The sequence below is a fragment of the Podarcis raffonei genome, chromosome 7 (genome assembly GCF_027172205.1).
Source record: "Podarcis raffonei isolate rPodRaf1 chromosome 7, rPodRaf1.pri, whole genome shotgun sequence".
In the NCBI taxonomy this organism is placed as follows: domain Eukaryota; kingdom Metazoa; phylum Chordata; class Lepidosauria; order Squamata; family Lacertidae; genus Podarcis; species Podarcis raffonei.
Genome location: NC_070608.1, coordinates 37,230,972 through 37,375,150, shown reverse-complemented (window position 1 = coordinate 37,375,150; position 144,179 = coordinate 37,230,972). Strand labels below are relative to the sequence as shown.

Sequence of the window (144,179 nt, the reverse complement as noted above, 5' to 3'; positions counted from 1 at the left end):
TGGGCATGCAAAGAGGAATGGGACCAGAATGAGAGTGGGCAGGGTCTCTGTTGAGGTTGTGTTCCAGTTTCCCTCATTTCAGTGTTGGAGGGCATGCTATTAAGTACCCCATGCAAGTCCAGAGCTCCATTCAACACTAGTTCTATTTGAATAGGCAGGGAACTTACCTGGCAATTTTTAAGTGGTGTGGGATGAGCACTGCTGGTGGGGGGCACAATACCTCTGAGAGAAGCTTACCCAAACATGGAGTCAGACCTGAATAATAGCATGAATAGAACAAAAGAAAAGGCCTCCTGGGTGTGGCCAAAGGCCCATCTAGTCCAGCATCCAGTTCTTACAGCAGCCAACCATGGTTATTAATTGTTAGAATGGCTAGAAATGCTAAGGATTTTTGCAAACCAGGTTAAAAAGAGTCACAGGGTTATCCAAAGAACTCCTTCCCTAATGTGCATCTTCTTTCAACTGGAGCATGAGCTTCTATTCTACCATTAGCAATCTGTGCAAATTTCCCTTTGGTTGATTGGTAGTACTGGAGTTCAGGTGGACAATAAGGTATTTTAGCAAGGCTTTTGTTTCCACAAGTCCATCCTTAAGGCCGTGGTACTGTCTTTTGGATCTACATGCCCTTTGTCATCTTGGCTGTCCCACCCTACAATTTCTTGCCTACAGGTGAAGGACAAATGAACACTGCCAGGTGATATTCTCCTGTTCCCCTTTTCTTCACTTATTTATATTACAGGAAACAGAACAAAACAGCCTCTTCCGCTCATTTTTATCTAAACACTCCATTTAAAAAACGAGCCACAGCAATTAAATCTTCAGGCATTTCAAAGAGAAATGAAGACCTCTATTCTACATAATATTTGCTCAACACTGCCTTTTATGATCCCACTTAGATTCAATACCATCTGGTTTACTCAGTTAAAATTAATTGAATTACTTTGTGGTTAAAACAACCACTACCCAACTGGCAGAACTCCAGTGCTACAATGTATTGCAGTTGACAAATAAGAATGAAAGTGGGCTCATTCATCCCAGCCACTTGAAAGGTTTTTTTCCCCCTCAGGGGATCAAGAAAACCCAAGGACACATCCCAACAGCTGGAAATGTCATTATCCCCAAAGAGCCAACAAATGTAGAAATAGACACTAACCCTTTAACTGGCTGGAAGGTAACACTCAAGGGGTGGGGCCTCCAGTCAATAACTACCTAGACTTGCCATAAACTTCAGCCAGTTGTTCTGAGGCCTTCCTTGACCACAGCAGCAAGAGTACTATCTCTGTGTATGACTCTTCCCTTGCCTTGGGAACCAAGAATCCTGTACTTGGTGATAGGCATTCCTGTAGGATCATGACATCTTTATATGATCATGGTGATCAACTTTTCAGTGGATTTCTCTCATGTGTAACACATTGGTTTTAATTCTCTGAAGCTGCATTAAGATAAAACATTTAGTTTGAGAATTTGATATTGCATAGGTGCAGACAATACATTATTATTATTATTATTATTATTATTATTATTATTATTATTAATCAGGGCAGTGTACAACATTAGAAACACATTACAAAACATCAATGGTAAAAACATAAACAAACATCAGTGGTAGTTGTAAGAATTTGGCCACAGACTATTGCAATTGTAGGACAGACATTTTGATGGGCCTACACAAAATTCCCCTGAAAAAGATCAACAACTTTTGTGTCGAGATTTTTTACTTCTTGGAATTCGGCAAGGTCAAATGGCTCGTCTAATTTCTGAAGCAGTCTGAATTTGACCTTGCCTCTTCTCAGTTTGACAGCCAGGGAGAGCCACTGAGGATCCCTGGCCATCAAATGACAGCTTTGTGTGACAGCATGAAACATCTGAGGTAAACAGGCAGCATTCTCAAAACCACTGATGGCTGGAATTCCACCCTCTCAGATGTCTTTCTTGCCCCAGTGTCTTCCATTGAGCACCTCACTCCTCAGTAATTCTCAGACATGCTGCCCTTCTACATCCTCTTACAGTCAAATCTTGTACTTGACCACTTAGAAGTCAGTTTCATTTACTTCAATAGAGCTTACCCCTAGGTAAGTGGGTATAGGATATCAGCCTTATTTAAACTTACAGAGTGACATCAATATATTTAATAAGAGATTTAATGAAGCTATATTGGGGGGGGGGGACTCTAGCTGGAAGCCTATCCTCCTGGATGGGTGGGTGTGGAAGTGTTTTTTTTGGGGGGGTGCACTCATCAAGCCAAATAGACTTGCAAGCCTGCTGCTTTAACAGTTTCAAGTAGCGAGAAGCCTTGCTGGGGTTTCCCCAGGCCAAACAGACCAGCTTCCAGGCTAGCGAGGATCAAAGGACACCCCCTGGCTGCCTTTCATAGTTTTGTGCAGACGGGAGAGATCTGGCAGGGCATCTGCTGACTGAGGCAGATTAGAAGTAGCTGGATGGAAAGCAGGTGAACTGGAGATTCTTTTCCAGCATGGATTTTAATCTTAACTGCATAAGAATTTAGGAGTTTCTAACACTTGACTCTTCAGTGAGATGAATATTACAAGTCCCCAAATTTTAATTCTAAGCTCAGGCCTGGCAAGCTTTGCTGACATTTCTAAATTTAACAAAATGCACAGAAAAAGGTAGTGATATAAGAGTAATTGTGGGTGGATTCATTTACAGGCAACATCAAAAGAGATGATTTAGTTTCCCTGAAACCTAAATAACTTTGTAAAATGCTGCATGCTGCAATCTCAAAGTTTATGAATTATGAAATTATGTTTTCATTGGTGCAATAAAAGTAAATGATGAATGATGCTAAGATTTTTTTTCCTTTTAAAATATGTGCTGTTGTTTTTAGTTCAAAGTGACGATAAACTTTCATAAATCTCTCAAGCAAGGTAATGAATACAACAGTATAGTTTTGCAGTTCAAACTCTATCAGTGTTTAAGTGCTTTTTCTCTTAGGTATTTTTGTGGTTGCAAGGTTTTAATACAGTAATTGAAAATGGAGGGGGAAAATATCTAGATCAACCTTCATCAACCTGATGCCCTCCAGATATTAAGGACTACAACTCCCATCAACCCAGATCATTCTGGCTTGGGTTGATGGAAACTGTAGTCCATAACATCTGGATGGCATCAGGTAGATGGAGGTTTGTCTAGATTAAGCTTGGCTGTCTAGCTGTTTTTGGCCTACAACTCCCACCATCCCTAGCTAGCAGGACCAGTGGTTGGGTATGATGGGAGTTGTAGTCCAAAAACAGCTAGAGACCCAAGTTTGGGAAACCCTGGTCTAGATCACAGATGAGGGGATACTACTGTATATCTGAATATGAGTCCCAGAAAGCAATTACCTTCTGGAACACTTGTATTATATCTATGAGTGATAAAAGCTAACACGTAGAAAAATTATCATAGTTTTATATTTTTTAAAGTGTTCTGATAGCACATATAACACATTTCAAATTATCAATGCAGATGAAGAGATTAACTATAAATGTATTTATTATACTTTATTATATACTTTCTGGCCCCTATTGACTTAGACTGAATCAGTTCCTTGGCAAAAGTATGAATAATTTATTCAATCAACAGACAGGAAGAGGGAGATGGAATCCAGACTCCCATTCCCAAATGCAAATATTATTCTGCCTATCTCTGATGATCTGGCTAGTGCTGTGCATGTACAAAGAAAGTTGTTGGATTGGTCTAGGAAGGGATCCCATGAATGACACTCATTTATACAGGTGTTTCCTCATCTAGATATCTGCACAGCCCACTTAGCAATGTACAGCCGGTGATGACATCACACCTTATTTTATGCTGTGTGGAGTTTTGGACCAGGCAAATTACCAATTGGCGCCAACCTTCTTCCATTTAATCAGTAATAAACATGACTCATGTTTGATATGGGTGATTTCCATTATTAGAGTGATCATCAGGAAACAGAGCTCATGGAAATGCTGTGCTCCATGAGCTGTGAATGATTAAAAAATTACATAACATGCTGACAAAGTGCAGCAGATTTTGCCACAGGGGACAAAGGTGGAAATCAGCAAACCTCTAATCTTGTCCTGGAAAACTGTGTAGAACAGGAACTGGAAATGTGTCTGGTGGCTATGGCTTTCCCTGTTCCCTGCTATACCCACAATTTTAGATAGACATGTCAGGTGTTTCTACACCTGCATCTCTCATTGCACAGTTCTGTGCATGTCTACTCAGAGGTAAATGCCACTGAGTTCAAGTTAGTGTTATAGGATTGCATCCTCAGTTTCCTTCTGTCCATTGCTCAGGGGTAGCATGATTTGCGTTGTGGCTTGCATGTTGATGAACACTGAACAGTCATTTTGCCATCCCAATATGAAAAACTTCCCAAAGGCATTATGAGATTAAGTATACTGGGTAATTTACTTAGCTCAGGTTGTTGTTCCTTCAATTATAAAACACAGAAATGACTCTAAATGTACTCATCTAACCAGACAAGCTGAGGGGGGCGGACATATGTAAGATTGTCAGATATTATTATCTAAACGACTTTTATGCTAACCCTTACATTAGAGGGCTTTCTGGGTATAGAGGTTTCATGCTAAATGGCTTCTCAGACTTCACTAGCCAGGGCATGTTCTTTGCATTTTTTTAATCTTTCAATTTTAATCCTCTGAAGCTCTTATTTCTTCTGTTATGCTTCATTAATCCATATAGCAATATTCACTGTCACTTCTGGCCATTTCAGGCATCTCTGATGAAGTAGACAGCCTAATTTTTAAGGTGCCGTGGGACTCTGTCTTGTAGTTGTCACACAATATACTGTTGTGGTTCGAGGACCCGACCCCCGCGAAGTGAAATGAAGACACAAGGACAAGTGATATAAGGTTGATGGGCTAGAAAAGGCCACAACTTTATTGATTACAGCAATGAAAAGGTATTGGCTTAGGCATTGGATCGAAACAAGTGGGTTTATTCACCAGTAGGTGGAGCCTGTTGATGCTAATCCAACTATAGGCTCACCCCTGCTGTCACCGAGGGTCGTGCCATGGCCTCCCGCCAAGCAGGCATCGGACAGAATACACGACCGCCAGATTCCTTTAACGGAATACCCCTAAAAATTGAAGGCATAGGCGATGGCCACACCTAGCACTTCGACACACAACACATTATTCCAATGCCTAACCTACCCACCAATACCACAAAAGTTGTGACGATTGCTACGAGGTAGGCGAAAAAACCAAAAAGCCTAATGCCAAATGGAAAAACTCCTACCAGGCCCCCCGGGCAACCAGGGCGACCAACCTAAGGTCCATAGCAAGGCCAATGACCTAAGCCCTAACTAAAAGGGAGTGGAGGGTGGGTGACTTGCGATGGGACGCTGATGAGGAATGAGGCCAGGGAGAGGCTGGCACTGCAGCAAAAGGCTGCTGAACACGCCCCCTCCACGGCACCTGGTTGGGTGGCCATCGGGGGGGCGTGAGTGCCAGCCAGGTGAGCTGGAGGCAGGGGGCAACGCCCCCTGCTGGGCGGTGCTCGGGCTCCCGCCCACAACCACTCCCCTCTCTTTCAGGGAGGAGAGTCTTTGTGGTTCGAGGACCCGACCCCCGCGAAGTGAAATGAAGACACAAGGACAAGTGATATAAGGTTGATGGGCTAGAAAAGGCCACAACTTTATTGATTACAGCAATGAAAAGGTATTGGCTTAGGCATTGGATCGAAACAAGTGGGTTTATTCACCAGTAGGTGGAGCCTGTTGATGCTAATCCAACTATAGGCTCACCCCTGCTGTCACCGAGGGTCGTGCCATGGCCTCCCGCCAAGCAGGCATCGGACAGAATACACGACCGCCAGATTCCTTTAACGGAATACCCCTAAAAATTGAAGGCATAGGCGATGGCCACACCTAGCACTTCGACACACAACACATTATTCCAATGCCTAACCGTAAAATGACGATGCGGGGCAAGGAAAGTTTGAAATATAAACCGTGAGTTAACCTGGACTTTTTAGTAAGGTATTATAAGCCGAAATCTTTGTTGTTGTTGTTTAAAAGCAGTTCTTGTGGTGTTTAGTGTCACTGGCTTTTGCCGTAATAAAACTTGGAACTTTAAAAGCAGTTTTCTTTAGGGAGCCTGTACTGGCAAATGCAGCCAATGACAAGAACCAGGCAAAGGCACACCTTCAAAGGTTCTAAACGTGCAGTGCTGAGGAATGGTTACCTGATCATAAACCCTGAATTGTCCACCCCAAGCCCTGCCTTATTTCTTCCCCCAAACATCAAGCGGAGGGGGGGTGGCTTAGAGAAACCAAGAGGGGTGAGGTTTAAGTGCACAATGTATTCCAAGCCCCAGCAGCCTTTAAATTTTACAGTGGGCTCCCGATTTAAGTGGTACCAATGGAAGGGGTGGCAGGGTAAATTAAACCCACACTAGAAGAGTAATAATAAACGGCAGGCACAAACACACTCTGCAAGCACACACACACGCACGACTTAAAATTGGAGGGGAGCCCTGGGGATCATCTAGTCCAACCCCAGCAATGCAGAAATATTTAACTGTCCCATACAGGCTCTCAAGGACAATGGAGGGGGAAAACACATAAGCACCCTGGCCAACAAATTAAATGTAAGGCAAACCCTCTCAGTCACCCAGACCAGCCATGCAGGTGGACAGGCAAGGGCAATAGAGGGGAAAACATACAAGCATCCTGGCCAAAAATTAAAAGCACCAGGAGTGGGGGGAAATAGAAGGTTAAATGTAGGTTTTTACACGGAAAAGAGGACACAGCAAGGCCAACCTGGATGCCTGGGTTTTTAAAAGCAGTAAAGCAATGAGCGCACGCAAGCCTCTTAAAGTTAAAAGGCATGCAAGGAACCAGACCCCTCCCCCGACTCCAAACCTCATGGCTCTTCTCTGTGATGACTCTCCTAGCTGATGACTTGCGATGGGACGCTGATGAGGAATGAGGCCAGGGAGAGGCTGGCACTGCAGCAAAAGGCTGCTGAACACGCCCCCTCCACGGCACCTGGTTGGGTGGCCATCGGGGGGGGCGTGAGTGCCAGCCAGGTGAGCTGGAGGCAGGGGGCAACGCCCCCTGCTGGGCGGTGCTCGGGCTCCCGCCCACAACCACTCCCCTCTCTTTCAGGGAGGAGAGTCTTTCCAGAATGTAGCCTCAACAGTCCATCCTGCCTCACCACTTAACTGTTGAGCATTCAGTTTCTCTTTCAGTTATGTGCATCCTAATCTGAAATGTACATGCTGAGCATTCCTTTCCACAATACAACTTAGTCTGCATACACACCACACATTTAAAGCACACACCTCCCACTTTTAAAAAGCCTAGTAACTGAAGTTTAAGGGTGCTCAGAATTGCTAAGGGTGCTTGAGAGCTAACCAAAGTTCTTTAGGGGAAGTCATGTGTTTTAAGTGTACATTGAATACATGGGGTATATGCAGCCTTGGTCCAAGGAGAGCATGCATAGAATTAAAGCCAAACTGCACATCTTTACATCTCACATTGTTCAACATTATTGGTGTCCAGAACCAGCTTGTCTATTACGGATTTTAATTTGCCCTTAACAAGTGTCTGTACTTTGTCCTGCCGTTTAAGCAGCCACAGATGTGATAAGCAACACATGCACACATTTGTAAATTAAATAGCAAAGAGACAGGACTAAAGACAAGGGAACATATTATTTGACCTTTCTGCTTTGTTTTAAAAAAAATTGCCCCACAAACTTTTGTATTAATGTATTAATATGAAATGTTTGCAGTGGAATGACTATATATGTGCAGATAATTTCATAAACTCCTTGGAAAAAGTTGTAATGTTGATATCTGTTTTGCCATAGTCCAATTATAAAGAGAATATGGTTCATTTTTTTTTATTAAATATTTATTGGTATTTTCAACAAACATATAACAATCAAAAACGAAAAATAAACAAAATAAAAACCACACACAAATACATAAAATTCAAGACTTAACAGAAAAAAAAGAAAAAACACATAAAGTTTCAAATACTTGTTTTCCTTAACCTTATTTCTCAGACCTCCTCACACCTCCCCTTCTTGTATTCTAATTTAAATTGTCAATTCAGCAAGTCCTTAACTTAATTCTTCACCTTAGCTTGAACATTTGTTCTAACATACTATTATTTTACTTTACTTCTTTTTTCCATTTCCTCAATTTATTTTTAGCAGCCTTATTTTCATTTAATTTAAAAAAAAACCAATTTTACCTTATCAAAATTACACATCAATACTTATACCTCTTTAATTATTCTTAAACCTTTTTCCTAAAGTCGACCAAAATTTCCCTTCCACGATTTTCCCAATTTCCATACAACTAACAAAATATAAAAAACTTATATTATACTTATGTACCCTTTGGATTCCCAACCTCCACCCACCCTTTTCCCGGTTCCAGTCCCCAACCAATATCCATCAGTCTTTATGTTATTTAGCCTGGAGATCTCACGTCCGATATGGTTCATTAAAAAATTGATTAAGAACAGGACTTCAGGAACTACCCAGGACTGTCTTTCAGAAAGAATTCTCTTTCCAGACCTCTTGGCAGATTACTGGCTTCTTTCTTCATTTGAAAGTAGTCTTTGTAATTGGCCAGTTAGAAAGGCTGAAAAGATGTGACACTGATTAGGGTTTAGAGGGGGGGTTGGGGGGGTTAAAGGAGAGAAGGGGAAGGAAGGGAAGGAGTGTGTGCCTAAGCCAGGAGCTGGTAAGGAAAGTAGCCAACACATTTCAGGATTTTTTGGGGCAGTTTTTTTTCTCCTAATGAATTATAGCATTTGCTCTCTCTCCCCCACCACCATATCTTCTACTCCCCATCACCCCACCCTTCACACACGTTTCCCCCAATTCTGAATGTTTTTGAAAAGCTGCAATTACAGAGGTTACAGATAATTTGAATCAACACAGCTGGTCCTGGAACAGTTTCAGCGCATAATCACCTATCATGGATGCTAATTCCAGCTATGATTAAAACCCATTTTTTCCAGTAGGGCCGACAGCTCCATTGTCAGATATGCCACCCCTTAATGCAGAAGTCTTGGGCTTGTCTCCAGCTGGCTTGCAGGGTTTCCTACATTGGTGTGAGGGTATGATAAAATATGGGGAGGGGGGGCAGGTAAGCCCTGTCAGGCATAATCGATCACATGACACAGTGCATGCACACCATTTGAATGGCAATGTCCATCAATTGGGGGGGCAGGCCTCCTCAAGTATTGGGGAGGCTAAAGACCTTTCAGACCCTAGGAGTTGGCTCCTATGAATATGTATGTACTTTCCCCAAACCTGCTTATGCATGGACAGTGCTGTTTGGGCTTCTCTGCACCTCAGAAAAGAAGGCCATGGTAATTGTGCACAGACCAATAGAACAGGAGCACAGAAAATTGTCATATTGTGAGCCAAATCATTGGGCTATCTAATTCTGTCTACACTGACTGTCAGAGATTTTCCAGGGTTTCAGATGGGGGTCTCTCCCAGTCCTATCACAGATAGAACCTAAGACCTTCTACAAGCAAGGCAGATGCCCTACTACTACGCTGTGACCCTTCTGAATGTACATGAAGACAGAAAGAGAATACAAGATCAGTGAATAAAAATAAACAGGTGGAAAATAAACTTAATGTGAGTTGAATTTACATTTTCAGTTTTGAACTCTGAATATGATTTGGTTTGTTGAATTTAATGCATATTTTCACCTCAGGCTTTTAAAAAAAAAAATATTGGGAGGAATGTGGAATGAAAGAGAGAGCTGTCTAGCTTCCCGTACCTTCTTTTACACAAAACAGTGTAACAGGATAAGCAAGAAATGCACTTCATTTTAAAATTAGGAAACCATAATCTAAATTTCCATTATTCAGTTACATTTTCACATGAGTCTGCCTTTTAAAAGTATGTGGAAATGTAGAGAGAAGGGGATCTCTCTTATCTTAATTAATCTTCTTCTCATCCTCCCCCCTCTTTGTGACAACTAAGCCATCGTAGGAGTTGAAATTACGCACTAAGAAAACCTGGAATTTGATGACATAAGTGTTTGAAGCAAAAAGGAGTTTTGCAGTATCCAACGCTGATGAATAAGCTGTCAGTATCTGCAAAGGCAGCAGCTCTCCCACAGTAAGATGAGAGCTGGCAATGCAACTGAAATGTAAGTGAACAGCACCTGTGAACGAGTGTTGTTCATTTGTCACTTCCCTGTTGCCCTGAGACAGTTGTTGTGGGGAACAACTACAACTCCCATCAGCTCCATTCAGTATGGCCAGAGATGATGGGAGCTGTAGTTCAATAGCAGCCGAAAGGATTCCCCCACACCTGTCCTGAGGTTTTGATGTGAGAAATGTGTGTGGGGAGGTGTTCCTGGCTGGGTCTGCTTCAGGTGGCATCTTGGGGCAGGGGCAGTGCTATTTTTTGAGAAAAAGAGGTGCCAGAGCTCACTATAAATGCCTCCTTTGTTCTCTTCTAATGGCTTTGGTGCCCACCTGAGAGGTGCCGGAACTGAGTTCCAGTGATTTCCGGCTGAAAAAACAACCCTGGGGAGACAGGACCTGAAGCCTGAATGCTGCACAAGGCTTCTGACACTTTGGGCGCCAGCAGGGAGAAGGCTGCCATTGAGGCTTCCCTTTCTGCAGTAAAATGTCTTGACTGGTTGACACTGGGAAGGAGGTTGTAGACGACTCTCCCCAAACCAGCCACTTTAAGTTGATGAGGAAGGACAAGGCTCAGTGCTAGAGCATCTGCTTTGACTGCAGAAGGTTCAATCCTTGGCATCTCCAGGTAGAACGGGGAGAGACTGTTGTCTGGAAACCTGAAGAGGCGCTGCCAGTCAGAGTGGACAATACTGAGCTACATGTATCAATACTGCATTGCAGCATGAGGCAGCTTCCTATGTTCCTAGCACATGCCAAAGCATTCTCGCAGGATTGTTTAAAAAAAGTGATTTAAATGGCCTTAATGTTGCATTTCTGAACCTATTGTGATTTCCTTTTACTTCCTCCCATTACTCCAACCTCTCAATTCTTCGTGGATGCTTCTTTCATCTGAAAAATGGCACTTGCTTTCTTTGGAAATGAATAATTCCCGCCCCCCTTTCCCACTGAACATTTTACTCCATTCAGCGGTTTGTTGTGGCTTTACTTTACATTACAGCCTTTACCGTCAAACTGGAAACATCTTATTTTCCAAAATGGTGCTATTCATTTTTTTCAACACTTTTAAACATCTATTTCAGCAGCATTGGTTATGTACACTTTGCTCAGCCATGTTTAATCTTTGGAGCGATCTGTTTTCCCCTTAGAAAGTATCTTTTTAAATGCACCTGAATGGATGTATTCATTACAGCTACCACCATGGTGACACTTTAATACCAAGGCCTTATTTTGTTAACAGGCTGTGTGGCATTAAATATGAGAGCTAAAGCTACAGAAGTAATTTCGTCTGTGAATGCCTAAGTATGGCTGAATGGAAGCATAAGGTGCTATGACAGAACAGAACATCTCATGTTTCTATTTTGGACGGCACCATATGCTAAACAGTAGCTTTCCTTTTCCACTCTGAACTTAGCAAGCAAAGCCATTCACTGTCAATACTAGCTTCAATTTTGTTTTTTAATTACTGTTTATATTTACTATCAGACAGGATGCTATATAGGAGCTTCAAAAATGTACACGGTCCAGATGATTATCTCTATTTTCAGATTAAGATTATGCTTAATCACTTATCCCAGTCAAAGAAAGAGACAACCCTAGCTTATAGATTTTAGTGCATTTTTTTAAAAAAATCCCAATTATTTAAAAGTGAAAATGAGTGAAGTGGAATGGGGGGACCATTTTAGTATAGTAGTTTACAGATTAGATTGGTTTTAAAGCAGAGATTCATAACTGTTGTTTTCCCCCCTGTGGCTGCATGCACATCACACATACATTTAAAGCTCATTGCTTCCCCAAAATAATCCTAGAAACTGCACCTTTCAGAGCTTTAGATGCCTGGTGTGAGAGTGGCAAGAGGGTGAGTGAAAATCCCATATTGAATTGGCTTTGGGAATATAGGGATTTCCTGTCTGATAAAAGTAGAAAGATCCAGTCCACTTGATAGCTTTTTAAAGAGGATGTGGTTGAGTCGTAGTCTTGTTGGTTTAATATGCAAAGTGAGGTTGGTGCTAATGAAGCTCATTTTAATCAGCATCAGCCATGTTTATAAGCCACAGAAAACAATTTTCAGTAGCTTATCTTGCTTACTTTGAAATTAAGAAGAAGAGAGTTTAATAAGAATTATGGGGAGTTCAATGAGTTTGTGGTAATATTGGAAAGTAAATATCATAAGATCCCAACACGAAATTAGACAGGAGTCTAATGGAGCCTGAGGGGTTCAGTGGAGATCAAAGTAATTCCGGGGAGGGCCTGAAAGCAGGAAAGAGAGTGTGTCATCCTTCTATTCTAGGAAATGCCCAACACGTCTCATGAGCACAAACGGAGAAGATGTGGGAGGAGGCTTTCTGGAACCCTATGGCAATTCTTCTGCCCACAGATGCCTCTGCCATTAGGTTTTCTGTTCTTTTTTCAAAGCGCAATCAGTGCCCTAGGATCCACCATGCTACAAAATAACATTTCTCTAAAATGTAATCAACAAATGAAGTCCATCTGACTTGATTGTTTGCAATAACTTCCTGAGTTTTCACTGAAAGCTAGCAAGCTACTTTTCCTCCATCCTCAACTGTGAGGAGTTCTTCATTGTGATGTCTTGCAAAATAACCTCATAAGGGAAAAGCAAGTGAGTTTATTTTTATTTGTTTATTTTCAAAATTTATATACCGCCCTACATCAGGAGATCTCAGGGCAGTTCACAGAATAAAATACAAGATAAAACACAAAGTTTATAGCTCAAGCTCATGTATTAATATCAATTAAGGCTACCGAAATCAGGATTAAAATCAAAATAAAAGGTTTATTGATATTTTAATATGTGCTAAGAAGTACTATTATGTCAAATTGCAAAAACAATAGCATTGTGCCTCTTTTTCTTTTCTTTGTTTTAATCTAATTATCCAGATTCCTAAAGATTTTCATTTCACAGACATCATTTGTTCCCTTTCCTAAAGTGAGCCTTTTGATGCATATCTGATAAGGCCATCAAAGTCCCTGTTATTATGCATTCCAATTGCCCTTGGGAGTATTTGATTAGAGCATTTGCTTTGTCATACTGACAAACTAAAAGTTATTATCTATCTCAGGGGGCTAACGGGAAGACATAGGAAATAAAAAGATTGGTTGTTATGACATGCACAAGAGATCTGAAAAGCTCCATGGATATCATGAAGTGAGGCAACAGAAATGCAAATTAGATTGGCTTAGCAATATTTGCACATTCTAATTATGTCACCTAGCAAAGGACAAATATATAAATAAATCAGGAGGTAAACATGACTTGGTTTCAGGAATGCTCATATTATTTCCTATGCCATAGTTGACTGTGAGCAAAGGGGATTTGGGCATTGGGATAAAGAGTGAAGGTGTGGGATAAAGAAGGGACAGGTTAAGCCACATAGGAATGTGCAACTTACGATGATGCTCCATTCCTTTTTCCACAGCCCAAGCTGAAGAGGAAGGAGAAAGTGAAATGAGTTTTAGTATCCTCGCCAATTTCTTCAGGACCAGAGAATGACTGAGCTTATTTATGCACAACATTTCTCTATGATCTGTTAACAACAACAAAATATTTTTGAGATTCACAAATATAATTTAAACACATGGAGCATAAACAAAAGAACAAAGACATGTGGGGTGATATGCTGCTAAGTCATGCTCCAAGTTGACCCACTGAAATCAGTGGACTTTAGTTAGTAGGTTCATTGATTTCAGTGGGTCTATTCTGTGTATGGTTTAGTCTGATACTGTGCAAAATCTTCAACAGTAAAACAGAAACTGGTTTAAAGCTAGCAGCTGAAAGCCAGAGCGCCAAGAACTTTGAAAGCACTAAAATCAATGTGTGACTTTTTAAAAAGAAGAAATAGTAAATAAAAATGATGAATAGAATAACAAAATAAAAAGAGTAAGAATGCATTGAAATGAAAAAAGACATAAAAGGAATTGATAGTTTGTATATATCCTATCCATAAACAATCAAAATATACAGATTAGTTTATTAGATAGTTCACAAGATTCCTAACAATGTACAGTTGTACTTCAGCTCCCAAATGCCTTGGGCATCGAACGTTCCAGCTCCCAAACGATCGAAAACTGGAAGGGAGTGTTCTGGTTTCCGAATGTTATTTCGGAAGCCGAACGTTCGATGGGGCTTCTGCAGCTTCTGATTGGCTGCAGGAGCTTCCTGCAGCCAATCAGAAGCCGCACTTTGGAAGTCAAACATTTCGGAAGTTGGACGGACTTCCGGAATGGATTCTGTTCAACTTCCAAGGTACAGCTGTATATGGGCTTGCATTTTCTTGCACCTTGCTGCACAGCTACATAATGAAAACATTCTATTTTTCACCAAAAAGGTTATCTTTCCCTATAAGGGGACCGCCTCTCCTGGTATGCCCCACAGAGGACCTTATGGTCTTCAAACAAAAACATCTTGGAGGTCCCGGGCCACAGAGAGGTTAGGCTGGCCTCAACCAGAGCCAGGGCTTTTTTGGCTGTGGCCCCGATCTGGTGGAACGCTCTGTCACAAGAAACTAGGGCCCTGCAGGACTTGACATCTTTCCACAGGGCCTGCAAGACAGAGCTGTTCCACCAGGCCTTTGGCCAGGGCACAGCCTGACTCCCTCCTTTGGCCATCCTCACAGAACTCTAGCCCAATGGCTGCCATTAATCTGAGTTGAACTGATTTTATAATGAAATGATTTTAGAATGTTGTATCATTTTAATGTTGTTAGCCGCTCTGAGTCCGGCTTCGGCTGGGGAAGGTAGGATATTAATAATAATAATAATAATAATAATAATAATAATAATTATAACTCTGACCATATTTATCAGTTTTACCACACATAATATGTTGTGGGTAGTCAATTACGTCCAGGGGTCCGGCACACTTCTCTTGCGCAGCTCTGGTCTTCCCCCCTGGGACCTTTGACTCAGCAGAGCTTGTAAAACACAGCGGAAGCAGAAGCAGAACGTTCTGTCGTGTGGTAATAACTCAGGCTGAAACGCAGCAGTCTCCTTATCTTAAAGTCTTTATTTCTTAACAAAACACAATAGCTATAAATCTCCTGGCGAGAGTTCGCCCATGTTGCTCCTTACTCCACGGAGCTTACACGCACACTGAAAGCACACAGAGAAACCACTCCCTTTCCGTGTTCTATGCCCGCCCTCAGAATGTGAGGCGTCATCACTCAGAACTCTTAACCCTGTAAGTTCTGAGCCTCTCCTATCATAATATACCACCTACTTTAGCTACCAGGTCCTCTTGTAGGCATCAGTAAATGTAGGACCATTTCCCTGTCCTCTGTTAAGACCCAATATTTACTATATCCAAATAAGAGGATGAATGGGTCTGTTGGTAATATGTATCCTGTTATTTCAGTCTCTCTATATATATCATCTAGAAGGTCCTCAATTTAGGGCAGGTCCAAAAACTACATGCAGCCATTGGATGGTTTTGCATCTCCATCATATGTTACTTGCTGTAGTATAAATACAATGTAAGTCCTGACGGTGTCAAATACCACCTGAATTTATATTTATAATACCTTTATTTAATATTTGTTTAGGGAAATCACATATATTTGAAATATCATTGGAAAATTATAATAATAATAATAATAATAATAATAATAATAATAATAATAATAATAATACCCCACCCTTCCTGGTTGAAAAATCAGGCTCAGGGCGGCTAACAGCAAATATAAAACATTGATTAAAATGTGACAAAAACAACATAAAACAGCATAAAACACAACATAAAATGCAGCATCAATATCAATAAAATTAATAAAATTCAAAAATTCAGGGGTCATGGGGGGGGGGGACCAGTCAGTAGACATCAAATGTTCACTAGGGCTAACTGGCCAAGTTGGTCCTAGTAGGGCCAGCAAGGAGACCAGGGAAGAATTTAAATGTGGGGTCCCAGAAAGGGTTTCTTCATAGAAGGGGAAAGGGGAAAGGGAATAGAGGATTAGGCTAATTCAAGTTGAAGGCCAGGCGGAATAGCTCCATCTTACAAGCCCTGTGGAAGGAGATCAAGTCCTGCAGGGCCCTAGTCTCGTGGGACAGAGCATTCCACCAGGTCAGAGCCGTCACTGAAAAAGCCCTGGTCCTGGTGGAGGATAGTATGGCTTCCTTAGGGCCCAGGACCTTTAAGCCTGCAAATGCCCCATTCCACACCCGCCTTGCTCTATTCTGTCCCTTTTTGTGATATTTTTGGGTCACTTCTGGGTTCGAAGCAATGCGTGTATGCATGGTTGTGGACATATTGAACACACATAAATGGGGGGGTTGCGTGTGTGTGGTGTGTGTGCTTTCATTATACTTACAAAAGAACTTTTTTAGCACGTGCTCATAAGATACACATCGTTTTTACTGCATCTGATTGTGGCTGCAATTCTATGCACATTTGCCTGGAACTAAGCCCCATGGAAAATCAGTGCAGCTCTAATCTTAGTAGATATGTGCAGGGTTGTACCTGCCCTTTTCTGCAGGGCAGGTGAATCTAAATACCCATTAATTTTGGGAAGAGTGTGGAGATATCTACCAATTCCACACTAGAACTGGTAACATGGAGTTGCCTGTTGAATTAAAAAAATAACATTTTTATTCATAACCTGCATTTTGAAGAGTTGACCATTTACAATTTACTGCAAAATAAGAAATAAGTTGGAAATAAATACAGTGGTGCCTCGCAAGACGAAATTAATTCGTTCTGCGAGTTTTTTCATCTTGCGAATTTTTCATCTTGTGAAGCACGGATTCCCATAGGAATGCATTGAAAATCAATTAATGCGTTCCTATGGTCAAAAAAAGTCCAAACAAAGCCAAATTTGGTACAAAAAGAGTTTATTAAGTGCTCTTTAAAGTCACACATACTGTAAAGAGCATTTCAAAAATTGAAGGAACAATAATTTAAGTTTCTAAACATGACAGAAAAGCATTTAAAAATCACCAAAGTGTACAGTACAGTACATACGTTTTCTAAGACTCTGGGGGACAACTCGAAGAAGGTTCCTCTTCCACTCTTTGCTTCTTGCTGAAGAACCTGTCCATGGTCTGCTGCTTCATCCGCCTTTTCAGCACCTCCCTGAAAGACGACATGACCCTCGTATCAAAAGTGTTCGCAAGGTCACGTGTCGGGTCCTTGTCAGGGTGGTGCCACTGTGCAAAAGCCTGCACATCTTCCCACTTCTGGCAAATGTCCCTCAGTTCTTTGGAGGACAGCCATTCCTCAGTTGCTTCCTCCTCTTCCAGCGAGGCCTGCTCCTGCGCAGCCTCTGCCTGCAGTTCGACCAGCTCCTGGGTGGTCAGCTCGTGGTCGTGCTCCTCCACCAGCTCGCTGACGTCCTCCTCTGTGACCTCCAGGCCCATGGTCCGCCCCAAGGAAACAATGTCCTGCACCACTGTTGACTCTGGTGCATCAGAGTCACTTGGTGCCACACAGTCCGGCCACAGGCTGCGCCTGCAATTCAAATTTCTCTGGTTGATCCCGTCCCAGGCCATGGTGATCATCTTCAAGCAGGTGTCGATGTTGAAGTGGTCCTTCCAGAATTCCCAGAATTGGAATTCCCAGAATTCCAGAATTGGTGCAATCAGTCACCTCGAAGCATCGCCTGAAAAGCTCCTTGGTGTAGAGTTTTTTGAAATTGGCGATGAGCTGCTGATCCATCGGCTGGAGCAGTGGCGTGGTGTTAGGCGGCAGGAACATGATGTTGATGAAACTGAACTCCTCCAACAAGTCCTCCTCAAGGCCTTTAGGATGAGCAGGAGCATTGTCCATCAGAAGCAAAGCCTTCAGCAAGATTGACCCAGTCCACAAACAGCACACGTGTGACCCAAGCCTTACTGTTGGATCGCCACATGACACTCAGCTGCTCCTTGTCGACCTTGTGTTTCTTGAAGGCCCGTGGGTTCTCCAAGTGGTACACCAGCAGGGGCTTGATCTTCAGGTCGCCGCTTGCGTTGGCACAGAAGAGCAGAGTCAGACGGTCCTTCATGGGCTTGTGGCCAGGCAACTTGGCCTCCTCCTGAGTGATGAAAGTCCTTTTGGGCATCCTCTTCCAAAACAGCCCGGTCTCGTCGCAGTTGAAGACCTGCTGTGGAACGTAGCCCTCCATCGTCACAACCTCCAGGAACTCCGCTGCAAAGTCTTCAGCCGCAGGAACATCAGAACTGGCAGCCTCTCCATGCCTGACCACGCTGTGGATTCCAGATCTCGTCTTGAACTGGTCAAACCAGCCTCTGCTTGCCTTGAAGACTTCTGGGTCGCCTGAGGCTCCTGGCTGTTGCCGGACGAGGTCTGTGTGCAAGGCCTTGGCCTTCTCACAAATGACGGCCTCCAGTCACTGTGTCCCTTGCACGCTGCTTCTCTTCTAACCAGATGAGCAGCAACTTCTCCACCTCCTCCAGAACAGCTGGACGGTTCTTCACGATCCTGGTGACTCCCTTGGCTACATCAGTCACAAGGATCTTCTCCCTCATCTTCAGGATGGTCCCGATGGTCGATGGATTCCTCCCGTACTCCCTGGCGAGGTCTGTCATACACATTCCACCGTCGTGCTTCCGGATGATCTCCTTCTTCATTTCCAGCGTAACCTTCTCCTTCTTCCTCTCGCCGGCCTCTGCAGCAGCAGTCTTCTTGGGCCCCATGGCAGCACAGCTCCTACCTTCGCAAACCCCCCCAAAAATAATCAGTGCTTCACATCCAAAAAATTCAAAAGCACCAAACCTCCTAGAAAACACACAAGCTTCCAGATTCTTGCAAAGCCCTTCTCAACTATTCCCCCAGCCACCCACCACACAGAAATCCAAACCCAGAAATCTTTTTTTTTTAACAACAGCAGAGTGCCCCAATGGTCACAAAAAATCATAAAAATGCAGGGGGGGGGAAACACAAGCTTCCAGATTCTTGCAAACCCCTCCCCAACACCAAGTCCTTGAATTCCAAACACCCCAACCCAAAATCCAAAAACCCCAAAAAAAGTTTTAAAAGTTTAACTTACCAAATGGCTGCAAAAGAAGTTTTGGAAAAGCTTAAAAAATCACCAAAGTCTTCAAAAACCTCAAAAAAGGCTACCACACCGCGTGCTATGAGTTGTTCCTCGAAGTCAAGTCGCAACTGCACCTCTTCAAGTAATGCACCCTGGGTATTAACGGTTTTAAGAAAAAGGAAACAAACTTGCAAGACGTTTTCGTCTTGCGAAGCAAGCCCATAGGGAAATTCATCTTGCGAAGCAACTCAAAAAACAAAAAACCCTTTCGTCTTGCGAGTTTTTTGTCTTACGAGGCATTCGTCTTGCGAGGTACCACTGTAAATAATAGTTCATATTGCTGTGATTTTAAAATCTGCATTAAATGTGTCCTAAATATGAAAATGGTCTAGATTCCGTATATATAAACACCAATAAAAGCAACTTTATTTTTTCCAGGTTTTTAAAATTTGTATTCAAAACCTCTTTTGTACAACCTGTTAATCAGTCATCTCTCTGCTGCTCTTGATATCCAACAGTGCAGTAATCAGAAACTTGCTGGGTTCGCTTCTTGCTGTGTGCACTGGAAGTTTGAATATACAGCTGACTACACATCAGTTCTACATCTGCATGTAATTTCTGTTGTCTTCTTATTCCAGCCATGTTATAGAACATAATTAGGGAAAGGACAACTGTTTGCAACAAATCAGAACTAGGAAAGTGAAATCTGGCAAGCTTAGTCCAAGCAGAAAAGTTATGCAAACGTTATGCATTATGAAAATATTAACAATGCAAATTTGTATCTTGGCAGATAATCATTGACATTCTTTTATTTCGAGTACAATTTCAGAAAGAAAGAAAGAAAGAAAGAAAGAAAGAAAAGAAGAAGAAGAAGAAGAAGAAGAAGAAGAAGAAGAAGAAGAAGAAGAAGAAGAAGAAGAAGCAGCAGCAGCAGCAGCTAATTTAATTTCTACAGTGCTACAATGGTAGTAGGACTTGACAAGGGCATATTGGAGCATATTGAGGGAAGCCTTGGACCCACATGATCTCAGCACTTTCCATATCCCCAGCAAGGAAGCAAAAACTTGCCAGCCTGGGACTGGTGTGAGGTTATTATATTCCTACTGAAACCAGTGTATTCAGCTTTGCCTACAGAGGAACCAGTGGCACAAGTTCTCAACTAACCTGAAACCTGTAAGCATAGAAGTCAAGATTGGATGACAGCAAAGGAATATGGCATATTGCTGAGCATGATGTAGCCAAATTGAGGTCCAGTTGTGATTAAATGGGAGTGTTAAATTATGTGCTTAAATTTCTTCACTTAAAGCCAACAGAGCCTCAAAGTGCTTAACTTAGGGTTGTGCTCATTGTTGAGTCAATGGAGCAACCAATCCGCTTGAATGTAATATCTGTCTATCTTTCACATACACACCCCAAAGTTTGGAGGGGTCATCCAAGCTCTCTGGCCATCCATAAGATTCACCACCTTACAACAGGAATTGGTATGGCCCAGATTGCCAATAAAGAGTTTTAAAGAGAAAGTGCATGTAGAAAGTCCTGTCAGACTTTGGAAGCAAAGAAAACAAGAATGCTGTGTGACAGGCATGTTCTAGGATTCCTTTTGCTGCTCAGTGGTTTGTATCAGTCCTGCATGCCAAATAGAGTGTTTCTGACAGCATCACTTCCCATGCTTCCTTTGAGTTACAGGCTGCAGATATCGCATAAACTCACTTTTCCTTCAGATCAAAAGCTATAGCTGAGTGAACAGCTGCCCGAAAGGATGTACACCAGTTATATCTGAACAATGATAATCTCAGATCCACCTCTGAGTTTAGTGTGTGTGTACACGCACGAGCGCTTAGCTATGGTATTTTTTAGCCTGTCCAAAGATATGAGGAACTAGCATGAAATGGAATTCAGCAAACAGATAGGTTGCAGAGGGAGATAGATCAATTGCAGTAGAGTTTAGAACTTCAGAGTTCTAAAAACTCTCAGTGGTTTTATTCAGTAAATCAGGAACACCCAGAAACACATACAATTGAATGGCTTCAGTGCTGAACAGAGAGAAAGATGGAGTGGTGGATAAACAAACTTCAGCAAGCACTTAAGCACTAGGAAATGATGGTTCCACAAATGATTTAACAGAGCACTATAGTACATAACAATATGCATCCTCAGGATGAAGACCCTGCTATGAAGTCAGAAATATGTTCTGTTCAACAAAGATCCTCTACTACTTTAATTATAAGCTTTCTCCATGTGGCTTCTACCTGTTTGGCCTCATCCTTAACAAGTAGGTTCTTGATTGCAGCTTAATCATGCAATTCCTATACTTTTTAAAGCATACAGTGGTACCTCTGGTTAAGAACTTAATTCATTCTGGAGGTCCGTACTTAACCTGAAACTGTTCTTAACCTGAAGCACCACTTTAGCTAATGGGGCCTTCCGCTGCCGCCGTGCCACCACCGCACGATTTCTGTTCTTATCCTGAAGCAAAGTTCTTAACCCAAGGTACTATTTCTGGGTTAGTGGAGTCTATAACCTGAAGCGTCTGTAACCCGAGGTACCACTGTATAATGATTGGTTTTGTCTCTTCTGCAATAAAAAAAACATCAATAAAAGACTAAGGCTGCAATCTGAACCCCACTCATCTGGGAGTAAGTCCCATTGAATTCAAAAGGACTTCTGAGTAGACATGGTTAGCATTGTGCTGTAAACTGGCTAAGAAACCAATTATACATAAGGCTGAACAGGAGGCTATTATAGGGGCAGAAGTCACAAGGAGGAATATTATAAGTAAAGGCACAGTAGCCTAAAAAAAAAGCTTGATAAAACTTCGTCCATTTTCTGGTGGCAAAATATATTGAAAACAATTACTATAATCAGTAATACTAATAGCAAGTTTAAATCATCATAAAATGTGTTATGGAAGATGGAATTATTGGATTGCCTTTATACTTATTTTTATTATGTGTTTTTATGTACTTTATTGTACTTTTATGGTGTGAACCGCCCTGAGATCTACGAGTATAGGGCAGAGAGGAAGCACTAGACTCATCTATTTTTCACCAGCAAAAGCCTGATCATTACCATAAAAGGTGGGTGGAATCAGAAATCGTCACAAATTCAGAATAGATACATGTGTGGTAGAATATGTATAATTAAGGCACCTGCAATTTCTGACATCTGTGGTATGGATTCTGTAATTTTACATTTGGTTTTTGATTCAGTACAATAATATTAAATAGGCTCTGGAACAGCCTTGGATATACACCCTTGTGGAAATTAATTGAAACAAACAATGTAGTTTATTGTACAAAACTCACATATACATACATTAGTAATGGATATGAGCCCCACTATTTTAAAGCAGCATTTGAACATGGTTTGGCATGGAGTCTACTTGTTTCGAACAGTCACTGTTGATTTTCGGATCCTTGTACCACACTTGAATCAGCACCTGAATGAGCTTCTCCATAGTTGTACAGTCTACAGCACGGAGGCTACTTTTGCATATAGCCCACAAATTCTCAATGGGATTTACGTCCGGGGAATTCCCTGGCCAATCAAGTATCTATATTTGCTGCTCTGTCATTAATTTCTTCACCACTTTCGATGTGTGACGGGGACTAGGTCCTGCTACAATATCCCAGTGCTGTCAGGATACCTATTTTCCAGCTCTGCAATAACTCTCTTTCGTAGAACCTCAATATATTGTGGCAAGCGCATCATTCCTTCTATTGGCTGCAGGCTTCCAACACCACAATGATCAACTGACTTTTTGTGTTTGTTTTGGGTACAGGATTATGAGTAAGAGAAAACATGCTTTGTTTCAATTAATTTGCACAAGGGTGTAGGTAACCCTATACAAGCATACTTACAATCCACAAATTACTTCTGAACAGAACAGTTGAGTGATTTCATGATTATTCATTTGATTGGATTCTGTATTCACTTGTGTTCTGCATAATCGTGTGATAACCTACAGCTATCTCTGGCATTGCTTGACCTTTTTGCCTCCATACACACCTATGCTGATCACACACACACACACACACACACACACACACACACACAAACATAGTGCTGGCTATAAACAAGAAATAAATCACACTTAAAAATGTTACATTTCACCTAAGACTAAAAGCAAAACTATTTCAGTGATCATAAAGTGCTTATGTAATACAACATCCAATTATAGAAGTTTAACTTTTGTAGTCTCTATTGCAATTATTGCTTTATGGCCTTTGTTCTCCATTGTGCACCATTCATTTTTAGATGTGAATGTTGTAGATTAATACAAAGTGCACTGTCTGAATTTGTGATGTGCTAGTTTGGTAGATCAGTTTTTCATGGCTATTACCCTAAGAAACTCATGCCAAACTTGCCAAACTTCCAGGTGCCTGTTTCCTTTAAGACGCCAACATTGGCAATGACCCCAAGAGACCTAGCCAATGGAAAGGAAACAGAAGAGTTTCCTCTGGTGCACATGATGAAGAATTGGCAGTCAGCTATTAAAGATTTTGCAGAGCATACTGTAATACTTCTAACCTGTGCTGTGAGCAACTTTTTATTGGAAACCCATCACAACCAGAGATCAAGAACACCCCATCTCTGCTGTCAGGTTTGAATGTTGTCAAAAATCCAATGATGCTTTTATACTGAAGAGTGAAAGCCAAGAATGGATAGATTCTAGATTAATGAGCTGGAAATGTGAATCCTGGGAATCATAATTAGTTTCCCAAACCCCAAGCAGTCAGAGCCTCTGTGTTACAATAGCTACATGGAGATTGCTTTAAACAGCCTCCTCATTGGTACTGCTTCATGTGGCAACTAAGACATGTGCAATGTTTCAGCACATGGACTGTTCCCCATCAGAAGGAGAATCTTTTGGTGGGAGTTGTAAGTGGCATACAAATGCCACTATACCCAAGGGGGTCAAGTCAGGAAGATGCTCAGCCTGTTAAAGCAGTTTCCATAACAAAACCATTTCAGAGGTTGTCGATGTGGCCTTAAACAATAAGGAAACTTGTCCTGGAGGGTCATGCATGTTATATAGTTAGAGGCTGCTGGAATGATGTCTACAGCAGCATTGTGTATATCCTTATTCCTTTTCATCCTTTAGCACTGCTAATTTTATGGACCAATGCGTGCCTTTGTCTTCAGATTGTGCCAGCACGTCATTTAATGCAGCTGTTAATAATTGAATTTCCCTGATATATCTGTGATCAAGAAAGTGCTATTTGCTTGGGGAGAGTTTGGTGAAGTTGGTTACTTTTGCAAATCCTTGATTTCTTGATATGAAATAGAAATGTTTCATTTCCATCGTGTTTTTTGGCTGTGCACTGTGACTTCATTCTGCCTTCATCAACATTATTGATATTTTTGGATACATCTTGCTTTGCGATGCTGACTAGCTAGTAGTGACTTAATCATCCTGGCTTCCACCAACTGTGTTCTGTCTGCTAATACTGTTGCCCAACAGAACTAATGATAACATTTTCTACAGTCATCTCAGCAGAGACTGCTCCATTGCACATAAGTCTGCTCAGTATATAAAACTCCCTGACATATTCTTGGAAAGAAACAGAACAGATTACTGTATATCTTTTCTTCCTTTGGTGAATGAGGCTCATTGGCAGAGGAAGAGGAGTGCGGGGGGAATGCACTGCCCCCGGCAACGCGATCCCGGTGGGGTGCCATTGCGGCTGCCCCCCGCCCGCGCTGGGCACCACTCCCCTGCAGGTGGTGTGCCACGCCCCCAGGATGCACGCCAGCCCCACCCCCACCTGCTCTCCACCCCCACCCCCCCGGTGCCAGAGCATGAAGCTCTGCCATTGATGAAGATATGAGTATTTAGGTTCAGAGAAACAAACAAGTTTGGCTAGAATTCTGGGTATGCAAAAATTGGCAATTTGTTCAGAGTTCTATCTTGTCACCTTTTTTATAGGGTTCTTCATCCATGAGTTGGCTCATACATGCATGGCATTTGGATGCCAGTAGTATGGCTGCATTCTGGCTAGTCACTGGTATGTAAAAGCTGCATGAGTAATAGAGGCCCATTGTATGAGATGCAGGACTGTATGAGACACTATTTATTATTTTTTATCCCACTCTTCCTCAGAAGACTCCAGCGTGGGTAGCAATCAAAATACCAGAACATTAAAAACAAATAGCACAATTTTTAAAAGCTCTATTCAATTTGTACACATTAGTGTACAAGCCATTTGTTTTAAACATACAGGTGGCCATTCGGAAGAAGAGGCAAGTTTTCAGCTGGAACTGAAAGATGGGAAATGTTGGCGCAAGCCAGCATAAGTGATAGGACACTAGAATAATAATAATAATAATAATAATAATAATAATAATAATAATAATAATAAATTTTATTTATATCCCACCCTCCCCAGCCGAAGCCGGGCTCAGGGCGGCTAACAACACTAAAATAGTGCAACGTTATAAAAACATTATAAAAATTAATTAAAATCAAAATTGATGGCAACTATAAACTAAAGTTTTGTAAAGATTGCCAAAGGAGGGAGTCAGGCTGCGCCCTGACCAAAGGCCTGGTGGAACAGCTCTGTCTTGCAGGCCCTGCAGAAAGATGTCAAGTCCTGCAGGGCCCTTGTCTCTTGTGACAGAGCATTCCACCAGGTTGGAGCCGCAGCCGAAAAAGCCCTGGCTCTAGTTGAGGCCAGCCTAACCTCTCTGTGGCTTGGGACCTTCAAGATGTTTTTATTTGAAGACCGTAAGTTCCTCTGTGGGGCATACCAGGAGAGGCGGTCCCGTAGGTACGAGGGTCCTAGGCCGTATAGGGCTTTGAAGGTAGAAAACACACTCACATATAAAGCTTTGAAAAATAGCAACAAAAATGCTACGAGCATGTGCAGTTTCAAATTTTTAAAACTTACTTTACTCATCATTGATTTTGTTCTTAGGGCCTTGGTCCAGTCAGTAACTTTCAGCATAACTAGAAGGAGCAATGGCTGCAAAAGGGGACTTGGTCCTTGTACTGTAGACATCAAATTCTACTTCCTTTAACCAGACTGATGCATCTTTGTTCCATGTTTTTCTGCTCCCTACCCCCACAAAAAACAACTTCAATCAGTCTTACCAGAATCCTATACCCAATTTAACTGAAATCAAAGCAAGCCCCATTAAACATAAAGCGACTTCCTTCCGAGTAGACATATATGTTATTGTACTGTACTATAAGTTAACTGCCTGGACTTTATCCATGTAGAGTTTTTTTGCATTTGCCATGAAGGGGGGCATTCTTAAACAACCACCCACATGTTGTAGAATCTTAGATTGTAGAGCTGTATGGGAATCCGAGGGTCACTTAGTCCAACCCCTTGCAATGCAGGAATCTCAACTAAAGCATCCAAGACAAATGGCCATCCAACCTCTGCTTAAAAGCCTCCAAGGAAGGAGAGTCCACAACCTCCCGAGAGAGACCATTCCACCATCAAACAGCTCTTAATATCAGAAAGTTCTTCCCAATGTTTAGTTGGAATCTCTGTACTTGTAACTTGAATCCATTGGTTGCTATGAAGAAAGGAAAGGCAATGGAGTGGGGGTGGGGGTAAGGAAATCTCTTTGGAGATTGTAAGCAGATACGAAAGGAGGGAAAGCAAGAAGCCTGTTGTTAGGACTCAGGGATTCCTGTCACCTGGTATCCAAAGCAGTTCACTCATCACTGCCTTGTTCATTCACCGAAAACATGCAGGAGGAATGGCCAGCATATACTTTGAAGTTTTTCTGGACATGATCTCCTTTTTTCCCCCTTTACTCTCCAGAGACAAGATAGCTTGCTTTTGTTTTTAAACAAAAGCTCAGAGTCCAGCAGTGCTACCACGGGCCATGAGTCAAACCACTGTAACACCGTGGCTCCAACACCCATTTCACAGAGTCATTCCAGTCCAAGAAGATCTCAAAAGCTGCATAGAAATCAAGCAGATTTATCAAGCTGTCCTTTCCCTGACACAGGTTATCAATCTGGGCAAGCAAAACGGTTCAGAAACCACCCCTGCCTGAAGCCAGAATGACATTGGTCTAGAGAACTGGCTTCTGTTTACAACGCCAACTAACATTTTCAAAGTTCTGTCATTTTGTATATGAAGCAAATCTTTTGTGTTCAGTTCAAGTTCAACCCACTCTCTTTTAACATCCACAAGTGAAACAGAACTTTATCCATTGTGGTAGGAAGAGCCATTGTGAAAAGATATTGAGACAGCTAAACTGGCTTAAATTCAAGGTAAAATTCTCAGTAGGTCTTCAATGCTGAGTGTTTCTGAAAAGTCAATCCCTCAAATACCCTCAAGAACAGAATTTTCTGCCATTTGTAAGTATAATATATTATATGCCATCTCTGGTAGTGAGAAATCAACAATTTTTCCAAAGGTCTGAAAAGCAGTGTTATCTACAGAATACATATTTATGAATATGTTGAGGTTTTAAAATGACCACCGATGCAACAGAGAAACAACATCCTGTTTGTGAAACAATCTCCAAATAGACTTGTGCAAGTGCCCCCACATTTCTGGGTTAGGTTATTTCTCTTCCAATAATATCAGGAGCCAATGTGTACATGGCCTTGTCAATCTATGCCTCAAAACCTGCTTCACTATGCAGTTCATACAAATATATTTAGCTTACATTCTGAACACCACAAGCTAAGGCTCCTTTTCATATGTTATATTTCTAAAAATCAGCTACACTGCTCAGAAATAGTCACTTCAGCAGTAGACTGTATATATGATTTGGCTATATTTCTAAATGTGCTCTTCATAGTATCTATTGCGAAGCTCTTTCGATTCTAGTTCTATAGTGAGCCTTGAAACAGCTTTAGAAATAAAATTGTTTCATTTCATTCAAACCCAATGAATGTTTAGTGGCTTGATTGAGCAAGTCAAACCTGTGGTGATTTAAACAAAACTATTAATTCTCTCCTTTATGAATAAGTTAATTTTCCCACAAAGGTCCAAATGTACCTCTTTATTTGGTGATTTTGTCTGATTAAAACAGCTAACGGCTTCTTTCCACCCAAACAAGATTTATACCCATTTGATTCTATTAAACCACAACAGACACATCAATCCAAAGTGATTCTACTTAATTTACATGTCCCTGCCCACTGGTCTAGAAAACTTTACTTTCTGTACAGAAAACCTCAACTTCCAAATTGAATCCTAATGCAAACTTCCAAGGTTCACACCAAGGCCACAATAGATTGCTTTGTAATTGATTGCATTATTTAGTTCAGAAGCTGTCTCAGTATCAAATGTATTACTTTGGAGATAAGCACACACTCAGCTGTGTTCAAATCTATTTTATTGCCTTGCTTTCTGAATTTGCATGCTGTCTATGCAGTCCTCCCTCCCTCCCCTATTCCTCCTCCTTCAACGGGACTAAAAATGCCTTAAACCCAAGTTCCTTGTTTTAAAAGATTGGTAGTAAGGGCTATCTTCTCTGTATCTCACTTATTCAGGTCACATCTTTGGATCAATAGAATATGACTTATGTTTTTATATATGCTGGAAGCCACCCAGAATGCCAGGGGAAACCCAGACAGGTGGGCAGGGTATAAATAAAATCACCACCACCATCATCATCACTAGGTTCATATCTCACAATGCTTATTGATAAATTTCTGGTGTTCAGAAACTATGGTGATGTAGCTACTAGGATGGTGTGCACTGAATATAAATGGTCAGGCATTTGTATTTTATTGTTTGAAGCTCCCTGATTGAAAATAATAATAATAATAATAATAATAATAATAATAATAATAATAATAATATCTTTATTGTCATTGCCCCCTCTCGGGGACAACGAAATTACTTGACTGCTCCATAAAACACTAATTAAACAATACAGTATAGTACAGCAAGGAAGATTAGATGACTTTCAAAGTCCAGGCTTCCCATTCAGGGCCGAGATCGCTCTGGAGAAGAAGCTGTTCTTAAGACGGCTCGTTCTTGTCTTCATCGTCCTGTATCTCCATCCCGACGGCAGGAGCTCGAAGAGACAGTGACCAGGATGCGATGGATCTTTTACTATGTCCAGTGCCTTCCTATGGCACCTTGTGGCATAAATCTGCTCTAAGGTGGAGAGTGGGCAGCCAACAATGCTCTCTGCTGCCTTAACAACTCTGCACAACCCCATCCTGTCCTGGGTAGTACAGCTTCCGTACCACACACATAAGCCATAAGTGAGCACGCTCTCAATGGCACAGTGATAGAAGGCAAGCAGACAAATGATACTACATTTGTGTGAATATGAAATAATGAGTCCTGATCAGAGACACGTTTGGCAGTAGATATATCAATTTTAACATAAAATATTCTTGCTAAGAAATGGTTTTCTCCCACATGAAATCCAAAACTATTTGCAGCATTAACACTCAGAAATGAATTTCTGACAGTGCTGAGCTGATCAGAGTCATACTTTTTGAATGATGGTTCAATTTCTAGAGCCAGAGAGAGAGAGAAAGGTCTTCGGTGTTACTGAAGGATTGTACAAAATTCAAATAACCTAGATGAGTAGGTTATAGATTCCAACTATCACAGTAAATCCCTTGTTCTATCGGTTCCCATAAAAAGGTTTCTTTGATTAGGTGATTCAGCACTGCACATGTTAATGTGAGCCCACTGAATAGCTCATGAATATATCCCAACCCCATTCAGGGCTCTACTCTGAGGCTTGTTTTACTTAATCATGACCAAATACAAGTTTGGCATAGTTGAGTCCCCACCACTCCTTTTATTAAGGACGATTTTGCTCTAATGCAAACTGAGAATGATGACATAGATGCTGACTTGTTTAAATTATATTATTACATCTGAAGACTTTACTTTCACCCTTTAAACCTCACATGTACACAAACATAATGAATGAAGTCTGACCTGTCTAATTTATTCAGCCTTATAATAAAGCTTTGCATAAGATGTTCAGATCAAATTTTAGCTTTGTTTAGCAACCCTAGACCATGGTGGAGTACATTTTCATTCTGTTTTAAGATTTAAACAATTTTGCCAGGGGCACAGAAACCTCTCGATCTCGGATAGATCAGTTGTATTTTTGCCATCTTGAATTAAGTCATTTCAGATTTTAAGGACAAATTTTAACTCATGAAATTTACAAATTATGCAAATTGGGTAGAAATGTACAGATATGGGGGGGAAATTAGCTGTATCATATTGTAATTAAAAACAATCTTGACAATTGAAACCAACAAAACAAAATCCAGGCTAGATAGATAGATACGGTTCTGATTTTATTCCCATTACATACCAGGCAGAGGGCTTTCTGGGCAGTGGCACCCACCTTGTGGAATGTCCTCCCACCAAATGTCAAGGAAATAAACAACTATCTGACTTTTAGAAGATATCTGAAGGCAGCCCTGTTTAGGGAGCTTTTTAATGTTTGATCTTTTATTGTGTTTTTAATATCCTGTTGGAAGCCGCCCAGAGTGGCTGGGGAGGCCAGGCCAGATGGGCAGGGTATAAGTAAGAAATATTATTATTATTATTATTATTATTATTATTATTATTATTATTATTATACTAAGGAAGAGCCAAATGTGCATTTATAAAATAGGGATAGAAAGTAGGGGCAGATGGGGGCATGGCACACTGGGCACCAGGGGGGATTTCAGGGTGGTATGGGGGGCTGTAGGGCGGCATGGCGGTTGCTGGGCATCTTGGGCACTGCAAGGGGTAGAGCCACTGCCCGTCCCTGAAAACATCAGCTACAGAAGTTTTGGCAGCTCTGCTAAAAATAGCACAAGTTTGGTGGCTCCACTTAAAAAAATCTGGTCCACCCCAGGCGCTAGCGGGGGTTGCTATGCCACTGCAAGCTGAAAAGGATTCCCCACCCCTATTCTAGAATGTGTAACAGATTCCAAACTGAATTTAGACCAGGAGTGTGACATTGTTGCCACTAATGCCATGACAGGGCTGGTGCAAAATACAGTCACACACACAGAGTTTACATGCCTGAATGCAACAACCTTAGTGCATGGGAAGAAAGTAGCAGAGTAGCCGATGCATCTGGTCCATCTGCCATGCAGAGTTCCAAAGTAAAACACACACTGGCAGCAGAATTCTTCAGTAACAGTTTACTGAGGTTTAAAAGTGTACAGGTCTTACTGGATCCCCAGGAAGGTTCACAAACTTCAGCTCCTAATAGCATGTCTGGTTACAGAAGCAAAGAAAAAAACTGACTGATAAACTGAGCTCAGAGGCAGGAGATATATTACCCACCGCTGAGTATATGACCTTGAGTCTCACATGACTGACCAGATAAGTGACCCATAAAACTCACAATCCTTAAGAACCCCACTGTTTCTTCTCAAGCCTGTGTGCCTGTGTGTGTGTGTGTGTGCAGACTTTGCAGCTGGCTCTGGAGGAAGGGAGGGCAGGTACAGCTCAACACACTGGTGGGGATGTGAACTGCCCTCACTGGTCATGAAATTGATTGTTTGATGAGTGGGTGATAGTTACCTATTCCTGAGTAGATCTGCTTGGATCAAATGAGGGCCGGGTGGCTGTGCCATGCGTGTGTGTGCATGTATCATAGCCACTTCAGTTGCTCACACACAGCCTTGGAGGGTTGCCCAAGTGTAAATTCAGCCCTTATGTCAAGAAATGTTCACCACCCCAGCTTAGTTTTAGCATGGTCCATTTATGGGCATCACCTGCTATAAAGGAACCTTCACAGTTTTTAATTGTTCATTTCAGCCTGAAGTGTCTGGAACATCTTTTTCCAACCCTATTGGGTAAGCTCTAAGTAACAGATGACATGAAGAGTTTTGTGAGTTTCTGCCACTAGGTAAATTTGGTGTTCACTTAATGTCCTTTAAGCGATTCAAAAGGCAATTTTCCTGTAAAAGAATAAGGAGTAGTTTAATAAGCAAACAGAGTTGTGCAGATTGCTTCTTCCCAGGGTTGTTGCTGTGAATAAGACCGTTGCATACTCTCTTTTTCTACTGTGTTCATTCTTCATCTAACCCATTCCCTGCTCTTGATTGTTTTGATACTAGCAGACAAACAATTGTAACCACAGTTGCTTCCCACTATGGTTTGGGTGTTGTCTTGATGCAAATGAAAGGAGGCAGGGAAGTTACGGCTGCGTTTGCCTCCAGTGTGTTTAATGCATGAGAAAAGAACATGTTCTGTCATTGAAAAAGAGGCTCTAACATGCTTCTGGGCAATGTAACACTTCAGGACTTTCTTGTGATATAAGGTTAACATTTATCACACATAGTTCAAGTCAAGCAACCTCAAGAATAGGTAAGCAGATCATCAGACTTAGGGACTTCTATTTCCAAATTGATCATCTCCCAAACATTTGGAATACCACTGCAGATTGCTTATCCTGTGTTCTGATTTTAAGCCAAGAGGACATCAAATAAGATGCTGATGAAGCATTGGTAATTAAACAATAGCCTCATCCACCCAAGGGGCGAGTATACCTTCAGAATGGAAAGTAGCCCTGAGTGCTGACCAAGAGCCTATTGATCTTATATAAGCAAAAGAAAATAATGCAAAAAGAAGCTATCCAGACCTCTGCAAACATACGGGCAAGTAGCAAGTGAATTGTGCCTCCTCAGTGAGATTTGAAAAATTGAGAATTGAGTATTTCCAACATCTCCACAAGCAAGATCAATTAATGTGGCCATTGGGGATCACATAGGCATGTCTAACTAAAAGATGAAATAATCAAAGCACCTGGTAGCCAGGGATGAACAAAATCGTTGAGGAAATAATCAGGAACTGTACCGTGCCTTATGTGATAAATTTCAGGTGATGTTCACAACCCCATTAATTCCATTAATTCCAACAAACCATGGGAAATATTAGCTTAAGATATAATGGGACACTTTCATGACCAAGCTGCAAAACAAAGATGTATTACTGTGATGGTGATTTACTATTACAAAAGGGCAGAAGTTTTGTTTTCTGACAAAACTGCTAGACGTAATTAAGTTTATGTCTGCAGTCTTTCCAGAGAAGGTCCTCTCAAGGAATTAGTGTCTGGCAAAGGTCGACAGCTTATCTCATTTGAAATGGGATACACTTCTGCAACAATGAAATAAAACACAGAACTCTTCTTATGTCTGAAAAGTGTCCCCATACTAGTAGTATCAGCAAAGACTTATGGGAAATCAGCTATCAGTTATTTGCAATACAGGATCCACTATTTTGGGCCAATTCCCTCTGGATTTCTCTGTCCCAATAGTTAAATGCCTCTCTGTGAAACACACCCTTTCCCCTTTGCAATGTGTCCCTTGCAGTCCAAGATAGCAGTAAAATATCAAATTATTTTAGGAACGGAAGCCTCCATAAACTGTTGGGTGCCTATCTGAAATTATTCAGTGAGTACTAACAACATCTATAGTACAAACAGACCAGAACCAACATGGTGTATAATTCTGAAGCAGCCTTCTGGTATTGAACCACCAACAATTTGATTTGGCAAATATGTGTTCTTATTTTCAGTGAGCCATAGGAAAAACAAACATGGTAAAGAAAAAAGTAAAATGGGTCAACACCTTCAGCCATTTAAGTGCTATTTCAGCACCACCTAGTGGCAAACTGTTTCTCTATAAAAAGGGTTTAAAAAATATAGATGCAAGATATTGTATTGGAGAGAAATGATAGCAATTTACAAAAAAAAAAACAAAAAAAACAATCAACAAAAACAGTTTAAAATAAGAATATAAAACATTTGCAAAAATAATTAAACGATCAGCTAATAACCACTTTATAGCACCTGCCCACATTCTGTACGTCTGAATAGACTTGCCTAAACAAAAATCTTTTCAGCAGGCACCGAATACAGTGACGACACCTGCCGGACGTCAATAGTCAAGGGAGTTCTAAAGCGTGGGCGCCGTCACACTAAAAGATCAATTTCTTACAAGTGCAGAACGAATATTCTGTGGCACCTGCAGCAGTGCCACTTTCGCAGATCGAGGTTATGGGGCGAAAGAATAATAATTATCATTTATTAACCGGAAGCAAGATTGGCCGCTGCACCTTTTTTTTTTTTTTTGCACCACCTGACCCGATGGAGAGGGACGGGGCAACGAACGCAGACTGCGCACGCGCGCACGGAACGGAATGGGGCCAGAGTTCGAGGCTTAGCGAGGGACGCCCGAAGAAGTGGTCCAGCTCCTGAGATCTCGTTGCCATAGCTACACGCGCTGCCGGAAGTGCTCCTCCATGGTCCCGCCCAGCTCCCCGAGCCTCTCCGTAGCGCAGAGCTCGGGCTCCTGGGAGAGGCTCCTTGGCCGCTGAAGATGGCGGACGGCGGGGCGAGCGCCGAGGAGCAGCAGCAGCAAGAGAAGGCGGAGGACGAGGATACGGGACCCGGCACGAGCGGGATGCGGCGGGAGAAAGGTCCCCGTGGAAGCGGCCGGCCCCCTACCGTCAGGGACCTGCAGGTACGGGGAGGGTGAGAGAGCCGTCGGTGTCGCCTCCCCTTCCTGGGAGTCGCTCCGCCTCGAAAACCGACGGTGGAGGTGCTCCAGAATGGCCAGCCAGGGTTGTGTAAGAGAGCAAGCCGGGAGCTGTCGCTTTCTGGGAGAGTTTATAGCAAGCAGGCATTCTTTCTTGGCAGCCGCCGTGTGCTGTCCCCGCACCTTCTTTTCCTCGCAACTGATGGCGACACGCCTTGCCTTAGGTAAAACCTCCGCCGAGCTCACCGTGTTGCCAAACACGGGTTGTACCGGGGGGGACTGTTAAATATAGGTTAAGAGCTGGAAATGTCGTTTCCTCATCACTCCCTAGTGAAATGAAATCGCATGGGGAAACTGCTCTGACGGTGCATTCCTCTGCATGCCTTTTCATAAGTAAGCGTCGCTGAGCTCAGTGGGGCTTGCTCCCAGGTAAGAAAGTGCATATGGTTTTGGCTGGGGATATTTGCCTCAGCAATTCAAGTTTGTGTGTGCTTTTTTTGCACACCAGGTCAGACTCCAGAAACGATTTTCTGAAATATATCAAGGTAGCCATATAGAGTTGCCTGTTGATGTCAGAATCTCTTATCTAAAGTCTCAAACTGTGATGTGTTATTTGTGGCTTCACAGTTCTATGTAGCATTAAAATGTTTATGAAAGACATATTCTTGCCCTAAATTTTGTGCCCTCACCCTCAAGCAGCTTGTCATTGAAATGGCATCTGGCTCTCTTCATAGAAATGTTTGTTGTTTCTAATCCAGATTTTAAAAATACATTGCAGTGAAACATCAATACTCGGGGAAACAAAATTAAACTATAATACTGTTGTGTATTGAGTCAAAGGATTTTATATCTGTATTATTATTGTCTGTATTTGCATTAGGGTAAAGTAACTGCCTTTTGGTTCCAGAGGGTACAGCTACTATTGGTTCATTTAAGCTGCTGTATTTGGATCCTCTGTCTTATTGGTTTCCTCCAAAAGGCAGGACTGTGATTGCCTGATATTGTTCCCTCCAAAATGTATCCTTTCTAGCTAGTTCCCTGTCCCTATAAATGTAGCTCTCCCCTCCTCAGTTCTCAGTCTTGTTTGCTTTAATAAAGAAGTGTTACTACAGAACTGTCTCCAGCATATTATGTCAAGAGAGCTGAAAGCACAAACCCCACGTCACAACAACTACTTTAAGTTTTCAGTGTAGAAACAAACCATATAGCAGCATTTTTCTTTGTTTAATTTTTGCTTCTTATTCTTTGGGCCACTTGTATTGATATTAATAAGATTTATTATGTAAATTACATGCAGCTTTTTTACTCTCACATCTTTGCCAAGTGCAAACCCACATCCACCATTCATTGAAAACAACAGAGAGGGCAAAAAATACACATGCAAAAATACAGCAGGGACATATCTGTGTACTTTTATAATCATGAAGTTAATCTTCATAGGCTTTAAATCAAAAAGTATTTTGATAATTGCCTAGTTCGTGAGCTGGGATAGCTCAGTCAGTAGAACTTGAGACTTAATCTCAGGGTTGTGGATTCGAGCCCCACATTAGGTGAAAGACTCCTGCATTGCAGAGGGTTGGACTAGATTGCCCTTGTGGTCCCTCCCAACTACAATTTTATGATTCTATATAGCAAAGCTCATAATATTTCTGCCTCTCGCTTGGACCTCAGTATATATTCTATAATAATTGCTTAGACATATAATCAACTTCCACTGTGTCTACAGCAAGAAATGAAACCTGTGGCCCTCAGATATTGTTGGACCATTGGCCCCACCCAGCATAGCCAATGGTCATGGAAGATGAGAGCTGTAGTCCCCAGTTCCTGGTCTAGAAGTCAGTAGAAGTTGGCCTAATTTGCTTGTCATGTTAAACCATAGTTTAAAACAAACTATGCTGAAAACAAACCATAAACCCAACGTTAGACAGCACCACACTTGTGGTCAGCAGGAGTGAGAAGAAGCACCATGCACCAACATGCTTCTCTTTCATTTATATTAAATTAAAAATTGTTTTATGTAATATGTGAGCTAGATCATTGTGTCTAAGCACATGCTTCTTGTTCACTTATTACATTATCCTTACTATACTGTTTTATTCTGAAAGTAAAATCATGTTCAGTCATATAAGGAAAGGATTTATAGCTGTCATGAAGAAATGTTATTAATTGTGCTATCAAGTGTTGCTCTTTTGTGACATTAGTAATTTTTACTTGGCAAACAGCTGTTCTTTCAGCATGTGATTGGGAAAAAAGGTTATTTTAAAAAAAATAGTTCTCATAACCATGCCTGCCCAATGATCTGCATATTTGACCGGTATGAATTAGTCACCTCACTTTTAAAAGAGAACTACATGTAGAATACATGTAGTTAGTTTTTTGGGTCTGTAGACATTGACTAAAGCATCTGGTTTTTGGTATAGCTGGCATTGGCTGGATTGTATGAAGATGAAATGAAAAGACAACCGCCTCATTCTGAGAAACCAACAGCTAGAGTGAGCAGTCATCCGAGATTACCAGTGCAAAGGTAAATAAGGGCTTTTATTATTTTTATATGACACTGTCAAACAGTTCAAATTAACTGTGATAGTTCCTATAAGTGTGCATTTCAAAAATGCAAATATTAAGCAAGCATTTTAAAAATGTAAAGGAATCTCTTCCTAAATCCCTGAAGACGCAATCCTATGTACACTTGTATGGGAGTAAATTCCATTGTGCACAGTGGTACTTTCTTCCAAGAAAATGTGCATTGGATTGCAGTGTGAGTTGCTGTCTTTCATCAGGAAACCAAAGGGCCATGAAGAACCTTCTACATAAGCTCTACTGAAATGCATGAAAGTTGATGAGCAACACTGGGGCAAGGTGATTATAATATAAAATTTGTTGTAGACTGGTTCTTGTACAGCATTTGCATGCTATTCCTTTATTATAGCAAGAGTCTTCTAACTTAGATTTGACTGTCACAACCTATGAACTCTACAGAGGTTGGATATCACAAATTTATTTTCAATATAAAAAAAATTAAGATTGGTGGTGTAAAATTAATGGAAGTTTAAATGAATATTTCTTGGCTGACTTCTTCAGAAGCTTGCGAAAACCAGAAAGAAGTATGAGTGATGACAAGGATAACAAAAGGTACCATAAAATAAGCATTTAATTGATTTAAAATATTCATTAATAGTGTGTTTAAGTTTTTATGTTCCTTTTCCCCTTGAACTTTTCTTGTCTTTTTATTATTGTTGTCATCATCCCCAGCTGTAATAATACAGTGGTACCTCGGGTTACATACACTTCAGGTTACATACGCTTCAGGTTACAGACTCCGCTAACCCAGAAATAGTGCTTCAGGTTAAGAACTTTGCTTCAGGATGAGAACAGAAATAGTGCTCCTGCGGTGCAGCAGCAGTGGGAGGCCCCATTAGCTAAAGTGGTGCTTCAGGTTAAGAACAGTTTCAGGTTAAGTACTTAACCCGAGGTACCACTGTAGTTGTCATCCTCAATTGTTGCGGAGCCGCTCACATTGAACGTGGGGTTAATATCATAAGCTAACATGAGAAGAGACAGTGGAGGTATAATGGCTTTGAGGGCCTCCACAAATTAGTCTAATCCTCTTCTAAAGTCATCTAAGTTGGCAGCCATCACTACCTCTTGTTTGAGTGAATTCCACAGTTTAACTGTGCTGTGTGAAAAAGTACTGTCTTTTGTCTATCCTGAGTCTTCCAGCATTCAGCTTCATTGAATGGCTGAGTTTTCATAAATAATGCACAATTTTATGCCCACGCACTCCCGGCATATTTGACTATTTTTCTTGAAAACAAAACAAAAGTCCCAAATGCTGTAACCTTTCATCATGGAGTCGTTACTCTTAAGTTTGACTGGGTGCCCTGCAAGACACCCTTCCAACTCCTTTGATTCTAAACGATGATGCTTTTTCGTTAGTGGGAAATAGTGACAGGATAGGTGGTTGCTGGCATCTGTCTGTGTTGAAAGACAATGGAGTTCTCGTCCAGGGGTGAAATCAAATCACTGCAGAATCGCAGCGCCCGCTGTGGCTGCAGAGACTGGTAACTTGTAACTACTGCCTCTTGCATTGTTTTTGCTGAGTTAGCAAGCCTGGGCAGTGTGTATGGAGAGCCAGGGGTGCCCAGACAGCAAGGCCTCCCCCTCAGCCTCACTAATGTGGTCCAAAGGAAAGCAGAGCAATACATCTGGCACCAGCTTGGCTGCAGGAGTTGCTAGAAGGAGGCGTACCAGATGCCATCCAACTATCTTAGGAACTCCACTCCAAATTTGTGTAGAGTTTACTCCTTAGCCTTTTCTTCCTCTGAAGATGCCCCGTAAGGCAGCAGGTAGAATAGGTTATACACTCAGTCTTTATTTCTAAAATATGCTTCCTTAAACCAACGTCCAATATAAGATGCACATCTTACATGTTGGAGGTATAAAATCAAAATATGAAATAATTAGTCTAATTTTTCACCTTTCTACAGTGTTTTGTTTTTTGTGGTTTTTGTCTCTTTGTCCCTGGGGAAGTTTTTTCAAGAGCATGTCTGTGGGCCATATATGATATCTCAGTTGCATCTTGGAACCTGACACAGGTGCAAACACCCAGTCATGATATTTGCATGCTGTCAGATTTCTCCAGTTCTTCAGCAGCAACCTGTTCCCAATCACTTAGTGTTGCTGAGGATCTTCTGGTCTTCAGAAAACTTTGAGGACGGATGGGGTTCAGGGAATTCCCTTGTGTGAAGCTCCCTTCTATTTGTGCCAGGGTTGTGTGAGAACTTAAGAGTAGTCCTGCTGAATCACAGCAAAGATGTATCCAATGCAGCGTTCTGTTTCCACAGTGGCCAGGCAGATGCCTGTTAGAATCCCAGAAGTAGAACACACAATAGCCCTCTCCCACTTGTGGTCCCCAGCAACTCAGATTCAAAGGCATATTGAATGCACCCTATTATTTTTATGAAAATCTGGACATCTTAAAGAAGTACAGATAAATTTGGAGTTCCTGACTGTGTCAAAACTCTCTCAATCTTTTAACAGCACATAAGCTGTAGTGTGGTTCTAATCAGAATATGAAAAAGTCAGGAAATTAAATGGTATGGGAGGGTGGCTTTTGTTAAAATGAAGATATTAACCAGAATAATATTTTTTCCTAACATTACCTGGTAAGGTTCTTCTAAAAATATTGATTCCAACATGAAGTGAAAATAATTCCAATATAAGGCATTAAAAAGCTTCAGGGATTAGATATTGTACGTAAAAATAAAAACTTAATTTCTAAATTAAAAACTATATTTACTTGTTGAAGTTATTAAATGTCTATCTTGCCCTTTCTCCCAAAGGAAGTTCCCGACCCAGAGAGCATACAGTTGAAAGCAGGGTGGGACAACCCAAGCCACTTTCCCATCTGAAACAGAGTCCTGTTTCTGGCACTGCACAAACTAATGTACTTCTGTTTGAAAATTTCTTAATACTTATGACCACCAAATGCTGTTTGCTTTCTTTCTTTTTTTAAAAAAAGATTTTATTCAGGTGATTCAGAATACAGAGGGCTCAGTGTTGTTGCCTCATCCAATAATATAGCATCCAGTAAAATTGTCGCTGAACTTTTCAAAGAAGCAAAAGAACATGGGGCAGTCCCATTAGATGAAGTATCAAGAGCATCGGAGGATTGTCATAAAGCTAAAGTAAGTACCAGTACATGCAATCATTTTTTTATGGGAAAAGCGCAATTGTTTTAATGCAAAAGTGCTTTTATTTAACAAGTATAGCACTTGATTCCTTTTTAAAAAATATTTTTAATTACTTTCATTACAAAACGTGAGCTGAATTTAGAGAGGCAGCGGGTAAAGTGTACTCCAATTCATAATATTTGCCTGCTTTAAACTGCTTTTCTGCCAGACAGGAATTGACAGCAATTAACACTAGATGCTAATGTCCCAGGTTGGGAGGTTATGGGAGAGGGTCATGTGAAAAGAAAAGGTGCGGCTCCAGTATCTTTTGTACTGAAAATAGTATGGAAACACTGCCTACAACTGAACACAAAGTCTAAACTAGTTCACATGATATGGTAAATATCACCTTGGCAGCTACTAGCCATTTCATTACATTGAACAAAATGAAAGCCACTGGATGTGGTAGTTGGTGACCACCCCCAGGTTCATGTTCAAACTGGCACATGTCCCTGACAACTACTTTTCATACTTTGCCTGAGTTGAGCCATTGCACCAGCCCATACTATATGCTAACCATTATTTGGAACTCACACCAGGTTGCGGATTTGATTCCCCCAACAGGCCAGCTGCCTACTCTTGCATTGCAGATGTGTTGGAGTAGATGATCGTCAGGGCCCCTTCCAATTCTGCTATTCTATTCTATGATTTATTAATTTCCAGATATCCAACAAACAAGCCATAATTTAGAGCTGCTTGTCTGCTTTTTGTTTTTCTATCTGCTTAGCACTTCTTAAATCTACTCTTATCTCTGTGGAACAGGAACTTCTGGAGGTGTTGTGAAAGCTGGGACACTGGTTTGCTTTTCAATTTGAGCATCATGCCAGAGCATACTTTGCAATCCCACTTCAAACTATGCTTTCAGATCCTGTTTTACTGGTTGATCAAAACAAAATCATTTGGCATGCTTGAGTTCTTCTGTGTGCTATAGGAAATTACTTTCTGCTCACCAGAAGAGAAGAGTGTTACTATCTATAAAAATATTGTTTTGAGTTGCTTTTTACTTAAAAGATTAAACCTGTTGCCACTGACTTTTGCCAGATCTTTCCCCCCTGTGAAAACTTTCTTTCTAAGCTGCAGAGTGCATATTTTACAAAGTATTTACTTAACTAAATAGTGATCAGTTAAAATTACTAGTAGTCAGTTGGTTTAAAATAAATGCAAGTAGTTACTGCAGTTCTGTAACTCAGACCTGTATTTTAAATATTTTATTAGTCATTTTCTGGTGGTGGATACAGACTGGGGAAGTCAACTATGAAGCGCTCTGAATATATCTATGGAGAAAATCAGTTTGGACAAGATGTAAGTATAAATATGATGAACATAATTTCCTGTTACATGCAAGAGATAATTAACTTTAGGAACCCTGTCTGCGTAACATATGACATACCCAACTGCAAGAGAAAATCCTAATAGCTTGTTCCTTATATCATCAATATATACCTAGATAATTTTATAGAACCATAAGTTTCATTTGACAATTCCCATGCAGTGAAGAGAGTGACGCAGTCCTTGCTCATAAAGAGCTACAGAGGCACAGCAGAGCTCTTCTGGACACTGAGTTGGAGCTAATGTGTCTTTGATTACATTCTGATGGCATAAATTCATAGGCAAGTGCAACACATTCCTTTTAGACTATAGGTTGTATCCAATGTTAGTTCTACACATAGTACGCATAGTAGATGCATTGAAATTAATGGACATAACTCACTTGGGTCCATTACTTTTAATGGGTCTACTCTTTGAAGGCAGCCCCGTTTAGGGAAGCTTTTAGTGTTTGATGGACTATTATATTTTAATATTTTGTTGGAAGCCACCCAACAATATTATTATTATTACAGTGGTACCTTGGGATGCGAATGGGATCCATTCCGGAGCCCCGTTCGCATCCCGAACAGAACGCAAGACGTGACGGCGCGTCTGCGTGTGCATGGGTCGCATTTCGCTGCTTCCGCGCATGCGTGTGTTGTCATTTTGAGCGTCTGCACATGTGCGAACGGCGAAACCCAGAAGTAACGCGCTCCGTTACTTCTGGGGTGCCATGGAGCACAACTTGAACGCGCTCAACCCGAAGCACATTCAACTCGAGGTATGACTGTATAGCTGAATAGAATGTTTAATATTATAATACTGGAAAACAAACCAAGATGAATATAATGATCAAACACCTGGTGTTACTTTTTGACATTTTCAAAGTACATCTGATTTATTCATAGGTTCAAATTTTACTTAAACTGTGGAGGAACGGTTTTAGTTTAGATGATGGAGAGCTGAGATCATACACGGATCCCGTGAATGCAGAGTTTCTTGAGTCTGTTAAAAGAGGGTAAGTTTATGGTATTTGTGACTATAGGAATACATTGCTTCCAGTGCAGTAGAAGAAACTGCAGCTGGAGAGGAAATCCAAGAAGCCTCAGTAGCTAAGTAGAAGTCCTAGGGTCAATTAAAGAGATGCTGCTTGGTTTGGAACACTCCCTTTTCCACAAGGTCTTCTGTTTTAAGTGATGGCCTTAGCAGTACCTAGGCAAGGCTTCAGTGGTACCCTAGACAGATCCATGCAGGAATCAGGCTAGATCATAAGACCTGACCTCAGATATTGTTTCAGCAACCAAGTCTCAAATAGAGCTGCAGCTTCTATTTTGTCTGCCTTTGAAGAGAGGAGCATCTTAATTTATAGTGGCCTAGTTTGCTTTAGTAGTAATTGATTCCAATGGAGCGTAGGAGGCTGTGGGTCCACTAGGGCAGAGGTTGGGAAACCTCAAGCCCAGGGGCTGAACATGGCCCTCCAGGCCTCTGTCTCCATCCCCAGGCCGTGTCCCATACCAGCCCCATTCCTCACCCTCCTCAAGTGCTTTCTCCTGGTTGAAATGTAGCCTTGAACTATGATAATGCATCCTGCTTACCTGGATAAAGAGATAAGCCTCTTAGCTGCAATATAGCCTACTCTACAAAGGTGAGAGCTGCATCTCTTTTTTTCCAGCCTCACCCACAACTGGGATGCAGCTCCTTCAAGGTTGCCCATGAGGCAATGAAGCCCTCAGGCTGTAAAACGTTCCCCATTCCTGCACTAGGTCTGAGGAAGGCAACATGGCGTCCTCACCCTGTAGAGGTGTTGGCACAACCAGCTCTTCTGGTGAAGTGTTTCTGTTTGGCTGTTTACATCTTGAATTGGGAGCAATTCCCTCCCCAAATCTCCAGCTGAACTGCTTGAAGAAGAGTTTTTTTTTTTTAAGAGTGAGAGATTGGTTTCAGGATCAGAGGGTTTAGCATGTGGAGCACTAGACCATTTTGATAAAGAAAGCATAAATATTTAGGGAAGGGACGGTAATTTGCAACCAGCTGTCACCAAAAACAAGCTGTTTCCAGATCAAAGGGATAGATCACAATTACCAGGGCAGTCCATATATCCCATAAATGACACGTGAGGAAGCGTGTTTATTATATATGTTGCTTTATGGAAAGGGTTGGTTTTGATAGAGGGTTTTTTCTATTAAAAATGTACCAAAAAGGATTTTCTCTTATTAGGGGCTGTATCATCCTCAGCCACTGAATAGGATATGAATACCCAGCCCTGTAACATTGTGATGACTCTTCTAGACAGTCTTTTATTTTCAGTCTGTGGCTGCAACATGTAGCAAGTGAAGTACATATAATTTTGCCTTTCTCCCCCTGCCCCTTCCTGGCCATAATTTTGCCTGTAGCATTTCTTATGTATGCCTGATTAACAGCACAATACTGTACATGTCTATTGAAATTAAGTCTCTTTGTTTCTTATTCTGTGGTAAGCGTGTATAGGATTATATCTTGAACAAGCCATTTTATCTGCATTGTGGAATGTATGTGCTGATAACAGAGAAGATTAGAGCGTAGTGGATCTGAACTATTGTTATCATTATTTCATATTTTAATGACGTGATCCAGACAAAATCGAATACTTTTCAGTTTTATCACTTGCTCTTTATGCTCTTGCATAAATCAATAAACTTGGTTAAATTGGATATTTCCCCTTTTGTTTCTGCTGTTAAGAGAGATTCCTGCAGAACTTCAACGTTTGGTGCATGGAGGCCAAGTTAATCTGGATATGGAAGACCATCAGGAGCAGGAATATGTAAGGCCTAGATTGAGATTCAAAGCTTTCAGTGGAGAAGGCCAGAAACTTGGAAGGTTAATTTTTTTCAAAATCCTTGGTTTATAAAACTACAATTATCTTGTATTCTTGCCATTGATACAGTTGATGATTCGAATATAAAATACCAAAGGCCATTCTATTATCTTCCCCACCCCGCTGCTGAAAACCACATTACCTCAGAAATCTATTGGGGACTTTATACCAGTAGTGAACAGGGCTCAGAGCTACAGTCAAACCTCAGTTCCCAAACGCCTCCCTTTTGGAACGTTTCGGCTTCCGAAAACCGAAAACCCAGAAGTAAGAGTTCTGGTTTTCGACCGTTTTTCAGAAGCTGAATGTCCGACGGGGCCTCCACTTGAGTGCAGGAAGCTCCTGCAGCCAATCAGAAGCCGTGCCTCAGTTGTCAAACCTTTCAGAAGCCGAATGGGCTTCCAGAATGGATGACGTTCGACAACCAAGGTTTGACTGTATTGCCCTCTTGCTCATGCAGACCCATGTCTGACATGCATTCATTCCATTTTCTTTTGCCCCTCTTTTATCTGTGTCTCTCTTCCCCAACTACATCCTCCTTCTCACCTCTTGTTACCCCATGCAGCAATTAGACTGGAAAAATAGTTTCCACTGGCAGCTGTGAAACCTATTATTATTATTACTTTGCCTAACTGCCATGTTGGGGGGCGGGGCTTAACACTCTCCTCCTTGTGTCTCCTCACAAGGGTCTCCCCCTGCCCAACAAACAGCAATTCATTGCTGAGTGGAAGGGGAGGTAGGATGAAGGTGTAGGCCCTGCTGGCTACATCTGGCCTACAGGCTGCAGGTGCCCCACCCCTGCTATAGGTCTTCTGCATGCTATGCAGACTATATGCTTCTCACTTGCCACCCCATTCCGACAGTTTGTTTTAATCTTTTAAGTTAATCTTAGCATTTGTGTTTGATTACCTTACAAAAGCAATTAGACTAAGGATGCTCAGTGGGACTGAGTAAACATGCATAAGATTGGGCTGTTCCTCGTTTGGAGCTTTTTTCCTCCAAGCTAATAGTAATTATATGCCTGGTATTGCTAAGTGAAATACATTTCAATTGCTCTGCTGTTTTAAACTGGTTTCCTTTATTATTGAAGGCTGGCAGGTTATGGATGTTGGGTTGGATCTAGATTTCCCTGGAGCAGAGTTCTGCTTCAAGGACACTCTGCTGGAGGAAAAGACTAGGAATTTATTTTGTCAGTTTCTTCTTCCTCTTGAAAAACTGTTCCAGAGGATTTGGGGACCCTCTGGAACTATGTTGTAAGTATAGTGGTACGTCGGGTTACGAACGTAATTCATTCCGGAGGTCCGTTCTTAGCCCGAAACCGTTTTTAACCTGAGTTACCACTTTAGCTAATGGGGTCTCACACTGCCGCCGCGCCGCCACTGCACGATTTCTGTTCTCATCCTGGGTCAAAGTTTTTAACCCGAGGTACTACTTCCAGGTTAGCGGAGTTTGTAACCCAAAGTGTTTGTAACCTGAGGTGTTTATAACCCAAGGTACTACTGTAGTTCTTGGAGCTGAAGAGGGAATTGATGAAAATTGCCTTCCCTCTGCTGGAATGGTAGTTCTTCCATTAACAGACAGAGCCTTTTTCTGTTTGCAGAAGGGCATGTCTGATCATCTTTTTATGGCTGTTGGAAGTTTACATATCCAGAATATGCAATAGCACTATGTTCTGTCAGTGTTGAGATTTCTTACTGCTTCCTGACATACTTTACAATAATTGGCACTGTGCTTAATTACAAAATGCAATGTTAGAAGTGTGGAGAGGTGCAAAGAAGAGCTAATTTGTCCATAGCTAGGGGGCGCAATTTGGACAGTTCTGCCAGGGGCGCAAGATCACCTAGCTATGGGTCTGGTGGTAGAGCATCTGCTTTGCATCCAGGACATCCCTGATTCAATCCCCAGCATCTCAGGGTACTGCTGACAAAGGCTACTGGTTTGAAACCCTAGAAAGCAGCTGTATATCAGTGTATACAGTACTGAGCTAGACAGTCTGACTTGGCATAATAAGACAGTTACGTATGTTCTTATTTAATTTTATATTTTGTGAGTGTAGATTTACAGTGATACCTCAGGTTACAGACGCTTCAGGTTACAGACTCCACTAACCCAGAAATAGTACCTCAGGTTAAGAACTTTGCTTCAGGATGAGAACAGAAATTGCGGCGCTGCAGCAACAGGAGACCCCATTAGCTAAAATGGTACCTCAGGTTAAGAACAGTTTCAGGTTAAGAACAGACCTCCAGCACGAATTAAGTTCTTAACCTGAGGCACCACTGTACTTATAACCAGTCCCTTAAGCGACTGAAATGTTTTTAACATCCAGTTCAAATCCTTTTCTTTGTATTAAACAAATGCAATAGCACAAAATTTAACTAATTACGTTTTGATGAATTGTTTGAGGTACTGAGGAAGGCAAGAGAGCATTTTTAGAAGGCACCCTTGCACTCTCTTTGTAGACACATTCATTTGCAAGTAAGCCCCATTGACTTCAGTGGTACTGGTTGGCTTGTAGATAAAGTCTTTAACATTTCAACTGTCTTTCAGCTATTTCTCTTGTTTCTTAATTTTAGCCTTACACCTGAGATTGTCAGTACACCATCTTCCCCAGAGGAAGAAGAAAAATCCTTCCTTGATGCTGTGGTTCTGATCGATGACTCTGTGCCAACAACTAAGATTCAGATTAGGCTAGCAGATGGAAGTCGTTTAATACAAAGATTTAATCATACCCATAGGTAAGCTTAACTGTTTAACTGTACTGAAACATTGGATCTTAGTTCCAGATTATCACAACTTGTCATCTGAAGCTTACTGCAGTATTCGGAGCTGATGAGTGGTTTGTTTTTAAAGTGCAGAGCATATTGTATTGATCCAAAGACTAAAATCTACATTGTTATACTTTTGTCAATAGGATTATAGATATTCGGAACTTTATTATCCAGTCTCGCCCTTTGTTTGCCACCACTGACTTTGTGCTTCTGACTACATTTCCACACAAAGAGCTTACAGATGAAAGCCTGACACTACAAGAATCAGATATTCTGAACACTGTGATTCTTCAGCAGCTAAAGTAAATCTTGAGCCTTTCAGTGCAATATCGCTTCTGTGAATGGATAATGTTGCATATTGTTCCTCAAAAATGCTTCCAAGGAGAAAGGGGGGAAAATGACAGAGGAAAACTAACCGTTTCCCACTTTAATGGATCAATTGGCATTTAGTACTGTTCTGTCTTCCAGTGATAACTCGTCTGAATTGGAATTCAGAGATATGCTAATAAATATTAATTGATTTTTGTATTCTTTCAAAACAGCCTGTATAAACTGGTGTGAATTCAAGTACTTCTTTTATTGGGTGGGGGTGAGGTGAGGGTTGGGGGTAATTTATAAGGGTGCAGAAGCCATTTTTGTAGAAAGAGAAAGGGCCTCTTTTCTGGTAAGACTTGAACTGTGGAAGAATTTTATGCTGCATCAGCTAACAGCCATTAAGAATTTAGGGTTGCAATCCTATGCTCCTTTATTTGAGAGCAAGCTCATTGATCTCATTGGGATTTTCCTCTGAATAGACACTAACAGGATTGCACTATTTTATCAGCTGAGATATGTGTATGCCCCATCATATGAAATATTGGAAATATTCTGTTCATAGGTTGTCTTCCACATATCTAGCATAATATAAACACATTCTTTAATCTAGTGCTAGTGAGATATTTGGCCTGTTGCGCAGCTCTTATGTCTGGGAATTCAACAATATATGGTGGGACGCCACTGTCTCTGCTTAAATAGAAGTCCAATTTGCACCTTATCGTATTCAAATATCTGGCCAATATGTTGCTTAAAGTAACTTAAAGTTTTAACATAAAGACAATTTGACCGATATCATTTCTATACAGATTTTTAATAGTTGGCTTAAATTGAATCCTGAGACTCTTTTTAGAAAAGTAGTCTTTTTGGAGAACCTTTAGCTATATATCTCATGCTCAGTATTATTTGATTGATGAAAAATGGCACTTCCAGTATAGCTTGTTGCTGTTTTTCAAAGCAAAAATGAAGAAGGGGGATACATTAAGAGAAGTGTGTCTTATGTCAAAATTGGTGTGTGGATTTTTTTTAACTATAAATATTTTTTCTGACTAATTTTGTGTTGGTCGACCATGTTTTTTTCCTTTTGATCTGTATAGCAGCTTCCCTTGAAATTCACACATGTGTATATATATATATATATATATATATATATATATACACATTTCAGAGTTACAAACATCTCAAACAAATATTTGAAAAGGTTTAGTAGAACTTGGGGGAAGAATTTGTAAATCTAATGTCTGCATGATTGACCCAATTACAAATCCTCCTGTGGTAATCAATAAAAAGAATGTTTTAACTATATGGCTTCTACATGTTTTTCATATTTCATTTTCTTTAAAAAAAAAAGTGGAAATGTGCCTGTGTCTCAGTATGTGCCTGCTGTAAATCTGAGGAACACGTAAGTGGAACCACAACACAGCTAATGGGTTTTAAGTTAACTTTTTGAAGACAATGGTGCTTGAGTGTAACCCATTGTAACCCAAGTGTTACCATTCAGATGAACTAGGTACATGCCCAAGATTCCATGCCCCAGGACCTGACACAAGGGTAGGACAATATTGTGTGAGTGTGTGTGTGTAGAGGTCTGAGGCATTGTGCTGCTACTGCTGCTCCTAACATTGCCAAGTAAGATCTATTTTACTCCCTCTTCTGCCCATCCTCAGCCTACTGGTGCTTCTAAAGTGGGTAGAACCACCACCTCTTCCTTTTGCAATTCAAATTCCAGCCTTGGGGCTTTCTGAGGTACTTAGAATACAGCCCAGCTGCAGACACTTATAGGCTTGTGCTGTAATGTGATTAGGAGAGGGAAAGAAAGCAATATTTTCAAATGGCTGCTTGTGGGGTGAAACTGAAGATAAATTTGTCTGGGTGGGATTCCTTAACTAACAAAGTGTCTGTTTCAATTTTAAAAAAACATTTTTTTAAAGCCCCATGCTAACTTGAGTAGGCATGGCTTGTAAAATGTTAACAACAAGCTCGTTAACTTTTCAAACAGTAAAGCGGTGAAAACCAGTCATACTGGAGAATAGTCCCTTTAACTTTCTCTTTAAATTTTCGTCTCCACTCAAAGGGAGGTTAGGAGAAAGAAGCTTTTGTAAAGGGATGCAAACAGTTAAAAGCACCTTTAACATTTCATTTCTACTACAAGCCAAGCTGTGTGGTGAAGGCTGGAGATGGAGGACAGTGCAGGTAAAGTTTTTGCTTTACATTAACCAAAACAAAATCTGTTTTTCTAAGTCACTCACTAGATATTTTATTAATGTATTCATTTTGTTTAAATAAAAATAAGTGTGGTCTTCTTGGTTTAGCAGCCAGCAAGCTTCTCAAGAGGTCCTTACCTTGAAATAACCCTTGAGGCCTAACTTCCTACCTTTCTCGCTTACCAAAAGGGAACTTTACCTCATATGCCTTAAAGCATTTCTGGCTAAATTCATTTTGAGAGAACATCTTCATTATCAATTATTATAAGGCCTTTTGTTTTGGTCAAATACCAAAGTTAGAAATAATCCAAATTACAGCATTTGTGACTTGCAGAATTTGGTGTTCATGATTTCTTCTGAGCTAAACCTGGAGAAGATTAACTGATAAATCAGTTAGTCAGGGATAGGAATTGTTAAGTAGCATTGGTCCCATGATTAACCAGTACTGCTTTATTTGGATTTAAGCCAGTCTACATGAAAAGGTGCCATCCAGCTTGGAGGCTGTTTTCAACCTTTAGTCTCTTGCAAAACCATTAATGTAGATGAACACAGCCCTTGTTAGTGCAATGAGCATAAAAAATTAAATAGAATTAACTTTAAATTAGGCAGGCTTTTTGGATAAGAAAGATATTTCTTGCTAATTATTTAACAACTTCAGTAGAATGTTGCATATTACTATCAATTTCAGTTTTTAATAAAGTTGATTTAGCATTCTCCCCTGTCCAAAGGGCCTCTTTGACATCTGTGTCAATGTGATTTCTTATTCCTGTCACAGTGCTACAGTGACATGAGAAGTTAGGTCAGCTGATCCCCTTTCTGCCAAATACCTATTAACCATGAAACTCTTTAAAACCACTGTCAGGGTACTTTAAAGAAGCTGCCTACTAATGATGGGATATCATGTGTGGCAAGTATGACTCTATGGGTGCTCATTCAAAAATATCCAGGAACTTAAGCTTGTGCTTTAAGATTGTACATGAAGCGCATACACAGGAATAAATAGCACGGGAGAGGGAGGGAGCAATGCTTATAATTTCCTGCATGTCACTCCTCCATGATTTTATTAGATGACATGAAATGGCAGAATTCATAATCACATTGGTGTGGTGCAAGATACAACACAGATGACTTACATGCTTTTGATACTAGGAAAATTCATGAGGAATTTAAAACATTTTAGCCATCTTTATATTCTCCAGTCCCTACAAATTAATCTGACACAAAAAAACTTATATCAGTTATTATCTACAGAACAAAATATCTTCCTAAATTCTAGAATTACTGAAGATGAAATCAATAAAACTTGTGAAGGTGAGATCATCTCAAATAATTTTTCTTACAAAATTGTTGTCAACTCTTATAGACCAATCAATTTGTTAAATCAAGATAAAATCAAGATAAAAAAATTCATAGCTGTACAGTCATACCTCATGTTACGTCCGCTTCAGGTTGCGTGTTTTCGTCTTGTGTCCCACAGCAACCCAGAAGTACCGGAATGGGTTACTTCCAGGTTTCGCCACATGCGCAGAAGTGCCAAATCGCACTGCGCACCTGCACACGTGCGGCGCTTCGAGTTGCAGGCTTTTCATGTTATGGATGGGCCTCCAGAATGGATCCCGTCCATAACACGAGGTACCACTGTACTTACTAATCACTTGAGTACAATCCTACCATCATTGGCCCATCAAGATCAAGTGTGGTATATTAAGGGTAGGCAAATATCAGATCCAATACACAGACTATTAAATATTATATGGCATAGCAAACAACATGGAATACCTTTAGCTATTTTAAAATTACTGTAGATGCATTGAAAGCTTTTGATTCATTAAACGGGTCTTTTTAAACTGCAGCATTAGAATGGTTTCATTTTAGAAGTAGATTCTTGAAGACTATTCACAAAGTATATTATAAAAGCATAGCCAGCATTAGACTAAATGCCTTTGAAAATGGCTACATTAAAATTGGAAGAGGTACTAAACCAGACTGTTGTCTTGCTATGGAACCTCTGGCAACAGCAGTGAGGTTTCATAGTAAGAATTCAGGCATTAAGTGCTCTGAAATGGTTGGTGTACAACAGGGATGTCCAACTGGTCGACTGTGATTGACTGGACAATCCCTGGATGATGATCGCAGTTGATCGTAGGATCCCTATTGAACTGTGATAGTGATAAGCAGCGGAATTTAAGTGCCCCTCCCACCTCGTGCCATCGGTCTTTTCCTCCGTTGTGTCAAATGGGTTTTTTGCCAACTAGTTTGAAAACGAAAATAGTTGTTACCGTTGTAAAAAAAAAAGCTCCTCCTCCCTAAAAAAGCTCAGCAACTTTGACTTTGCAGTCTTTTGGGAGGTGGACGTGTCTGGTGTACAACATAAAAGTTTGTTTGTAGTTTATGTAGCTCTTTTGATTTCAGATCCAATTTCATCCATTGCTAAGATTAAAACTTTATTAATTCAATATGGACATCTATCTGGCTTCTCAGTCAAATACTCTAAAGTACATTCTAAGAATTCCTCAGTTTCAATCACCTGGCAACTACGTGTGGCTCAATAATCAAGGTCTTTTTATATCTGTAAGGTGTTGCTTATATCTCTGTGTCTTAATGTAATATATTTTGTACTGTAATATTTCTGGGCATCTATTTAATGGAAATCACTTCTGTTGTTCAAAGGTTCAAGGATAATTGATGGTTCCATTTACTATACAAGTGATTAAAGATACCTGGAGTACTGAAGGCCCTTGACCAGTGCTAGTCAAGGCTATATTTTCAAGGCTGACTGTTTATACTCAAGGCTGACTGCTTATCAGCTCGCTACTGACAATACACTTTATCTGGTATATTGTAAAATACGTGTTCTTCTGTAAAGCTGATGTTAATAGCCTGAGGCTCAAACTACACATGACACGGTGGCAGATCTCTGTGTTCGAACTTGAATCTGCCCCAAGCACATAGAAAGCACAGTTGGGAGAAAAAGCAATGGGGTTTTCCTCACCTGAGGCCTCACATGTCTGATCCCAGAAGTGAATAAATCTGGGATAAAAGCACACAAGCAAAGGGGCTGCAGAGGCTTAAGCAGCAAGCAAGGAGAGTGTTCCTCACATTTCACCCGCAATCTCCCTTTCTGCTCTTTAAATTGGGCTGCCTATGTCATTGCAATAGTTTCAGGTTAAAAGATGTGTAGTTTGAGCCCAAGTAAGGATGGTGTAGTGGACAGTGTGTTAAATGTACAGCCGTACCTTGGTAGTCAAACGCCTCAGTTGTCAAACAAATTGGCTCCCGAACATCGCAAACCCGGAAGTGAATGTTCCGGTTTGCGAACGTTTTTTGGAAGCCGAATGTCCGACGTGGCTTACGCGGCTTCTGATTGGCTGCAGGAAGCTCCTGTGCCTTGGTTTTCGGACTGTTTCGGGAGTCGAACGGACTCCCAGAATGGATTAAATTTGAGAACCAATGTACAACTGAACCCGTGATGTGAAATTACAAAGAAAGCTAGAATAAAGGTAAAGGGACCCCTGACCATTAGGTCCAGTCGTGACCGACTCTGGGGTTGTGGCGCTCATCTGTCTTTATTGGCCGAGGGAGCCGGCATACAGCTTCCAGGTCATGTGGCCAGCATGACTAACCCACTTCTGGCGAACCAGAGCAGCGCATGGAAACATCGTTTACCTTCCCGCCAGAGCGGTACCTATTTATCTACTTGCACTTTGACTTTATTTTGAACTGCTAGGTTGGCAGGAGCAGGGACTGAGCAATGGGAGCTCACCCCGGGGATTTGAACTGCCGACCTTCTGATCGGCAAGTCCTAGGCTCTGTTGTTTAACCCACAGTGCCACCCGCATCCCAAAGCTAGAGTACTTGGTTTTAAAGGAGAATGTAAGAACAGTAAGCTGTTGGAATGGAGCGAATTATTTGGACAGGGCCAGTCCAATACATTTTGGCGCCTGAGGCAGACCACAAAATAGTGCCCCCCTCCCCACCAGGGAAGAAGGGTTGAGGGAAAATACACCAGGAACAAGCAGGGAAAGATCTACATCGGGAACTGCTGCCCTTGTGGATTTTGCCGCCTGAGATGGTCGCCTCACCTTGCCTCCTAAGTGGGCCGGCCCTGCATTTGATACGAAGTCTGTGACAGGGTGTGGAATCGTTTTCGGCTGAAGGCCTACAGCCCCTCCTGGGGAACCTTCTGGGAGCTGCATAGGTAGGCAAGGTCAGAGGCAAAAGTGGGTGGAGCAGTAGCCTTTATTCTGGTCATCCTAAAGTCAGAGGTTTCAGCACATCCAGCCATGCCTGGATCACATGGAGATCCAGGCATGCAAAAGGCATTATCACAGTTTGGGAGCATAACCTAGCCAAGCAAAACACACAAGGAAGGTGTGAAGCAGGGCCAGCAGTCTGGTGTGGCCTGAGTGGGAGAGAGTCTGCAGTGAGTCCCCTGAGCTGGCTAGAGAGCCCTGGAGGGTCATGTATGGCCCTGAGACCTGAGGTTCCCCACCCCTGCCATGTAGGAAGAGCAGGAAAAATGTACTGGGTCTACATATACTACAAATTGTTCCTGGGATGGGAGAGGCTGAACCCTTTAGTTCAGGCACTGGGGACTTCAAGGTTGGATTATTGCAATGCACTGTGTGTAGGGCTTCCCTTTCACTTGGCCTGCAAACCCCAGTTAGTGCAGAATGCTGCAGCCCAGTGCCAGGCCTAATTTAGTGTGTGGGGTGGAGGTTCCCATTGCTGATTGAAATAAAGCAAGGTAGGGTGCTTTAACTTTTCCACCACAGGACATTTCAAAAGTTGCCTGGGCACACGCCATTCAGCCACTGTAAAAAGGCAGTACATTCAAGTGTTTCCTGAGTTCAGATTTTTCCTGAAAATGTTTGCATACTGTATGTCCCAGTTCTCTTGAAGAAGCAATGAGCCCAGAGATGGCTTTAATGTTTGCTAGTCATACTTGCCATGTAGTGTTTGCATTCAGATAAAGACTGCTTGATAGAACACCTGCATAGAACAAACTTGCAAAAGACATGTTCCAAGTTTTCACACTGTGTGTGCTCTGAGGCAGTTCTTGTAGCCTGTTTACTGTGCTGAAGTCCACAGGGGGTTGGATGGATTGCGCTCCTCTTCACTGCACATAGGTCCAGAGCACCTAAGTTCCCCACTGCGTGGTCTCAGGAAGGTCATGAGACAGCAGAGTTGGTGGAGCATTAGAACATGGGACTCTTACGGTTGTGGGTTCAAGCCCCACATAGGGCAAGAGATTCCTGCACTGCAGGGAATTGGACTAGATGACCCTTGTGGTTTCTTCCAACTCTACAACTCTGTGATTCTATGAGGAGGTCTCTAGCCAATCAAAACTCAAGGCCAGGTGACAGAGCTGACCCTCGTCAAAAATGGTTGTGATGTTTCCCAGGAAATGTAAATTTAGATTTAATCCCAATTACAAAGAGTCGGACACGACTAAACAACAACAACAACACCCACGGATGGAGCTTTCTGTTTCTTTCCCAGAGTTAATAGCTAACTAGTGGTATATGCTTTCATTAGTTATAGTAAAGGTTCTGTAGACTTTTGTGGTAGACAATTTCCTACTGCTGTGGGAGGCAGTTCTGCCAGTGTAGCTTTTCCTGGTCCCTTCGCAATTCATTGCTCAGAGAGCAACACATAGTTGTAGGACACTATGCAGTAACTGAGCTACAGGGCAAACGGGGTGCTCCCTGTGGCTTTGCTAAATCTGACCACCCCTGGCTTATCTAGTTAATGCTCCTGTTATCTAGTTAATGTGGCCTGCCAGAGGTTTGAAGGAAGTCCACAAGGAAGTGATAGCTCTCCTTCAATGTTTGCCAAGTGGTGATTGTTATTAATTAGCTAAGCGGAGCTTGCAAGTTCTGAGGCACTTCTCCTATAGACAGACAGTGAATGCATTATGCACACAAAATGGCACCATCTGCACACAAGATGGAGGTACCAGGAGGCTTTGGAGGTGGGGGTGAAGCCCCAAGGTTTGCAGAAGCACAAAAAAAAACACGTCAGGGTGGAAAACTCAAGTGGAGCAGGGGAAGAGACCAAAACCAGTGTATTGAGGACAGATCATGGTCCATGTGCATGGAATGCTGACTGACTGGGGAAAAATTGAAGAGGAGGAATGTAATGGAGTATTCTGGAAGTGGGTGAGGCTTGCTGGCTGTAGCCCTGAATAGGAACTATCCACACTACAATGTACCTTTTCACTAGTGCCTTTTGAATATCAGGTGCTAGGGGGCAAAAAATGAGAGGGCTCTCAGAAAAATGAGAAATAAATACATGCCTGCTTCTGTGTTTCCCAGAAGCATTGGCTTGGGAATGCCTGGAAATAAGAAACAAACCACGTAAAAGGCTTGGGAATTTTCCTTCCAATTGCAACTGGGGAAGTCAGTGTCCGGTTGAACTTAGGAAACATCTATGTATCAGTAATTAATAAGCAGATTATTATGGCCTATGTTGCTAGTTCATAAGTTAAAAGATGACTTTGACACTGTTGGTCTTCTTTTCATGAATTGCACTGAAAAAGCCTTTGTATGTTCTCTGGTAATTTGGACAGAAGAGCCTTGTAAACTGAAGTTATTGCAGGTTAAGTAAACAGGAGGGTTCCGTTCTTCATATTAGGCAAACTGGTGTAGTTCTGTTGACTTTAAAGATGAAAGGGTCAGGTGCCAGATGGGAATTAGCCAGAGTGGGGTTACTATTGTCTATTGGTACTCTAGGTCATAGCTGTCAACTTTTCCCTTTTCTTGCGAGGAATCCTATTTGGAATAAGGGAGTTTCCCTTTTAAAAAGGGAAACATTGACATCTATGCTCTAGGGAGAGAACATGGTACATATTTTAAAAATATTTTGCTGTAATAGTGTGCTCAGTTTCTTGTAATATACAATATCTAAGGTCACTTGCAGATGAGCAGATGAGCAATTTCGGTTTGCTGGCTTTCTCGCTTTGCCAGTTTTAAATTCCTGTTTCTGTGCTTTGAAACGCAGCTGCGGCCATTGCAACCAGCCGAGCAGCTTTAATGAAAATTAATCATTTCACTGCAATGTCTTTATTGAAACTCGTAAGTTTAATAAACACATTTTTGTATGTGGTTTTGACAAATATACACATTTTACAAGCCATTTGGAGAGTGACAGTTTTGGAGGAAGACTGTGTTTTGGATCATAATCATGTTTTGAAAATTGCGAATTAGGTAGATTTGCCTTTAAATACAAACTGAGCCAAATTTGTTCTTCATCCCTACTTCCAGTAAGCCTATTTACTGAGCATTTCATCTGATTTCAGTGCATCAAGGAACTGTTATCCCACACTTATTTTGTAAGCACCCTGTTTTTTGTTCTTTGACAGTGTTGCTACATGATTATAAGCAAAACATCCCACCAGCTGTTTGCTCATGAGCAAGGATAGCGCTTTTTCTGAGTTTCGCCCAAGATCATTATTTGCATCCCCATGGCTGAGTTATTTATTTATTTGCTTGATTATATATTTCACAAGATTGATCAGACACCTTTGAAAAGTGATTGAGATATTTTATTGAAGAAAATGTAATGAACAGAAATAAACAATGTACACATACACACCTCATTTGGAGAAATGTGAAGGTTGGAACATGATACATTTAAGAATCTCGAATGCCAGCATATAGTAGCCTTAAATAAGCACCATCCCTGCCTGCATAAGCTTTTCATCCTCTTCCAAAGATCAGGACAAGTTTTGTAGCAACTGCCCTGATGACGCTAAATCATAACCCCTTTTTGTCTGTTTGTCTGCAAGTTTTGTTTGCGGCATTATGCAAGCAGCTTCTACAGAAAGAGATAAAGTAACCTCTCCGTCAGCTCAGAAGCTTGGTCACTTATTTACTTACTTGCAATACATATATTTAACCAAATACCTATGGTAAAAAACAACAACACAGAACATTCAAACAGATTAAACAACCATTGGTTTAAGCAACAGTTCCCACCCCATTTTTCACCTGTTGCAGCCCACTCACTCCCCCTCTGCCTCTCACGCAAGGAGGACTTCACTCTGTGACAACAGACTCATGCTGGGACTTAAGACCTTTCATCCCTATTCTGCAATCCTTTCAGGCTCTTATCCTGAGCAGTATTTTTTAACACTTATGAATGGTTGCCTACAGGTATCCACAGCAAGAAGCATCTCACCCCTTGTCTATAGAAGCAACTGGGCAAAAAAGCAAACACAAAATAAAAAGATGGTGTCAATAAGGCCCAGATGCTTTTTCTCTCCCCTTCTCAATCCTGACAAAAATCACAGGCCTCAAAATCAGTAGCGGGATATACAGGTGATTTGCTGGTCTCTTCCATCTCTCTTGTGCTTACCAGCCAGCACAAAACTGTGTTCTCCAAACACATGTTCCTCACATTGACACCCCTACTATGACTCAAAAGCTCCACTGGAGACCCAGCAGTAGCACATAGAGTAGATATGTATAGTATTTCTTGTTATTTTTGAGCCTATAAAAAAAGGAAACATTTTCTATACAACCATATTAAGCAACATAGTTTCTCCCAGCCCTCATTATTCCTTCTAATGCATTCCATTGCCATCATTGCATGAATTTTTTTACCCCTGTGGGAACAAATACACAAACAACATTTTTCTTCCACACATTCATAGGCATTTTAATCTGTACTTGAAATCAATGTCACTTGCAGGTTGTAAAACACCAAGTCCGACCCGCGATTGGTCTAAAGATGGGCATGTCACATTCTTGTCAAGAAGCTCCACTTCAAAATAAGATAGCAATAAAGTCAAAAATTGTTTAATTTCATGAACGGCCAATAATCTTCCAGGACATTTTGCAAGTCCCATTCCAAAAGGCATATAATAATATTTTAATTTGCGACCATTGTGGTAAAAAGTGGTCTTTTCCTTTCCATTTTCCTCAAGATAGCGGTCATACTTGTATGTCTGCAAAAAAAAGTCCAAAATAATGCAGTTTTAAACTCTACATCATTTAGGAAGCATAAGATTATTTCAGATTTGCAAATGAAGTATTAATGTGTGTTCATCTTCCTTAATACTTTAAATTGGATTTGTATACGAGTTCCTCCAAAAGCTTGAGTTGCCAAATGTTCTACCATTCTTTTTCAATAAAGATAAAATAAATTCATCTGTTAATTATTGAAATACAAAATAAATTACAGCTAGCAGTTCTGTAATTATTAAAGTATTAATCAACTCTTTTGTGCTCATGAAATTGGAAAAGGAGAGGGAACATTTTTAATCATAATTTTTTACCAAAGTTTCTGCTTGTTTGGCATACAACTGCTGGTGCTAAATGCAGTGGCGTAGCGTGGGTTGTCAGCACCCGGGGCAAGGCAAGTAATTTGCGCCCCCTAACCCGTGGATTTGCGCCCCCTAACCCTACAAATCTATGCCTATGAATGATGGTCCCTCTCTCTCTCTCATATTCCAATTGATTCCCATTTCCGCCGATCGATCCCCGAAGCTCTCACCCAGCGAAATTCGTGCGTAATTACGCTTCGCCATCCCTAATCCTGACGCTTCCACCGGGAAATCATGACGGTGCGTTTCTCCTCTCCAAACTTTCCCCGGCCCTTTGCCGGCTGGCGCAGCCCTTTTGGCTACGAGCTCCCCTCCTTCTCTGCCCGCTTCCGACCCCACCTCCCCGTCCAGCCTCCCTACCTCCTGAAAAAAGGCGCCGGCGCCGAGCAGGACACCCCTGCGGCCATCGGAGAGAGGCGGGGCCGAGGGAGGCAAGCCAATGGGCGAGGCGAGGGTAGGTGGCCACAGGGGCGGGCGCTGCCGCAGTCCTCGGGTGGGCAAGGTAGGAGCAGGCGGAGGCTGGCCGGCCGCTCTGACAATAGGGGCGGGCCGAGGGCACGACGCGGCTGGGCCCTCTGGACTCGCGCCCCCCCAGATGTTGCGCCCGGTGCGGCCGGCACCCCTGGCACCCCCCACGCTACGCCACTGGCTAAATGTTCCTTCCTTGCTTCACTCCAGAATGCCTTTTAAAGAGCTCTGGAATTCATCTAGCAAAACACCAGCACTTGTGTGCAATAAGAGGCAACAATATTGATGTCAAGTGGTTGGCTGCAAGCACTAAGGCAATTCTGCTGATGTGCACAGCTTTGTTTTGAAGCTGTCAATTACTCACCAGGGGGTCAGAGTAGATTTCTGGATCAAAATGCAACAGCTGGGGATAAAGAGCTATGGTGTCATCTTTGCGGATATTGTAGGAGTTGCTGCCTAATTGCAAAACGAAATCTTCCTTAGCAACTCTGACTGTCATAGATGCACTGGAGAGCCTTATTGCTTCCTTGATAACACTATCTGTGTAGGAAAGAAAGAAAGAGAAACTTTCAACCTAGATACAGTATACACAGGTGTGCTGCTGCTCAGATTGCAAAATTCAAAGTAATGTGATGGACACAAAAGAAAGTCAATGGGGAGAACAACAAAATTCCTTGGAATTTGTATGCTTCCACCAAATGCTATTGTAGTTAGAAAGAAACTGATTGTTGTCACATATTTAGGATAACATGACTGTAACTAAGAGCATTAGAGAACTGATCAATTTCAATCATATAATGGTTCCTAAATATTGGAATATGTTATTTTATCGTTAGTATGTAAAAGTAGAGGATTCAGGTTAAGCAACTATACCTAATATAGGCATATCATCCAGCTGTTTCCGGTTCAAAGAAATAGGTTTCCTGGTCGAGTCTATCTTTATCTCAGCATCTTCTAACACCCGTTGCACCTCTTTAATAGCTGCTTCCATTGCTTTTGGATTCCTGAAATTAAAAAAGTACAATTTTTAAACTTTTTTTTTTACTTTTACTTTTTTACCTGAAACCATAGTACAATTATCACTATAATCTAGTCCATGCAATTAGTGCAAGAAAAAGAAAGTGTGAGTCATTGTCTGCAGGTGCATCCAAAAGCAGGGGAGAGTTGCAGGCAGGCCTGAATTATCAAGGATGGCATGATCATCTAGTTGTATCTTGGAGGCTTTGAGAGATCCAAGCTGGGATTGCCTGCTCTAGGTACCCTGGCCCTAGCACTGAATGTTGTTTTTCATACCAACTCAGTATGAAATGACCACTTTAAACCACACCCTCCAAACATGTAACACCTACCTAAGTAACTTGCTTTTGGCCGAACCCTCATGCCCGTCCCCACTCCTGGGAAATATACAAGCAGGACATCAGGGCAATAGCCATCTTCAATTACAGTTGTACCTTCAGGTATAGACGCTTCAGGTTACAGACTCCACTAACCCAGAAATAGTACCTCGGGTTAAGAACTTTGCTTCAGGATGAGAACAGAAATCATGTGGTGGCGCGGCGGCAGCGGGAGGCCCCATTAGCTAAAGTGATACCTCAGGTTAAGAACAGTTTCAGGTTAAGAACGGATCTCCGGAACAAATTAAGTTCTTAACATGAGGTACCACTGTATTTGTTTGTCCCCAGAATCTAGTTTTTAGATGTGCATCGCTTCTGAACATGGAGCTACCATAACTAAGGACAACTCTGGGATAGCAGAGGGAGAGGTAAAAAGAACAAAAGAAATAAAGGTGCAGTCTTCATCCCACTCACCTGGGAGTAAGCCCCATTGAATTCAATAGGACTTACTTTTGAGTAGACATCATTAGGCTTGCACTGTCCAAGACCAGTGCAGGGAAATGCAGCTCATTAGCGGCGACATGTCCACCATGCTACGTTCCATCTGGTAAATGGTAAGCCAAAGTCTGTAGCATGGGAAATGTAGCTACTTACCTAATAAGAAAGAATAAAGTCCAAAAGGTTGCAGGTATTGTGTTAGACTGTGAAGCCCACAGAACTGCAAGGTGGGTCTTTGCTTTTTCCTTTTCATCAAAAGTGGAGAGAGTATCATTGAAGAACATGCGGAGGGAAATGAGCTCAGAGATGTTGTTTCTTTTTTTAAGGGTCTTGTGGAGCAGAGCATCAGCTAGCTTCTCTCGTGCACTGTGGGCACTTTTGAACAGATGGATTGGTAGGCCTGCCACAAGGGCCGGAAAGACTTGGTCAAATGCCTTGAAGTTCTCTAGGGTACTGAGGATAAATGCTCTGTGGGCTTCTTGGTTGGCAGAAAGGCCCTTGTCATGGCCCACTGGGTTAAAATCTGTGCCAAACAGTGTTAGAAACCCAGCTTCAAACATCACACGGCAGCAGAATTCATAAAGTTTATCAGTTACCCAGTCACTGGAGTCAATTCTCGATGCGTTTGGTTCTACCATGACATAGTGCAGGTTTTCCATCATGGACTCAGCGAGAAAGGTTAATGCATTACCCTGCAGGTTTCTGGTGAAGGTCTGGTGTATATTCTCAGTGGTGTTTCCATCATCTGGGTCAATACTACCATGTCCAAATGCCTGTTGTGAAAAATGGGGACTGTTACAATTTATTCACAATTTATTATTTATCCGATCCCTTCCCCCTGCCCACACCTCTGCCTGCTGGCATGTGGGAGCAAAATAGTTATTCAGGCAGGCAGGCACAGCCCTTTGCATCTCATGGGGTACCATTTATGAAAAGCATTCCACCTCTGAGGGCCTTTGTTGGGAGGCTGCACCTTGAGATACAGCTGAAAAGCTTCCGTGTCTAAGCAGAAAACTGCCTGCAGCGCTTTGGATGCTGCCCTAAGTGAAGAATAATTTACAAGTGAAATCAGAGGCAAAATATTTTCTCCATAATTTAGTACAGGAATAGAAATCATTAAACGTGGATGTTGATGGATGTTGACAGATAAAGTATGACCACTTAGAACCCCTATCCAGTATCCATTTAAGGCTTTGTAATTGTCTCCAAGAGGAGTTGGAGCAGGCTGTAGTTTTGCCAAGGAGGATGACAAAATGATATTAAGTACTAAATTTGAGAGTAATCCTAAATCTTTTCTTCCAGATTACGAAATCCATCATCTTAATAGCTGTCTGGTGAAGATGGTTTATGTTTTATGGAGGACAGTGAAGCCAATTAACCGTCCAAACTTGCTGTTACCAATACTGAGCAATGCATGCACAAACACACACACACACACACACACCCTGTAGAAATGTACTTCAGCTTTCATAATAACATTCCAAATTTCATAGAAGACAATAGATAAGGCTTGGACACTGAACCAGTAATCCAGAGCATACTTGACTGGAAATAAGTACCACTGAGGGCACCCTCTTTTCCATGCTTGCTTTGAAGAAAGCCCTACTGGACTCATTGGGCCTTAATCTAGGTTAGCGTGGATGGAAATGGAGCCTGAATCAATCAGATTTAGGTCATGGTAAGACTGATCTGGTGGAACGTTAATCTGTGCATTGTTGCTGCCAATATGTATTCATTTACTTCAAATTAAAATAAAACTTACCTAGACATCAAAACAAATCAATTCACAGCAACTATATCGTAAACTAATATCTATTCCAGCAATCTGTGGTTCACAATCCTATACATGTTACTCATGAGTAAAGCCTAGGAATTTAAATGGGGCTTGCTTACTGCCAAGTAAGTGCACAAAGACTGCAGCTTAATTTTCTTAAATGGACCAATATTGATTCATTTAAATTTTCATGTACATTAAGGAAGGATATAAGGCTCACTGTGGAGACAGTTATATTATTGAGATATGGTTATTAAGGGAAACTAATTACAACTTAATGAGAACTTTGGGCTCCACTTCCAATTGCACTTTAAAAAGGTAAGAAGGTTCTCCCTTAGCTCCATTAGGATCTGGCATGGTTTGGCAGCCCCAGAAAGAAGAGGAGAAGGAGAAACACGGAGAAACAGATGGGGGGGGGAGGGTTGGACGGCTAACATGACTCCACATAAGAAAGAAGGGGTAGAAGATCGGCTGGCTCTCTCCACTATCCCTCTTATGGAGCACAGAGCCTCAGCAGGGAACTGGGAAGATTCGACCAGTCAGAGACAGAGGCTGATCAGGGCAAGGTGACGTTGAATCTGGAGACAGAGGGGCAGGACACAGTCTTGTCTCCAATAACCAGGTGCCACTATCATAGGTGGGATCAGGCACATCTGCACAGATGGAGCATCCATGTGCAGACGTGGTAGCATCATAGTGTGAGATAGTCTTGTGAGAGAGCTCACTCCAGATCTTTAAAAGTTGGTGGGAGGAGCACTTCAACTGTCAGGGCATGTTCATAGCTTCCATTCAGTTATGAACTTCTGGTCTCACTCGTGTACCTTGGAAACTTGACTTCTGGAGCTTGGGCTTGCTGCCAAGCCTGCACTGTTACTAGTCTGAGTAAAGATCATTTCAAGTAAGAGTCAATTTCAATCTGGTGGGTGGGGAACTTCCGGGCCCTAGGCCAAATTTGGCCCAGCAAGTGCCCCAGTTTGGCCTGTGACGCAAACTACGTCTCACTTGTAATGTCGGCTCAAATCTGCTGTTTGGTGGCACAACTTTTATATTGGGTATTTTTCCCGTCTTGGGGCATTTTAAGTTCAGTAAGCTGATATTTGTTTAGCTTGCTCTGTTGTTTTAAGATGCCCAATAGTCTATTTTTGTACATATTTTGTTGCTGCTGATTTTATTTCATATTCCATAATTCTGGTGTCTGTATAGATGAAGGATAGACCATGAATATTTTTAACAGGTAAAGTTAAATGCTACCTTTGCAGAGATTGCAAAATGGAACTTTTTCCAGTCCAGGTGTCTTCCGTGTCCCATCACTGCATGATATGAAAAGGGGTCAGTGAGAAAATGAACATATTTTCCAGCCAATTTGCAAGTAAAAATGGGACCATATTTTTTTTGTCTTGTCCTGAGGAAGTTGAGAGGATTGGCACCAAACTGCAAAGCACAGCCAAGATACGGCAGTAGCCCATTCTCCAAGGGTGGCTCACTTGGACGTCTGCAAAAGGCAATATATACAAGGTGAAGATTATGGCTGTAAATTAATATACGACCTTCAAATCTGCTGCGCAAGAATCTATTTATTACACACATCCATCACTGCTAGAAGGAATTGCCCTCCTCTGAGTAATAAATGCACTAAGAAGGCAGTAGATAACTGGCAAATAATGAGTTTGGTACAATACAGACGCTTGTTATAGCCCTGATAATGAGAATGCATCAGACACACTGTAAATCAAATTTGATGAAATTTACCTTTGCTTTTAAACATATCACTTCTACCTTGTTTACTCTTGGTTGGTGTGTCTTTTTATTTTAAATAGAAATTGTAGTTCATGGCAAAATATGTTTACCTGGATAAGTTTTATTATCAAATGAATATTACAGAGCATGCATGTGTGTTGGGCAGAGTTGAGATATAAATATGTATTTTAAAATGTACCGTATTTTTTGCACCATAACACTCACTTTTTTCCTCCTAGAAAGTAAGGGGAAATGTCTGTGCGTGTTATGGAGCGAATGCCTACGGATGGCAGGGGGATCTGCTGCAGTCGTGAGCAGAGGATCCATGGTTCCCCTTCCTTCCCTCCTCCGTGGCTTGCTTTGAAATAGCAAAGCGGGAGAAGAGCCGCTGAGTGGGGAGGAGAGAGGGACAGAGAGCCTGCTTGCTTTAAAGGAGCAAAGCGGGAGAGGAGAGGAGCCTTCTCCTCTTATACCCCTCTTCTGCATTATTAACAGCATCCTTCTCCACCCACCCCACACGTGTTCCTTGTCCCTTGAGTGCTTTTCCTTCCCTCCCCACTTAAAACGTGGTTACAAAGCACGGATCCACATGGATCCTCAGGATTTTTGCACTGGGTCACCCCAAATTCACCATCAGATCACATAGCATGTCCATGGCTACAGCTTGCACCAAAAAAATCACGCACCCACTGTTGCCTGGGGCCGCAGTGGTGCAAAAACGTGGTTACAAAGCATGGATCCACATGGATCCTCAGGATTTTTGCATTGGGCTACCCCAAACTCACCGTCAGATCACATGTCTGTGGCCACAGTATGAACCTCAAAAATCATACATCCACTGTTTCGTTTAGAATATTTTTTTTCTTGTTTTCCTCCTCTAAAAACTATGTGCGTGTTATGGTTGGGTGTGTGTTATAGAGCGAAAAATACGGTATTTTCTATGTGAAAGAAGCCACCTCTGAGAGTCTGCTAAGCCCAGACTTGGCAGCTGATTTGCTGCAATAGATGCAATATCTGTTTGGTTTGAGTGCTCTGCCTTGTTTGCTCTTTGGAACAATAGATCTACTAGTATTGCTGCTGTGTGTGCGTCTGTGTAGAAATCAAGCCTGCCAGCTTTAACTGTGTTGACTGTTCTGCATATCTACCACTCAACTACTGCTCTGATTTCAGAGCGAAGATTCTCATGCAAAAGCAGCTGCTTGCATGCATAGCCAATGCACATGTCCACATTCACATTTTATTGTTAATTCAAGCCTCCTTGAACAGCCTGGTTGAATTTTTAGACGCCTACACAGATGTGTTCTCTCCCTCATCCAGTCATCAATAGTGATGCACATGTAAAACAGCAAGTAGGGAAAATTTAATGCAGTATTGTGGAACGTTACTGATCATTAATCTCATGGACAATCAAATAATCTGAACCCATCAAAGAAAGATAAATGAATTATTGTTGGCTTCTTTCACACTTAGAGCTTCATATTTGAACCAAGGTTGTAATTTGGGGCAAGGAACGGAAAGCACATGCTGAATTGCTATGTCTTTGGATATATTCCTCCATTTGGATGTCTGCTGCAGATTACATTTTAGTAGTACAACTTCTTATCGTTCAATAGAAAGCACACACAGATAACATTCATCTCTCTCTCTCTTTAATCTAATGAGCAAAAAACAGAAACAGTATAATGACAATGTAGGAAAAGTCATTAAGCATCCTGTTTACATTATGCAGACCAAAGGAACAATGCTAGCCACTTCTGATAAATTAAACACTCTTTATTCCAATTCACATAATTAATTAGCTGACACAGATATGTTGCATGCATTTGTTCCTTTTCTTTATATTTATTATGTGCCTAGTTTAAGTAATTGGGAGCATCTCACCTTTTTTGGAAAGCATGTACACATAAAAAGTGAATCATTAAATAAATAAACAAACTAGATACCACTAAACCAGACTGTTTTTGTTAAACATACTAATTTTATAAAATTATACATATGTTATATAATTATACACATTACTAATACATGAAAATATAATATATATCATTAATTTTAATTAACAAACACAACTGCTAATGTATTATTATGATTTTAAACAGAGAAGAAAACTTCATGAAATCATGTATGAAAACAATCCTTCTTACCTCCTCCTTATTCCCAAAACAAGCCATAGTATTAAGCACAGAATCACCACTATTCCCCATGTCAAAAGCAATGAAACCATTTCAGACAATTATAGTGAAATGTCAAGTATGAAACAATGGTTTACACTGAAGCCCGAGACTGATATAGAAGACGACAAAGGGCCACTTTTTATATTCAGCAGGAACACCTATTCACTTAACTGTACTAAAGTAACCCATGTAAGCTATTAATTAACCATTTCTGGACAAAATTTCTGTGCCTGCTGTTGGACCAAAATCTATGTAAAGACTAAGAGAGTATTGGATTAGATACCTGAGATGGTGGCCTTGAGCTGATAACCACAGTGTCAGTGAGTGGCCAAAGTAATCAAAGAGCTTTAATAACTGATAATGTAAAGGTCTCTCAGACATGTTTTGATCTATTATGTAGATTTAGCAAGTACAGTTTATAGTTCAGTTTTAGCTGTAAGTGAATTAGCTGTTTAATGACCTTACCTCTGTTGTGTTGCCAAGTTTTGATTTCAATTTTTTGTTGTTATGGAAACAGGAGTGGCTAAGGATAAAAGTGATAGGTTGGCATGGGTCCAAGATTCAGTTTGATGAGTCACAGGAGGAGCCTAGCTGATTTGCTGATGCACTGAAATACCAAAGTCATTGCTAGATTAATGCTGATGCAGGAGAAAAACATTCTCATGTAGCCAATAGTGCTTATCCTGTTGAGTTTGTTCAGCTAATTTTTTCTGATTAATTTCTGGAGGTGTAGTGAAACTGAGGGGCGCAGGTGGCAATGGGTTAAACCACAGAGCCTAGGACTTGCCGATCAGAAGGTTGGCGGTTCGAATCCCCGCAACGGGGTGAGCACCCGTTGCTCGCTCCCTGCTCCTGCCAACCTAGCAGTTCAAAAGCACGTCAAAGTGCAAGTAGATAAATAGGTACCGCTCCGGTGGGAAGGTAAACGGCGTTTCCGTGCGCTGCTCTGGTTCACCAGAAGCGGCTTAGTCATGCTGGCCAATAAAGCGAGATGAGCGCTGCAACCCCAGAGTCGGTCACGACTGGACCTAATGGTCAGGGGTCCCTTTACCTTTACTTTAGTGAAACTGATGCTCATCACACTAGGAAAATATCTAGAAGCAACTAGGTAAATTATAATTACCATGAGCAATTCTCACTCCTTAGCATGCACAAACTTAGGAAGTGGCCATATTGTGGGGGTAAATATGAACCGTTTGACCCATGTGTGTGTGTGGGGGGGGGGTAAAATAACGAAAGAATTGGATAAGTGCCTGGATTCAAAATGCGGGCTAAACTCACTGTCCAGCAGAAGAGAGCCGCCAGTAGCACAGTTTAAACTCTCAAAAGTTTAGCAGTATTAGAACATGGAAATATAGGTTGTTAGACCCTTTTATCCCACTTGGTTGCATAAACACTCCCCTCTTTCTGCCTCTCTTGCAATGAACAGATCACACATTGTTAAGTAAGTTTAAAATTATTTACTTACAAAACATTCCAAAGGTCAGGTTCATGCATTTATCTAAGCAGCAAGGAGAACACAGGCAGAATATACAGAAAGATAGCGTCAAACATGTGGTCTGAGCTTGCTAAGACATGTCTTCCTTGGTCAGTTACAAGACTGGGAAACTAAGATGACCTTAGAAATCCAAACCCAGGTGCAGAAATTGAAAATGTTGCTTTTAAAGAGTGATTTACTTACAAAAAAAAAACCATAAGCTTTACAGACAAGCTTTTTAGGAAGCATATAACCCTTTCCCTCACATTGGTTCCAATACAAATACCACAACACACACACACACTTGGGGGGGAACACACACACACACACACACTTGGGGGGGTCTGGGAAAGTGGAGGACTATTCAGTTGACTAAAGAGATTTCTAGAAGCAGAAATGCTTCTCCACTTTCTGCTTAAAGCTAAATAGCAATTATTGGTTGTTGCTCAATTGTTCACATCTGGGAACAGCACCCTAAGTAACTGAAGTAGTATTCCCCTGTCTTTGTCTGCCTTCATTTCCCACTTCCTCTGTAGTCTCACATGCATCTTTTTTCAATATTGTGAGCCCCTTTGAGTACAGACTCGCATTCTTTGTAAAGTACCATGTACATTATTTCATTTTAAATGTGTATATTGCCCTTCACTTGTAGATCTCAGGGTGGTTCACAGCATAAAAACACAAGCTAAAAACACAAAATCCACAATAAAAAGAATAAGAACAAAACAAATCAGTAACACCTCACCCCCAACCCGCTTTCACAAACATCTTTAAAGGAGTATAGGATGTTAATCAGCCAAAGACTGATAATGGTGCTAAATAAATAAATATTAATAATGTTCTTTCTGAGTTCCTTTCTCCCATGTTTCTGTCTGCTTGTAGCACTCCCCCTCCCCTTTATCCCCCCCTCTCTCCATTTCTTTATTTTTTATTATTTATATATATATATATATATATATATATATATATATATATATATATAGTGTGTGTGTGTGTGTGTGTGTATATATATATATATATATATATATATATATATATATATATATTCACACACAGTGGAACCTCAGTTTTCGAGCGTCTCGGAAGCCGAACAATTCGGAACCTGAACGCCAAAAACCCGGAAGTAATTGCTTCTGTTTTCAAACGTGCCTTGGAAGTCAAATGGCTTCTGGGGTGCATTTTTCATTTTTTCCCCATTGACTTTGCAGCCAGCCCATTGATCCTCAGTTGTTGAACATTTCGAAAGTCAAATGGTCTTTCTTCCGGAACGGATTACATTTGGCAACCGAGGTTCCATTGTATATGAGACAGTTATGGTTTCATAAGCAGTCAGTTGAAGAGATATAATCTGTAAATATATGGTCCCCAATTATATATTTGGAGAATGATCCTTCCAGCCTATAGACCAGGTATAGCCAACAGGGTGTCCTCCCTATGTTGCTGTACTGCAACTTCCACAAACCCATAGTTACAATTTCTCAGCCTAACTTGCCTCGCAGGGTTGTTGTGAGGATAAAATGGAGAGGAGAAGAAATTGTGTCAGCCACCTTGAACTTTTTGGACGAAAGACAGGATATAAATGTAATAATACATAAAATATGAATAACCCTCTACCATAGGCCATGGTGTTTAGAGTCGATGGGAGTTGGAGTCCAGCAACATCTGGGGGGTGGGGGTGCCATATATTATACTCCTTTAAAACCTATCAAATATATACAAGGATTTACACATTACACATACCACATTTATTGTAGGGTGGAGATTAATAAGTGAGAACAGGGTACATATATGTGGGGGAAATGAGGACAATGAGCCAAATGTGTCATTGTTTCTGTTGTTCTATATTTTAAATAATAAACATTCCTTCTCAGGACTTAAATGTAGTATGGAAAGAGTGGGCAGCTGAAAGTTTTATAGACAAAGGAGATATGGGTACCTCTTCCAATTTCCAGAGATCCCCTCATATTTTTCTTTCATTTTTTTATGTAAATGAACAGCTATATTGAATAATGAAAATGTTCCTTCAAAGTTAAAGTTTTTGAATTCTTCTTCCCCTCCAAACTGGCCCCTCTAGGTTCTACGAATGCATTTTCGATGGTTCCTCAATGAGATAATGAATACTAATGAAGCTTTTACTTGAAGTCTATTTCTTAATTCCCAATACACACTCCACCATCTGCCAAGTGTGGCTTATATTTTTAAATGATTTTTACTTTTCATAATTAATTTCCCATTAATAATACAGAATAACTAATTTGCATCTGATTAAGCAGCATTTTATTATTTATCATTGTGTATAATTCACATTATGTAAGTCAAGCATATTCATTTTCTCAAATATTCATTTTCTCAAATATCAAATAACACAAAACCCTAATCTCCAAGCAGCAACAGACTCCAGGGTTTCAAGCACTTACTCAGGGCACAACCTGGGTGTAAAATACCACACACCCCCCCCCCGGATATTGCTTTAGTTTACCAGGAGAGCTCCAAACCCCAGCACAGAGCAATACATGTCTTTATGTATCCAGCTTCCAGCCTGCTTTCAGCGCACTTGAACACAACTCTCACTATTGTTCTTCTACATAGCAAGTAGGTAAGGGGAAGTGGAAGAAAGACCAACTCATAAGTTCTATGGCACAGAGCAACTTCTTTGGATATGCTAAATTGTGACACTTAACTAGCCAGTCAAAGCCATTACCTTGACAATGGAATTGGCTTGGCAAGCTTCACATTACACATTCTATCCTCACAGATACAAGATCACAAGGTCTGAAAGGAGACCCAGAGTTTCATCCAGACTGCCCCCCCCAAAAAACCCTCATAACACTAAACACTAATTAAACACAACTTTATTTACCTACATTGTCAATACTTTAAGGACATTTCCACATGTTCCCCTCCTGTAATATCATCAACTGGCAAATTAAAGAGCAAGGTAAAGGAATGCTGCAATTCTCTCTATCTGAGCTGAAAAATCAATTTGGAATTTTAATTTATCAGTCATACACACACAAACATCAAATAGCATGGGGAAAAAATGGGAAGATGTCAAGCTAAGATGCTACACACACCATAATTTGTTGTTTAGTTGTTTAGTCGTGTCCGACTCTTCGTGACCCCATGGACCAGAGTACGCCAGGCACTCCTGTCTTTCACTGCCTCCCGCAGTTTGGTCAGACTCATGTTTGTAGCTTCGAGAACACTGTCTAACCATCTTGTCCTCTGTCGTGCCCTTCTCCTTGTGCCCTCAATCTTTCCCAGCATCAGGGTCTTTTCCAGGGAGTCTTCTCTTCTCATGAGGTGGCCAAAGTATTGGAGCCTCAGCTTCACGATCTGTCCTTCCAGTGAGCACTCAGGGTTGATTTCCTTAAGAATGGATACGTTTGATCTTCTTGCTGTCCATGGGACTCTCAAGAGTCTCCTCCAGCACCATAATTCAAAAGCATCAATTCTTTGGTGATCAGCCTTCTTTATGGTCCAGCTCTCACTTCCATACATCACTACTGGGAAAACCATGGCTTTAACTATACGGACCTTTGTTGGTAAGGTGATGTCTCTACTTTTTAAGATGTTGCCTAGATTTGCCATCGCCTTTCTCCCAAGGAGCAGGCGTCTTTTAATTTCGTGACTGCTGTCACCATCTGCAGTGATCATGGAGCCCAAGAAAGTAAAATCTCTCACTGCCTCCATTTCTTCCCCTTCTATTTGCCAGGAGGTGATGGGACCAGTGGCCATGATCTTCGTTTTTTTGATGTTGAGCTTCAGACCATATTTTGCGCTCTCCTCTTTCACCCTCATTAAAAGGTTCTTTAATTCCTCCTCACTTTCTGCCATCAAGGTTGTGTCATCCGCATATCTGAGGTTGTTGATATTTCTTCCGGCGATCTTAATTCCGGCTTGGGATTCATCCAGCCCAGCCTTTCGCATGATGAATTCTGCATATAAGTTAAATAAGCAGGGGGACAATATACAGCCTTGTCGTACTCCTTTCCCAATTTTGAACCAATCAGTTGTTCCATATCCAGTTCTAACTGTAGCTTCTTGTCCCACATAGAGATTTCTCAGGAGACAGATGAGGTGATCAGGCACTCCCATTTCTTTAAGAACTTGCCATAGTTTGCCGTGGTCGACACAGTCAAAGGCTTTTGCATAGTCAATGAAGCAGAAGTAGATGTCTTTCTGGAATTCTCTAGCTTTCTCCATAATCCAGCGCATGTTTGCAATTTGGTCTCTGGTTCCTCTGCCTGTTCTAAATCCAGCTTGCACTTCTGGGAGTTCTCGGTCCACATACTGCTTAAGCCTGCCTTGTAGAATTTTAAGCATAACCTTGCTAGCGTGTGAAATGAGTGCAATTGTGCGGTAGTTGGAGCATTCTTTGGCACTTCCCTTCTTTGGGATTGGGATGTAGACTGATCTTCTCCAGTCCTCTGGCCACTGCTGAGTTTTCCAAATTTGCTGTCATATTGAGTGTAGCACCTTAACAGCATCATCTTTTAAAATTTTAAATAGTTCAGCTGGAATATCATCACTTCCATTGGCCTTGTTATTAGCAATGCTTTCTAAAGCCCATTTGACTTCACTTTCCAGGATGTCTGGCTCAAGGTCAGCAACCACACTACCTGGGGTATACGAGACATCCATTTCTTTCTGGTATAGTTCCTCTGTGTATTCTTGCCATCTCTTCTTGATGTCTTCTGCTTCTGTTAGGTCCTTTCCATTTTTGTCTTTTATTATGGAAATCTTTGTACAAAATGTTCCTTTCATATCTCCAATTTTCTTGAACAGATCTCTGGTTTTTCCCATTCTATTGTTTTCCTCTATTTCTTTGCATTGCTCGTTTAAGAAGGCCGTCTTGTCTCTCCTTGCTATTTTTTGGAAATCTGCATTCAATTTCCTGTATCTTTCACACACCATAATACTAAAATATAATTTAAAGATTTCCAGTAGAGGGAGGCAGAACCCTAAGTGTGCCTTCCCATCATGATCATTAATTTTATTTCACTAGCAGCTATTGGCCCCTTGGTCTTTACACCACTGTTGCATTTCCTGTATGCAAGTATACAAGTGTCAAGCAAAAGGGAAATATTGAAGGAAAATGCTTTACGATTTAACACTAAAGTATTTAGGAACAAAATTCCAGCAGTTAATAATTAAGTATTCAAAATTCACTGTGAAGAAAAAGGAAATGAAATCCCAGTGTTGCATCACTTTCTAGTTTCTAGGATTTCCACTTTGCATACTGCAACATGTGACTGCTTGTGTTGTGCTTGCTCCAGCAGATGGAGCAAGAAGTCTGAAACAGCCCTTTAAAAGCATCCAACCATGTATTTTAATAGGAACAAATTAGTCCATAGCTTTCAATTTTAATGCTGTGTACAGACAATCTGCCTCTGTAACTAGCAAAGTTGTATCACAATAGTTTTAATTTATAGAATGAAGGTTGGAAGGACCAAAAATACTGGAAAGACCAAAACATTCCAATGCAGGAACATTTTGGTTGGGATAGCTCAGTTGGTAGAGTATGAGACTCTCAAAGTTGTGGGTTCAAGCCCCACACTGAGCCAAAGATTCTTGTATTGCAGGAGGTTGGTCTGGACCGGGGTCAGCAACCTTTTTCAGCTGTGGGCTGGTCCACCAACCCTCAGAACATGTGGTGGGCCGGACTATCTTTTTTTTGGGGGGGGGGATGAACAAATTCCTGTGCCCCACAAATAACCCAGAGATGCATTTTAAATAAAAGCACACATTCTACTCATGTAAAAACAAGCTGATTCCCGGACCGTCTGCAGGCCGGATTGAGAAGGCGATTGGGCCGCATCCGGCCCACGGGCCTTAGGTTGCCTATCCCTGGACTAGACGATCCTTGTGGTCCCTTTCAACTCTACAAGTCTACGATTCTATTGTTCTTTTTCAGCAGTGGCTATGTTCAAACATTGTGGCAAACCATATCTTGGTGCCCTGCTGCATCTCCTTCTCGAACACAGAGTTGAAAGTTACCTAACCTCACCCCTGTCCACAAGGTCATTATAGACAGGTGCACCATTCTGTATTGGTTTTGTTTAATCCTGCATTGTTAAAAGTCAAAGTATTTATTGTTTTCTAAAATATTTATACCCTACTTTTCTAGCTTCTTTAGTTTCATGGGCTAATTTAGTCTTTAATGTACACCCCACTGTACTCTTTTGTTTCATGGTGTTACATCATACTCTCATGGCCAATCTTCAATAAAATGAAAGGATGCTTCTGTTTTGGAAATATAGTTATTTTTGTTGCAGCCTGCCTTGAAACATTGCTTGATATCTTCCAGATGCCCAGGGGTGTCTGGCGGAACTCTCATGGAAGCAGAATGCTACATTCTATGAAACATGACCTGATCTGGAAAAGCAGTGCTGTTGTTCTTATAGTCTTATATTATGGATCAGGTGGGTTACTTAAATAGGAAACTAATTAATACTTGGCCCAGTAATTTTTATCATACTATGTTGAGTATCTTTGGGAGCTGAACTGGTGAGATATAAAATAATCAATCGATCAATAAACATGAAGTTCAAACATGCAAACAAAAATGTTAAGAGACAGGGAAGAATGATTGCGTAATCCCATTACTGTGTCTTGAGGTAAAATTCCACTTGAGGTTTTGGTTACGGTAATAGCATGTTTGCTCTGCCCACTTCCTGATAGGCCTTTCCTGTCTTTGATTCTCTGACAGGGTCCAAATTCCTGTTTCTTTTTATAGTGATGCAGAAAGCAGCAGTAAGTGCATTGTCATGACCTGCTGTGCTTTTCCTTTCTTTCCTCAACATGCTGTAATTTCTCTACTGTGTGGCAGATGGAAACGGCAATTCATGACTATATAAAGAATAGTTTGTGGGTGATGAGAAAGCCACAGAACAAATGAGCTATCATTGCTCCTCTGTAATAAACACCGTGAAGACAGGTCCACAGGCTTTTAGGTGCAGCTATGGTTATAGTAATTTAATTGACCCTCTTTCCTAAGTTAAACAGCATCCATAAGCCTTCAGGAGCAACCATCTCAGTCCTGAACCAGTGCTGGAAGTTTGTGGACAATTGGATGAGGGAGAATAGACTAGGATGTGATATAGACAACATGGAGGTACGTAATACTGGTAAGGGCAGTGTGTATTTTTTTCAGGGGGTACTGAAAAGGACGCAGTACTGGCACCTGTTTTGGTGGTGGTGTTGTTAAATAGTGTGGCATTTACTGTAACAACTTCAGGGTGTGTACCGGCACCTATTTTTCTAGGGGGAAAAGCACTGGGTAAGGGAATGTGATGCACCTGATAGAAGCATGTACCTGATTGATGGAATCTCTGTGATCTTGATCAACCAATGAATCTGGGGGAGCATTGAAAACGAAGTTAATGTTGTTCTGAAGTGTATCTTCTTCTATCTTTGGCTAATAATAGTCCCCTCCCCCCTTCTCCCTGCCAAACTTTGTTACACTGGTTCATGTATCTGTGTATTCCAGACTTGGTTACTACAATTCACTCTGCATGGAGCTGCTGCACATTTCCAATGTGTTGGGATGCAGGCACATATTCAAACCAGTTTGTGCTAGTTACTCTGGTTTCCAATTTGCTTCTAGGCCCAGTTTAAGGTATTGGTTTCAGCTTTCAAATGTTACACAGCCGGGGATGCGAACACCTAAAGGACCTTTTCTTCTCAAATGAGTTCACTTACCAAACCAGATATTTTGGATATTTCTGGGAACCCTGGACTTAAAAATGTGGTATCCTACAAAGTCATTGGATTTCAAACTTTTTTCTCTGGGCTACACTTTCAGAATGAAAATTTGCTCGTGCCACACTGAATTTTTTTTAATAGGAAATACATTGGGAAACAAAACAAAACAAAACAAAACAACTCCCAACAGTGGTTAAAAAGCTATCTATCCATATTCTGCAATAATATTTTTTTTATACTATTCTACTATACTATACTATACTATACGACAGTCAATGTTCCTTTGACTGTCCTTGAATCTTCATGCCACACTTGCCATCCTCTCCTGGCAAACCCTTTGAGAACCACTGTAGACTGTATCACAGTAGACCCCTTATTCGGGGGGAGGGGGGAATCCATTCTCAAAAAAGAAAAGGAAAAGACCAGGGCATGTGGTGCAGCCTGATTTTGAATTGGCTAAAAGAAGTGAAGTGAATGGGTGCAATTTTACGAAGTCATTGTTCTGATGTTCTTGAAGTACGAGAACTGAGGGTGCATTCCGACATGGAGAATATTGGGTTAGTTTTCCTGTTTCTAGAGCTAGCACTTCTATGCTAACTTTCCTTTCACACTGCAGTTGACCTGCTGCTTTATGGAACTGTGGCTTTTTGACAAGCATAATAGCATCTTGCACTAAATTTCATTCACAACAGTGGGTGTGATGTGACACAACAACAAATATCATTGGCAGTGGTGTGTGGTCAATGGGCTAGGGGACAAGGTTAGCCCCCTAAAGGGTCCAAGAGCACTCCAGGCTCCTCCTCAAAGCCCACCTGGCTTTGGGAAGGTGGCAGCAGAGCTTCAGCATCCTGTCAAGCGGTCTGGTGCCTCCTTCCCAAAGCCCGGGAAGCTTCTACCTGTCTTAGGGAGGGAGGTGTAATGCTCACACATGCAGTGTCTGCCCCCAACTCAGTCAGCCTTGCAAGCTGCTGCCTCTGGACCTAAATGGTCCCCTACAAAAAAATTCACCGCCCACCACTGCTAATAACTTTCACGCACCTATACACATATAATATATGGGCAGCATTATCACTTTTTATTGCTTCATAAATAGAATATTTTGAGTATTCAGTTGAGTTTAATATTCGTAGTTTTAACAAGGCCTAGTTTTAGGACAGCATCTGAGTAAACTAGCTTGAGTAACTGTATACTTTTGTGTAATTCTTTTCATAGAATCAGTATCTGGATTGTCTTAGTTATAGAGACCTAGGGTTATTTTTGGCCTTTTCAATGTATGAATATCCAACAGCGTTGTTCTTTGTTTAACACTGTATTTACATTTCTCTCAGGTTGCTAAGTCACCTGTCCTTGTGCAAATATTTTCAAAGCCTACATGATAAACGATTGCAAGGAAAAGGTGTGGAAGGTAGTGCAACTTCTACCTCCAGCCATTTTTGCTCCTCCACTTTTTCACATTTCTTCCTGTCTTCTTGTATATATGTGTTATAGTGTGTTATTTTTCACAAGAAAGAGGAGGCTTTTGTTGCCCACCTCATTTGCATGTTGTTTATATATAGAACACATCTATAAATTTAGCATGTAGCTAAAATCATTGAATAAATATTTACACAAGCCTCCCTCAGACTGCGGGTTTACTGAACAGACTTTTAAAAATAATCCATCTACAAGTGTCCTGAATTCACTTTTGTGGTGGTAGAATAGTTCAAATGTGACATACTCAAACCACAAATGTTACAATGTGTCTGTGGTTCACTCAAGACCTGCAAATGCAGTGATGTAAAATATTTAACAGAATGCATTATTAAATAATGGGAATGGAAATAGAAACACCAGAAATTTCTTAAGCAAAGAAAACTAGTTTCAGAATCAGAGGGAAAGTAAAGGGGTGAAAGGACACAATAAAGGAGAAAGAAAATATGTAAATAGGTATCAAATTGAATTCCATAAGACTTATAGAACTGAAGACCAAACATTCCCAATAGATTACGGTAGTTCAGATTTTTATCATGATGATGATGAACACTACAGTTTCTAGTGTGACAGAGATGCACTGTGTCAGAGGTTTCTGAAGGACAAGAAAGATGTTTAGAGATAAAATTTCAAGTACTGAAGGCAGGCAAGCTAGTTCTCAGGATGAGTCACCAGGAAGGCTGATCATAATGAAATAGTGCAGTATCCAGCACAAAGTCATCCCATCAGCACAAGGACTTCCAACTGTGCAATGGCAATTCCTCTCCTCTCTGTGTACCCTCTTCCACATCTGTTCTGGAGAGTTGGGAGAACCCCAAGAACAGAATTGGGGAGTGCACAGGGAGAGAAAAGGGAGAGAAAGCCCCATTGTGTGATGGGACAATTTCAATGAGTACAACCCAGAATTCAGTTTTTGTAAGAAAAATCCAGATTCTTCTAAGAAAAATGTAATTCTGACTGCAATATCCAGTAATGGATTAACATAAATAGCATTTTCTCCTGACCCTCAAAATTTAATATCATCACTTCCCCATCAAATACAACTGATATCTCCTGCACAAGAACATTGGTGCCCCAGAACTGTGATATAATTTGATCATGAAGGAGGTTTATTTATTTATTTATTTATTGAATACACTTCTATAGCACCTTTCATTAAATTGATTCCATGAATAATACAAAACAAATTAAATAAAATCTGCCATTAAATACAGAGGACAGCAGTATCTACAATAACCAACAACTGTCAGATGCTTGGGCCAATAAGTATGTTTTTTAGCTGGTGCTTATCTTCTTTCCGAAAGGAGAGGATTCTACAAGCTGGGCAACAACTCAGGAAAGACCCTGCTCAATATGAACATCAGCAATCTGCAACACAACAGGAGGACCTCATCCAAATCACTTAATGAATGGAAAGATATATCAGGGAGGCGCCCAAGTTGTTTAGGGCAGATGTTTTCAACCTTTTTTGAATCCACGGATCACTTAACCAACTCCATTTCTTTCTGTGGCACCCCTGTGGGGTTCAGGAGCCCAGTTATGTCACCCCTTGCCTCCAGAGCTGGCAGCCTCTCACCCTTGTCAAACCCCCTCCCTTGTGGAGTGTTCCCTCAGCCTCCTCTCCCCTCTCCTTGGGAGTCCTCTGGGGACTGCTGCCATTCCTGGTCTCTGAGCTGCACCTCCTCCGTTGCCCCAAAGAGAGGTGGCTCTCAGAGGCACCATTCGCCTGCAGAACTTACAGCCAGGGCTGATGCAATAAACAGCTGTGCAAGCCTTTGGGAGGCAGAGATGCAAGAGGGTGTCGGAGGAGGCAGGTAAGGAGAGAGGGACAGTGTTGCTCATGGCATCCCTGACCATCATTCAAGGCACCCCAGGGTGCCATGGCACACAGACTGAAAATCACTGGTTTAGGGCATTAAAAGTCAATAACAAAATTGTAAACTTGGCCTGGTAGTAAACTGAGATGCAGTATTGTAAGTATGAAATCAATTTTTTGTTTCATGTGTGAAAAAGAATTATCTAAAACGGCTATACTGTGGAGATGAACTGACATCAACAGTGGGCTGCTTCTAGAAATCCATGACCTTTAGAAATCAGCTGCTCTTATGAAAGTTCTTATTTGAATGATGCATAACACGCATGAAATTTGAGGAACTTTGCCGCTTGTCATGAGACTGCTTTATAGAACTTATGGGAAATTGCAGAACCTTAGTCACACTATTTTTCTAGTGAGCGAACTTGCCAAAGATAAATGCTGTTCAAAATATATTAATGTGATTCAAAGACCAATGTTGCTATAAGGTCCCCCCTTTCTTTATGTCCATGTACACCTTTATGATCTATAAAGCAAGTCCATCTCTACATGGAGCACATTCATCAGCTAAAGTGTGTATGAAAGAGCTGAGCCCAAGTTCAGCACTCCATTGGCAGCTAGACATTCACATTGGGCCAGCCCACCCATGAGACAAGCTGAGGTGACTGCCTCAGGCAGCGGTATCCACAGGGGACAGCAGATCCCAATGTCAACATCCTTTCCTGCTTTGTTCCTGATTCCTCACCCCTTCTTCCCTGGCGGGGATGGAGCTGCAATTGTGCCAAAATGTCTTGGGCCAGCCTTGCCCTAAGACACATACACAAAGCGAGCCCCGTGCTTCGAGATAGCTGACTTGTGCTGGGAGGGGGGTGCCCCACTGAGCCGAGCAGGCCTGATCAAACAAGCCTGCCTAAGACAACCACCATCCCGCCCCACTCCCGCCGCTGGTGGCGCATGCGCGCAGGATTCTCCGCCAGCTGGCTTGTGTTTCGCCCGACGCCGCCTCCTCCTCATAGAGGAAACGCCAGGACCCGAAGCAAGAGCCTCCGCCTCACAGCCAGCCTTGCGCTTAACGGTCCGGGAATAGAAGCCGTCGCCCTCGACTCGTTCGGTGAGTCTCTCGTCTGTTAGGACACCGTCGGGGGAGGACGCCGGAGAAGCGGGGCGGGCGAGAGGCCTGAAGCAGGCTTGGCCGGGCCCTCTGTTCTCCCTTGGCGGCTGGGCCGGGGGAGGGGGCCCTGAATGGCGCTGAGGGGGCAGCAGCGTCTCCCTCCCTCGGTAAAGCGGCGCGGGGGCTTCGGCCAGGCCCGCTTGAGACGGAAACAGCCCCCTCCCCTCTGGCTCCGGCTGAGCGGGGCGGGTCCTGGGGAGCGCGCTCTCCGTATGCTCAGAAAAAGGGCTTCGGGAGGCGACGCCCCTGGTTTCTGCGCGGGTGTTTTGCGCCCCCCCCCTCCCGTAACGGCGGGGGTGGCGGGGCGGGAAGCCTCGTCGGAAGCGAGCCCCTTTCCCCTGAGTCTCGCGAGGGCGAAAGGGGAGCAGCAGCTTGGCGGGGCTCCCGGGCTTTTGATCGGCGTTGCCGTGGGAGGGAAGGAGGGCGGGCGGCCCACGCGGACCTCCGTCTCCCCCGAGGGGCGGGGAACAAGGTTGAAATCGGAGGGGAGGAGTCGGGCCAATAAAGGGCAGGGGGTTTAGCGCGGGGACGGGGAGGGTTGTCTTTTGGCTCAGAGAGCGAAGTTGAGGTCGGCGGAGGAAGCAAGACTCGGGTCGATTCGGTTTCGTTACGTAGACTGTTTACTTTAAAGGTGGGAGAAGGAAGTATGTAGTCCTATTTCTGTGAGTGGCGCAGCGGTCTTTCCACTCATGTGATTTACATCCTCTGAAAGTCGGGATCTGTTTTGATATTCACAGCAAACCCTACATGGATCCATCAAACCTTTATTTTGCGCTACAGTATTTAATACACCTTGTTCTTCATCTGCGTGTGTGTACCCCACACAGATGTGACAACGACAACAAAACAAAGTCTTGAGACATTTTGAAAACTTAACAGATTTATTGTGGCATAAGTTTTCATGAGCCACAGGCCATTTTATCAGAGATGTTGAATTTAGTGGATGTTGCATTCTGATGGGATGGACTATAGTCCACAAAAGCTTAGGCCATAATACATTTGATTGCCACGAGACTCCTTGTTGGGTTTACTGCAGCAGGCTAACACAACTACCCGTCTGGAAAAATGAATGGGAATTGTTTTCTTTTTGAATTCTATCTAACACAGTCCTATATGTGAAAGTGTGTTTTCAGTTAGGCTAACTTTCTGGTATGCGTGTTCAGGATTGCAGCTTTAGAGCATCTGTGCCATCTGTTCCAAATGTCTACTTAGATGAAATACACACACAGTCTTTTTGAATGAAGTTGTACTTCATATTTTGGCAGACTTTTCTCCTGCCCATAACCCCACTTTTTCTCTCTCGATATAAATTGACACTTTGGCTGTATTTGTTCAGTCATTTTTAAAAATACGCGAAATCCAGCATCTTACTCTCACAGCAGCCAACGAAATGCCTGTGGGAAACCTGCAAGCAGGACCTGGGCACAAGAGCATTCTCCCATCCTGTAGCAACTGATATTCAGAAACATCACTGCCTCTGACTTTGGAGGCAGAGCATGGCTATCATGGCTAGTAGACATTGGTAATCTTATTCTCCATGAATTTGTCCAGTCTTCTTTTAAAATCATCCAAGTTGATGGGCATCACTGTCTCTTGTGGGAGTGAGTTCCATAGTTTAACTGTGTTGCATGAAGAAGTAGATTATCTATGCTGAATATGCATGCACTCTTGTGATATGAGAGAATGAGGAAACATTTTCTGCATTCACTTTCTCCATACCATGTATAATTTTTAATAAACATCTCCTTCACGTCATTTCTGCTCAACCTTTCTCTTAAAAGTCCCATATGCTTCAACCATTTATCAAAAGGGAGTCACTCCACCTCCTTGATCATTTCAGTTGCTCTTTTCTGAACCTTTACCAACTCTACTGTTTTACTGATTACTTGATTGAGGTTAGGCGGCCAGAACTGTCCACAGTATTCCAAATGTTGTCACACCATAGATTTGTATAATGGCACTATGATATTGGAAGTTTTAATTTCAGTTTCTTTCCTAATGATCCCTAGCATGGAATTTGCTTTTTTCATGGCCTCTGCACACTGGGTTGACATCTTCATCAGGCTATCTACTGTGACCTCAAGGTCTTGTTCCTAATCAGTCGCTGCAAGTTTAGACCCCATGAGCATATATGTGAAACTTAAGGTTTTTTGCCCTGACACTTTACACTTGTTTACATTGAATTGAATTTGCTATTTTACTGCCCATTCATTCAGTTTGGAGAGATTCTCTTTTGAGGTCTTCAAATGTCTTTTTGTTTTAACAATCCTGAACAATTCAGTGTTATCAGCAAACTTGGCCACTGTGTTGCTCACTCCTTACTCTAGATTGTTTATGAATAAGTTAAAAAGCATACGTCCCAATACTGACCCTTGAAGGACTCCCACTTTCTACACTTCTCCATTTCGAGAATTCTTCATTTATTCCTACTCTCTGGTTCCTGCTACTTAACCAATTATTGATGGTTAAGATGACCTCTCCTGTGTACAAGTACACAACATCAACCAGATCACCTCTATCCACATGCTTGTTGATGCTCTCAAAGAATTGTCATATGTTAGACAGGACTCACCCTTGCACAAGCCATGCTGGCTTTGTTTCAGTAAGGTTTGTTCTTCAGCATGCTTGGTTATTTTATCTTTAACAGTATTTTACACCAGTTTTTGGGTGTAACTAGCTTTTAATTTCTAGGATCCTCTCTCCCTGCCCAATCTGTTTTTTTAAAAAGTGTTACATTGACTACAGTCCTCAGGAATGGAGGCTGATCTGAGGAATAAATTGCATACATTTGTTAGAAGATCAGCAATTTCACAGTTGAGTTATTTGAGAACTCTTGGTTGGATGCCATCCAGACCCAGCAATTTGTCACTTTTTATTGTGTCAGTAAGGGCAAGAACTTCATCTCTCGTCACCATTATCTGCCTCAGTTCCTCAGACTTGCCTTCAGTAAAAGTAAGTTCAGGCACTGGGATCTGTCATATATCTTGCATTGTGAAAACAGATGCAGAGAGTTCATTCAGCTTCTCTGCAGTCTTACTATCCTTCTGTAGCACACCACCTCCCTAGACTCTCTTGCTACTAATATGTTTTAAGAACCTTTTGTCTGCTTGCACTTTTTTGGTCAAAGTTTGTGTTCCTTTTTGTTCTCTTAATTTGGACGATACTTCCATTTTTTGAAGGAAGCCTTCTTGGCTCTAAGCATGCTGGCATCCTCTTGGTCCTTGTGGCACATTTCTTGATTTGCAGCTTCTAATATTGAGCTTCTAATATTGTGTTTTTAAACAACTTCCAAGGTCTCTTGCGGGGGCGGGCGGGGTGAGCGCGCACATAATCCAAGCATCTAGCTACTGGCTAAGTATCTCCTAGGTTACATGCAAATCCTGAAATATTTTAGAAGCTTGGCTTTTAGTGTGAATTTTTTGTGTTTCTTTTCAAACATAAGTTGTTAGTAAGGTTAATTGAACCAAGTAAACCAAGCCAATATTTGTCCATATCCTGGGGCATGTTGAGGGCAACACTCTTTTTGCTCCAACCTAATAGGGAAAGGGGGGACGCGGGTGGCGCTGTGGGCTAAACCACAGAGCCTAGGACTTGCCGATCAGAAGGTCGGTGGTTCGAATCCCCACGACGGGGTGAGCTCCCGTTGCTCGGTCCCTGCTCCTGCCCACCTAGCAGTTCGAAAGCACGTCAAAGTGCAAGTAGATAAATAGGTACTGCTCCGGCGGGGAGGTAAATGGCGTTTCCGTGTGCTGCTCTGGTTCGCCAGAAGCGACTTAGTCATGCTGGCCACATGACCCGGAAGCTGTCTGAGGACAAACGTCTGCTCCCTCGGCCAATAAAGCGAGATGAGCGCCGCAACCCCAGAGTCGGTCACGACTGGACCTAATGGCCAGGGGTCCCTTTACCTTTACCTAATAGGGAAAGGGGAGGAATAATACTTCCTAATAAATGGTTGTAAAACTTATCCAGGAAAGAGTACAAAAGTAGAAAGAGAGAATAATAGAATCATAGAATTGTAGAGTTGGATCCAGACAGTCCAAGCCCCTGCAATGCAGGAATCTCAACACATTATTCCCCCATCAAAGGTTTTGGAATTATTAGTTCACATCTATTATACTGTCCCTTTGACTCCCAGAGCAGTTTGTATTGGATGAAAAGATGGAGAGGAGGGAATCTGTAAAATTAACCCAGTAACAACATGGATTCATTTGTAGCTCAAATTGGCAACCTTGGCTACTATTCGGAAAGTGAGGATTCCAGTATGCAATCAAATATTCCCTTCTAGTGGGGTAGATGGGAAAAGATAACAACCTGAACTGTAAAATAGTGTTTTAAAACAAATTTCAGCCTCCCCAATGCTCTTTCAGTACTCTTTCATCAATTACAACTGATAAGATTTCTGCAAGATACATTTGTGACTACAAATGGCGACTAGCACTCAGAACATCTGATTTCTGTTGGACTGCTGAAGAGCTGCATATTTGCATTAGATATTGTAATGGAAAGTGCATGTTTCTAGTGTGATATTCATTCTAGGATAGGATAACCAACTATATATTAAAAAAAACTGAGGCTCAATTTACTCAAGTGCAGGTGCATAACATGCATGTGAAGGAATCCCAATGGATACAAGAGAGCCTTACTTTCTCCATACAGTCATACTTCATGTTACGTTTGCTTCAGGTTGAGCGTTTTCAGGTTGTGTCCTGTGGCGACCTGGAAGTACCGGAAAGGGTTTCTTCTGGGTTTCATCGCATGCACAGATGCGCAAAATGACGTCACACGCAGAAGCGGCGAATCGCGACATGCGCACGCACAGACGCGGGTTGCGTTCCTTTCAGGTTGCGAACGGGCCTCTGGAATGGATCCCTTCGCAACCAGAGGTACCACTGTACTTCTGTCAGTGTGAAAGCATATTGGTATGCATAGAGACAGCATAAGAGGGTATTGCAAGGAATGGTAAGGTTATTCTTTTCCCTGTGTCTGTCAAGACTGTCCTGTGTGCCATGCAAGTTCCTTGTGCTATAAAGCATAGGTAACATTGCAGTCATATTGATGTTTACCTGGTAGTGAAACCTGTTGTATATTGCTGAACTTGCTTTTGAGCAAGTTTGCATGGAATTGTGCTGTAATTTGCATGGTGCAGAGATATGACTTGTAAAAAGTTAGTTTTTTCAGCATCAAGTAAAAATTTCTGAGGGATTAAAAACATAAAGCTATGCTAGGCAATTCTGTACCCAACTTGCATATAAGTGCTACTTCCTCATTCATTTTAAGACTTTTTGTTTTATTTCTTTCAGGCTAATTCTGTGAAAATGTCGCTGTATCCTTCCCTGGAGGATCTGAAGGTGGACAAAGTAATTCAGGTATGTCAAAGTATATTTTATGGTGGAAACCAATGTTTGCTGAAGGTCAAAACAGTAACCATTTGAAAATTCTATTTCTGAAAAACATCTTTCTGTATATTCTAGACCAGCACATAAAAATATATTCTTGTATAAAGATTATCTTTTAATTATGTGCATAGTTTCTGCTGTTGTAATAATTATACTAAGTGTGAGCTCTGGTAGCTTAGGCCTCTCCAAGTATGTGTGTGTGGATGGATGGATGAATATGCAGGCACCCTGTGAACCTTTCTGATGTAATACTTGAATTATTTTTGCTGCTGTTCCAAACACTGTCACAAATTGCCTTGAAATTCACTCTGTTTGAAAAGTAACTTTACCATGCACAATGGGTCACAAATCCAAAGTCTCTTAGGTGTATGGAACTAATTCTTTAGTATAGTTCTTTAGAGCCTGATCTGTTTTTATTTATCAGATAAATTTCCAAATTTGTATTAAGGAAACTAGAAGTAAAGCAAAGGATAAAGAATAAAAGTATTTGTAGTGCACATTCAATATGTGTTTTGATAAAAGTAGCTATTATAGAATAAGGCGTGTGTTTCCTCAGCATTATTAAGTCCCACTCCTCAAACAAAGTTACTCCTAAACAGGTTAGAAAATTGTTTTGAAAATAAGTTCCCCATTTTGAAATTCACATATTTTTGTGAGCAAGCAAACGTTGTAATGTAACTTGTTACTTTTAACAACTGGAACATATTGGTTTGTAACTAAATATATATTTATGTAACCTAAAGGCATAATTAAAAGTTTTTGGCTCTGCAACCCACATGCCTCTTGTATTATATAATTATGTCTGTTTATAAACTTTATAAAGTGTTTTTTTACTTTATCTTCCTGTGCAGGCACAGACATCTTTTGCTTCAAACCCAGCCAATCCAGCAATTTTATCTGAAGCCTCAGCACCCGCCCTTCAACATGGAAGTAAGTTACTTTAGTGCTAAGAAAATATGAGGTAGCAGAAGCTAAATATGTATTGCACAAAAAAATACAACTTTAACAAAAGTCAATTGACATAACACAAGTTCTAGCTAAACTATTTCACTGGTTTATTTCACTGAGAGGTTTTTATTGATCTCTGGAAATGATAAGGATAGGCTGTATAAAGATAATTGCTTTAAAGAGAATTAAATGGAGTTGGGTGCTTGTAGGGTGCTTGTCAGTCTAAATCTGTATGGGTTACTTTTGCATGTGTTCATAAGGATTTTTGTTCCATCCTCCCCCTGCATTAAATGTGTGAAATTATTTTTTTGGGAGGGGGGAACCCTGCACAGTATTGTTTAAAAGTACTTATGAAGCAGCCTGAGGACTGCCTTTTAATGAATGTTGTCTTCTTCTTACCTATAATACCCTTTCCAAGTGGCTAGAAAGTCTAGCTGCTGGTGCACATATTCACAATGGGAGCCTCAATTGCCCCTGGGAGCATTGGGATGTGATGACAGGGTAGGGGTTTTTTTTGCATATGTTGTTCCTGGGAGGGAAGGTATGTCACTGCTCCCAGTGGCATATGAAACCCTATTTTTAACATACCTGGCATCAGCTGTGCTTTGTGGCCGCTTGAAGCAGCTATTAACTTTTTTGAAAAAGTTTTTTTTTCTTTAAAGGCAGTCCTCGGGCTACCTTGTAAAATCCTTATGTGGATTTTCTAATCTGAGAGTTGCTGGTCAGTGATCCTAATAAGCTTTCAATATGTAAATCCAGTAGCTCCAAGTGCAGTGGTAACTGTCAGCATGTTGTAAGGGAGGATAAGATTGCTTCAGTCTGATACTTGTCTTCTCACCTGTGAAATTAAGAATCATCTCAACAGGCTCTAAATAATAGTAATAGTTTAACATTATTTTTGTTTACTTTCTATAGACTTGTATCCCAAACTGTATCCCGAACTTGCCCAGTATATGGGTCTAAGCCTAAATGAAGAAGAGATACAAAGAAACATGGCAATGGTGCCTGCTGTAAATTCTCAGGGGGTAAGTATCAACCATATAAGTAGGACTAATTTATGTTTCCTTGTGTTTTGCTTAAATAAAAGAAAAGAACATTATAAAAGCAAGAGCTGAAATATTAGGGGTGTGCATCTTCTCTGTACCCCAAATGATGATACAAATTGGGGTGATTCAAGTCCTGAGTCAGATTGTGCCCTTAATAAAAAACACACACCAGATTTACCCAGCTTTTCTGAGAAACTAGACCAAACTGACTAAGTAATCACCCAGAGCTTTGAGGAAAGTGGAGAGGTGGGAGATATTTTGTTTGTTTTTAGTTGCAGTGAATTATTTCCCAATTTGCTTCAGGGCTGAAGGAATCCAACAATTTGGAAATAAACCCCCAATCTGCAGGTTGGTGTGCATCAAATGAGAAATGGGAACCCAGTTTGTTGGATTCTGCTCCCATCAATACCTGTGATCCTAAGAATTCCAAAATAATATAACTTTTATAAAGCACAAAATTGTTGTCCTGAAGTCGCTCATGGGTTTGTCCCATTTAAAGAAAAGGCCTATAAATGAGACTTTATTCTGCCAGTTTTTAAGGTTGACTTATTTTAAGGTCTTCTAATTCTCAGCTTGTTGCAAGCCCTTCTGCAGTGAATTACATGGTGGCTCCAGTAACTGGAAATGATGTTGGAGTTCGCAGAGCGGAAATTAAGCAAGGAATCCGTGAAGTAATACTGTGTAAAGATCAGGATGGAAAAATTGGACTTCGTCTTAAATCAGTGGACAATGTATGTATGATAAATCTGATTTTTTAAATATAAAAAAGTGACCCATTAATTTCAGCTATCTAGAGCTGAACACAGTCAAGTTGCTGTGTAATTGCTAATCCAGATGTTAATTTTATGGCTGAATCTGCATGTTTCACTAAATGTTCTGTTTATTTTTATTTCTCTATTTGGTCATGTTAAAACTGTTAATCATATCAAATATTGTACAGATATGCAAGTAAAAATATAATAAAACACTTTGCATTTAAAAACAAATGCAAATTATATTTCTAGAATAAAATGAAATGTATGTGCATGTTAATTTAAACCAAAGCTACCCCCCCCCTTTTAATGGTAGGTGTTGCCAAATGTGTATGTGATGCATGTGTTCTGTTTTTCACTGTGCTTCTCTTGCATGTTTTCTCTAAATGCATTGGATAGATACTGGATGTTAATTTACTTTCATATGTGGACGTATCTTTGTATTTAGGGTATTTTTGTCCAGTTGGTTCAGGCCAACTCGCCCTCATCACTAGTTGGCCTGCGGTTTGGCGACCAGGTTCTGCAGATTAATGGCGAAAATTGTGCAGGTTGGAGCTCTGATAAAGCCCACAAAATTCTGAAGCAAGCACCTGGAGAGAGAATTTCAATGATCATCCGTGACAGGTAAACCCTCTAGAAATGTTACACACCTTCTTAGACATCTTTGGGGTTTCATAGTTGTTAAGGAGTGCCTAGAAGTTGAATGTGTTGGGTTTTTGTTGGTTTTTTTCAAACCTCAGTTTCCTAGTGTGACTAGCTTAAGGTCAGGGCCTAAAGTTGTGCACACAAAGGTGTGTTAATATGCCCATAGATCACACACAGATCTGATTTTTCCATGTACAGATCTGATTTTTCCATGTACACGTTCATCTGCCCAAGTGCTTTCCAGTCCACACAAGTGACTGGTGCTTGATGGGATTTGTACTATGTGTTGTCTCCTCCCCGAAATTAATATTTACCCACCCTCCCTGAGTTCCAGAAAACTCAGGTCCATTGTGGGCATGTGTTCAGATATTTGGTTCCCTGTGCAATTGGCCAATTTTATTTCCAGTATACCAGATATACACAAAACACCTGATAAAACTACTTTTTTTTTTAATTCATGGATCATACCTGGCTCTGCCAGCAGCCTACCGAGTAGTGCCTTGCTAACAGAAGTAGGACGTGTGGCAATAGATAGCACCCAGCAGAACAGCACACACACACCACACACGAAAAAGCCCAACTGCCCAATGTGCTTCAGTATGTCTGGATTATACATTGGATTACAGTGGTACCTTGGTTCTCAAACTTAATCCGTTCCGGGAGTCCATTCAACTCCCGAAACCTTTTGCAAACCAAGACGCAACTTCCGATTCCTGCACTCAAGCGGAAGCCGTGTCAAGACGTTCGGCTTCTGAAAAACGTTCGCAAACCGGAACACTTACTTCCCTGTTTACGGCATTTGGGAGCCAATTTGTTCGAGAACTAAGCCATTCAAGAACCAAGGTACCACTGTATATATTAACTACAGATTGGGAGAATCCAGATTGGATTGTTGCTTGGATGATGACAGTGTCACATGGATGACATAAAAGGCATGTACACTGGGATGTATTGAATCTACTTTAAACTGCTGTGTCATAGAATCATAGAATCGTAAAATTGGGAAGTGTACACAGCCTAATACCTTTGGATACAGGTTAGTGATGTAGGACATTAAGTAAATACTCCAAACAATAAACTATGAATGTTTTTCTTACAGGCCTTTTGAGCGAACTATTACCATGCACAAGGATAGTACTGGGCATGTTGGCTTTATATTCAAAAATGGAAAGATAACTTCAATAGCAAAGGACAGTTCTGCTGCTAGAAATGGACTTCTGACAGAACACAACATCTGTGAAATAAATGGTCAGAATGTAATTGGCCTGAAGGTGAGTAACATGCAAGATAACACACACTCAGCAAGTATTGCATTTTGAAAAGTGGAGTGATATTGTTCTAAATGGGCAGAAGACATATGCAAAAGTTGTCCATATAAATTTATTTGATTGATAGAAAACAGGACCTGCAATCCTGTGGTCCCTGGGAGTGTGTGTCAGGGGTCATTGCACCTTCAACCACATTCCATGGTTCTCTGGGGAAGAGAGATTCAACAGCAGCTAAAACATCCTGATTCTTTTGCCTTACAAAGTATTCTTGCTGCTAGACCTGCATAGATCAGGCTCTCTTCTTTCAAAAAAGTTGCTGGTTCCTCAAGCTAGTGAAAGGAAATTAAACAGAATTGTACATTCACGTCCCTATTAATGACATTAACACATAATTTTGTCTTACTAGTTGTTCTGCTGCTTGGAAGAACCAGTAGCATGTAGTATGAAGGCAATGATGGCAGCAGTGGGATAAGCTGTGGGTCTGCTATAGGTGATTGAGAGCTTAGACTTTTAATTTAGCAAACTACATTCCAGAATATAGTCCAGCTTTTTATGGAAAGGGGCTGTTTACATTATCTACTACCTCAGGGAATGGGGAACCTATGGCCCTCCAGATGATGTAGGACTCACATCAGCCCCAGATGGTATAGCTAGTGGTCTTGGGTATTGGGAGTTGTAGTTTAGCAACATCAAGAGTCTCACACATTCCCCAGTCCAGCTCTACCTGTATATGTGTATAGAATTTACCACCTCAATAGTGCTTAAGACAGCTAATAGCAATTAAAACTATTGTGGAAGTTACATCCACAATAACATCCGTAAGTGCCAAGTTTCAAGTCAGAATTCATGACTTTCTATCTTGCTTCATAGGATGCCCAAATTGCAGACATACTAACATCAGCTGGAAACGTGGTGACCATCACTATCATGCCTTCTCAAATTTTTGAACACATAATCAAGAGGTACGTGTAAAATACTTCTCCATTTAAATAGACTAACAATCTCTTAAAAGAATAGGCATGCTTTGATTCAGAATAAATATCAACAAATGTAATATGCATGTGGTGTTAAACTCTTATACAAATGTGGCTAACAGTGGCAGAGAGTCTGAAAATCTTTAACTATTCTTGTCAAGCTGCTTCCTGAAATTTCAAAATGAAAAGGCAAATTTCAGCTTAGAATGAAGCTTATAAATGCTTCATACTACTATTGATTTTAAAGTGTTATTGGCACTAAAACTAATTCTAGGAGTGAAGGAATGTAGAACTTAGTTTTTTCTTTTGCTGCCAGGAAATGGGTTGAGAAGCTACTGCAGTAAGCTTGCCTTCAGCTTTTGAGTTTACAGCATATGGTCTTGTGCCTTGTAACAAATGACTCCAGTGTTGCACTCCTTGCTGCGATATTTTTGCAGCTTTGGAATTAATCTGCTTTTTACACATTGTTAAAGATCCATTATTATTTTCAGGATGGCTTCAAGCATTATGAAAAACCTGATGGATCACACCATCCCTGAAGTCTAGAAATCTGTTTTGGGGTGCATCTGTAATGAGAACTTCGCTAAACATGGGCTACTTAGTCTGCAACTTTTACGTTCTGCACATGAGCCTTTCTTTAAGCCCAAAGCAGATATACTGCCTTGAGTATTTACATTATTATGGCTGGGAATGTCACAATCCAACATATTACCTTGCTCAAACTATGAATTTTGTAGCCTTATACTTGTCTCACAAAAACCAGTTTAACTCTTTTTCATAGGGTTATACTGTTTAATTCAACACTTTATATAAGCCATTGGAATGAAAACTAATGTCTCTTGTGTCTTTTGCTATCTGTGATCCAAGCACATTGCTGCCCTTTGTACTTTTTCAGATGAATTAGTTTTTCTACTACCTTCTGCTAGGAAGGATATTTACATTTATGACTTGTAGTGCTTGTTAACTGCTGATTTTAGTAACCATGTTTACAAAGCATGCCAGTTAAACTGAGCATAATGTATCATTCCATAGACATTTTAAATAGCACAGGTGAGCATTTAGGTTTTGTCTTACTGCTGCTCTTTTACAAGTTGTTCTGATGTGCTTAAATTATGTTGCCTTAACCATGTTAAACAGAAATAAAGTCTGAAAAACAAGGTTTTCATTTTCTAACTATACTGATGAAGGTCCCTAAATTTCTCTCCCCCCCAAAAGTCAATAACTTAATTAGTAGTGGAAAGGGGGGTGAGCTGTCATGTTGAGGTGTGGATCCTAGCTTGGAACAGTATGTACAGTAACATAATTCATTGTACTTTTGAAAGAGTGTTACCTTAATTTCTTGCCTTTCTGAATTTTATTAGTTTGTGTACAGCTATTTGGCAACTGACATTTTCTTTGAAGGCTGCTGCTCAAGACTTTAAAGCTTTCTACAGTGGTTGTTTACATTGCCGGTCCCTATTACATAGCCATTTCAGTCTGCTGGTGAGGAGTTTTGGAAGGTGGGATTGTATAAACACAAAGGCCTTAACCCCCATTTTTACAGGTAATGAATGCTGCTATGTTCCTATTAAAAAGTACTTCTCTACATAACTGAAACCTGATGCTTTAAAAGGAGCATTAGAGCAGGGCTTGCAAGATGCAGTTGGATCAGCCAGCAGCCCACATCTACATGGCCAAAGGCCAGGAATGATAGTTGTAGTCCAACAACATCTGAAATGACAGTGGTCCATGCTGTATCAAGGATACTAGTAAAGATATGTTTGTAATGATCAGGATTAAATTCAGAGATAGGATACACTTGTATTTTGGCTAAGGCCTGAGGTTTAGCTCCATTTTGTGGAAAAATATAGACAAATAATGTTAAGTAGATTACTGTGGTTGCAAGTTAGAACCGCTTTGGTTACTGAAAAATAAGTCTTTATTTGACAAGCATTACAGGCAATAATAACATTCATAAGGAAATACAAGTGCATACTGTAGTTCAGCATTGTAATTGCAGTTTTCAACTAGACAGTGGAGCTAGACCCAATCTCAGCTCTTTGAACTTCAGCGGCATTGCTACTTGCAAAGAAGGTCCTTTAAAAAGTTCACTTTAAAATAACCATATGTGTTTGAGTGAGAAGGCACTATTTAGTATTGCTGTTTCCAGAACATGATTTGTCTGTCTTCCCCTCCTGTGATTATGCTGCTGCATCGTTCATTCATCCACATACATGTTACAGTACCTAGGAAAGAGACAGGTGTACATCAGATACTTGTTTCACTTACCATTTATTATCCTTATCTTTAAATCTTGGTCTCATTTGGTTAATGCATTGCTAGATTTGCCCATAATCATCTAGAGCTGCACTCCACACTACTGTTGTGCATATATATTATAGGCCCTGAGCCAGAGATCATCATTGCAACCAACTTTCAGGTGCCATTTCAGATTCTAGGGCCACTGCTATACATCCATATTTTGATGAATTCTGGCCTTTTGTTTCTCAGGCTGTACAATGGAAAATACTTCACATTAAGTTCTAAGGTATAAAACAGCGCCCCAGGGTATGATACATTCAAACACACCTAACCAGGATCAATATCCCACTACTTAAAAGATTTCAAAGTATACTTGCAGATTTTTAAAAGTTGAGAATTTCACACATACCAGAATGTCCTGCGATTCTTTCTACTATCTTCCCTCCAACAATATCCCAAACCAACAATTCTCCTGACTGACTTCCTGATAAGATGGTGTTGCCATCCCATTTGAAACATCTGCAAAAAGCAAGTTGTTAGATCACAAGTGAGTCAGACAATGCTACTTAAAACCAACCCTCAGCCTCATTTTTAGCCAAGCAGCTGCTGTGTGCCCAAGTTCTAGAAGACATCTAGTTAACCCCCTGCAATGTAGGAATCTCAACACACTGTTTCCCATCCAATCTGAAACCATACTGGACATATACATTAAACCCTTTGAGCAAATGCTACACACAAAATACATTCTTATGTAAGTATCCATGTATGCATGTGCGCGCACACCATTGCATAAAGTGATGTTTTTCACTATCTAAACACAGCAATACTGATGGAGGTCATTGGAATAACTTGATCTAACTCAGGAGCAAAGAACTTAATGCCTGCTGGATTACAGCTCCTACCATCCTTGTCTATTGGCCATGCTGCCCAAGACAGATGGAAGTCGCACAGAATCTGGAGGGCATGCATGTTGATGGCTATCCATGATTCTACTGCAAATCCCTATATGAAACAGCAGTGCATTCCAAAACTTACCTTTGGGGTTCCTCCGAGCGCATGGAAGAGATGATCATTCCAGTTTGCACATCTGTCACTTTAAAGTAGCCATCTTCTCCTGTGCTTAGTAGGTGCCGGCTATCTGTGAAACAAGGTAACTGCTCTGGATTATTTAAATCAACCCCACAAAATACATTCAGTCCATTCCCATGCATATTTAAAACAGGTCTCATTAAGTTCTATGGATAGCTACTAGTGAGCAAATCCCATTGCATGACACCATAAAGGCTGCAGTGCCAAAACTCAACTCACGTGGTGCAACAGGAGGCTTGTTCACATAGGACACTGAACACAGATACAAGCTGTCTTGACACATGAACAACTGTTTATATGAGTGTACACTAATTTGTACAGCTCAACGGTTGTACACAATAAAACAGACTCTACACTTTAACATTACATGGTTATAGCTGAGTGTACAGTTCTAGTATTGTGTTTACAGTTTCACTAACACTACACTTGCTCAATGTTATGTATGAATACCCTTTGTGTGTAGTTTTAAAATAGGCAGCTTTATCAATTACTTGTTTGAGTAAAGAACAAACCATCTCCTAGGCATGAGCACAATTCCTCTTAAAAATAATCTAAACTAGCAGTGTTTTATTTTTATTTTTAAACTACCATAGGCAACTGGATGGGTGCTTATAAATCCAACTTAGCTGGTGGCTTGCTTTACCAAAACATCTCTACATGACTTGGCAGAAAGGTTTCTTTAAGCAAACAAAATTATTTGGACGGCTTTTTTGTTTCAGGCCAACAACGCAATACAAATGATTTAACATTAGGATGTTTTGGTAGGCAAGCTACTCCCAATTTTCATGGGTTACTTCATTTCCGGTCTTTTGTATGACTGCAGAGTGAGGGTGGATACACACTAAAATTACAAAGCCCTAATCAGAGGGGAGCAAGTTGGTTGCAATCTTACACACACTTTACGTAGGAGTAAGCCCAACCGAACACACTGGAGCTTGCTTCTGAATAAACATGCATATGGTCACACAGGATATATCAATTCAATACGAATGTCTCTGAATTATCTCGCAGCAGACTGAAGTATTTTTCTCTTCACAATGTATATATTTTAGAAGACATTAACACATAACATACCGGGACTAAAAGCAGCATCAGAGACGGTCCCTGAATGGCATGGAAGTTGATGCAAGATAGAAGCAGTAGTAACATCCCAGATACTAATGGATCCTTCTTTTGTTCCTGATGCCAGCAGGGTATATGCAGCATTCAAGTTGATTGTATTTACCTAGGTAATTAGGCATATGTATGAGATGATTAAAGAAGTAACAAGCACCATGAAGTAAGAAAGGCAAGTAAGCAAGCATCTAAAAGGCAGCCAGTCATGACTAGAGCACTTAAACATTCAAGGCAATATGCACAGTGGCCTGGATCCTATGGTCTTATAAACAGTCAATGTAATGGCTTTATTGTAATGTATTTTTTTGTTTTTATCCTTTGATTCTTAATTTTTTGTAAGCTGCTTAAAGACTCTTGTAGTGAGATGCTAACAAGTCAAATAAACAAATCTTCTACATGGTCCTTTTTGGCAATGCTTCGGGGAACTATTACTGAATTCTCCTAGTGTTACAGATCTATATTCCAGGAATACAGGCATAATTTGTTAAGATGCAGATAACTGCATTTTCAAAATTTAAGCTCAACATGTAAATGATTTAAAAAATTATACATTAGTTTTTCTTCATGAAGATACATTGCTGGGTTAATCTAATCTAGATACACTTGTTTTATGTACAGTGGTGCCTCGCAAGACGAACGCCTCGCAAAACGAAAAACTTGCAAGACGAAAGAGTTTTCCGTTTTTGAGTCGTTCCGCAAGACAAATTTCCCTATGGGCTTGCTTCGCAAGAAGAAAGCCCATAGGGAAATCTCCAGGGACCTCTTTTAAATGCTGGCGGTGGGGAGCAAAGCCTTTCGCCCCCCTCCGGCCTTCAGAAGAGGTCCAGGAAAGCCGGCGGGGCCGAAAGGCTTTGCTCCCCACCGCCAGCATTTAAAAGAGGTCCCTGGAGAAGTCTCCGCTGTCCCGGGGGCTTTTAAAATGCTGGTGGTCGGCAGCAAAGCCCTCCTGTCCCCGGAGCTTGCGGGGCGGGAGGTGGGGAGAAGGGCTTTTCTTCCCACCGCCAGCCTTCAGAACAGCCTTCTGAAGGCTGGCGGTGGGAAGAAAAGCCCTTGTCCTCCCCCCCCAGCCTTCAGAAGAGGTCGGGGGACAGACTGTCCCCGGACCTGGTCTGAAGGCGGTTTGATTGATTTTCAATGCATTCCTATGGGAAACCGTGCTTCGCAAGACGAAAAACTCGCAAGAAGAAAAAACTTGCGGAACGAATTAATTTCGTCTTGCGAGGCACCACTGTATTAAACAAGTCCAAATATACAGACACTGCCAACATACCTATGCTGAAATCATCAAGAGGAGTGGCTTTCATATTGCTTTTTGAGACCGAGATTGTAAACCCGTAAGAACCTGTTGTCTCATTCTACGTAAAGCAGCAGATATATAGATGGTAGTATGTAAAGATAATCAAACACAGAGCATTTTCCACAAGTGGAAAACTGAAATCAAGTTTTCATTTAAAAACAGGAAAAAGGTTTCTCATATATGTGTGTATGCATGTGCACATGTGTGTGCCCCTCTTCCTACTTCCCGTGGTTTCTCAAACCTATGTCTAAATAATCACTGGAATATGAAGAAAACATCGCATTATATTTGCAGATTGCCGTTACCAATTCTGACCTTTCAGGCAATGGCAATACATCTTTAAAATAAGCATTCACACAGACTTTCCTCCCGCCCCACCCCCAAAATTTGTTTTGCTGAAGTTTGAATTGAAACAAAATATATGTGCACACAAATATCTTAATACTCACACTAACATCATGTTCCAATTCAGCAAGCAATTCAAACCGCTTCTTGGTGCCCAGTAAGTCTGCAGGAATGCACTGCCACACCTAGAACACAAATATTTGAACTGACGTAAGCTTCTCCTTTGGCCAGATATGACAATTTAAGTAACCTAAAAGTAAGAGCTAATTTGTAATTTTGGGGATGGAGAGCTTGTGGCTTTCCAGATGTTGCTGGACTCCCAACTTCCATCGGCATCAGCCAGCACTGCCAGTTGTCAAGGATAATGGCAGATTAAGCCAACAACATGAGTCAACGGTGTCATGCAAACCAAGCCTTACAGTTGGGGGAGTTGCATATGTTTGGCCTGGGTAAGAGGAGACTGATAGATATAGATATCAAATCTCCTAAGGGGCTGTCACACGGAAGATGGAGCAAGCTTGTTCTCTCCTGCTCTGGAGGGTAGGACTCAAACCAATGGCTTCAAGTTACAAGAAAGGAGATTCCAACTAAACATCAGTGGGAACTTTCTGACAATAAGAGCTGTTCCATGGTGGGAGGTTGTGGCCTTTTTTTCCTTGGAGGCTTTTCAGCAGAGGTTGGATAGCCATCTGTCATGGATGCTTTAGCTGAGATTCCTGCATAGCAGGAGGTTGGACCAGATGACTAGAGACCTTGGGTCTCTTCGTCTATGATTCTATAACAGCAGCATATGGAGGCTGCCCAGTCCTGTTTTAAATTCTTAGCAACAGCAGCATGGAAAAAATGGGGGAAATTCATGGATGAACTACCCAACAGGCACTACAGGAAATAACCACCACATAGAGATTATTTTAAAATGTTTAGGCCAATGCTTTGAATCTAGGGATTCAGGCAATTCGTTTGTTAATTACCCTACAATGGTGATCCTACTGTATTTCTTACTTCTCTCACTACTTCCTAATAGTTGGAACAGTCAGTCCTGCCACCACAAACAGGTGACTTACATGGACAACCAGAGCTGCTTCTGACAAATCTAGGATACAATGGCAATCCTTGCTCAAATGATTAAAAGCTTTCATCACAACAAATTCATATCAAGTGGAGAACTCTACGTACTTTTACAGTTGAATCCCAAGATGCAGAATATAAACGATCATTGTGCCAACAGATCTTGCTGACAGCATCATCGTGTCCCATTAATGTATCCTGCCTCCTTGCAAAAGCTATTGAATAGAAATAGCTAACAGAAATAATAAAATAGATATATTTTAAATAGTTATATTTCAGAGCACAAATTTTTATTCAGTTCATTTATTATTTTAATCAGTCCACGTTTCCAACTTTGAAAAAGTGCTTCCAATATAAAAAGGCCTTACCTCCCCAGTAAGGCAGTTAGCAGGTGAAATATATTCATTTTTAGCTCTTTAATATAAAAGCTACCAACTGATATTATATACAATTCGGTACAAGGTAAAATTACATACATATTGTTGTCCCATGAAGAACATACGACAGTAGTATCGCCCGGTAGGATTAAACAAGATGACAGAGCCTATGACAAAAAGATGACAATGTTCAATTTAATGATAGACTTGCAAGAACACATTAGTACATTACGAGCCCGTCTCATCGCAAGCACCATCTGTATCCTAGGAGCTCAAGATCTGATTGTGCAGCGGCACAAACCAATTTTGCTATTGCGAAAAAGAAGAGAAAATAAACACATTTGAACAAATATCTATTACTAGAAGCTTATAACACAATTTGTTTGTGTGCAGAGATGAAGCTCTAAGGTAATGGAGCTACAGAAGGGGTGGAAAGCATTTTAAGCTCTGTTGCACATGCATGTTGGTGGGTCCGGGGCTGCACACAGAGGTACTGCACACATACACTTACAAGCCTCTCCCTTTCCTACCCCCACTATATTGGACTCCTGAGTGATGCTCTTCTGTCTCCAGGTTAAAAAGATAATGGTCATTAACAGAGATTCATCCACTGATTCATCCAGGGTGGAGAAAAGAGGGAGGTGCCTCCTTTCCCCAGAAACACACTAACATACACACACTCCAGCTTCTGCTCTCAGAGACTCTACTGCAACAACTCCAGCTGGTATATCCGAATGAAGTACTTGCCAGTCACTCCCCATCCCCCAACACTGCACCCTGCCACTATCGCCTTCCCATCGCTTCCGTATCAAATGGTACAGCTTCAGTGTTCAACAACAGAGTACACAACACAAAGCACCCAGAAGATGCTATGGGAGCCTATGACCTCACTCTTGTTGGACTCCCAGCTCCCTCTCTTTCCAGATCTCTTGTCATGCTGCCTGGGGCTGATGAGAGTCAGGAGTCTTAACATTATCTGGTTGTTATGAGCTGCTGCCAGAGCATGGAAGGAACCTGCAAATGGACAGGGGAAGCTGCAAGATTGACTGCAACTGTGGTAAATTTCCGTAGGTTGGCAAGGGGTTAACTGGGATGGGTTCTATTCCAATCACGTGCCCTGCTGTAGGCAGGAACAATGATTTGTGGGAGGTCAGCTTGCTCTACTCAGTTTTTTCCTCCTGCCTAGATGGAGCAGATTGTCAACTGGGGGACAACACAAGGTGAGAGGCACATATGGCTGTGTGATGTTCACTTGTGAGTTATAGGTTTACTACACAACGTCTATTAAGAGTTGGAAGTAGCTCTCTAGACATTTGAGCAGCGAAAAAGTTCAATTACAGCACACCTGCTAGAATTAAACTGGTAAGCTACAGTAGTTACCCGGGGGGGGGGCGGGGGGGCGGAATACGTTGTATTAAATTATGGAGACATTCCGCAAGATCAGCTGTAAGATTATACAAGCCTGGAAGCACTCACCATGTTTGAAAAGGATATACTCCGCTGCAGCATTTTTGATTCAGCAGAAAACATCTTCAGGGTTGAATCTAATGCAGATTTTGAGAGAAGAATGGAAAGCAGCACCATATCAGTGATTTCCAAATTGTTTTATCAAATCAACAAGATACAAAGATCCCATCAGCAAACTGCTGGAGTATACTTCTATGCAGAGCCAGACTGAGCCATGTGTGAGGCCACACACGCTACATGTGGAACTGCTGACACGTGCAAAATTAATCTTTGCACTATGCTTTTATTTCTTGCACAAGGAATATATCATGGTTCCCCTGAGGCAATCTGTCCCCAGTTACCAGAAGAACAGCAGCAGAGTGCTGCGGGCAGCCAAACCGCCACTAGAAACAGCAGCAGCAAAACTTTTCCCCCCTATTAGAGAAAACCTAGAAAAACAAACTTTGGCCACCCTGTCTTCAATGGTAAGTCCATCTCCCACCAAAAAGTTATCGCATTTGCACCTCTCCCTGATAATCACCATTAAGCTCCACTTTTGTGGGGCTGAATGGTGCTGCAATGGGGAGGATATTTTGCCCAGCCTGAGTATAAACATGGGTCCCCTCTCCACAGGGGCAAAAAAAATTCTGTCCTCTGGATTGTCCCTCACGTGTTCTCTCTCTCGACTGTGACTCTGAACCACAGATCAGGCCAGCTGTCTGAGCTTTCAAAGCACCTCTACAGGTGGAGAGGCTGCCCAGAGCAAGAAGCTGCTGCTCTGGAAGGGATGTGCTGCTAACCGTGTCCTTTCCTGGCCAGTTCTCCTCAGAACAGAAAGGACACTTTCTTTTTAGCTACATAAATATCAGCACTCAGATTGATTTTGCTATTAGTATAGATCATCCTGCATAGATCATCCTGTTCTGCATAATTTATGCTGTATTTTTTTTCTCCCATCATGGGGAGAGGCAATAAACAATGTGGGATACTAAAATTCAATTGCCAACCTTTGAAAACGTTGCTTTGTAGAGCTTCCCTAGCTTATGAAATGTCAGTAAGCATTGATGTGAACTGTGAACTCTGTCATAGTAATCAGAGATAAAAACATGATGTGGGATACTTTTTTAAGAAAAACAACAAAAACTGATTTAAAAAAAGAAAAGAAAGCCAGCTTCTGACCGCATACCATGCATACCCTGTGCTTTTTCTGCACACAACCTACAACTCTGACCCAAGGCTTCTAGGAATATAGTGTGGGGGGAAACCACAAATACTCCTTTTACAGATCATAGGTCTCTGCTGAGTCTATTCAAAGAGGAATTCTATGCTGACCATTGGAAAGGGGCTACACAGTGTCACTGAATAATGTTCATATTACTGAGGCTTGACAGCACGACTCACCTTGAGATGTAGTGAAAATAGAAGACTGGTTGGAACTGTAAGGCACAGCAATTCCAGTGATTGCCCTGTTCAAAACATAGCAAGGAACTGTGATTAATATCTGGCAGTGTAAATCTAATCAGGTCTACTAAGTAGTAAGTCCCACCAAATTCAATGGTTAAGTGTGCTGTTTGCATCTGAAAATGTTGATACACTTTTACACAGTTCTGGAATCGCATAAATCACAAAATTCCAGCAATCTGTTGCCCAAGACACCCCTACTGAGGCAAGTAGAATATGCTGGTGTCAAACTAGTAAGTCATCTGTGCTTCCTGATGGTGGCTGGCTAATGCTGGTATGTCAGCCATAACTATGTTTGCTATCTGTGTTGGCTACGCATTTGTTTCCAGGCTCATTTAATATGCTGGGTTTGGGCTTTTAAAGTCTTAAACTGCCTGGGTCTAATGCACTTAAGATACCCACAAGGCATCTCTTTCCAAATAGGCATTGCCTTTTGAAATTGATATTTGACAGCTGCTGCTTTTGTATTATTTTCAATCTTGTAACTGAGTATCGCTTTTTAATATTTGATTTAATCACTTTAGTTTCTGTATATTTATTTGCTGCTCTGAATATTTTATAAGAAGTCAGGATAAAAATATGCAGTAAATAAAAAAACCCCCAACTGATATCAATAAGGACAATCATGTCATTTAGCCTAATCCTTGCATTGCAAATCCACATATTTGACCCCTGTTCCAACAAAGCAAAATCCCCCTCCCTCAAAATATTACATTTTTCTTCTAATTGACTAGGCTGCACTGTGTTCTAAAAGGTTCAAAGTGTTTTACTGTCTCATTCTAGACACCTCTATATGCTGTATGCTACAAAGTTTACCCTCTGTGAATCTTGTGTTGCCCATCTATCTTTAATCTGGTCATGTGGTTCCAAGCAAGCGTTATACTTTCTTCTGTTAGATCTTCAAAAGATTCTTCACCTGGAGAAACTAACAGACAATAAAATATGTCAACTAATAATGAATCCCCCCCCCAACGAAATACAGTAGCAGGGAAGAGATATATTACAGATTTCATATAGTGAGCCAACTACAGTTTATTCAGCCTCTTTCACATTCCCTTCTGTCTCCATGTTGCCTCCTAAAGAGCATTTTATGATACCCTACCAGTTTAACCAATGTGGAGTGTGTGGTGTGAGACATGGTTGAAACAATGGAAGGCCACACTGTTAAAGTGCCAGAAGAGCACCAAAGCTTAAAAAGTAGGCTGAAACTTGAGGTATCACATTAAGAAACTGTGGGGTTTTTTCCTTCCAAGGAAGGGCCAATTTACCTCTACATACCCCCTTCCCCCTGAATTGCAACTTCCTAGGCAATAATAGCAGCATGCAAAAGCCCCTTTCCCACTCTGACTGCTGGAAGCGATTTTTGCAAACTGATACACCACTATTTTTCAGAGCGTCTGACCTAAATCTTTATATTGAATTTGTTGGACAAAGAAGCACAATTAAAGTCAGCTGAATTATCAAATACAGTACATAGACCCTCAGGGCCCCTTCCAACTCTGCAATTCTATCATTCTAACAGCAATATCTGTAGCCCCACCAAATTTACCTGGAGACTCAGGCATCGAAAAATCATGACTGGATGCTCGAGGAAAACTTTTGAACTTCGGGATAATCCTCCGAGGATGAGGGATTGTAAATAACTGTTTTGGAGTCTGTCCAAACTCTAGGATTTGTGTCAACAGCGCTACTCGCTCATCTGGGTCCATAATACTTCATGGAAAAAGAGAAGAAAAACGTAGGGATATCAAATTTGGTTATACCACATTAATCCATCTAGAACAGGAAGTATTTATAACTCCAGTTTATATGTTATGACAACGACAGGTATGCATTAACCAGAACTGCTTTTTCACTTACTTGCGTACGCAAATGGATTTTATATTAACTCCCCAAATATGTCATGCATGTATGCAGTAAGCATCGTTCCTGCTGACATGCACATCAGATTTATGGACCTTACAGAACAAAAATGGAAGCCACAAGACAATTGTTCAAAATAGCTGGCAAAGCTACTTTATCATGAGTACATTGTAAGGCCTTAGAGAAAGAAATTATGCTTGTAATGAGCTGATAGGGTGCAATGTTCCCATTTTCATAAGCATTTTTGCATTACCAGCTTATGTACACTAGCTTCAGTGTGGAGTTCCTGGGTGTTCAAAACAGAGGTTCCTGGGAGGTTAAGAGGGTAAAAGATAAAGGACCCCTGAACAGTTACGTCCAGTCAAAGGTGACTATGGGATGCCTCGCTCATCACGCTTTTCAGGCCGAGGGAGCCGGCATTTGTCCACAGACAGCTTTCCAGGCCATGTGGCTAGCATGACTAAACTGCTACTGGCACAGAGGACCGTGATGAGTGCGAGAGCACACGGAAGCACTGTTTACCTTCCCACCACAGTGCTCCCTATTTATCTGCTTGTACTGGTATGCTTTTGAACTGCTAGGTTGGCAGGAGCTAGGGCAGAGCAACAGGAGCTCACCCAGTCGTGCGGATTCAAACTGCTGACCTTCTAATCGACAAGCCTAAGAGGCTCAGTGGTTTAGACGAGGGGTAGGCAACCTAAGGCCCGTGGGCCAAATGCGGCCCAATCACCTTCTCAATCCGGCCCACGGACGGTCCGGGAATCAGAGTGTTTTTACATGAGCAGAATGTGTCCTTTTATTTAAAATGCATCTCTGGGTTATTTGTGGGACATAGGAATTTGTTCATATTCTGCCCGCCCCCCCAAATATAGTCAGCCCACCACATGGTCTGAGAGTTGGTGGAGTGGCCCAGGACTGAAAAAGGTTGCTGACTCCTGGTTTAGACCACAACGCCACCCACTCCGGTTGAAACAAATCAGCACCTCCATGCTGAGGACAGTGTGCAAGTGGATACAAGGATGGCAAGGGGTGCGGGCCCAGGGCTCATTTCTGGCTTCATAAGCCGTGGTTTAGCCAGCCAAGAAAGCTGCAGTCCAAGTGATTCCATGTGTTTCTTACTGTAGAAGCAGGAAACTTGCAGCTTTTCAACTTTTCTTTGTAAGTTATGAGAAATTATTTTTCCCTATCTGCAGTGCCTGCAGTTTAGATGCCACCAGCTCTGTGGTAAAGGGCACCTCACCAACTGTTTGCAATTACAAGTGGGACCTGCAACGCAATGTTGCAGTGCAGAGTGCCTCTTCAAGCGAGCTAGCCATGCCTTCTTCCATGATATTCCCTTCTAGATTTTGTACACACATACACTCTGACAGTCTCTGACAGTCCATCAGCTTTCTGTGGCCAATGAGCATCCTCACTGGACTATTCGGTGGGGTTTCCCAGGAATTGGTTTGTTTGCTTAACTTCTACAAACCCTGAAGATTTCCCAAGCCTGCTAATACCTTCCTTTTATGCATGGATGGTGCTGTTTTGGTTACTCCCAGAGAATGTTGCTATTAGCACATATGCCTGAATTTTTAAAGAATCCAGCAACAAACAGCCCCATTCTATCAAGATACATGCAAAAAGCTCACCACAAAGAAAACTGGTATGAAAACATTTTATGTTGGAAGAGAACATAATATTTTTAATTAAATCTTCCCACCCAGTCCTTTACTGTTAACTCAGTTACCTGTTCAAGTCTACTCCTCCTTCATAGGTTAATGGATGAAATACTAAAAAGAAGCAGAGAGCAGACACACAAAGTGAAAATGTTTCTGATTACAGGACTGTTGGTTCAACAAAACAATACTACAACACTCTGTCATTCTCACAACCCTGTCACCTTATACATAGTAAATTTCAATTAACTTTATTTTTTAAAAAATTCGCACATCTGACTTTATCATGGCTATAATTTACAGTGTACATAGAAGAATTTCCTAACTGATATGCTCTGCACACCGTGTTCCTTCATGAAAAACCCTCATATTACCACCACAGAGTTTAACAGTTTAAAGTATCCATTTGCATTTTCTTTTTATAAAAGTGGGGTAGGGGGGAAATCACCATTCTGAGCTGCAATGGCCTCGTTTCCCTTCTGCTTGTAGCCAAACACTAAGTCAATCCATTCATGGAGATGTTCTGACACATACTGGCTTTCTAAAGCGTCTTGGCTCTTCTGGAGAAAATCATCAGCATCTGAAAGAGATGGTGCCAATGTTTCCTTGTTAAGTGAGAATAAAACCCCCACTCCCTCTTCCCTCTCAGCTTTTTTTAAAAAGAAAGAACTCACTAGAAGCGTTGGGTGACAATACTAATCAGCACTTCAGACATGTTTCGAAGAATCATTTTTCAGGATACAACAACTTTTTATTAAACACACTCAGTGGAATCCTTTTGGTGGCCTTGCAGTAACAGAAGGATTTTTTAAAATGTTTTTATTTATTTTCATGGTACAGATAAATTTTGAGAAAACAATTGTTACAACAGTAAACAACAAATAACTTGTCCTGTCAAAATTACAAACTTTTATCATGCCATGTGTTAAAATTTTATTTGATTGCTCTTTTTGATCCAGTGGACACCTGGAGGGAGGGGATTCCGGCCAATTTGCCCATCGTCTTCCCCCCTCCATGTCACCTTCCACCCTGATGGCTGCAGGTGGGAGAGGGAACTGGCAAAAACTGCCTGTTTTCTTCTGTTACTGAGGTAATCAGCTAGATCAAAAAATCCTTCTGTGAGTGCAAAGGCACAAACTGGATTTCACTCATCGTATTTAAATTATGAAAAGAACTACTCTGGATACATGGGAGAAGGAATGGTACAAATACACCGACTATTTCCCAAGCTCTTGAGATGAATGAAAGCAGATCTCCAACGCAGAAGTGAGATTATTAAGTGCTTCCAAAATTCTATTTACCCGATGCCCAAGGGGGAAGTTCTACATTGTCCACAATCTTTCCTCCTTGCGTCTTCCCCAAGTCCAATTTCAGACAATTTAGTAGGAAACTGGAATCATTTTCATAGAACTCAGGAATCAACTAAAAATAAATAAAAAGTGTGGAACAAGATTGTTTTGTTATTATTATTACTGCTGTGGTACTTAAAAACTATAACCAGTGTTTCCAAACTTAGCACACAGGGGGAAAAATATTCATATTGGATGTGATCACACAACAGACTTCAGTGTTTCAAAAGGTATCTCACAGCTTGACTTACGTTCGCTGCTCTGGGTTTTGATTTGAAAAACGAAACAGAAAACCTACGCATCAAGCAGAACTGGATGACTCAGCTCCCTTGCCAAGTCCAGACCACCACTTAAGAGGAAATGAGCATCAGCACTGGCCACTATCCAGAACCTAATTGGGTCCCATTCAGCATAAAGATCGCCTTATAAACATGGACTGGAACTGCAGATTGTGGGCAAAATATGACAATGCTGCCAAAGACTGCATCCCTGGCAAGTTCTTCCCGTCTTCTCTGCAATATTTAGGAACACTTATTGATGACACATTGCACAAGTTTCCCACTATAGTTCACTGGCCAGTAGGGAAAAGTATAATTCAATGCCACAATACAGGTATGTACTGCTACAAATTGCGGAGGAAAAATTGATGTCAAGATGCCCTTATATTGCTGCTGGTTTGCGCTCCAGGCGTACCTGGTCATAAGGAGACTCCTAACCTAGATCCTGGAAGTGCATTCAGACCTAAAAACAGATTCCAGGTGGCCTGCATGGTTTTGCCAGTGAACCTATCAGAATCTAGAAGATTAATCTAAGTAGTCTAGAAGGGTTATCATAAACAGCAGCCTACACATAATATGTCAAAAGACACCACTGAGATCATGAAGGTGCTCTGCCAGGTTTCAAGTTTAAGCAGCTGCGTTCTGCCAAATCGGGAAACATGTCCATGTAATTCAGTATTATTGTCTGACTACAGATCAGGCACGAAGAGGTCCCATATAATCTGATCCTTATAACCAGAAATGCTGGGATTCAACACAGGACCTTCTGCATTCAAAGCATGCATTCTACCATTGAGCTGTGGCTCCATCCCAATGGTTCTGATAAGGTCCTGAACTGATTTGTTGTAAATTGTTTCTGGATTCTGTACTTTTAAAAATGGAATGCTGCAAACTCTCAGTAGGCAAGAGAAAGAACTGTTAACATAAATGGAAGTATTGAAGGCTCTTTACCTCTTTGAAGTCTGTTGCTCCATCTAAACAGTTCTTCCAGGTTTCTGCAATACTGGATATGAATAGCAGGAGAATAAAACAAAAATAAAAAGTTTCAGATATGTCTTATTTCAGAGCAAGATTTTGGTAGCAAAATAGGTTATTTATTTATTTTATGTCACCTAATAAGCTAATCTTTTAGGAGCCAGTACTAACTTAGATACTCAACAAAAACACAGCAATGCCATTAAAATACAAGAAACAAACCTGTTGAACATTCTGTCAGGATGATCGAACTTTCCATTTTGCAAGCAAAGCATGTATTCTGGTGCTGTGGAAGCAAGACAGCTCAGATATCACACCAGATGAGTCAAGCTTGATGACCACAAACTCAGGAGAACCTTGGCAGGTGACTTACCAACTCTGACAAGATAAAACAGAACGTAACCTGGTGACGAGTAGTGGCTCCCATACATAAACTTTGGTTCTGGCATTTCCCGATAACGTATCTATCAGCGGAGAAAGAGAGAGGGAGAAAAATTGCTCAGTGACAATTTCCTTTGGTGGTTTGTTAAGAGGCTGGGAATCAGGTCTGGCCCAATACAATTTGGCGCCTGAGGTGAGCCACAAAATGGTGCCGTCCCCAGCCAGGGAAGAAGTATGAGGGGTGTATGTGAAGCTCTACACTGGAAACAGGGGTGGGAGGTGAGGAGGTGGGCAAATCCAGCCTCCAAGGAACATGTTGAAGTTATTGCCACTGAGGGAGCAGCAGTGGATGGTGCATCCTTGGAGGCCGGATCTGCTGCCTCTGCGGATCCTGCCACTCTTTGTGCAAATATCAAAGCATGTCAACATTGAGCAAACACTTAATGCTGTTTAGATCCTGCAGTTTGATAGGAACAGGTGGCTTAACTGCTTTGGGTAGACAAGGGAAGGGAAGGGTCGGAGCCAAATAATTCTATATACTAAGTTGCAGTTCAATAGGAAATACAGTGAACTTTACTGAAACATGAAATATTTCTCATCCATTATAACATAACTGTCCATATTTAGAAATGCACTAGATCGACTGTGTTTTTTTAAAAAATACAAAGTGTAAAAAATCACAGAAAACAAATACATACCAACAGTCTTTCTAGTCTTTCTTTATTTAGTGCACCTACTGGCTTACTGAGGTCCCGAAAGGTTTCTGGCTTTGTCAAGTCTACAAAAAAAGTTCAAAAGAATTAATCTTCTGCAACAACTAAACAGCAACGGCCAGTGATTTTTTTTCTCCTTTCCAGTGCATTTGGAAAAGTACTACCATGGCAAATCTTACCCAACTGCCAACTTTCTCATAATAGCCCTTAATCTTTTAAAATCACAACTGCAAGTTTCATTTTGCAGGAATTGGGACAAAACAAGACACACATGTGTTCACTAACATTCACTCACTGGTTTGACTATGAACCGAGAATAAGGATCCACTTTTACCACAAAATGGAGTGCAGTGGAATGGGAGCAAAAATATCCCTCTCTCCCGCTTTCTCTGCTTTTGAAGACTCTCCACCCCACCAAGTTGATGGACTCCTGGAATCAGAGCCAGTCTAGAGAGAGGAAAGACTGAAGCAGCAGAGTACCTGAAGATAAAAGGAGGAGGGCAGGAGAAAGAGGGCAGATTCCACTTTCATCCACAGCATACTCCATTTAGTGAACAAAGGAGATCCCCACACTTCTGCTTTTTGCTAAACTTGCCCTCAGTGGTTTGGCTATGCATGCGTACATCTGGGTTTGCCTCAAGTTTACCAAATCAGGAAGGCAGAGAAGTCAGATACCCATTTTACTTTTGGAGCCATTTTAGTTCTGAATGGTAGCCTGTCTGTGAAATTGTAAACTCAGTTATGCTTCCTTCAATATCTCAAAATAGCATTTATATTAATCAAGTTAACAGTTCTCCAAAATGTTTTGACAATTGTTGTACTCTTCCTGAGATAAGCAAATTGAGGCAAAGGCAGATCTAGCTTAACATACATGCTTTGAAAGTTATACATACACACAGGTATCCCCAAACTGTTGATAATGATCTCAAACTCCACTGGATTTTGTGCAAGCCTCGCCGAATGAACAGAGGCTATGCAGCAATGTTGATTGGATTACTCAAATTCTGTTTAGCTCCATGTACTATGATCATTAGCATTTGACCCTCACCTTTTTGCTGATTCAGTTTCAAATTTTCATGACACAACCTGCATATTCCTTATATGAAGTACACTAAACCACTGAATGCCGAGCAACCACTTAACTGAGTGCTATGCACCACTGACACCATGGACATACGAATGCAATGCAACGAAGAGGCTGGAATAAGAAGCAGCCTCTGGCAACGCAAGAATCAGAATTCACAAGAAGCATGCTCTGCACCATCCTACTACATTCACTCTTGAAAAAGAAACTAGCAATTCCTTGCTCTTGTTCTTCTACACAGGTTCTTACCCAATTCTGAACTATAATAATCAGCTATGATCCATGGAAACACGGGATACTGGGAGAGGTCATTGCAGCTCCGATCAGCCAGATTGTTGAGGTGAAGGAGGTACTGGTAGTTGGAAATATGCCCTCGTTGCCATTGTAACATGTAACTCTCTGCTGTGTGCTCTGTAACATGATTCTCTAGACACCAGACAACAGAGAGCAGAGGAGAGATAAAGGCCACTTGAAACGACTCTTCTGGAAGCATTGCATACCTAACGGGCATAACGGGTGCACTATTAGTTTTCTCTACACTTATCCTTCAAGGCATCTAGGGCTTTCAGTCATCACTCATGAAGCAAGGCAGACCACTGGCTTGACAAACTGTTCACTGACCACCAAGATGAGTAGATTAAACAATCTCCCTCAAATTCACTAGCAAGTCTTTCCTGGTCTTTCTATAGCATGTGCGCCCAGTTATGAAATGGGGGCAGGGAAGAAAGGAACCATGACAGTGAGAACAATATATTGTCGGACAGCGATTCCACTCCCTTAATTTTTTTTTTTGCAAGGGCTTCACAAAGTAGCATTTAAGGGGAGCTAAAGAAAGCAGACACAGATAGGCTGAGATGGCAATACTTAAGGACAGAAGAGAGAGGGATAAAAGGCTACAACAGGGAACAGAAGCCCGGGGCAGCACTCTTGCAGGACAATACAAGTGAGGAGTTCTGTATGTAGGAACATGTTTGTTGGTGATGAGTAAGGGAGTTTTTCCACTTTCATACGTTCATAGATAACAACGCATGACAACTGCAAATAAATATTAGGCAGGCTTCGCATTTTCAAAGTTTTTAGCTTTGTTTACTAAATACAAGTAAAATAAACATGCTAATTTTGATCATTCTCTTAGGTAATATGCACTGGGGGAAAATCGGTTTGCATTGGAATTTTTTCTGATGCATACTACCCTAACCTGCATTTAAAAAAATCAAATGCAAAATTCTCTATGAAACCCACATTACTGTCACTTACCCTGCAACGTAAGGCAGCATTTGACCAGTTGCAAATGTCCAATTGCTTTCTACTATTTATCCTACACATTACTGCTTTAAGGTGGTCTCAGAATTTTCAGTTCTAAATCTCCACAAAGCCAAAAACAACTTCTAATTCAACATGTTAGCACTGATTTCATTGCAACTTCACATTCATTCCAAAATAATACACACTTAACTTTCCCTCAAGTTTAAATCTATACCAAAACAAAAAAACAACAACAACAAAAAAGGGAGACAAACTTTATCTCACACATCCCAATTTGCCAAAGAGAACAGTTATTTATACCTAAATATGTTGCCATGAAGAAATAGGCATTGTCTCTGTCCTGAGTGTTGTAGAACTTCAAATAGATGTCCGAACACAAATTGTTCTCAGTGCAAAATACTTCGAGACCCTTTCAAAATTGGAGAGAGACAGAAGTGAAAAAGTTCATCAGGCAGCTTTATAATACTAGCACAGTATAGTTCAGGTGAAACAAAGCCTCTGGTATTTTTGTTGTTGTCCTCATAATATTAGAAGCTGTTTGTCAGAGGAATACAAGCTATTCTCTATACACCAATGAAAGGTACAGCATATAACGTAGTTTTAAACCTACTATGCTTTTACTAGAAGGACAATTGTTGCTACTTTCAATTTTTTTCTGTCAAATTTTCTCTGCCCAACACATTTGTTCACAAGAGCTATCATAGGTTTTATAGAAATGTGCAAGACAGATATGAATGTTGCAACATGATATAACGTGTTTTAATCCATGATAGGACTTGCTATGCCATAAACTACTGAGCAACTGCACTGTAACCAGGTACCTTTATTCCCCACTCATACGGCTGACACAGATAAGCCAACATGAATGTCAAACTGGAGCCACAGTTTGAGGGATGGCACAAACAGTGTTCTTCTTGGAATGTCAAGATGCAAGTTTAAACAACAAAGCACATTTGTGCGACCAAGGGACAAGAGTAAAATTTAATCTTACCAACGGCAATAGACCGTGCCTTCTTTTATAGATACGTCTGACGCTATGCAGCATCACCTGAACCACCGGCTTCTGTAACGAAATGCACAGAACAAAAATATAATACTCCCAATTTTCCGCATGCATTGTTTATAGTAGTGGCGGGGCTGCCTTTCCACCACTCAGGCTTCTGGGGGCCACATGGGTGGGGCCTGAGGCAAAACTAGGCAGGGCAACAAATGTGAATTTGGGCTTTGTACTGTGCAATCTAGGTCCTTAATTATAGAATCATAGAGCTGGAAGGCACCCTGAGGATCATCTATGTAATGTAAGAATACGCAGCTGTCCCATATAGGGATTGGACCTGAGACCTTGGTGTTATCAGCACCATGCTCTAACCAATTGAGCTGGCCAGTTCAAGCAAGAAAATACTATTTAAGGACTCATTTGAAACAGGCAAAAACACCCAAGGAGGCTGCAAAGCAGAACTGGTAAGGGGTGTGGCCCGGGAAGAAAGGCGGTGGGTGTTGTCTGGGAAGTCCCAGAGGCCTGGCAGAGAGGCCTTGAGGGCTGCTTCTGACCCCCGGGCTTAGGTAAACCTTCTCCATTTTACAGGATTGGGAATTTCCCTCTATATTCCATTGTTATCCAGAGCCGATTTTACATGCAAAAAATAAATAGTTGAATTTAAAAATCAAATCAAAATCAAAGCCTATTAGTTGCAAAGGAGTTGCATTTGTAATTAATTACCTAGGTTACCTATATGCATTCCAAGAAAGGCCAACTTGAAATAGTTTGATGGATAAGCTGTTTGTTGGCTGGGGAAATCAAACTTGTAACTAAGGATTAAGAATCCATTTCCACCATTTTACACAGACTCCAAATCTGACTGTAATATATGAAACACCCAATGGAATCAGCGAACAGCTCACTACACATACTGATTTGAAAACGAAGACACAAAGCACAGTGTGCCTCATTTATGAGGAATTGTAGTATTTTATAGTTTGCTAACAGTCTCAACTTCTTTAACATTCTGGCTGAATCAGTGAACATCAAAAACAGACAAAAAGTTGAAGGTAATGTTCACTAGATGAAGCATCTGAAAATGTGACATTTCTAAGTGGAACCTGAAATCTATATCCTAACTTCAACTGGTAGTAACCCAACTCACAGCTCAAATAGAAGCCAGGGGTTTAGGATTCTCCACCTTTGCACACTGCAAAAATATTCAAAGGGTGGAGGAGAGACAAGAAGGGATGGACTTCAATAAGCCACCAGTGAGTGGCAGAGCACTATTTGCCTCCATAGTGGAGAACCTTTGAGACTCCAGATGTTGAACTCGCTCCCATCAATGCCAGCCAGCATGGCCAACAATCATGCATGTGAGGCATAGTTCAACAATATCTGGAGGCTCAGAGGGTCCCCACGCTTGATCTACCTGAAATATAATGACTGGTATGATTCCCCAACTGGAAATTCAAAATGGGCACAGTGACAGCTTTCATTGGAGAAACTTAGCCCTGGCATGTGAATTTTGAATTATGGAGAAACAGAACTGAGAATTTGGAAACTTCCACAGACTCAAGCTAGAGATCCATCAAGGCTGCCCCTGATGCTCACTTGTGTGGCTCATAGGAAAACCTCACATAAGCACTTTGAGACACTTTAGACAGTTATTTGCTCATGGTTGAAAGAACAGCAGGATGGAAATTTTTAGTGCAGGTTACTTACAGGGTAGCCATTAAGAGGCTGGAAATACAAGTTTGCATCAGTGATGCATACAAGTCCTGGATTAGTCACCAACGGAGTGACCATTTCAGCTTTGCATTCCATATGCAACGTTTCAGAAACATTTTGAAATCTAGAAGAGGAACAAACTACAATTATTTTGTTCAATGCAGTCACCTGCTAAAGGTTAGCTGGGTTATTTCACACCTCTTAATGTGTTTTTTAAAAGACAAAGTTCACTTCAATTTTCTAATTTCTATTAACAAATAATAATTCTCTTTACCTCACCTTTATAATCTGCAATAACCTGAAGACTCCTCAGCACATAATGCATTGCAGAATTTATAGAATATTTTTTTCTCCTTTCAGGATAAAACAAAGCAACAAGGATGCCTCACATTTTTCACATTTAGGCATATTTGGACATTTTCTCTGGTCTCAATAATGAATTATTTTACTTCAGCATTCATATGAAATGTGTAGAACTTAAAAAATATTGAAAGAGGGAAGGGGAACAGGGGAACTCCTAGGGCAGGCTTCCTCAAACTCGGCCCTCCAGATGTTTTTGGCCTACAACTCCCATGATCCCTAGCTAGCAGGACCAGTGGTCAGGGATGATGGGAATTGTAGTCTCAAAACATCTGGAGGGAGAGGTTGAGGAAGCCTGGCCTAGTGTGTAACTGGTTAGGGAAGCATTAAAGGAAGCAAATGACTCCTGCTGCTAGCACACTATTTGCCTTACATCATCCTATGCAGATGGTTTCTAAAAACAGGAAACGAAATTCAAAAGCAAGGAATTTTTATGATGTGAATTATTTATATTAAGAAGCATACCTGTTCTTATCAAATGGTGTCCTGGCCAAACGTGACTGCAATATAGCAGTTATCTAATTTGAAAAAAGGAAACAATACATTACGCTTTGGACATGAACCTAAGACATTAGTTTCCACTAATACAACATCCATAGTATATATTTACCATAGCAGCCTGGTCCCCCAGTTTGTCCAGGTGAGATGCCCTGTACAGCTGTTTAAAAATAAAAGCAAGAAGATTAAAAAAAGAGTTTCTTTAGATATATCTAATGCACCTGAAGTCCCCAGGGATAGGTCAGGCCTGTAGAAAAGCATTCTGCACCAGATTCATTTCCACCTCCAGGCATGTGTCTGTGGAACAGCTGCCTCCACAACCACAAGAGTCACTATTTAATACCTATATGAATCCTCTGGGAGCGCTCATTATAGGTTTGAGGGCAAGGCAGCATCAGTATGCTTGCGACACTCAGCTTTATTTCTCTTTAACATCTGAATCAGGAGACATTGTCTAGTCCAGAGACGGCCAACTCCTAAGAGACTACTCACAATCTACTCACAGTTCAGGTCAAAGTTGTTCAGCTTTTTTTAGGGAGGAAAGTCCTGGTTTTTTAGGGTTTCAGGGCAAAGTTGCAGAGCTTTATTAGTGAGAAAGGGGAAAAGTTGCTCACCGAAAGAGCGCTAAGGAAACAATCAGCCTAAGAAAACTCTGTCTTCCGTTCTGGAGATCGTGCAACAATAGAGGACAGGGCATGGTCAGATTCTATTTTACCACCACTAAGGAAAGGGAGTCAGCGATCTACCGTGATCTACCAAAACCTCCCAGGGATCTACCAGTAGATCGCGATTGACCTGTTGGACACCCCTGGTCTAGTCCATGGGCCAGTGCTTGGACACATCTTGGATGCAGTGGTGAGATGGACGAGGAAAACAATCTGAGATTGAATCCTGGCAAGAATGAGGTACTGAGGGTGAGTGGTCCCCATTTCGAAGAAATTGGTCAACTGCCTATTCTGGATGGGGGTTTGCAGTCTCCTGGACCATTATTCTCCTTGGAGGTTTGCAGTCTGGAGATAACTTCTGGATCTAGCTCTGCCACTGGAGGCCTAGGTAGCCTCAGTGGCGAGAAGTGCCACATACCAACTGAGATTGGCATGGCAGCTACGGCCATTTCCTGGACCAGGAAAGCTTGTAGTTCAAGATTCGGTTATGGACAAGAACAAACTTGTCTGAGGAGGAACTATTTGCATCTGCTCAATATTTTTTTACTACAAAGGGGATTTTATGCTCCTTTGTAGGTACCAAAATAATGCACAGTTGCCATTTGCCATCATGTCAAACTGCATTCTCACCTGGTGAAGGGTATGCAAAACATCGTCAACTTTCCCAGCAACGTCCAGTTGAAATAGGTATTCAGTTTTACCCTAACAAAGAAAAGTGAACCATTAAAAATTTCACTGAAACCCAGGGGTCACACCCACTTACCGGACTTTTTAGGAAAAACAACTACAGCTCAGTGGTCCAGAACATGCTCTTTATGCAAAAGGTCCCAGGAATCTGCAAAGACTCCTGCCTGAAAGGTCAGAGAGATGCTGACACTCCAGATAGAGCAGGGATAACCACCATGGTGCACTCCAGAGGTTGCTGGACTACAATTTCCATCACCCCTGACCACAGGCCATGACAGTGGGAGCAATGGGAGTTTGAGCCCATTATGTGTAGAAGGCACCAGCTTGGCCATCTCTGCATGGACAATACTGAGCTAAATGGACCAATGGTCTGAGTCTGTATATTCTTTTTAGAAAAGCATGCTTGTCCTCCAGCCTGTGAACTTGTTACACTTGCACAGCAGTGATGCTACCAGCTGCATTTCCGAGTTATGGGCTGCTCTCTTCTGAGGATTTTCAGGCTGTTCATATTAGGATATGAACTGCAAAGCAAGAGTTTTCACGAGATTGCATATGATGTCATACGCATAAATACCCCTTTGCAAGTAACCTGACATGAAGCTGACTATACCATTCAAATGTCAGAGAATGGAAGTTTCCAGATGAGAAGATGTACAAGGGACTCATATATCAGCTTTGTGCACTTCATGCAATAATAGAGAGAATGGGGAAGTTACAAATATCACCTTGTGGGTAACCTGAACTGCCCTTACAACTGGTTCTAACATATTTGAAGGTTTTTAAGGAGAGATTGGGTGGGCATCTATCATGGATACTATAGTTAAGATTCCTGCATTGCAGGGGGTTGGACTAGATGACCCTTGGGTCCCTCCCAACTCTATAATTCTATGATTTCAATTCAGATAAAGCAGGCACCCAAGTCACATGTACATTGACCTTCTATATTTCAGTGTAATATTTTTATTTCCCTGTACAGCAATATAGGATCTATATTAGCTGTTTTACGAGCCCCCTAGTTTCTTCAAACTCTTTCTCATGCTTGCAGTATTTGGTGAACAAAATAAATGCCTTTACAAACACCATTCATCTATTTCCCATGAACTTTTTTTAAATAGGCACCAGCATCTGTATAAATTTCATATTGTAATTATTAATATATAAAAATTCACAAAGGCAAGTGCCATCTAATGCTACATATTTGCGTTCTCTCTCGCTCAAACACAAGTCTTTGCTTTCTTTTAGTGAACTTCCTCAAATAACTTACTGCTACTGTTCTTTCAGGAACAACAGGCTTTATGACGTTAAGATATTTGCATGAAAGTAGCAGGGTAAATATATACTCACTCTTTCCATTTTAAAGGGTGCAATGACATTTTGCTCTTTCGTAAGAAAAGCCTAAGAAAGAGGATAGTTTATTGAGAGTGCTTTTGGGCAACAGTTTTTTGAATTTTTAAAAAACTATATTTAGAATAAATTTTCGTATTTGTCTTTCTTCGTTGTTCCCCAAATGCTACTGTTTTCTGTCCTTAAATGTTCTTTCATCTTTCTCTTTCGTAATGTAAAATTACATCCATGTTTCAACATCTCATCCCTCCCCCCCCACTTACCAAACCCGATTGTTTTATTATGTTTTTATACGTGTTGGAAGCCACCCAGAGTGGCTGGGGCAACCCAGCCAGAAGGGCGGGGTATAAATGTATTGTATTGTATTGTATTGTATTGCATTAATTATATTTATTATATTTATTATAATTATTCCTCCTTGAATTTTTTCCTTCCTATTACTTGAAATGCACCTCCCATCACCTATCTTCTTAAAGCCATTTCTAAAACCCATCTAATTCAGAAGTTAAAATTGAAATAAATTTAAACAAAACTTTTAAATCGTACCTTTCCTTGTCAAGAGACCATCTCAACAGGTGTTAGCCAGTTGGTTATTTTCCTCTTGAAGGCTCATAGCTCAGGGGTGGAGCAACTGCTTTGCATGCAGAAGACTTCCATGTCCACCCCCCACATCCTGCCACTCCTGCTCACTCTCCTCCCACCCACCATTTTTTTTCCCAGTTATCATAGTATTAGAAGACTTTTAATGGTTACATGAACTGCATTTTTTTTGGATAAGTCATCTTACCTGTAGCTCTAATGTGTGCCCTCCCATTATTCACAACCACAATTTATCTGATATCTCTGTTCAAATATCTTTTCTGTCAGGTTTATTCAGCAGTAGAATAAACTCATTTGTATGTCAATGTTACCTAACAGCTAACACCCGATCATTAAAAACATTGCTACGGGTAGGTTTCCCCACAAATTAACATGATGGACTGTGATTGCAATATACTATGTACATGTATTTTTAAAGCCACACAACAAGCAAGTCCCTGGGTTAGGCTGATTTTCAACTAAATGAGTTTAGGTGCAACAGAATCCTAAACTAAATGAGTTTAGGATTCCGTTGCACCTAACCCTTTACTAAATTCTGGAGAATGAGGAACTTACCTGATTGGATAAAATAGAAATCTGTCCAGGGAGTGCCCTAAAACACAGATGTGAAAACCAATCACCACACCAATTAAAACCACAAGCTAAAAAGAAAAGGAAAAATTATCGACAAACGCTTTCAAAAAACCACATACCCTGCATAGAAATCATTTGTATCACTATCCTCTGGTGCTTCTATTTTAATGCAGTCTCTCAATGGAATCTATAGGAATTTACATAAATATACATTAAATTATTTTGTTTTGAAACTGAAGCAGACCACAAACCATTGCCATCAGTTACTAACATACTTACTTTAATAATGGGGTGGCTTATTTCATCAGGTTCAAATATCACTGATTTTGAGCAGATTTTTAATGACCCCCTGATTTTCCTAAGAGTTGAAAAAACATTTAAAAGTTATTGCAGAATTCTAAGCAGATGTAACACCATAACTTCTCCAGTCTTCTCAGTTTTATGGAAGTGCTATTGTACCTTCTTTCTCTGCCATCCTTGTTAAAAATGTAATTAGCTGTATGCTGTTCGAAGTAGTATTCCTCCAGATTAAGGAGTAGCAAGGAAAACCTGCAAACAATAAAAGCAAAATTATTATTATTTGACTATCACAGCACTTTACGCTTTACTAAGTGAGGAACCTGTGACCTTCCAGGTGTTGTTGAACTACAATTTCTAAGATCCCTCGCCAGTGGCTATTTTGCACAGGTTCCCCACCCCAGTTATTCAGAAAATATTTACTTTGTCCACAGCTTTCATGCAAACGTGAAGAAAAATGTTTTTAGAGAAAGAGCTAATCTATATTTTAATGGCATATCTGTTTCGGATGCATTTGTTAACACAGACACACAGTTATCCCTGGGGCAATGGACTCCGTAACTGTGAAGTCCTCTGCTAATGGGGGATGCCAACCTCTGGCTGCTCACGAAGACTTGACGAAATACACTTCAGACCCTCAAACCACCATTAGCAGCCTTGCACTCTCTTGATATCTTTTTGCCATAATTGCCATCAGCCCCAGCCAGTTACCACATTTCAGAAGGAGCTGGTGGGAGTTACATTTTTAAACATCTGGAGGGCACCAGGTTGGCAAAGTCTAATCTAGAGAACAGAGCAGCTCCCAAGAAACAGGAGCAGGGCCATCCTTCAGTCACATATATAAGATTAAGCCAGGCAAGTCTGTAAAAAAAGAAAAGCTTGTAGTTAACCACTATCTATGATCTTCATAGGTGGGAAAGTCTATTATCCTGATACCTGTTTTTAAGGACTCTGCATGGGCACAACTCAGCTTGCAAAGTCCAGATACACACAAGGCTTTCGCCTGTATGCACAGCTCCTTCCTTGCTCCTTTGCAGCACACAGCAACCAAACAAGGCAAGTTCCCAGATCACCATAGGTCAGTTTCTTTTATCATCTGAACTGGGGAAATTTGATAAAGTGGCTTCAGAAAAAGCCAGGATTTTAAACCTCAATTTGCAAAGCTGATTTAAGTTCTGGCTTGTGCCAAAGCTGGTAGCCATTGTTTATTAAGCAGGGATGTGATTGTTTCAACACAGCCACTCTTCACACACATCACAGTCAGCATTCGAATATTTCATGCCACATGAAAGATCAATTTCCAAAGGGATGGCCACTTTATAGCTTGTTGCAGCAAAAACTGCAGTGCAGACATCTCCTTGCCTTCTGACCTCAGTCTGCAATCCCCTCTCCCCACCACACACACAGGCTCAAAACTGGGTGTACAGTAGTACCTTGGTTCTTGAACGCTCCAGAACTCGTACGTTTCGGCTCCTGAACGATCGAAAACTGGAAGTGAGTGTTCTGGTTTTCGAGTGTTCTTTTGGAAGCCGAACGTCTGACAGGGCTTCTGCAGCTTCCTGCAGCCAATCAGCTTTGGAAGCTGAATGTTTCAGAAATTGAACGGACTTCCAGAACAGATTCCGTTTGATTTCCAAAATACGGCTGTATATACTTATAACTCAGGATAACATTTCATGCATCTGAAAACTCTTGAAAGCTTATGCCATAATAAACTTTAAGATGCCACAAAACTCTTTGTTGTTTAGAGAATATAAGACAGTCTCCTGTGTGCAGCAGGGAGGCCAACTATATGTCCTTTTGATCCCTTCCCATTATGGCTGGTAATATCTAGTACAAAGGGCTTGACTGGATGGGCCCAGGGCATAATTAATGCAGTCATGTGAGCGAAGTAATTCCCACTGCCTTGAAAGAGGCAGAGGTGCGTCTTCCTTTGAAGAGGCCTTCTCTGGATCCAGAATCATAGAACTGCAGAGTTGGAAGAGACCCCAAAGGTCATCTAGTCCAAGCCCCTGCAAAGGTCAATTCTTTCTCCTATGCTAGTCAAGATCTGTTATGTACTGAAGTTCTCACCCTGGGCCAGCAGGGGGATACTGTAGATAGTTATGCAAATGAAGGATCGAAAGTGACGTTCAGTGATTGGATAGTTTTAGAAAGCTGCTACAGTAACGTTATACTGGAGCTTTATATAAGCAGGCTGACTGAGCCCTTCAGCTCAGTTCTGTTCTGGCCTCTGAATAAACAAGAGCTGTTTGAAGAATCGCTGTGTCGTCTGATATGTTCACCCACAACTTAACAAGATCTATATGAAGAAATTGGGAGCAGACACATCTCTCTCTCTCTCTCTCTCTCTCTCTCTCTCTCTCTCTCCATTCCATCTGACTCAGGAGATGCTGCAGAGCTGTTAGAATTGTCTGAATCCTTTGCTCTTGTCTTTCTTCTCAGAGGTCAGATGGTGTCCCATAAACACTGCAAAGCTCAGCTTTGGATAATTTGAGCAAGAGAAAGCAGAAATTGAACAACATGGGTTTATAATATGACTGAAGCTTCTCTCACTTCTAATCACAAGATGAATAGACAATAATAACACAAGGTACTGAATAAATCATTGCATGGTAACGAAGAGTAGCTTGCAGAGAATTGCTAAGTGGCTCCTCCATTTATCTGTGTGGTGAGATGCTTATCCTCTCTTGAGATTCTTGGGAACAAACACCCTATCAAATTACTTTAGGAATTATTCAGCACTATGTTCCTAAAACACTAAAATGACCAAGTCTTACTACCAGTTAAATTATCATATTGCCACCCGGTGATCATCGTTCATTAAATTTGCTTCCATCAACAGACATATCATTCCATTGCAAGAAGATGAATTATTTGCAATGACAGGCCCATTAACACCAGTTTCAAATAACAGAACTATTATGAAAGTGGCAGTAAACATGTGATAGATGAGATTACATGAATTAGTCTTAAGGCTTGTAGAATCAGAAAGGTGAAAGGTAAGTTAAGGAAGTAAGCAGATGTCGGCCAAGTCTGGTCTAACACCAGACCTCCCAACTCCCTCACCTCCCCATGCTGATCATATTGAGTTTGAAAAGTCCAAGCTGTTCCAAACTACTTCGACTAAAAGCAAGATATACACCAATGGAAAACATGCATGGATTTTAGTGGAACCAATTTCCAACCGTGCTACTTAGCCTGCAGGTAAACTCAATTAAACGAGGTACACTTCAATAAAAGCTAGGCTGTGGATTGGGCTCTTGGCTTTAATTTAAATGTTTAATCAATATGCAGACTCTAAAGCTTCAATGAATTATGAAATTATCTTCATCCATCAAGTCTCCTTCCTTTCTAAGGCCTAATTTAACACGAAGTATTATTTCAGATTTGAAAATTGGACAAATCCAATTCTCTCTTTTTAAAGCTGTTTAGTATGAGCCAATATATGGTACCTGCACTTAGGGCCATTCTCAAGATTGCATTCCAGTTCTGGCTTCTTAAAAGACACGAGTTATAGAACCAGGTGAAAATACTATGGAAGATGAAGTGCATAAGGTAAAACAAATACGATAAACTCCCTTGATTTAGTGAACAGGCTGCCACATTATTTATTTAAAAAGCAGGTTATGATGGAAATTTCACTTTCTATACTACCAGTTTCTTGTCATATGTCTTGACAATAGATTTTTGAACTTCTGTTCATGGCATTAGGTATGGATGATGAAGTGTGCATGTACACCAGCCTTGTTTTTAAAGCACATACCCAATAGCCATAGGCAATAAGGAAACTCATGCAGCCCAAGTGAATGGATAGGCAAAGAAGGGACAAAACACTCTGTCCCTCCTCTGCACCCAGCAGGGAAATGTAGCAGGCTGCTGGAGGAGGGATGGAGCTTTCCATCTCTCTTCTGCCAGACCCCAGCAAGGCAGGAAACATCCACGCCATATATATAAAGCACAGAGCTCCCCTCAAAGAATCCAGGGAACTAACTATAGTGCTGGGTGTTGGGAACTGTAGTTCTGTGAGGGGTAAATTATGGTTCCCAATATATATTTTTTCAGGAAAAGGGTGGAAGCCATGTACTTTAAATGTGTGATATAGATGTGACCCTATGAAGTTTTGTGGGCCTGTTTACAAGGCTGGTGAATGCATGCACACACGCTCACATTGTGCTTTGCCTTTTAAGGAACAAGTGGCACTACAGCTGCAACACTCAACGTGAAAGAATAAGCCGTTGAGATTTCTAAACAGGAAGCAAAGCAGCAGCACAGACAAGTACAAGTTTATCTGAGCAAACCACAGTCGTTTTTCATTCAAACCATAAGCATAAGGGAAACAATGACCGCATAATATTATCAGTTACATAAATATACAAAATGAAGAACTCCATTTGATGGATTTAATAAAGTACATTTCTTAACAAAGTATGTTTTTCAGGATAGTATTCACTGCACTTACAGAATTTCCAGGTCATTTTAAAGTTTTATTTTCCAATCATCCAAAGCAAAAAATCCTTTAGTGTAGACTGAGAGAAGGCTACCTGCCGCAGTACTTGGGCCTTCAAGAAGTTCTGACTCTATCATTAGTTGAATGAACATTCAAGGACGCAAGGACAGAACAACCTGCTGGATCAGGCCAATGGCCCATTTAGTCCAGCATCCTGTTCTCACAGTGGCCAACCAGATGCTTGTGGGAAGTTTGCAAACTAGGCAGTATTCAAAAGCATGATGACCCTGATAGTAGAGAGGTAAAACATAGCAAACTTGTCTTCCACCCACTGTTTCCATGCCATGAAAGGAACAGTAAAAAAACAAATCTGCACATTGGACTGGAGCACAACTTTCACAAGGATTTGAGATTATAGATCAGGCATCCCCAACCTTTGGCCCTTCAGATGTTTTGAGACTACAGTTCCCATCATCCCTGACCACTGGTCCTGTTAGCTAGGGATCATGGGAGTTGTAGGCCAAAACATTAGGCTGCAGGTTGGGGATGCCTGTTATAGATGCATGGATCCACATCCTAATTCAAAACATTGCTAAGTTGCACTGACACAGCAACTGACAAGTCATCCTCTAATTACCACACATTGGCACATGAAGTATTAAGGAAGCAGCTAGATCAGGGGTTTCATGGGGTTTCAGCAGCTGACCACTTCGCGCTGAACACTGGGTGTTGTTTCTTTTAAGCAGTCTGTTGCCAAATGTCCATCCTGCTCAAATATAAAAACTTTCCTCTGCCAGCAACCAGATCTTGAAATATTATGATTAATCTGTCAGGAAACAGAACACAAATTACACCATCTGGCAGTGATAATCTATCGTTAGTGATAATGTAAGAGATTTAGAGGGGAAAGTGTGGTAGCCTATTATCATAAAAAAAAACACCCTGTGTACAGCCGCAAAGAGCAAATACAAAAAAAAGTATTCTAGACTAATAGACTTATTATGGTATAAGCTTTCATGGGTAGAACCTGTATGTGCACGCTCACATGCACTCTGAAAATCTGTATACCAACACATTTCTAGGTGATACTTATTGTTGTTGTTGTTTAGTCTTTAGTCGTGTCCGACTCTTCGTGACCCCATGGACCAGAGCACGCCAGGCACTCCTGTCTTCCACTGCTTCCCGCAGTTTGGTCAGACTCATGCTTGTAGCTTCGAGAACACAATAAGTGATACTTATTACTATTGTTTATTAAATGCTCTCACTGCAAGCAACTCAAGGCACCTTTACCTACAAGCTGTATATTTCTTAATATGAAGTCAACTCTTTTGGGTTCCACCAAGGGCTATAGCACATTCACTACCTTTGATTGCTGTTGTTTTTCTGGGTACCATCGGGGGAAGAATGATTGTAAGTGCTCCCTAGGGAATGGAAGTGAGCACCAGGGATGGGAAGTGTGTAATTTTGCCCCACCTTTTATTGTGAGTTTAAACTGGAGATACAACAGCAGAAGTGAGAGGGCTACCGCTACTTACAAAAGGCAGGCTTGCATATTGGACGGGTAGGGCTAGTAGTCTCTGCTTTCTTTCTTTAAGTCTGTTGGCAGTTATTATGGACTCTCATATATTACTGTTCTAGTATGTCTTTATGTTTTAAGAGCATCTTATCTGGTTGTTCCATGCTGCTTCAAAATGTGAAATTTTTGTTGTTGTATTTTTTTGGCATGTTTTATAATACTGTAAACCACATTCAGACTTCTTTGGGGCATAAAGCAATACAGAAAATCACCTAAACAAATAAATGTTAACAGTGTGTATATAAGGCATCTGCAAATCTCAAATATCGGATTTAGCTTGCCAAGTAAGAATTAAAAGGACAACCCTCCAGGCATTTGTGGCTACACAGACTCTATTACTTCCAAGGGCACGATTCTTACACAGGTCTGAAATGTTGTTGCATGGCCTCATGCCCTTTATTTGATGATTATGATTTGAAAGTTCTTCATTAGATATTATAGGTTAGGTTATGGATGTACTGAGAGCGGACTAATTCTCTGAGTGGGCATCATCCACACAATAGTAGGGTACATGCCATGGCTTGGGGAACGCCTAGGTTTGAAGAAGTACAAAAATATGTTGGAGTGGCTTTTCTAAGGAGGGACACACACACACACACACACACACACACACATGATAAGGAGGGTTAAGAATGTTCAGTGGCCATAGGATGTTAAAGGGGAGGAAATGAAAAACGATGGGTGGTGGGGAATGGAAGGGAGCTTTCTGGAAAAGGGCACAACTGGTTAACCCCAATGCAACAGGCTGTTGCAGGTCGCATATGTATTAAAGATATACAGCTGGCCGGACAGTGCCAATGCTCAGCTCATCTTAGGCACTTGGTGACCTTAGGCAACCCACAACCTTTGCGATAGGAAGATAGTAATGCAGGGAGCTGTTGTAAGATCATAAATGTAACAAACACTTGAAATACATTGTAGAAAATGCAATTAAACTCTGCCCAGAGCATTTTACTTTCTATACTCTAAGATATGGAAGATTTCAAGCAAAATAAGAAAGAAATTTCCTTCAGTCCTAAAAACTCTCATTTAAAAAGCCCACAACTGTCAATAACTTATGGCTCTTTCCAGAAGAGATCTACTAACCCTTCATCCCACCCCACCCCCACCCCACCCCCACCCCACCCTATAGAGTGTTTTCTTCTGGAATTGGGTGCAGAAAATTAAACGCATATAGAAGTATAGCCCGCCCCCAAAGCTGACAGCTAACTTACTTTTCATAATGTTCTAGCTCCACCCTACCTATCCTTTTCTTCCTCAACCATTTCCACTGTCTCATACCCATGTGATATTTCTTCTAAGGTTGAGCAGCTGGTGACCTCTGTGTTAATGCTAAGAATGCAGAGATGCTTTTGCATCAGAAGCTTCATCTGTGAAACATTTGCATGTGACCAGTGCCGCTGCCTCCTCCAGCATGATTGCTCAGAAAGGAATTGCAGGGAGTATTGGAGTCTTCACACAAAGGCATTCCCCCGCGTAGGTGGGGAAACCACAAACAGTGAGGCCCAAGCTACAAACTGCAATCTGCAGTGAAAAATCCCCCATTAGTACAACTATGGGATTACCCACAAACAAAACACAAAAATGCCAGCTTCAGCCAGAGTACAGATTTTCCCTTTAGTCTGCACAGATTCAAGGAAGAGAGTTTAGGCAGCAGTCTATTCAAGTATTCAGTAAGAAGTAAATGTGGTCCTAGGAAGCTGATTACAGAGTCAGACCATTGATTTATCTACTTAAGCATCTACTTTAAGCAGTAGCTTTGCAGAGGTTCAGACAAGAGTCTGTTAGAAATGGCCCTTCTCAGGACTTTTCATGATGGCTGGGAGTTTGTTAAGAGGGAGATAGTAAAAGCACAACTTCAGGCAATACCAATGAGACAGAAACATGGAAGGTGCCTAAAGAAGCCAGGGTGGCTATCTAAAGAACTTTTAATTGAGTTAAGATTAAAAAAGGATGTGTACAAAAAATGGAAAAGGGGGGAAACCACCAAAGAGGAATTCAAACAAATAGCCAGCACGTGTAGACACAAAGTCAGAAAAGCTAAAGCACAGAATGAACTCAGGCTTGCTAGAGAGGTTAAAAGGAACAAAAAAGGCTTTTATGGGTATGTTCGTAGCAAAAGGAAGAACAAAGAAACAGTGGGGTCACTCAGAGGAGAAGATGGTGAAATGCAAACAGGGGACACAGAAAGGGCTGAACTCCTCAATGCCTTCTTTGTCTCAGTGTTCTCCGATAAAGAAAACAATGCCCGACCTGAAGAATTTGGAGCAAATGATTCAGCAGAGGAAACACAGCCCAGAATAACTAAGGAGATAGTACAAGAATACTTGGCTAGTTTAGATGTATTCAAGTCTCCAGGGCCAGATGAACTGCATCCAAGAGTATTAAAAGAACTGGCAGATGTGATCTCAGAACCACTGGCAGTCATCTTTGAGAATTCCTGGAGAACAGGCGAAGTCCCGGCAGACTGGAGGAGGGCAAATGTTGTCCCTATTTTCAAAAAGGGGAAAAGAGAGGACCCAAATAATTACCGCCCAGTCAGTCTGACATCAATACCAGGGAAGATTCTGGAGCAGATCATTAAGTAAACAGTCTGCGAGCACCTAGAAAGGAATGCTGTGATCACCAATAGTCAGCATGGATTTCTGAAAAATAAGTCATGTCAGACTAACCTGATCTCATTTTTTGACAGAATTACAAGCCTGGTAGATGAAGGGAACGCAGTGGATGTAGCCTACCTTGATCTCAGCAAGGCATTTGACAAGGTGCCCCATGATATTCTTGTAAAGAAGCTGGTAAAATGTGGTCTTGACTATGCTACCACTCAGTGGATTTGTAACTGGCTGACTGACCGAACCCAAAGGGTGCTCATCAATGGTTCCTCTTCATCCTGGAGAAGAGTGACTAGTGGGGTGCCACAGGGTTCTGTCTTGGGCCCAGTCTTATTCAACATCTTTATCAACGACTTGGATGATGGACTCAAGGGCATCCTGATCAAATTTGCAGATGACACCAAACTGGGAGGGGTGGCTAATACCCCAGAGGACAGGATCACACTTCAAAACGATCTTGACAGATTAGAGAACTGGGCCAAAACAAACAAGATGAATTTTAACAGGGAGAAATGTAAAGTATTGCACTTGGGCAAAAAAAATGAGAGGCACAAATACAAGATGGGTGGCACCTGGCTTGAGAGCACTACATGTGAAAAGGATCTAGGAGTCTTGGTTGACCACAAACTTGACATGAGCCAACAGTGTGACGCGGCAGCTAAAAAAGCCAATGCAATTCCGGGCTGCATCAATAGGAGTTTAGCATCTAGATCAAGGGAAGTAATAGTGCCACTGTATTCTGCTCTGGTCAGACCTCACCTGGAGTACTGTGTCCAGTTCTGGGCACCACAGTTCAAGAAGGACACTGACAAACTGGAATGTGTCCAGAGGAGGGCAACCAAAATGGTCAAAGGCCTGGAAACGATGCCTTATGAGGAACGGCTAAGGGAGCTGGGCATGTTTAGCCTGGAGAAGAGGAGGTTAAGGGGTGATATGATAGCCATGTTCAAATATATAAAAGGATGTCACATAAAGGAGGGAGAAAGGTTGTTTTCTGCTGCTCCAGAGAAGCAGACACGGAGCAATGGATCCAAACTACAAGAAAGAAGATTCCACCTAAACATTAGGAAGAACTTCCTGACAGTAAGAGCTGTTCGACAGTGGAATTTGCTGCCAAGGAGTGTGGTGGAGTCTCCTTCTTTGGAGGTCTTTAAGCAGAGGCTTGACAACCATATGTCAGGAGTGCTCTGATGGTGTTTCCTGCTTGGCAGGGGGTTGGACTCGATGGCCCTTGTGGTCTCTTCCAACTCTATGATTCTATGATTCTATGACTTGCTCCAATGGTTCCATTTTCACCTGGGACAGAAGGGGCTTTCTAAATCCCATCCTTGATAGCCCACTGCATTACACAGTGCTTCTTACCTTAAGCACTGAACCACAGAAGGAGCGTTTGAAATTCGCCAGGCGCCAGATGTATTTTGCACCTATCGGCCATTTGCAACCAAGTGAATATGCCTGGGCACCAGAATGGCACCTGAGGTCTTCATCGTCTGGAGGTGCATGCCTGAGGATCCTTAGATCTTGACTATTTTCACACACGAGCTACATACCCTGTAGAAGTCTATCTGTTTTATCTTATCTGCATATTTTATCATATTTTATCTGCACAATCAAAATTAATTTCAGGAATCAAAAAGTCATTGAAAATACAGTAAGGCATGATGCAAGATACAAATATGGAGGATAAGTTTACAGTTAAAAAGCTAAGATATATGTTCGTACTTTGGGGTAACGAAGTTTGTACAGAAGTATGAAACATATTAAGCTTGCTTTTTAAAAAGAAAGTGGAGAAGAGGAAAGTGCGGTAAGGGAATAAATAATTCCACTGTACCATTTATTATTTTCTTTAGAAAAACATCATAGATTAAGCCTGACTTGGAATTACACTACCTGCTCTGGAAGCCTTGCATCTTAAATAACCAAAGCATGTTTATAAGGCCCATGGAAGTTAGTGGGACTTACTTGCAGGCAGAATCACATACCTGGCGCTGGAAACATAACAATGTTGCATAGTAGTGAAAGAGACACACAATTAAAACTACAACTGCGTGCAGATTTGGAAGTCCCATTAAACTTTCTAATGCAAAATATCATGCTGCAATCCCCTATCATTATACCATATGCTGCCAATTATGCAAGCGGGACCTGCAACAAAGAGTTGCAGTATGGAGTGCTCCTGTTTAGGGTCCCACCACCATGTCAGCTGACATTTATTTAGATATCTACAGACTGCCCATTAACCATGCCCTGTGGGTGGTTCACAAACATTAACACAAGAGTCTAAACTTTAAATATTAATATAGCATATAAATATTAACACAATAAGCATAAGATCATTCTAAAACACAGTTTAAATCCAAGAGAAAATACCCTCTCCTCCTGTGGCGCAAGTGGGTGTGTCTGGCTGTCAACAAGAAGGCTGGTGCTTCAAGCCCACCCAAGGACGGCTGTGGGCAGGATTCTTGCATCGCAGGGGGTTGGACTTGATGACCCTTGGGGTCCCTTCCAGCTCTACAATTCTAAGATTCTTTTTTTTTCCCCATAGTATCTCAGGTATGAGAAAATTCAGACTGAGGGAGCGGGAAGTGGAGCAAGGCAGTGATCTGGAGGTGAATGGAGAATTAATGGAGGTACAGAAAGTTTACTATCCCCATTAAATGACAAGATGTATGAACCCTAAGTGCCCATTTGTGCCTGGCCTGTGACTGGTTCTAACTCCCCTTTCTCCAACTAGGGCACACTATGGACCCATCTCCCTGACCTTACCAGACAGTACCAAAGCCCAACCTAAGTTCTCCACTATTGGAATAATTGTTTCATCTATTCATCCATGAAATGTTGAGAGGGTATAATCAATGCCAATGTTTTGGCCGGTATGTGCAATGAGGTCCTAGAATAGCCGACAAGCATTGGGCAAATATTTTCACACTTATGAAAAAATTTATATCCAATACAACTAAATGTCCTTAGCCTAATGTTTGAATCTATATTTCAGCTATGGAAATGTATCCGATCCTCTCATGCCTCTCACCCCAAAAATGCCTGTCTGTGAGCCATGATCCTAAGTTTATAACACAAGTTGCAGCAGCTACTCAGTGACGAGGGGAAATGCATTCTGCACATGCTCAAATGCTTCACATTCCTTGCATGACAGTCCCGGTTACGGAAGTCAGGTCTCGCACAAACTAAAGCCGGGGAACAAATTGATCACACCTGGAGCAATACAAACACTCAAAAGCTCCCACCTACACCAGTAAATACAACCGAAAGTTTCTTGGCCTGTCACTTTCTACTCAAAACACCGCTAGGAACACCCGTCCCAAACGATAGAAAACGAGAAAGTTGCTCTTTTTTCGTAAGCAGAAAAAAGCGAAGGCGAGTGGGCGGAATTTTACGCGGCCGGGGTTTGCGCGCGAGAAGGGAAGCCTATTCCAAACACGCCGCGCCATCCGATGTCCTCGCAAACGCCCCCCCCCAACTTGCTTTCGCCGCACCTTGCGCATCCTTTGTAGCTCTCGGAGCCGAGCCGGCAGTGAGCAGGCACTGCGGTGCCCCAAGAAAAGCAGCCCCGCTCGACTTCCGCATCGCAGGGCCGCCTTCGCAGCAATGCAGGACCAGCGGGCGCGACGCGCCCCCTCGCAGCTCTGCCCAAGCGGGCCGCTTTCGCTCGCCCCAAAGGAGGCAGCCCTCCTCGCCGCCCCCTCGCACCTTGGTAGCCCCCCGTCTGAGCGGCTGGGAGGGCGAGGCCTAACCGTGGGGCAAGGACCGAGGTGGCTCTTCTGTCGCAGGCGTCCCACCCTCGCCAGCCCGGCTTGAGCTTTACTGGGACTCCGGGGCGCTTCTGAGCAGCCGGCCGGTGGGCGCATTACGCCCGAGCCGCCCCCGCCAGGCTTGAGAAGGGCGGCCCCGCTCCCTAACAACGGGCCGGGGGAGGAAGCTCGCCCCGCCGGGGCGCTTCACGCACCTCTCCTTGGAGTAGAGCTGCTGCTGCTCCTGCCGCCGCTTCCGAATGAAGGCCATGGAGGCGAGTCGGCGCCGCTTCCGCTGGGCAGCTCCTTTGTAGCGCGCACGCCGCGCGCTCACCGCCAGGGGCCCCGCGCAGTGCCAGCGCCGGCCATTTATACTGCAGAGGCCGTCGTCCCAGGCACTCGGCTCGGGCTGGGCTGCTGCCAAGCGTCGCCTGCCCTCTCTCGGCCGCGGCGGGCCTCTCCGCCTCCTGGGCCGCGCGCGGGGATTTCAAGGCAGCCACAGCTTGGCCCTCGGAAACCAAGAGCCCTCCGGTGGGGAAAGGCCGGCGGTGTCTCAGCTTTACGCTGTCGCTGCGCCCTCGTCTTCCCCCTCCGCCCTGGCCAGTGACTTTAGTTTAGGCCCAAGCGCTGCGCTCTCCAGAGCAATTCGGAAGAGGCAGGGAGTGATCCTGCGAGCGCAAAGGGAGGCACGTCGGGGCAAAAAAGAACACCTGTTTCGCATACAGGTTCATGAGGTCTGAAATGGCACCGGCTGAGCATTGGGGTCGCAGTGAATGGCGCAATGAAGATGCTGACCCAATGTGCTGCAGCTGTGAGAAGCCCAGATTCCAGGCTAGCGGGTGTTCGTAAAGGAATTGAAAATAAAATTGCCGATGTCATACTGGCCATACACAAGTCTGTGGTGCGACTGCATTGCCAATGGTTGGGGCCCAACAACATCCGAAGAGCCACGGGTGCCCTGTGTTCACATGGCACGTGTGTTCACAGACAGGTGTAGTATTTTCCAGAGCTCTGGCTACAAACCAGCCTCAAGGAAAATGTGACCTCTAGTTTCTTCATCAACAACTCATAAAACGCTGTTCTAGAGCACAAATCATTTACTCTAGTAGAAGGAAAGTTGTTATTCTACAGTATGGGGTGTAGGTTGCATGCAGTCATGGACCATAATTAAATTACCCATACTTTTGAACCAACAACGGTTTGTTGTTTTGTTTTTAATGTAGAATAACTCTTCTGTTACAAGAAAACAGGTTAGCATGTTGAATACTGTACACACGAAAAGCCCAGATTTAGAGCTCCTCCTTGTGGTCATGTATGGTTACAACACATAACGTCCTTAAACACAGAGCAGGTACTTCATCTTGAAGTTAGTTAATTAGAAAGTTAGTTCAATAAAAGCACTTCATTAAGAATTGACTGCCGCAGAAACAAGTTATCTTAAGCAATTAAAATTGGTTAGCTTAGTGGCTAATTGAAGACAAATGTCTCCTTGCAAACAAAGATTACTTGTTTTTCTTCACAGTCATGATCCATTACCATGAGATCATAGGTTGCTGTTGGCTTTAGTTCAGTTCCCCTTTTTAACCTTTGGTGATGGAGGAATCACATGTTAAACAATCCTATGAATGTAAGAAAATGCCATAATTTATTTTTAGTCTAAGATGCCCAGGGCCATCTTTACTTGGGGGGTGCAAGGGGTGTGGGGCACCCGGGCATCAAATTTTAGGGGAGTGCCAGGCACCCACTGCTGAAGCCACCTAAGCGTATTGTATTGAGCTGCTATGTGGCAGTGGGGTCAGAGGCACCTTTGACACGACTGATATCGCTCTGTGTGCCACTGAAAGGCTGCCCGAGATGGCTCTCCCATGCATGCGCACAATGCCCGCCCGTCTCACCTCCCTACAACCGTAAGCGCATGCGTGGAGTCTTCTTTAGAAAAGCTGGTTTTAAACAAACAAACAAAAACCCCCCCTCCTTTTGGAGCCGTGCAGGCATGAGCACTATTTATCAAATGATAATAGTGACATAAGCATAATAAAAGTTTATTTGGGGGGTAAAACTAAATTTGGGGGCGCTGGGCAGATCTTTGCACCCCGGCAGCCCATATGCTAAAGACGGCCCTGAAGACGCCACAAGACTCTGCTGATTAAAAAGTTATGTGAATGACCAATCTTTGAAGAAGATTTCCATGTGTGGTTCTGCATGGAATCACTTTCAAAAGGGAAGCATTGGTGAAAACCAAATGTCTCGTCGGAACAAGACCACAAGACAAATCCAGACTGTAACCCTTTTAAAGTGACGTTTTGGTTTGTTTTGCTATACTAACAGTGCAATCACATGTGCACATATACATTCACTGGGAAGCAAATTCCATGGGATTTACTCCCAGGTAAGTCTGCCCAGGACTGCAGCCTAAGACCACAATCCTGAACACAATCACAAGGGAGTTGGTAAGATTTGTTTTTGAGTAACCATGCTTAAGATGGCAACTGCACACCACACTATAACATACTGATTTTTCTAGATATATATGCTATCCTTATAATGTTACCTATCTAACATTTCAATGGAGGAAAAAATGAATTGTTGTGAAGTAGTACACGCTGAAGACACCCAAACATCTGAGCTACATTTTGACTGGATGCAGCCAATGGAACCATAACACTTGAAAGGCATAAATAGCTTTGGGTCGCAGCAGGAGCACTTCTACCATGCAACAATAAGGTAAAAAATGAAGAAATGGGTCCCCAAATGCACGTTTGGGTTGGAAAAGGTTGAAGATCCGTCATCTACTGTAGGTCATTATTGATTACGCTGACTTGGGTGTGTCTCTCCAGGATTTTGGGGAGAGTTCTGTCCCAGTCCTGCCTGAATGTGCAGGGAACTGAATCTGTGATCTGCATGCAGTGAATGAATGAATGAATCTTTATTTGTTTCAGCCATCAGCCATAGCAACAAAACAGCAATGCAATATACAAAGAACAGAAATAAAAAGTCGATTATATAAAACACACTTTAGGGTCCTGAATAGTGGACCTTATTCTGATTGCCCCAGCTAAAAACCTTGCAACATTTGCAATGTGCCAATCTGCATGCAGTGACACTGAGCTACACCTGTTCCCCATGATCAGTACAGTTTTGTGGAGGCATACAAACAAGCACACAAGTTTCCATAGCCACACGCTGGTTAAACTACATCAGTGGAAAAATATTTATTTGCACACATGCTGATATTGGCTGGTAAAGTAGCTGAGGATGAGTTAGCATCATAGCAGGACCAGAATCAATGTGGCGTCAGGGTCACCAAGGATGTCCATGGGAATAAGGGCAAGCTTGCAGCTTCTGTTGGAAGGAGGCAGAGAGATCAGTGCCTCCACAGGCATGCTGTTTTACAAAGAAATATTCAGAGCCTTTTCTCATTTCTGGACACTTGATGGCACTAAACTAACACAATATACATCTTAATCCAACATTGGAAGGTGCTATGCCATAATGTAAACTGGTAATGTTAATGTTTGTGTTTCGTGTTCTTTGGGGCTAGATTTTGACAATGGAAGAATATACTTAAAAATTCATCAAAATACAGCAGGCAAGTCCTGATCGGAAATGAATGAACAAATTACAAAACCTCCACCAACCCCTTGATATCGACATGCTTAAAAAACCTATTTGCTCAGTTTTTGTATTGTTAATCTGGTGAAGCCTCATCTTGTTTCCAGCCTCGTTTCTTTTTAACTCCCTCGTACAAAATTCTGTGAAGACTAAGCAACAGCCATTTCCAGTGTCCTGCTAGGCTTCTCTGGCAAAACTGAAGACAGAGCACAATTCTTGTGCTGCCTTACCATTTCCCCCCAATCCCATTTAACAACATTTCTGTCTAAAGATATATAATGGTGGCACCAGGCAAGCCTCTGGTGGCAGATTTTGGGCTTTCAAATTTCTTTTTTTTTTTAATAAATTTTTATTAATTTTCCAATACATATTAAATAACAATACAAAACAATACAAAAACAAACAAACATATAAACATGTATAATTTCTTAACCTTCTTTTCCTTAAACCTTCTTTCAACGACTTCCCCATACCTCCTTTTTCTGCATCCTTGTTCTAAATCTTTCCAGCAACCCCTAATTTTATTTACTTATGGCACTTCCTTTAAATCCTTTTTCCCATGTCCAATTGTTTATCGCTGCAATTCTATTTTGCATTACTCAGAACATTTTAGCACTCATTAATTTTACAACAGTTCTTAAGGTAAACTTTAAATTTCTTCCAGTCTTCTTCCACCGTCTCTTTCCCTTGGTCTCGGATTCTGCCGGTCATCTCAGCCAGTCCCATGTAGTCAATCACCTTCGTCTGCCATTCTTCCAGTGTGGGTAGTTCTTGTGTCTTCCAGTACTTTGCTAAAAGTACTCTTGCTGCTGTTGTCGCATACATAAAAAACATCCTATCTTTCTTTGACACCAATTGGCCTACCATGCCCAAGAGAAAGGCCTCTGGTTTCTTCGCAAAAGTGCATTTAAGCACCTTTTTCATTTCATTATAGATCCTTTCCCAGAAAGCCTTAATCTTTGGGCATGTCCACCAAAGGTGATAAAAAGTACCTTCAGTTTCATTACATTTCCAGCATTTGTTATTGGGCAAATGGTAAATTTTTGCAAGCTTGACTGGGGTCATGTACCACCTATAAATCATTTTCATAATATTCTCTCTTAAGGCATTACATGCCGTAAACTTTATACCGGTGGTCCATAACTGTTCCCAGTCTGCAAACATAATGTCATGTCCAATATCCTGTGCCCATTTAATCATAGCTGATTTAACCATCTCATCCTGTGTATTCCATTTCAACAGCAAGTTATACATTCTTGACAGATTCTTAGTACTGGGTTCCAAAAGCTCTGTTTCTAATTTCGACCTTTCCACCTGAAAGCCAATTTTCCTGTCCTGTTTAAAAACTTCATTTATCTGGTAATAATGGAGCCAATCTCTTACTTTGGACTTCAATTTCTCATAACTTTGCAATTTAACTTTTCCCTCCTCATACTCTATAATTTCCCAATATTTCGGCCATTTAGATTCCATGTTTAATTTTTTCACTTCCTTAGCTTCCATCGGTGACAACCACCTGGGTGTTTTGTTTTCCAACAAGTCTTTATATCTAATCCATGTTCGGGGTCAATTTCGTCCAGGGGGTCCGGCACACTTCTCTTGCGCAGCTCTGGTCTTCCCCCCGGGACCTTTGACTCAGCAGAGCGTAAAACACAGCGGAAGTAGAAGCTTGAAACGTTCTTCGTGCGAAGGCAGTAACTCAGGCTGACACTTAGCAGTCTCCTTATCTTAAAGTCTTTATTCCTTAGCAAAACACAACAGTTATGAATCTCCTGCCTGGAGACCGAGCGGACATCTCGCTTGCTCAACGGAGCAAACACGCACACTGAAAGAACACAGAGAAAACCACACCCCTTCCGTGTTCTAAACCCGCCCTCAGAATGTGAGGCGTCATCACTCAGAACTCTTAACCCTGTAAGTTCTGAGCCTCTCCTAACACCCCCTCTCGAATCACATTCTGAGAGGACCTCTGAGTGTTCAACACCTTCCCCATTGCCTTCCGCCCCTTCCTGGCATCGTTGTTAGGCACCTGTTGAACCTCACGAACCTCAGGTTCGCACTGTGCGAAACCAACCCACGCATTTGTGACCTGAAACCTCTCAGGTGGAATTTCCTTTGTAGCCCGCGATGACCGCCTGGGCACAAACTGGGGTGCTCCTCTTGACCCACTGGGGCCAGCGTGTGCGTCTTCCTCATCAGAAGACTCCCCCTCTGACTTGACACTTCTGTGAGCTTTCTCCATTATGTGCACAGGAGATGAGGGCTCACTCTTGGACACTCCCTTAACAACCTGTGGAGACGCCCTACTCTGTTCAGGGACCTGGTCTCCACCAGCAGGTTCAGGCTCTGGCTCTCCTTCTTCCTCAGCGTCAGACAGACAATCTGAGTGAACGTCAGAGCGCGCTTTGCGCCTTGCCCAACCATCCTGCTCAAAGAACTCAGCCTGTTTACTGACCAGAAGCTTGGTCTGATCACCTTCTGGATATGCGAATCTCCATCCTTTTGTCGCAGGCTCATATCCACAGAAGATCATTTCCTGGTACCTTGGGCCACCCTCCTGCTGCAGAAACTTTGGTACAGGCACCATGGCTCTGCTACCAAAAGTGCGAAAGAAATGCACAAGCGGCTTCTGCTGATGAAGCAGGAAATACGGGGTGTCACCTACCACTGAATTGTAGCACCTGTTCATCGTGAAATTGGCCGTTTTTACTGCCTCCCCCCAAAAACTGTGAGGCAAACCAGAGTCATCCAGTAGAATTTCGGATGCTCGAACCAGAGCTTTACTCCTAAGCTCTGCCACGCCACTCTCCTGAGGAGAAGTCACCTTGTGACGTATCCCCCTCTGGCGAAAGAAACCCTTTAGAGCAGACCCAGTGACCTCTGAACCACGGTCAAACTGGAAACCTTGCACCTTGGTGGAGAACCTCAGTTCCACCTCTGCAACCCAATCTTTGATCAGTTGCGCTGCTTCCTCCTGCGTTGTCAGAGAAAAAGCCCAGGAGTTCCTAGTAAAATCATCTGTCAGCACCAACAGCCACTTGGCCTTGCCCAGACTCGGCTGTGGCATACCTAAAAGGTCTGCATGCACAAGCTCAAAAGGCCTTGTGGTCACTCTCTCCACCCTGGGATGGCTAAATCCCTTGTTTCTGGCTTTTCTGCAAGCCTTGCAATTCAAAGGTTTACCACATTCTTTTACCTTGCAACCTTTGGTGCACTCTGATAACATCTGAACGTCCTCACAGGACCCATGTGACATTCTCTTGTGCCACACGCAAGCACACGACACATGAGTGTGGTCAGTGGCTTTCCCAGCATTCCCCTCACCCTCGAGAGGTGATTCCAGAACAAAGAGGTTGTTCTGATTTTTTCCAACACTTACGAGCTCCTTCCCATCTCTGGAAATTGTACAAACATCTTTTTCAAAACTCACAGAATATCCCTCCTGTAAAAGAGAAGGTACAGACAGCAGGCAATGTTTTATCTCAGGGAGAACATAAACCTTCAATTCAGCCTGCAAAAAAGAGACAAACATGTTAGAAACATGGGTTACACGTCCCTGTGAACCTGTAGCAAATTGAACTGTTTTCTCAGTTGAAACAGCCTTGCAGTTCCACATTTGTCCATCAGGTGGCGCTGTTACCAAATGGGCATTCGCAGCCGAGTCAACAACCCAACGTAGGACTCTCCCCCCTCCGGAGTTGTCCTTCTTTGTTGCCTTAGCAACTGACTTCCTGCTGCCCCCGACCTTGGGGTGCTCGCTGCAGGTGTTCTCCAAAACCGCCATCAACGCAGTCAGCTGATAAGCTTTCTCACGCCTGCTCCCTCTGTTGCCATGGAAACCCGGCTGGCTCCCATGGGAAACGACCTTGGACATATCCTGCCCTGGCTCCGTTGCTCTCTGTGGGCAGCTGCGACGCAGGTGTTCAGCCGAGGCACAGACAAAACATCGCCTAGTGGAAAACTTTGCAAACGTGCCTTTGGTCTTCTCTGCCCCCCCAACCTCTCCAGCAGCCCTCCTCCTCGAGGCTTTTCTGCTGTTGGGAAAATGGCTTTTGGCTTCTGCTGTGGTTTCTCTGCAAACCCCCTCCAGCTCCTGCCAAACAGCCTGGGCACCCTCAAGACCCTTGGACTGGCCTCTCTGGCCTGCACCCCCAAACTTGGGTGCACAGCCTCCAGAGGAACAGCTAGCCACTGCTTTCCTCTTCCCAGCTTCCAGCAGCTTTCCAGCACACGGCTGCCTGTCTCTCTGGCGTGTCAAAGCATCGCAGCAGCTTTCAGACACGGCTTCAGCCCACTTTGGGCTTCCAGGGCGTCCCACAGCCCCTCCTTGACTCTCTGGGCGTTCCCCAGCTTCTGTGCAGCATCTGGCCCCCTCTGGGCGTCCCTCAGGCTGGCGTCTAGCCCCCTCTGGTCTGGCTCCCACTCTCTTCAGTGCCTGCCAACCGACCCAGGGCTCCTTCCCGTCTGCCTCTTCAAAAGGGACTGCACGCGATTCATGGCTGTCTGCCATCTCTCCCCGGGGGCCCAGCCTACTCACGAGTACCTCCCGGTCCGGCAGATCCTTCCCAGCGAGCTCCCTTCGCTCCAGCTGGCTCCAGCTACTCCTTAGCTGGCCTTTGGCTGCTGGCCTCTCACACGCACGAACGTTGCTTATCTTTATTGCTGACCTCCATAACCTGTTCGGGGTCAATTTCGTCCAGGGGGTCCGGCACACTTCTCTTGCGCAGCTCTGGTCTTCCCCCCGGGACCTTTGACTCAGCAGAGCGTAAAACACAGCGGAAGTAGAAGCTTGAAACGTTCTTCATGCGAAGGCAGTAACTCAGGCTGACACTTAGCAGTCTCCTTATCTTAAAGTCTTTATTCCTTAGCAAAACACAACAGTTATGAATCTCCTACCTGGAGACCGAGCGGACATCTCGCTTGCTCAACGGAGCAAACACACACACTGAAAGAACACAGAGAAAACCACACCCCTTCCGTGTTCTAAACCCGCCCTCAGAATGTGAGGCGTCATCACTCAGAACTCTTAACCCTGTAAGTTCTGAGCCTCTCCTAACAATCCATACATTATATAGGGCTTTTCTAACAATATGGTTTTTGAAACCTTGGTGGATCTTGACCTTGTCATACCATATATATGCATGCCAGCCAAATCTATTATTAAACCCTTCCAAGTCCAAAATATCTGTATTTTCAAGAAGCAGCCAGTTTTTCAGCCAGCAAAAAGCCGCTGATTCATAGTACAATTTTAAGTCCGGCAGGGCAAACCCCCCTCTTTCTTTTGCATCAGTTAGTATCTTAAATTTTATTCTGGGCTTTTTGCCCTGCCAGACAAATCTAGATATATCTTTTTGCCACCTCTTGAAACAATCCATTTTGTCCACAATCGGCAATGTTTGAAACAAAAATAACATTCTCAGCAAGACATTCATCTTAATAACAGCAATTCGGCCTAACAAGGAAAGTCTCAAACTTGACCATATTTCTAAATCTTTTTTCACTTCTGCCCAACATTTCTCATAGTTATCTTTAAATAGATTCACATTCTTAGATGTCAAATTTATCCCCAGGTATTTTACCTTCTTTGCTATCAATAAACCAGTATCATTCTGGAATGGGCTTTCAAATTTCAGAAGCACCCTGTGCAACACCAAAATTTGTTTCCCCCTCACCTTTTGTTCTAGGTCATTGTTCCAGTGGCCCTGCAGGGCCCTCTTGGCTTGGTGCCCAGTGCAGGTGAACTGGCCATGCTTCCATAGATCTGCCTCTGAAGCCCCCCTGGGGAGAGCATTTGACAAGCAAGGAGCCAGTGCAGAAAAGGCCCGTTCTCATGTTGCTACCCTCTGGACCTCTTGTGAAGAAGACACATGAAGAAGGGCCTCAGATGACAATCTCAGGGTCTGGGTTGCTTCATAAAGGGAGAGGTGGTCCTTGAGGCATTGTGGTCCTGAGCAATTTAAGGCTTTATCGGTCAAAACCAGGAATTTGAATTGGGCCTGGACATTAATTGGCAGCCAGTGCAGTCAGACCAGGATCGGTGTAATATGCTCAAACCATCTTGCCCAGTGAGCAACCTGGTTGCCAAATTCTGCACCAGCTGAAGCTTTCAAAACATATAACATGTTGCAGTAATCTCATTTACAGGTTACCAGAGCATAGACAACAGAAGTTAGGCTATCCCTTTCCAGCTGAATCTAATGGAAGGCCACCTGAGCCTCAAGCAACAGTATTGGATCCAGAAATACCCATAAACTACATACCTATCAACGGACACAGGTGGCACTGTGGTCTAAACCACAGAGCCTAGGGCTTGCCGATCAGAAGGTTGGTGGTTCGAATCCCCGAGATGGGGTGAGCTCCCGTTGCTCTGTCCCTGCTCCTGCCAACCTAGCAGTTTGAAAGCGCTCAAAGTGCAAGTAGATAAATAGGTACCGCTCTGGCGGGAAGGTAAATGGCGTTTCCGTGCGCTGCTCTGGTTCACCAGAAGTGGCTTAGTCATGCTGGCCACATGACCTGGAAACTGTCTGCGGACAAACGCCGGCTCCCTCGCCCTATTGAGCGAGATGAGCACCGCAACCCCGGAGTCATTCGCAACTGGACCTAACAGTCAGGGGTCCCTTTACCTTTTTACATACCTATCAAGTGTAATCCCATCAAGAGCAGGCAATAGAAACACCAACAATCTGGCATCCTTTATTGTTTTATTTGATCATGCTTCAGTGTGACTTTAGGTTGTCTATGGCCAGTTTATTCTTAAACTGCTTTCCCCTCTCAGCTTCTGCAATGATGATGTTAATTCAGCATCAATCTCTAGAGAACTGTCTGATCATGTTAATGAAAAGAAGAAGAAGAAAATCTAATGCTAAGTGTTTATCGGGAAAGCAAGATTTGTTTAATATGAAAAATCTCATGGGAAGATTCCAGTATTGTCAAAGAAAAGAAAAGAAAAGAAAAGAAGGGGAGGAAATATTTTGTACAAAAGGAAAGAAAGGTCTTTTAGTATCGTTGTTTTTGGAGTCCCAGTAGATTATGAGCAAGGTTCTATTTGCTCAAAACAAGCTCTTTTCTCCTCCTACCTTGCTGCTTCCTATAATATGTTTATTCCCTTTCCTTTACTGCCTTGTCATAGGAAGCAAGAAGGTCCAATCAAAAAACTGGGAAAGGAAGGAAGAAAATAGGCAGTTTGGGGATCATTTTAGCCCAACTCCCACCCCTCGTTCTCCAGGGAAGCAGCATAACACAGGAGCTGTGCTTTTACCATGCTTTATGAAGCCATCAGAAATCATTAATGTCTTATTTGACTTGGTAGAATTGGACAACACAATTACACAATGAGGATATCTGGAAACTTTTTTTGAAGGTATGTCATGCCTAATATTAAGACACACTCCTTAATGGGCTTGACTTCGTGTATGGTAGCTCTATTCTTTGCATGATAATGATTGATAACTGACTGTAATTATCTCAACGCTTACGTGGCTATAAGGAGGGTGAATTGATCATAGGCTAAATTGAGTCTGGTCTAAGTTGAAATGAAACCATGCAGTTATTCCCCCCCCCATAGCTGTCAACGTTTCCCTTTTTAAAAGGGAAATCCCCTTACAGTATTCCGAATAGGATTCCTCGCAAGAAAAGGGAAAAGTTGACAGCTATGCCCCCCACCCCCCATTTTGCTAGGAAGTGTTTAAATCCTCTTGTGATGGAACTTTTACATTAGCATGAACATTCCTGCATCCAGATTAAATATAAAGGTCCTTTATTCAGGAGTAAGAAGTATTTATTTGGAAGAACCTGGAAACATGAGCGCCACCAACTGAATATTAAACTACCTTCTATCTGCATGGGTGGTTTTCCTTTGAAAAGGACTGGACAAGTGAATGGGATAAGAAAGCTGGTTTTTATTAGCCCATAACTTTCTGTTCCAACTTCAACTCTCAAACAGTTTTGTGAAAAACTTGACAAAATGCACATGTTTTCCCCAATATGAGTCAGTATGGTTAGAAGGGTCTGCACTAAACTGAACATGAAAGACAATCACAATACGCTGATGATGTTATTGCTTGTTCATTTGTACTAGGCAGGAATTTCAAACACCATATCATCTTTCCACACGTATTTGTGAGCATTTTGACATTACAGCGGTACCTCGGGTTAAGTACTTAATTCATTCCGAAGGTCGGTTCTTAACCTGAAACTGTTCTTAACCTGAAGCACCACTTTAGCTAATGGGGCCTCCCGCTGCTGCCGTGGCGCCAGAGCACAATTTCTGTTCTCATTCTGAAGCAAAGTTCTTAACCTGAAGCACTATTTTTGGGTTGGCGGAGTCTGTAACCTGAAGCGTATGTAACCTGAAGCGTATGTAACCTTAGGTACCACTGTACAAATGGGAGATAACCAAGAATCTAGCAAAAAGATTTGTTGTTGAAAAATGAAAGATACATTAAAAAAAATTATCTCTATATTTGTTTTTAAAACAGTTGGTTTCATCAGTATTTTAATAATTTTGTTATGCCTACATATTTTTTAAGTATGTTGATATGGCTGGTATTTTTATGATTATATATTACATTATGTAACTATTTAGAGGCTTTCTAAATTAAGTGTTATATAAATCTTGTTAAATAAATCATGGGAATTACAAGGCGGAACAGAGTGTGACAAAAACATGAATTCCTCCTTCTTCCTCTTGCTTTTCCTCAGTAATGTCTAAGT

General features: G+C 41.7%; 4 protein-coding genes across 9 annotated transcripts; 2 read left to right on the top strand and 2 right to left on the bottom strand.

Moving 5' to 3' along the window:
* Positions 1-34,208: 34,208 nt before the first annotated feature.
* On the top strand, positions 34,209-47,622 carry UBXN2B (UBX domain protein 2B). Of its 4 annotated transcripts, none has more exons than XM_053396079.1 (9): positions 34,209-34,557; positions 36,993-37,096; positions 37,654-37,704; positions 40,094-40,259; positions 41,520-41,606; positions 42,521-42,630; positions 44,331-44,468; positions 47,037-47,198; positions 47,375-47,622. In XM_053396079.1, the coding sequence occupies exons 1-9, from the start codon at positions 34,414-34,416 to the stop codon at positions 47,535-47,537; spliced, it is 1,125 nt and encodes a 374-aa protein (XP_053252054.1). In that variant the 5' UTR covers positions 34,209-34,413; the 3' UTR covers positions 47,538-47,622. The 4 variants fall into 4 exon arrangements, with proteins under 4 accessions (XP_053252054.1, XP_053252055.1, XP_053252056.1 ...); XM_053396081.1 differs by having other exon boundaries at positions 34,405-34,486; XM_053396082.1 differs by lacking the exon at positions 34,209-34,557 and adding an exon at positions 34,583-34,796.
* Positions 47,623-57,821: 10,199 nt separating this feature from the next.
* LOC128417433 (cytochrome P450 7A1) lies at positions 57,822-67,252 on the bottom strand. The gene is made up of 6 exons (XM_053396078.1): positions 67,031-67,252; positions 64,401-64,641; positions 61,532-62,148; positions 60,417-60,547; positions 59,908-60,083; positions 57,822-58,697 (listed from the first exon to the last, which is right to left on the bottom strand). Exons 1-6 carry the CDS (start codon positions 67,108-67,110, stop codon positions 58,398-58,400), a joined length of 1,545 nt encoding a protein of 514 aa, XP_053252053.1. The 5' UTR covers positions 67,111-67,252; the 3' UTR covers positions 57,822-58,397.
* A 13,239-nt stretch (positions 67,253-80,491) lies between these two features.
* On the top strand, positions 80,492-92,884 carry SDCBP (syndecan binding protein). Of its 2 annotated transcripts, none has more exons than XM_053396075.1 (9): positions 80,492-80,638; positions 85,999-86,064; positions 86,946-87,024; positions 87,958-88,067; positions 88,661-88,819; positions 89,289-89,464; positions 90,585-90,756; positions 91,624-91,715; positions 92,219-92,884. In XM_053396075.1, the coding sequence occupies exons 2-9, from the start codon at positions 86,014-86,016 to the stop codon at positions 92,271-92,273; spliced, it is 894 nt and encodes a 297-aa protein (XP_053252050.1). In that variant the 5' UTR covers positions 80,492-80,638; positions 85,999-86,013; the 3' UTR covers positions 92,274-92,884. The 2 variants fall into 2 exon arrangements, with proteins under 2 accessions (XP_053252050.1, XP_053252051.1); XM_053396076.1 differs by lacking the exon at positions 80,492-80,638 and adding an exon at positions 81,287-81,329.
* Positions 92,885-93,605: 721 nt separating this feature from the next.
* On the bottom strand, positions 93,606-132,280 carry NSMAF (neutral sphingomyelinase activation associated factor). 2 transcript variants are annotated; one of them, XM_053396074.1, is made up of 31 exons: positions 132,071-132,280; positions 119,631-119,720; positions 119,451-119,529; positions 119,291-119,358; positions 119,154-119,190; positions 117,999-118,049; positions 116,598-116,669; positions 115,415-115,462; positions 115,270-115,322; positions 114,439-114,568; positions 112,726-112,797; positions 112,035-112,143; positions 110,718-110,894; positions 109,370-109,449; positions 108,664-108,754; positions 108,513-108,576; positions 108,267-108,318; positions 106,990-107,110; positions 106,137-106,268; positions 105,760-105,802; positions 103,717-103,880; positions 102,984-103,083; positions 102,108-102,172; positions 100,737-100,804; positions 99,360-99,427; positions 98,992-99,115; positions 97,920-98,000; positions 96,132-96,282; positions 95,004-95,106; positions 94,378-94,487; positions 93,606-93,952 (listed from the first exon to the last, which is right to left on the bottom strand). In XM_053396074.1, the coding sequence occupies exons 1-31, from the start codon at positions 132,124-132,126 to the stop codon at positions 93,858-93,860; spliced, it is 2,754 nt and encodes a 917-aa protein (XP_053252049.1). In that variant the 5' UTR covers positions 132,127-132,280; the 3' UTR covers positions 93,606-93,857. The 2 variants fall into 2 exon arrangements, with proteins under 2 accessions (XP_053252049.1, XP_053252048.1); XM_053396073.1 differs by having other exon boundaries at positions 102,984-103,092; positions 132,071-132,277.
* Positions 132,281-144,179: the final 11,899 nt, after the last annotated feature.

Bases quoted from the DNA above. Each gene is read 5' to 3' on its own strand.
- UBXN2B (XM_053396079.1), top strand. From the start codon at position 34,414: ATGGCGGACGGCGGGGCGAGCGCCGAGGAGCAGCAGCAGCAAGAGAAG. The intron at 40,260-41,519 runs GTAAGTACCAGT...ATATTTTATTAG, and splicing joins AGGATTGTCATAAAGCTAAA to TCATTTTCTGGTGGTGGATA. The intron at 41,607-42,520 runs GTAAGTATAAAT...ATTTATTCATAG, and splicing joins AAAATCAGTTTGGACAAGAT to GTTCAAATTTTACTTAAACT.
- LOC128417433 (XM_053396078.1), bottom strand. From the start codon at position 67,110: ATGGTTTCATTGCTTTTGACATGGGGAATAGTGGTGATTCTGTGCTTA. The intron at 62,149-64,400 runs GTAGCATTTAAC...TTTTCACAACAG, and splicing joins ATTTTGCAATCTCTGCAAAG to GCATTTGGACATGGTAGTAT. The intron at 60,548-61,531 runs GTAAGTAGCTAC...TTTTAATTTCAG, and splicing joins ACTTTATTCTTTCTTATTAG to GAATCCAAAAGCAATGGAAG.
- NSMAF (XM_053396073.1), bottom strand. From the start codon at position 132,126: ATGGCCTTCATTCGGAAGCGGCGGCAGGAGCAGCAGCAGCTCTACTCC. The intron at 118,050-119,153 runs GTAAGTTCCTCA...CCTCTTTCTTAG, and splicing joins TTTCTATTTTATCCAATCAG to GCTTTTCTTACGAAAGAGCA. The intron at 108,319-108,512 runs GTTTGTTTCTTG...ATTCATATCCAG, and splicing joins CCTGACAGAATGTTCAACAG to TATTGCAGAAACCTGGAAGA.
- SDCBP (XM_053396075.1), top strand. From the start codon at position 86,014: ATGTCGCTGTATCCTTCCCTGGAGGATCTGAAGGTGGACAAAGTAATT. The intron at 90,757-91,623 runs GTGAGTAACATG...CTTGCTTCATAG, and splicing joins AGAATGTAATTGGCCTGAAG to GATGCCCAAATTGCAGACAT. The intron at 91,716-92,218 runs GTACGTGTAAAA...TATTATTTTCAG, and splicing joins TTTGAACACATAATCAAGAG to GATGGCTTCAAGCATTATGA.